Here is a 111,521-nt window from a genome sequence, read left to right as displayed (position 1 = left end):
CACTGCTGAAACGTGATGAGTGAAGCCGGCAGAAACACGAGGATTGTCTAGAACGGCCGCAATCAGCTCCGGCGACGTTATCATGGCCGTAATGCAGCCGTGACAGGCCCGGTAGAAACTGCAGGTTACTGTTTACTGTAGCTTTCCATTAAGTTAGATACATGACCTTTTTAATCTGTAATTATTTATTTGCTTGTGTCGTTTAAAGGCAATCGTAGACATTTTTCATGTCTCAACTAGGTGGAACAAACTGTAACTGCACGACTGTCAGTTGGGAAAAAATTAAAAGCAACATGGCCTTATGCATTTGGGATTTTGTGTTACTTTTTCCCGTTGTACCGAACTTGCACCGAACCGTAACTTCTGTGTACCGTTACACACTTAACAGTAACACATTGGAGTGAGTGTGTATCGAAACAGAGGATGCTGAGGGTGCTGTTTTCAGTGTGTGTTTTACCCGGTGGGGAACTGAGGAGCGTTCTCCTGCTGTCCTGGAGCATCAACATGCAGAACTGAGAAATGCTGCGTCACTTCCTGCATGTCCTCGTAGTTAAACAGGCTGTTGAAACAAGACTTATCTACACACACACACACACACACGCACACACACAATAGATGCTTTAAGTCCTTGTTTATATATTTTGTTTGTTTGTACTGTAACTCTGTTGTACATGTACTGTGGTAACTGTGAATGTGTGTGTGCATGTTAGTTTACTCACGATTGAGTCCAATGTCATGGTAGGTGAGGATTGTGGGTCGGTTGCCCTTAGCAACTCCCCTCATGGTAACGTGCAGCACACCATGGGCTGTCTCCACATCGTGCTCCTGAGCAACACATCAAACAACAAATTAACATCCTCCTGTCAGCGCCAACGACAAACACCACAACAGGAGGTGAACTCATTCAGCACATTTCATTCTGTACATCAACCAGGAGGGTTTCTCCAGTCCAGCCTCCATTTTAACACAATTAGCAGTAAAACATCATCCTGATATCACAGAGAGTCTGTGAAACACCTGAACACACAACAAAATCTGACACATCGCATTCATTTTGTCAGAAATCATCAGGAGAGTGGAAGCACATGAATGCATCACTTGATAATTTTGGGACACGGTTCAGCTGGATCTGTCCAGGAATCAGAATGTGGAATGATATGATTTCATGAAAAACAGTAGTCCTGTCACCAGTCAGAGAGAAACACACAGTGGGGTCTGAGACCTCCAGCTGAGATGATTCTACTCTGCATTTGTTTTGAACGTAATATTGTTTTGTTTTTTATCACAAATCATCAGTTTGAGTGAAAAGTTGAATCTTTGAAAAATGTCCATGAATGTCAGAATATCTCAGTATCTGGTTTTTCCTCCTTCATGCACTCCAGCTGCATGGACTCCACAAGTGAGTGTAGAACCTGCTGACTCATGTTACCCCAGCATGATGTGACAGGGTTCCACAAAGCTTCTTGTTTGGCTTTCTCAGTCTTCAAGCGCCCCCATAAATGTTGAATGGTGTTGAGGTCCGGTGACTGTGGAGGACAGTCCAGGACAGTCAGGACTCCTCGGTCTTCTCTGGTCTTTGAGGTGCGTTTGGGCTCCACAAACATCGAACCAGAGGGTGGAGCACGTCTCTGAAGGATGGAGTGGTGCTTCTCCTCGGTCAGGGTGGAGTCAGTCCTGTGCAGGAGTCTGAAAACATCTTCCAGCACCATGTTTCACTGTGGCTTTGAAACACTGTGGGGTCGTTCTGTCTCCTGTCCGCCTCCTTACATACACCCTCCTGTTACTGACACTGATCCATCACTGGGATTCATCAGTAAATACACTCTTTTTATTGTATTTCTGAGCCCAACTCAAGTGTTTGTCCTTGTTTCCTTCCTGAGAAGTGGTTCAGAAACGTCTCCTCGTCCTCTGAGACACTACAGGACAGCCTTCTGACAGGACGACTGCTGACTGATTATTCAATAAATTCTGTATCTGTGGTCAAGTGTTTTTTAGTGGACGAAGCTTGATATATTAATCTTCTGATGGTGTGGTCACTTTGGCTCTGCCTGATCGTGCTGTGGATACAACTGATCCAGTTTCAGGAAGCCCCTCTTCCCTAAGATTTGACAGCTTCACTCTTTGAATCCTCAAACTTTCTGATTATTTGCCACTAGTAGATATTTTCAATGTTTTCAATGGTCTCAGACTTTTGGACCCCACTGTGCATATTTATGTTGTTACAGGTAGAAACACGGATGGACAGATGAATGCCTTCAAATGGGCTGAGGTGTTGTCAGGTAATCTCATTAATGAAACACCTGACACATTATAATAATGCACCTGTCAGCTTCCTCACATGCATGTGCACATACACAGTTTTTCACCAATCTCCATACCTGGATGTTTGTCTAGATTTCTAATCTACTGTATGAGTTTTAATCTACTGGCTGTCAGAACCACAGGACATTTGAAAGTGATCTGTTAACTATTCCCAAACCAGGACTTCATATTTTATTCATGCTGCTCATCGAAGGAGCCTCCCAGATGAGCTGAGAACGCTGACACATCATCATCTCTGGGTCTCTGTAAAATGTTACCAGTGGTCTGCAGAAAGGCAAAAACTAAAAACTGGAACCCACAGACTTGAACAATGGATGGAGATAACTGTCGTGTAGGAGATAACTAAGTGTATATTGCACTTTGTTCATTGCACTTTGTTTTGTCCTTCTCTTCCTTAGAGAAGCACTATGTAGTTGTGGGTTAGAAATTTTAATCAGAAGAGAAAAAATCTTCACCGATATATTTTGATGACTGAATAAACTGAATAAACAAACGGTCCTCAAAGGACAACACAATTTCATAATGTTTTACTTGCTTCAAACAGTGTCTCGAGGACCTTGTTTCCCTCTTGGGACTGTTTATTTTTGTTTGTAAATATTACATTTCTGCATTTAAATGTATTTTCCAAAACTTTTCTTTCTTCTGTTTTTAAGCTGTGCAGATTTTCTCATTCGACCTTTTATGTCTTTCTCTGTACTTTAATGTAAAGTGTTATAGATAAAATGTTGTTGTCACTTCATCATACACTGCAACAGAACACATGCAGGTCAGCAGGTACAGCACTTTACTGTCTGTCAGCTAACAGCGAGATGAGCAGGCTAACTCTACCTAATTGGCTAAAAGGCTGACTCCTGGAAGCTAGTAGCTGGCAAAGTGTGACTCAGCAGAGCAGGCTAATGAATGGCTAACTGGCTAACTCACCACCCCAACTCCTAAAGAACAGGAGATCTGATGCAAATCCAGAGAGTCAGACATCCTGACAGAGGAGGAGGACGAGGGAGAGTTTCAGGAGGAAGAGAGAAGACAGAAGGATTCATCAACAGAGTAGGAAAGAGTTAATATAAAAGAGAAGGGACAGACAGAAGAAAGAGACGGAGGACCGCAGGGCTGTCGTCCTTCAGCCTGTGATTAGATCAAGGGGAATAATCTCTGTAGTAATTGGCTGAGAGCAGGAAGGTCTTAAGGTCTAAACAGCCAATCACTTGTTGCCCTTTGTCCGAGCTTTATCGTTCCTCCCCTCCTTCCCCTCCTCTGCTCTTAATCTTCCTCTCTTCTGTTCGTTCCATCAGACTTCACAGGCAATTACAAAAAAATCATGAAACATGAATGACTAATTACAGCTGCTGAGGCATTTGAGATTTGCATGCTGCGTTTTAATTAAATGTTTTCTCCCTCACAGTTCAGACTGCCTGATACGTGGTGGTGATAATTTACAGCACTGAAATTAGTGTCCATACATACAGTAGACACACAGGGGCAGACTGATGGACATCAGACAGACGTGTAACACTCATTTATTTCTTTTTCTTTTTTTACATTTGAAAGAGTTCATTTAGGGTTTTCCCGTGGTGATGACATTTTCCCACCGACTAATAGACGGTGGAAGTAACTAATTACAACTACTCGAATTACTGTAATTCAGTCATTTTTGTAATCTACTTAGTTGCTTTTAAAATCATAACTGAGTTCTGAGAATTTGAAAAATTGTATTTTAATACCAGTAGTTTTTCTTGTAATGTAGTAATATTTAAGTAATGTAACTGTGTTTGTACTTGAGTACAGATTTTCAGAACTCTTTTCACCACTGCTAATAAAACAGTGACAACTCTGGTACACCGGCTTTTTTCAAGAAAAGACATTAACTATCTGTAGAGCGCTGTGTTCATTTACTACTAATGCAAACCGAACATTTCCTACAGCTGCAGAGTTTACTTTTATTTTGAAGTAGTCTAGTCACAGGAAATGGATGATGTGTTCAGTTAGCACCGTTATAGTTAATCAGTAATGCGTCAACAGATCAAAACAGTGTTGATTTTCAGCATTTGTTGACAGCAGACCAGTTTTAAACATGTCTGGGAGCAGTTTTATTCAGTCTGTGGGCGTGATGGAACAAGAAGGAGCTGTTAGAGAAGAGCTGCAGGTGACAGGCTGCACACTTCTCAGTGAGCTAACCAACTCCTTTTCCTTTTGACAACAAATCCACCACCATCGTCTTGTTAGTCGACTGTCCTTGTTCTCGTCACGATACGAGTTAAATGTGATTCCTGTTTCTCTGTGCTGTGACTCTGCTGCTGCATGGAGTAACACCTGCGGCGGGTAACAACTCTGACGTCTGTCGTCCGGTGGGGGCGGAGGATGAGTACTATAATCAGTGAATGCCCGACCACAATGTAACACCGGTGACACTCAACACATAGCCATAGTTTTACATATGAAGGATTTTTTTGAGAAGCCTTCTGAGAAAAAAACCCAAACATTATGTGTGGAAATCTGAATGACCTGGTGTTTTTCAGTTGACTGAATTGCCAGGATGATTTAGAGGAGCAGACAGGGAGGCAGAGCTGCTCCTCTGCGCTCTGATTTAAAATAGCTCTGATCAGAGGCATTGATGCAAACTGACATGCTGTACTGGTGTCAGTCCCACGAGTCCTGCTGATCGATGTGTGTGTGTGGAGCTGATGGTCATCCAGCTTACTTCAGTTTTCCTCACGTCTCATGGATATGATTGTTTGAGCCATTTGTCTCTATGTTTCCTAACCTCTAAAAACATATTTCCCTCTCTCGCCTTTGTGACAAGCTGCTCTGAGGATTTACCAAAAAGCAAACATGCAATGTGATGATCAATCAATGATTATAACATTATAACAACTGATGTAATTCGTCTTGTGGTCAGACAGTGTGGGCAGTCTAATGCTGGAATAAGTACTCAGATCTTCTACTGAAGTAAAAGTAGCATTACCAGTGTAGAAAAAATATGTAAAAATACAGTATTAGCATCAAACTCTACTAATGTTTATATCATTGGATTATAAGTCAAGACATAGTATTAAAATATTACACTGGTAAAAGTGCAAGACACCCATCCAAAAAGTATGTGATATTAAATGTACTGAAGTATTAAAGTAATAAGCGTATAATATGGGTCGAATGATGATCAGATCTGATATTGAGAATTGTTCCGATTATTGGAAACTGTCTATTTTTTTGGGCCAATAAAGCAAATTAATTTAAAAGTGCTACTTTGGCTCTGATGCAGCATGTAATCTGTGAAACTCATCAAAATGGTGTGTACAACTCTGATTCTTACTCTGATTAAGTTATAGCGCTTCATAGGAGAAGAAAAGGTTTGTTGATTGTGAAGGTCTGATGTGTTGGTGCTGGACTCACCTGACAGTCAAAGTCCTGGAGATTTCTCCCATTCTGAAGAGACACAGAGAAATTATTTAATCATCATTGTTATGAAATTAGTTCATCCAGAATTTAGAGTATCCAGGATATAATTAAAATTTTATCAGAAGGGACTTTTGTTGAATATTCCTCTAGTCATGTGGTATCAGATATATTGAAAACAACTGAGGATCTGTGTCAAAATTACGTTTTTTAAATCTGCTCTTCAGGCTGCAGGAAGCTTGACCTGTTAATCAAGTATCACATCCAGCTTTGTCAGCAGCATGTGAGCGCAGGTCATGACCCCAGCTCACCCCACCCCCTCACCTGTCCTGTCAGGAGCGGTTTGATCTCAGTCAGCTGGACGTCGTGAAGCTCCTCCATCATAGGGACGCTTTACTGGCAATCAACCTGACAGGACACGCCTTCCAGACAGGCAGACGGATTAACAACGACACAAACAAGGAGACAGAAAGACACAGTGTTAGACAGAGTCACTTAGATAATGCTATTAAAATATCACAGGTCAGTATCTGTCTACCGGTCTGGGATTTTGGCTCTGCTAATGTAATGTTACAGGTTAAATGTTCACTAGTGTTAAAAGGCTTTATTACAGTTAATGAAGCAATTTTGTGAATTTATGAGCGTCTATGTAGATAAGAAATCAATTAAATACAGCTGACATTATTAGAGCCCAGCCCACGGATATATTGGTTGGCTGATACTGGCCTACCATGACATGCCCATATGTGCCCATATGAAAAGTTTCTTTTTAGAGACTATGAGGCAGAAAATATGCATGGGATTTCATTTCTAGTAAGCTTGTTTTTTCAGTGCACTGCTAATCATGAATCAAATCTCATTATCTGCCCCACAAGGTAAATGATTATAGTATTGTAAATTGTTATCAGCATCAGGTGGTGGCGCGTAATTAAGGAAGGAGTTTGGGATGCGGTCTATTGTTGTTTTCTCTTCTGTTGCAACTGATTCAAGCACAGTCGTGACGTGAATTGTGATGTGAATTGCGACATAAGTGACGTACAACGTGACATTTCAGATAAAAATCACAGAAGGGCTGCCTTGCCTGCGGGAAGTGGGAATGGGGTCAATAGGCGTTTTTTTTTTTGTTTAAAAAAACCTGCGTAGACCCGCTAATTTTGGTGGAAAAGCGGCATTAGATGCTGCTGTGCTTAACTTAACTTTTAATAAAAATCAGAAATTTAACTTCCTCAATATTGTGGCAATTTTTTTCCTTGTGGTATTGAATAATGATATTTTTCAAGGTATTGTATCCATGTCACTGCAGCAGCTTCAGTCCTCTGTTAGCGTCATACAGGATACGCTCAGGGACAGTACTGATCATGCATTCTGGCAGTCCTTAAGAGTCCAATACACATTCACCATAGTTACATACATAAGAACTAACCAAATGGACTGTTGAGAAAAGTGTAGCTGTATTGATTCTGTTCCATCAGACACACGTGACCCAGGTTTGCGTGGAACAACCCTGTGTAGACGAGATGTAGGAAATCCAAAAAATCAGATACAATCATGAATTTAACTGCACTGATGAATTTAAATGTCTGACATTTGTTTTTTATTTTATTTATTTTAGATATTTACCAACTGTGTGGTACCTGACGGCAGCCTGGCCACACTGACAACAGATTATCTGAGTCAAAAATAAGATTATATTGTTTTAAACTGTCTGTCTGTCTGTCTGTCTGTCTCTATGGGGCGCTACCTGTGAGGTCTGTCAAACTGTGTTATCCAACTGAGTGAATCTAATGGAAACAGCCAGTGATCTCTCATTGGCAGGAGGCCATCGGGTTATGTGTGTGTGTGTGTGTGTGTGTGTGTGTGTGTGTGTGTGTGTGTGTGTGTGTGTGTGCGTGCGTGGGCAGACAGGTTGGGTAACAGTGTTTCAGCAGAGTGGTTTGGATGGATGTTGAGCTTCCTGTGGGCTATCTGGCTCCGACCCAAACAGATAACTAACTCTCTGACTGACTGTGAAGCTGCACCAACCAGCAACCGACCGTGAGACGTACCGATGGAATAAAATCCAACATCAATTGTACATAACTGTATTTCATCATCAGTCATAAATCGTATTTTTGCTGGTGTTTACTATTACTGGATATTATTGAGGCAGCACAGCGTTCAGTTAAATGCAGTGAGTCCAGACAACCAGAAAACACAGGAGAGACCGATTACCAGCGCAGATATTCAACATTCTTTTATTGTCTTTATCTGTGTTTGTTTTTTGTTGGATTGCTGTGGTCCAGCACACAACACTATCTGACTGGTTACACACCACAAATAATAGCCTATCAACACCGAATACTCTACATCTGCTAGCAAAAACTAGCAACTAATGTTATCAAATAAATGAAGTGGAGAGGAAATAGAAAGTGGGAGAAAATGGAAATACTCAAGTTAAGTTGAGTTAAAATTGTACAATACTAAATTGTAGTTAGTAGTTAGACAATTAAATAGCTCTGCATCACCGATGTCAGACTCTTATCTCAGTGTGGAGGCCATCACTCATTCATTGATCTTGTTTTTTGTTTTGCTAACGAGCAACTACATAACAGACAGAGGATGATCAGAAACCAGGACCAGCCACAACATCCAGTTAATTATACAGCGGGTCTGAACGATGTGCAAAAAGAATAACATTGTGATTATTTTGACAGATGTTTCAATTGTGATCTGAATAACGTTAAAATCATTTCATGCTCATGTGGATACGATAGCACTCGGCCATTTTGTGATTTTTGTAATATTTTTAATTAATTGCGCTGCCCTAATATAGCAAGAATAAAACAAGAATGTGGTGTCAGACGTGTAAAATATAACCAGGATACTCCAAAAACCTGATGTCAACATGCTCAAAACAAACAGTTCATCTGCATGCAGATGATCATTAAACTGGACAATGACAATGATCGGGCATACTCGGTATCGGCCCTGTCCAATTATCGGTGCCGATATTCACCATTTTTCCGATTATCGTTTTTATGAGCTGTATTTCGTAGCCTGATCCTCCGAGCACACGTTAATCTACATTGTTGAATCACACCAAAATAAAAAGAAGAAGAGATGTTTGTCTTGTCGTGTCATTATAGGCTACATTATAGAAGATATAGGTCTGTTGTGTTTCATATGACTGAGCCTACAATTAAAAATATTCATTATTATCTCATAATATATCAGACTGTGATCGTCTGCCTGCTCATCCCTGAGTCCAAGCACATCCGTTTATTTACACAGATCTCGGCTGTTTCATTCTATAGAGGTTATTTGGGCATCTTGTTGAGAGTAACTAAAAGTAGTGTAATAAGTAATTTATTACTCTACACAGACGGTAATATTGTAGTGTATTATATTACTTTAAAATGAAGGTAACTAGTAATATGTGATATATTGCATTTTGAAAGTAACGCTGGTAGTATCAGCAGCTAATACAACCAGGGTTCCTGTCATGTTGACCTGAATGTGATCCACATCAGGACACATCTGAGATATTGATCTTCATGCAGAGATCAAACTCACTGAAACTGAACACTGAGATCTGAACTGACGTCACCTTCTCCTCTGGTAGTTTGTTTCAGATTCACTTCATTTAACCAAACAGATCGACCCTGATCGATACTTGAAGCTGTGATCTGAGGTTGGGTTGTTCATGTTGTACCGAGTGTAGCGATGCTGCTGTCTCTGCTGTCCGCCTACACACACACACACACACACGCACACACACACACACAGACACGCGCACACACACACACACACACACGCACACACACACACACACGCACGCACACACGCACAGTCTCTGCAGACGAGCTGACGGTTGATGAATATAATTAATGAGTCTAATTAGCCCGGATGCTAACATGAGCCCCAGACAGACAGCTGGGGTCTTAGCAACCGTTACTATGGGAGACGTTTCACCTCGGTAGTGGCACACACACACACACACACACACACACACACACACACACACACACACACACACACCTGTAACCAGACACACCACCGCCATATCACGGAGCCTCACGAGGAAGCGACCAGAGCCTCGGTTTCTCTCCGAGCTGACCTGGTTCCGTGCGGTACCGTTAACACGACCGTTAGCCTGAGAGCGCTCTCGCGTTAGCTGGCTAATGAGCTAACCAGCCGTTAACCAGGTTAGTGAGGCAGTTAGTTAGTAGCGGCCGTTAACGAGGCGGACGTAGCTACTCACCGACAGCCGTTAGCTCCGGAAGCTAATGCGGGGACCGCTTTGATCCGACCGGTCGGCTGGTTACTGCGGCAACGGCGGAGCGGAGCTGGTCGCGAGCCTCCTCTCTCTGTCAGCGGCACGCGGACGGTCAGGGGGGCGGGGCTACGTCAGCGTAAACAACAGGTCGCTGACTGAGCGGCGGGTCACGAGGTCAGACAGCACGAGGGACAGGTGTCAGCTGTGGGACCGCGTCATAGAGACGTGTTGTTATATATGTTGTTATATGTTTATTATATATTTATTATGTATTTATTATATATTTATTATATATTTATTATATATTTATTATACATGTTATTATACATGTTATTATATATTTATTATATATGTTATTATATATTTATTATATATTTATTATATATGTTGTTATATATTTATTATATATTTATTATATATTTATTATATATGTTATTATACATGTTATTATATATGTTATTATATCTTTATTATATATTTATTATACATGTTGTTATATATTTATTATATATGTTATTATATATGTTATTATATATTTATTATACATGTTGTTATATATTTATTATATATGTTATTATATATTTATTATATATTTATTACATATTTATTATATATTTATTATACATGTTATTATATATGTTATTATATATTTATTATATATTTATTATACATGTTGTTATATATTTATTATATATGTTATTATATATGTTATTATATATTTATTATACATTTTATTATATATTTATTATATGTTATTATATATGTTATTATATCTTTATTATATATGTTATTATATCTTTATTATATATGTTATTATATATTTATTATATTTATTATATATTTATTATATTTATTATACATGTTATTATACATGTTATTATACATGTTATTATATATTTATTATATATTTTATATAGTTATTTTAAATAATGATATATCTCTGATAGAGGGGGCGGGGCTACGTCAACGTAAACAACAGGTCGCTGACTGAGCGGCGGGTCACGAGGTCAGACAGCACGAGGGACAGGTGTCAGCTGCGGGACAGCGTCATAGAGACATGTTGTTATATATGTTGTTATATATGTTATTATATATTTATTATATATTTATTATACATGTTATTATATATTTATTATATATGTTGTTATATATTTATTATACATGTTATTATATATTTATTATATATGTTATTATATATTTATTATATATTTATTATATATGTTATTATATATGTTATTATACATGTTATTATATATGTTATTATATATGTTATTATATATTTATTATATATTTATTATACATGTTATTATATATTTATTATATATGTTGTTATATATTTATTATACATGTTATTATATATTTATTATATATGTTATTATATATTTATTATATATTTATTATATATGTTATTATATATGTTATTATATATTTATTATATATTTATTATACATGTTATTATATATGTTATTATATATGTTATTATATATTTATTATATATTTATTATACATGTTATTATATATTTATTATATATGTTATTATATATTTATTATATATTTATTATATATTTATTATACATGTTATTATACATGTTATTATATATTTATTATATATGTTATTATATATTTATTATATATTTATTATACATGTTGTTATATGTTATTATATATTTATTATACATGTTGTTATATATGTTATTATATATTTATTATACATGTTGTTATATATTTATTATACATGTTATATATTTATTATACATGTTATATATTTATTATACATGTTATTATATATTTATTATATATGTTATTATATATTTATTATACATGTTATTATACATGTTATCTTTGATGGAGGGGGCGGGGTTACGATTTCAGGGGGAAACTAGATCTAAAAGTTCTGTAAACACTCAGAGATTCTTCTGGATCAGTTCTTGGTGTAAAACTGGAACAGATTTAATGTAAAATGTACAAAAACATAATTTTCACAAGGTTCAGGGATGAAAAGTTTTAAAATTCACGTGGGGATTATGATGGTTTTTGTACTCGTTCATTTATTTATTTGTGTTTGCAGAAAGCAAAGTAGGTATATGTTAATATATATGTATGTATATGTGTGTATGTGTGTGTAAATATGTAGATATGTATGGTTTGATGTAAGCGGATGCTGGAGAATACATTCTTAAATCATTATAACATATATCATTAATTATGGGAATATTACACGTTTATAGAAGACAAAAGAAATCAGCTATAATACATAAGATAATGTTTGATTAATTAAATTATATTTTGCAGGACATATTTGGTTATAAATTATCTGTATTTGTATGTCGTATGTGTGTGTGTGTGTGTGTGTGGACGGATCCTGCAACACAGGGCCGGCCCTGGGCATAGGCAGTATAGGCAAATGCTAAGGGCGCTGTTGTCATCCACGGGGGGCGCCGCAAACGGGGGAGAAAAAATAATAATAATAATAATATTTTTTACCAGTGCTATTGCTTATATTATTTCGAAATATTATATAAGCCCACAGCAACATATCTTCATAGCAAAGCCTATTAAATAATGGAGAGGTCTTTCTTCTGGGTTCCTGGCTCATTGCACTGTACCTGCCCTCTGTGAGGGTGGGGGGGGGGGGGGGGGGGTCGAGAGGCGAGCTGCCTGAATCTGACCGGACCGTGACCCAAGAGAGACGTTTATTGATACTGTGGAAACACAATGTCCAAAAGACTGAAACCATCCGGCGCCCAGGGAAGGAAAAGAAGGAAAGAAGAGGAAGAAACACGTGAAAAGGAAAAAGGTACAGTAACGTCAATGTGATGAAGTGAATGAAACTAATGTGCATCGTAGTTACCGTTGTTGGAGCAGAGTGTTAGCTTGCTCGCTGACTTCGGACGATAGTAGCATTGTTTAATAATCAGTAAATAGCTGAGTCGACGGAAGTTAATGTTACTCCACCTTAAACTCATCAGGGACATTTGGAAAGTTAACATCAGGCCTGTTCAGGTGTTATTTTAACCTGTTCACTGTTTTTTCTCTGCTTGTATGTCAGTTAAAATGCTGTTAGTTTTCCATCCACTTTATAAGTAATAGGGCAGTTGTAAGACTTTGGTTTATTGTGTCACAGTTTATGTTTGTTAAAGTTTACATCAGTGTTAAAGTGCAGTTAAAGTGTATTACTGTTGATACTCCATACCTTAGCTTTCCCATATCATTCATAGGCTACATATATATATAGCTATATATAAGTTTCACTGCACTTTACTTTAGTCTATATTAGTCTTATGTATAGCACACACCAAGCATCTGTTTTTTATTAAAATGTAACATCCAGTGGTCACATATACTTCTCTTCTCTCTTCAGATGCACTTTTAAAATATTTCACCACCACCGCCAGTGACACAGCATCAGGTGCTCCTGTCCTCTACCTCAGCACAGAGAGTGACACAGCATCAGGACTAAAGGCTGCACCAATAGACCTGCTGACTGGCCATCTCTTCCAACTGACAAAGTAAGAAAGGAGTTAGTTCACAGAGGACCATTTCAAATAAAAAACAGTTACACATTTCCCAAAAACAAAGATGGGAGAAAGTGTCCACATGACTTTTTTACCAGAGTCTTAGTCAGTGGGGAAAAATCAAAAGAAGCTGGCTGATGTACTCAAGAAAGAATGATAGCTTGCACTGCTTCTGCTGCAAAAGGTTTCCTCCCAAAGAATACAGACTGTTTTTATTTTGTATGTAAATAGAATATTCTTTAATATGTTTGCGCAATACCTTATTTATATTGTATTTTTAATGTATCACTTGTTTCTTTCTTCAGTTTTTATTTGGTGTGATATTTTTGACTTAAAAGAAATAAAATCTTGAATACATACATGTAGTTTCTGTGTGAGTGTATGAAAATTGATTGTGAAATTGACTGCGATGCAAGGGGGCGCCAGCCAAAATCTTGCCTAGGGCACCAAATTGGTCAGGGCCGGCACTGCTGCAACAGGACAAACAAGCAGTGTGCTTGAATAATATCCAAACCAACTGCTCGGATAGAGCTCACTCAAACTTTATTCAATGCACGGGCAGCAGGCCCAAATAAGCGACTGCACTTTAGAAACAAGCCCAGAACACTGTAACCCACGACAACCGATATCTGTCAGCCACTTTACAAGAAAACAACAAGCGGACTCGCCGACGCTGGTCTTCACTGTGATCTCGTGTTTCAGTTTGTGTGACTGAAGTACAAAAAGTGAATTATTGTTTGGACTTATTGATCACTCCGCTGGCGCCTGTGTTTGGGTTGTTCTCTTTATTTAAAGCCACGTTACCACAGTCAGAGTCCAGGGGTGGAGCTGGGAGTTCTGGGATCCTGAATATCTGGGTCAGCCCCTCAGGCCCCCACCACCACCACCTTTCAAAAAAACAACCATCATATACAGATTCAGTAGTGCTGTCTTTAACCGATTTATTGACGTGGTTATACGAACATGATATGCATGAACATTTTGATACACTGGTGTTATTAAAAGTGCACTGAAGAAATGCAGAATTTTTTCTGCCTAAACAAACTAAATAAACAAACTGACCTTAAAGGACAACACAATTTATACTGTTTCACTTTGAACAGCCTGTTTATTCAGTTATTATGAGTTAATATTTCTCACTTTGTATTATTACCTCATTGATATTGTAAATGTTAAAATTCTGAGTTTGAATTTCTTCTCCAAAACTACACAGTGGCCCTTTAAAGCTGAAAACATCTTGCAGGCGTCGGGTCAAATCAAATCAGTTTTATTTATATATCCCAAAATCACAATCACATCGCCTCAGTGGGCTTTACAACGACACCCTCTGTCCTCAGAGCCTCAAAAGTGAGGAAAACCTGCCGTTTTGAGAAAAAAAAATACATTTTAACAGGAAAGAAAAGATGGAAGAAACCTCAGTAAGAGCCTCAGAGGAAGGATCCCTCTCCCAGGAAAGTAACAAGTCCGAGTAACTTATATAAAGTGTGTGAAGAGCGTCAAGAGAAGCAGGAGGATCGAGCTGTGATACTCTGTGTCTGTGTGGCGAGCTGCTGGACCGCATGAAGGTTTCTACACCTGGAGTGCAGATGATCAACAGTTCATCTTTCCTTTTTGTTCCCCTCTGCCTCCTCTGCTCAACAAGTTTGGTTGGGTTTGTAGTTTCCACATGAATGTAGGAGTGATGCAAAGTTAACTCGTGATGAAGCCAGATGGAGCCGTTTGAATTCTAGTTTTCTGGCAGGAAGAGAAAAGAAACAGTCCACAGTCCTGGCTGCGTTTCCATTTTAGAAACAAATCAGTGGCGTCTTCTGGCCGTGTGAACTCGATTACAGGACACGAAATGATACAAACTGCAATTTAATAATAAGTTAAAGGGGCACTGTGTCGGAGAAGAAACTCAAACAGAGTTATAATATTTACAATATTAATGAGGTAATAATAACAAACTGTGTCCATCAGTGAATAAACAAGCTGTTCTCAGAGGAAAATAAGGTCCCAGAGCACTGTTTGAAGCTAGAAAGGTGGCAGGGTCCGCCACATGTAAACAAAGTAAAACAGTATAAACTGTGTTGTCCTTTAAGGTCAGTTTGTTTATTCAGTCATGAAACCAAAGAGATGAGCTAAATAAGATCTTTGTGTTTAACAAGTAAATACTTTTGATCTGTTTACCAGTTATTAGGGTTCAACCTCTGGGGATTAAGATTGTTTGTGTCTAATCCATCTGATCTTTGTTGATATTTCACTCTGGACCACAGTCCGACTGATGGACTGACCATTGCTTCCAGCCCTACAGGCACAGCGCTTTCATGGCTAAAAGAGCTGGAAAATCCATATCGAGGCTTTGATTCAGTGGTCAGTACTGCAGGGGGAGGGGTTATTACTGTAACACACACACACACACACACACACACACACACACACTGTGGCATAAGGGAGTGTCCTGGTGGTCTGTGTACAAACAGCGAGACCATCTGGCTGACTGGACCTGCGTATATCACAACAACACAAACACTGCAGACAGTATAGAAACATACAACTGACCCTGAACACATCCATCAGAGGACGAGCTCATTCAAACAGCGTCCTGTCCGGCTCCACAGGGAGACGTTCACCACAGGAACATGTGTACAGGTGTCACACGGTGTCAGTGACACACATCACAAACTGTTAATAAATAACATTAATAAAAATATGTGACTGCATGTTGACCTGCGGGGCTCCTGGCCTGCTCAGGCATCTTTTGGGTTAAAGTGAATGAAAGTTTATCACTGAATGTTTTCTGACTTCCTGTCTGTGGCATTCAGCTCCAAGCCCGTTGGAAGAAGTAAGTCTTCAAACATGTCTCACAAATATATAGTGTCATTTAAAAAAAGGAAAAGGCTCAATGATATTCCTAAAACAGCTGATGACTGTAGTTTTATGGAACAACTGGTACATTTGTTGGGGACTATTCCACAGGTGGAAAAAAGCAAAGTGCGTATGAACACACTGTATGTGACGGGAAACCTACATGTGAAAGTTCACATTTCTTATGTGGGAATCTTCATGTGAATATGTCCTGTTCACATGTGACACATGTAAACTATTACTTCACATGTGAGGAAGCACATTTCTTCTGGAGATTGTAATCGACGTGAATAAGTGAAAATATGTCACAAATGAAATTGTGGAATTCACGTGAAGAAGTAAATTTCATGCGCCAAGTTGTGTTTCCACACGTGGACAGTCTCATCCACACAACGTTTGTTATTATCACGTGAAAATGTCAATTTCACAAGCGAATATTTTCATTCAAATGTGAAAAAAACAAATCAATTGTGAAAATCTTCAGTGTTCATGTGACATTTTTTCTTGCTAAAATTTCAGCTCACATGTGAAATTGTTTACATGTGAAGAAGCAAATTTCATTCAGTTCATGCGCCATGTTTTGTTTCCACATGTGGAAACTGTAATCCACAGATGAAAAAGCCGATCAACAATGTGACATTATTGTCAAATGTTAAAAATTTTAGTTCACACATGAGAAATCTAAAGTCCACAAGTGGAAAAAAGTCATTCAGCTCTGAAAACGCCCGGTTTTCCTTAAACATGTTAACATTTTACTCGCCTGTGAAATTTTTACACCTGAAAAGGCAAATTAACTGTGAACATCTCCAGTGTTCATGTGACATTTTTCTCAGATTGCATGTGAAAAGGCAAATTTCACGTCACATTTTCAGTGTAAATGTAACTAAGTAACTATTCATTATGAGTAAACGATGCTGCTAATGACAGTAAACGGTGAAACTGCTTCACTTCAGATCAGTTCTGTATATTCATGATCATCTGTGAACATGTGCAGGTCTCCGCTGCCTGCTGTCGATCCCAGCACCAGTCTGGTTTATGGAGTAATTAATATTCTTCATGTTTAATGAAACAGATACATGAAGCTCGAGTCTGACGACTAATCTTATACCTGCAAAGTGAGATTTTATTTTCTGATAAATCTATCAGCAAAACAAATCATGAGTATGATCGTGATGTGAAGTCACGTCTCTGTTAATGTGTAATGACGTCTTTTCAGGTCAGTTTGTGATCTCGGGGCTTCCAGAGACTTGGAGACGCAGAGGGCGGCCATTTTATGTTGTTTTTTCATGTTATGTTTAAAATGTAAATAACCAAAAAAAACAAACAAACACATCAAATGTCTCCATACGTCTGCTGTGATCAGTCTGCAGAAGCCCCGAGATCACAAACTGATCTGAAAAGATGTTTTTATGATCTCTTCTCTTCTGTACGGAGACATCGGATGTGTTTTTGGTTGTTTCCCCATTTTAAATCAAGTCCTCACCTGACTTTATATCATCAGGAGGAGATGATGGCTGAGCCTGACTTTATATCATCAGGAGGAGATGATGGCTGAGCCTGACTTTATATCATCAGGAGGAGATGATGGCTGAGCCTGACTTTATATCATCAGGAGGAGATGATGGCTGAGCCTGACTTTATATCATCAGGAGGAGATGATGGCTGAGCCTGACTTTATATCATCAGGAGGAGATGATGGCTGAGCCTGACTTTATATCATCAGGAGGAGATGATGACTGAGCCTGACTTTATATCATCATGAGGAGATGATGAGTGAGTTTCACTTTCTGGGTGAACTGTTCCTTTAAAATTACCTCTGATATTTTGTAGACGATAGGTTTGATTGTGTTTAGGGATGAAAGAAATACATTTAATTAAATGAATGCAGTTTAATACAATGCCAGAATTACATACCTGTCACAAGAATGTAATGTCAGGAGAGAAAACTTACAGAAAATATAAACAAAATAACAAACGTTTCAGTTTTCTTATAATTCTTTTTTTAATATTCACAAAATCTTACAGTTTTAGGTCGGCAGCTAGTCAAAGTGTTTTGAGGCGGCTGTGGTTCTGCTCGGGGAGTTTGGATTTCACCGGATGTTTGTGCTGCCGAGCGACGTCTTGCCAAAAATGTGGCACATCGACACCGGCTGGCATTTTAGCATTTTAATCAAAGTCAGAAAACGTTTCTTTTCTCTTCGTGCTTTAAACAAAGTAAGAAAGTAAAAAAAGAAATCTTTTGACCTCAAAGCTTTGAGGTGCAGTGAACTCGCTGCGTTCTGGCCGGTCCTTCTCAACCCGTGTTTTGTTCAGATGGATACATCAGATGAACTGCAGTTTTCAAATAATTTGGGTAAACTCAGACTGGACATTTTTCGAGTTGTCGAGGAGCGCCTGAACGCATCGTCTGGAGGTGAATTCACTTCAACTGAACTGGAAATCAAACGGCATCGAAACTGAAACAAATGTAGTCTTACAAATATTGAAGAGAAGCAACAGAAGCTCTGCGTTCTTCTAACAAACACTGTGAGGAAAACCCACCGACCAACCAATCACATCCGGTCTCTCTATCAAAATAAATCTACAGCTTTATACAGTTAGTTTCTTGTACAAGTGTATAAAACATTCGCTTTGACATATTTACATTTTAAAACTGTTTTTGTGTCACAATTGAGAAAAGATTTTGAAAACAGTTTCTAAGACTGTTAGCGAACTGGAACGGCCAAACGGCTAATACTGACAATCCTACTGCAGCAGCACTCTCCACCCGTCATGAACTTAACTTAACTTCATCTGAAAGAAACAGAACGTAAAACAACTCATACGAGCTGATTGATAAAGGCCAGTGAGAGGCAGCTGAAATGTCACATATACTGATGCTGTTCCCAAATGCCAAGAATGAACTTCCATGCTTATTAAAAATATTGTTTGTGAGAGGAATCATTGACATTTTTCTTTGTAAAGTCAGAGAGAAATTAAAACCATTGATATAAATCTAGAAAAGTAGAAGAATTCACAATAAAACCTTATAAAGAAAAGTCAACAAAGAGGAAAGGCAGAGAAAACTGAGGAAATATCTTCAAAGCATAGTGTCTCTTATTAATCCTTTATATATCCATCTGTGTGTGAATGATATTCTCTGTGCCCGTTTGGACGACCTCTCACGGCTGCGGAGGGCGATGACGTCTGCAAACTTATGGATTACAGCTTTTCAATATGTCCTATAACGACCCGGTCACCGCAGCATTTAAAAACAACTGCTGCAAAATCCATTCAGATTTTTCTCGTGCAGGAGCAAAGTCAATCTGCTCAAACGTTCACATCCAGGTCAGCTCTGATGAACAGACACAAAACTCTGAGCCTTCGACTTCTAAATTAACTGAGCGAACTTTCTGTCACATTAGCGACCGAGCTAACTGGCTTGTTAACTGACAATGGATGGTAGCAAGCTAGTTAGCTACTGTCAGTGAATGAAATGAACAATCCTCAGAACAAACTGCCACAGGGGAGTAAATGGCCCAAAGAGCTATGCTAACTAATGCTAGCTCGGCTGATATGTTAGTGGACACCAAGATTTTGGAGCCACACACGTTGCGAAGACGCACAAATGAAGTTTGCTGCAACGCTCGCTGCTGTGACCGCGCCTCACAAAATGTGTTTGCCCTCGTTTTTACTCATTTAAAAAGGGATTATTACAATCAGGACTAATTGTAGTAAAATTACAAAATCTCTGCCTTGAGAAATATCAAACTTATAAAAGCATCACTATGGAAATCTTTTAACAAAATTCTCAAATCTTCAAAAATCTATCCAAATCCTTCCAGTGTGTGTTTGTAAGTCGGTACATTTGGATGTTGTCACACAGCAGAAGAAGATGTCCGGTCACGTTCAGTCTAAACTCAGCTATAAACTGCTGCTCCGAGTCGGTTCGGTCACAAATGTGAACAATCCAAACAAACGTTATTGAGTCCTGACAACATGGATCTCATCAAAAACCAAATCCAAATCAAGCAGTCAGTCATCAAACACCGTGTGGAGTCCTGCTGGAGGCGGTTTGGGAAATGTTCTGGTACCTGTGTGAAATTTAACAAAGAAAATCACCTCCTCACTCAGTTTACACAAGAATGGCGTCGTCCTCTTCGTGTTGCAGGGCACCTCTTCTCCACCAGAGGGGGCGCTGTCCCGTGACTGAGTGTAAACAAACCACAGTTTTCTGTGTCGCTCTACGACTCCTTCTGTCTTCTCGTGCGCTCGCCCCGGCTGTCGGTCTGCTTTGGCTGGTGGTGACTCGCAGGGTCAAAGGTCAAGGGTCAGAGTTAAACGGGTGAACGGTGTCAGCGCCACACTGACAGGTGCCTCACAGTGCACAGGTCGCGCAGCAGCCGCCTGATTCGCTGTTTGAGCTGCGGGAGGCGGGACAAAGGGTCGGGAGGCTCAAGCTCGCCCGAGTGGTCCAACCAGGACTCTAATACTGGAGAGAGAGAGAGAGAGAGAGAGAGAGAGATAGGGAGAGAGAGAGAGAGAGAGGGAGAGAGAGAGAGAGAGAGAGAGAGAGAGAGAGAGAGAGAGAGAGATAGTTGTGATCTCATTTTATTTTCTGTCCATAATTCTGTTATACCAATAACTTAGGCCCTGTGGCCCATGTTAGGAAGTGCTAACATGCTAACTGATTTCTGGACTACACCACTATATTCACACTAAGCATGTATTTACAAATATCTATGAAGCTGAGGAGGTCAGACAGACAATAAATAGTTTTTGTCCTGTTTGAGTTTAAGTCAAACAGGATTGGCTCTTTATCTCATTCTGTTTGATGTTTTTGTTTCACACAGCGTCCAAACGTTTTTTGTAATCAAGGTTGTATGAGAAGTAACATGAGGTCAGTCAATTTTATAATTATAGATCACAACAACTTGTCACGTCTGGCTGAACCGCTTCATCGGGTCAGAATCTGCATCGATCCCTCTCTGACAGATCAAACTGTGAGGCCCGTTTTCAGCCCGTTCACTGCCGCCAAGAGGCCTGAACTCCCCACGCGAGTATTTTAAAAACAGCTTTTCTACTGTAAATAAATAGAAGCGGCTGTGTGTGTGTGTGTGTGTGTGTGTGTGTGTGTGTGTGTGTGTGTGTGTGTGTGTGTGTGTGTGTGTTACCGTCCAGCTCTCGCTCTATATGGTCCATCCTGGCACTGATCTGGTGGTGAAGAGACTCGACGTGCTCCAGCAGGTTCAGCTGACACTCGGCCACCGACGCTGGACGAGGCTCCTGCGTGTGTGTCTGCGTGTGTGTCTGCGTGTGTGTCTGCGTGTGTGCGTGGCTCTCTTTTTTCATGCAGGCGTCTCTGGGTGTGTCTGAGTGCGTCACGATGTTTGCATCTGTTGTGGCATCAGACGGTTTCTCTTTCACATCTTCGGGTTTGGTTTCCTGCAAAAAACAGAATGAGAGTAGCTGCTGTGTCACGTCAAAGACCTCGTGAATCCACCTCGAGTGTCGAGGCGACTGATGGTGAAGCTACAGAAAAGGTGCTGAAGAAGTGAAGAAACGGAGCGAAGGGAAAGAAAAACAATCACTAAATTCAGCATTATGTGTTTGTCTTTGTTCACACAGTGCGCTGCGAGTCTCTCCTCAGCCCTCACAGCACCAGCAGGTAAAAATAGTTCAACGTTTACGAGAATGAGCCTCACACTGGTTTTGGGTGGTCTCATAGCAACAGCAGGAGCGTGCTCAGTGCTGCGCAGCTACTCAAGGTCTCGTCTCTCCGAGCAAAGCTTGGGTTTCTTCAACAACACAGCTATTGACTTCACACATCCTCTCCATCCTTTACGTCACCTCAGGTCACCTGTTTGACAGAATGTGCCCAGTCACACTTTCCTCATTCAGATGAGGAGGTGAGATGATTCATGTGCGAACATGAAGTGAAGAGGAAGCACATCGCGGTGGTGCACGTGAAGGACAACTCACAACATGCTGTGCAGTTATTGGAATTAAAAACTTGCCTTCATTCACTGTGTTTTCAGTGTATTTAGACACAGCAGTGCTTCGAGCTCAAAGCCGACATCAACATACGGGTGTACAGCAGATATAATGTTTTCCATGACCACACCTCTGTGGCCGGCAGCCGGTGCAAAAGAATTAAATTTAATCTGAGTTAAGAGAAAAACTAAATGTTAGAGAGGTTTAAATGTATTCATTCTTAATTTTAAGCAAGTTTTAAAGTTTGGTGCCACAGATTTTAATCATACCAGGATTTAATCAGGTGTAAAAGTGAATCCTTGTTGGTGCCTGAGAGACTTTTATTCATAATCATCCTACGCTCTGTTTATGTGTCTTGACAATGACTGTCAGAAGACTAAACATTAGTCCTGGCATCAACATTTCTTCCAATACGTTTAAGAAGTGGAAAGATGAGGGATGGTGACGTTAGAAGTGTAACACATCGAATGTAATGTGATTAACTGGACATGCAGCTGATCTGCTGCCTGGTTTTACCTCCTGCTCAGTGTCCTGCTCCTCCTTCACTGCAGCCGTCTGCCTTTCCTTTTCTCTCTCCTCTGACTTCTCCCATGATGCTCCGGGCTTTTGGTAGCAGTGCTCGCTGCTGACGTAACAGAGGGAAGTGTCTCCTCTCGGGCTGGACGTCAGTCTCAACCCCTCTTCTCGTCTCCATGGCAACCTCCACAGCTGCAGGTCGGGGTGTGACGGAGAGCTGCGTGGACAGACGACAAACAGACTGAGCGTACGTCTGTCTGGACGTAAACAGAGACGCTGAGTCACAGATGCGACAGTACTCACTGCAACAGGCTGATCTGGAGCTGCAGCCCGCTGAGGACCTGATTGAGGCCGTGTGTGTGCGCCAGCAGATGGCTGGTGTGTGAGATCTTGGAGGCGTTGACCTCCGAGTAGTTCTCCTTCACGCATGACAGACCAAACATGTGACCGGATATCAGCAAATCAGGTTCTGACAGGAAACGCTGAGCTCGCCTCCAACCTGAGCACGAGTGTTACAAATGACAACAGGATGAGAGAAGACACAACTACGTCTTAGTCTGTCGTTGTGCGACAGGTTGTCACACATCACAAGATCACACACACACACAGACACACACACACTGACGTACCAAACACACAGTGAGAGCTGGTACCTGCGGTGTGTCTGCAGTAGTAGCAGATGTAGTTGTGTGGGACGTTGTCTTCGTATAAACCCATACAGGTGCCGTGCTGCCAACACAAACACGACTCACACTACAGACAGACACACACAGACAGGAAGGAGTTAAATATCTTCAGATTTCTTCATTATGAAGAATTACAGCAGCCGACAATCCCTTTGCAGATACACACACAACACTACAGCAACATCACGCAGAAAGTGGTATTTTGTGTGATTTGGCGCCTCCCACAGCTTCTGAGCGCAACACCACTGTGTAGTGTGTGTGTGTGTGTGTGTGTGTGTCTCACCTGGATCATGAAGTCGTTCTCCTCGTCCACCTCGCACACACACCTCACCACCTCACACTCCTCTGTCTCCATAGCAACAGACCAAGAGGGCGTGTCCTCTCCGCTCTCCGCTGTGAGCGTCGACCAGTCGCTGCCGTCGTCCACTGAGAGCGAGAAGTGCCAAGGTTAGAGACGAGCCGCAGACTGCAAAGATCTCTTCACATTCAAGGTTTAAATCTAAACTTATTTTGTTTTGTCACATACACAAGACTGTGTTTCCTCAGTTTTTTGTGGTTACGTATGTGTAAATGTGTGTGTGAGTTCCCACTTTGTGTGAGTGTGTCGTGTTGCTCAGGGGACAGCTTCAGAGTGACCGGAGCTCTGTCCGAGTTCTCATCGTCACTGCTGCCGAATCCTGAGAGAAGAAAGAAACAGTCCAGTCAGGACTCACACGAACGCAAAGTCATTATTCTTAAACTACCAGTAACACACAGATCCATCAGCTGCAGCTTTCTAACTCTGAGGCATGGGAGGGTTCAGTCAAAGTGGCAGGTGTCCTAAAAACAACAGGAAGTTAGTTTTTGTAGTTTGACCAAACTAACACGGTGAAAAGCTGCAGCAGCGCTGGCTGTCACACGCTGCTCATGGAGGTTTTTAAAGGCAACAACAAGGATTAACTTTTAAACCTGATTAAATCCTCTTTGAATCTTAAATTCTGTTGCACCAAAACGTTAAACTGTGATCCAGTATTAACTTTAAACTTACACTTGAGGAGGTTTAACTTTTAACATGGCTGCCTTTTTTTTTAAATGAACTGAGCAAAATAATCAAGTTAGTGGAATAAAATGAAGTGACAGACTCAAACCAGATGAGTTTTATGATGCAGCTGATCCAGATACCAGTTCAGTTAGTTCTGGATCCGATCAGAAGACTGGACCGACTGTCGCACAGGGCAGAGACAGAGCTGCAGCTGGTTCACTAACAGGACATTTACACTTGTGCCAGCTGGGATTTATATCTATGTTGTAACAGGACTTCCTGCTTCGACGTGTGTCTGTAACTAAAGAGCTCCTGTGTTGAGTAGAAGACATTTGAAAGCAGCTCCGTGGCTGCGACAGCGTCAGAGGAGCGGCTGTTAACACTTCAGCTGGATTATCCAAGAATCTGCTAACGAGGCTCCACTAACTCGGTTAATTTCCTTTAAATTCTTCACAATAAAAGCTCAGTGTCAATTAGGCTCTCAAAGCTTTTATTGTGAAGCAGAAAAATCCGGAAACAGTCAAGTTAATTTGTTTTTGCTAATTAGCAAACAATATTTTATTAAGAAATACAGAGCAGCTGAATGTTTTTTCCAGTTTTCTCCTCCGTGATACTAACCAGGTCCTGACAGCGCGTAAAATGGTTTAACTGATATACGTATTTTATTTTGGGTAACATCTCCACATGGATTAAACTCTGTTTAACTGTAGTTTACATAAATAAACTTTGCTTTGATGAGCAGAGTTGAATTTTAATGACTCTCACCTGACTGACTTTTCTTCTTCTTCTTCTTCTTTTTCTTCTTCTTGAGTTTGACTCTCAGGAAGTTCTTCCTCTCCTTTCTGTCCTGTCCTCCGGCTTTTTCTCCCGCTCCGTCCTTCTTCAGCTCTTCTTACAGACAGGCAGGTCAGACGGGTAAGAGAGGAGTAGTGGAGCTGACTGTTACTAGATAAACTTATGTCGCACCTCAGACGAACCACACTTAACCTCGGAGTAATTGTTGTGGTCGCGCAGTATCAGTTAATACTCTTAAACAAACAGTGAGGGTGTAAGTCTGTGTACGTATAGACGTCATACCTGTCTCCATGGCGCTGTGCTCTCTGTCGTCACGGTGACAGGTATTGCTCTGCTCCTCGCTCTTCATGTCCGACGCAAAGTCGCTCCCCTTAGAAGACGACCGCTTCCTCCTACAACAACCCCACTCAGTGTTAGACACAACTTTCCTCCAGCCAACTGTGAAGCTCCCGTTGTGGGATTTGAACCATCAACCCACCTCGGCGCCTCCTGCTCGCTGCCTCGCTCGTCCAGCTGCTGGTCGGAGTGGTAGTACTTGATGTGGTAGTGCAGCAGACTGGCCTTCCTGAACGACTTGGTGCAGCCGGCTGCCGGACACTTGAAGGGGTTGTGGTCCAACTCAATGGAGAGAATGGGAGGAGGCTGGTTCTTTATGACCCGGTACACTGAGAGAGCAGAGAGCGGAGGCACAGTGTGTTTCTGAGGGGTCGACGTTTAAACAGCATCAAACATAATGTCTGTATCAACAAGCTGCCGTCAGAAGACTGGTCGTCATCATTTTGTTCACATCAGATGGTTACAGCTTTAAATAAACGTTTCGGCCATTTTAGACAGCTGCATGTGACATTTAGGGTCCTGTTTAAACCACCTACAGCGCATGGACAGGAGTCCAGGGTGCGAGTGCATTCAGGGTGTGTCCATCTCCCTTCTGCAAGTCAAACGGTGTAACTCTGGGCGCAAAGTGTATTGTATTTAGTCTCTTAATTAGTCAAAGGTGTGTTTTTGGTGTAACCCTTAATCAAACCAATCAGAGCGTCATTGCTCATTCCCTTTAAAAGCCATTTGTGCACCAGCAACATTATGTAGAAATTCAGATTTTGTGTGATCTGGCACTCCCCAGTTGCCCATTTACCTGGGTCTGGTTCTGGTGCCATTTACCTGGGTATTTCAAGTCTACATCTTGTGTTATACATATGCGTAGTGACTGCCCTCTACAGGTTGAAACCTGGCTACTGCAGTTGATTTCTGCTGTCAGCGGACAAGTTGTCAGTTAATGTTTCTGTTCTCATCGACGTCCCTATAAAACTCATCATATCATGTTCTCATTACAGGTTTATGACCTGACTTTCATACCGAGAGTGGAGGTGATGGCAGTGGAGTTACAGGAGAGAAAGCTGTCAAGTCAGTGACTGTAGTTTAAAACGGCTTTTCAACATTGAGAGTCCTTTATTCTCCTCGGCATATTTTATTTTATTCCTATTTATTTATTTCCCGTCTATCTTTGTGTCTACATCTTACTGTATGTTTTAGCATGTGTGCAAGACGAGCTGTTCCTGCCCCTGGTGGGATTAATAAAGTCGTCTGAATGTGAATCTTTTTAAGGAGACCTCAGGACAATGTCCAGCATGTTACATGGCAACAGAACTGGGTGTCTTTGACTGGGAAGTTGCGGCATCTCCAGCTGGGTTTTGTGGAGACAAACCCTCGCTTAAATGCTAGTTAATAGCATGTTAGTGTGTGTGTGTGTGTGTGTGTGTGTGTGTATGATGTGAATGTGTGGTGGTGAGGGGCTGGAGGGGACGGCTGCAGCTGCGGGAAGCAGGCCGAAGGAGTGAATGGCCGTTACTTTCTACCCCCTGCCAGTCCTGCGCATGTTGACAGGTTTTTTGAATTTCCAGGGTAGAGACACTTTAGCCAAACCTCTGGGGTTTAGTTACTCTTTAAGGTTCAACTCTGTTTCCTCTGAAAAGGGCTTTTTATTTGTTAAAGAACTTCTTTTGATAGAAATTCTTGTTCTGGAGCGACTAAAGCTGTGTGAAGCACCCGTGTGCTGTGGATGTGTACTGGAGCTGCTGTAAAGCTGAACGAACACTGACGGACAGATGCATGCGTTTACTTCAGCCCTCAGTTTAAACGACAGCTGTGGGTCTGTGTAGTTTGTGAGGCGTGTCGGTGCTCTTACGTGGTTCTCTGCTGAATTTGTGTGTGGTGGGCAGGTGGGCCTGACGCTCCAACAGGATGTCTGAGAAAGAGAAAGGACAGAAGACTGAGACTAAACAACTGACTGAGCAGTTACATGAGCACCATCAGCGACTGAAATATAAACATCAATTAAAGCAATTTGAATATTGTATCGACCCAAACATAAGCTGAGCGTGTTGCTTTTCACATAAATGACACTCAACAAGTTGATCCATCTTACGTTGACAGATCAGCCACAAATGTCTTTATCAGGTTGAATATGAACAATAAAACTCCTCAGGTTGACGATGACTCCGTCTGAGATGGATAAGTGGTGTGAGAAATACTTGCAGGATCATGTTTGTCATGATTTTGTTAATTAAGTCAATGTTAAAATATGAACAAGTCATTCTAATGAATTATTTGTGTTGTACTTGACTGTAGAAACCTTCAGGCAACAATCTGAAAGTTACTGTGTTTTTATAACAGACCTGTTGTTTAATCTGGAGGCGGATATTTCATCCAGCAAGCGTTTTCATTTTGGGCTCAACATGTTCGTGACTTTCATTCAGATGAGCTCATAAATGAAACCTCCATTTTAATGGCAGCCCACAGTTCAGCACAGCTTCGCCATTCAGGCCATGAGAGTTATGAAGCAGCAAATTCTCAGCTGTTTACCTCTGTCGACGTGGGCGGGGTTAGGAGCAGCTGGCTGGGAGCAGTCAGCTGTGATTGGCTCATTCTGAGCTCCACTTCCTCTACCTGGGAGAGGAGAAATTCATTAACATCTGCAACATGACTGTAGACAGTAAAGCTTTACAGCTGTGCATCTGTAAACCAGTAAGTTATATACACAAAGTAGGTTTAAAGGAACAGTTCGCCCCAAAAAAGTGAAAATCCAGTCGTCATCTCCTTGTTTTTCTGTTTTAAATCAAGTCTCCAGCTGCTTCAGGTGTTCAGCAGAACGCTGCAACTCTGTTTTACTGTGAAGCTCCAGAAATGTTCTGTGGACTACGACACTTCACCTGACTTTATATCATCAGGAGGAGATGATGGCTGGATTTTCACTTTTGGGTGAACTGTTCCTTTAAGGGCAATGACCTCACCTACTATGCATTTCAACACTGCTGAAGGACCAGTGGGAGCTCGGGGTCAGAGTTCATGTAACTTACTGTCGTCTGGTTTCTTCTTTGCTGGTGGATGGGAGGATGAAGGTTCTGCCTTCCTCTTCCTCTCCTCCTCCTCCTCACCTCCTTCCTTCTCCTCTGATGTCACCTTCTCCTCCATTTTATCCTCCTCTTCCTCCTTCTTCTCTTCATCCTCCTCCTCCTCCTGCCTCTCTCCACCGTCTTCCTCCTCGCTCTCCCCTTCCTCCCATCCCTCGCTTCCGACCGCACTCCTCTCAGATCTGGACCTCTGTGTCACCACACAACCAACAAACAAACAGACAAACAAACAAACACACACACACACAAAACAATTAAGATCAAAAGAGTTGTGATTGGTTAAGCCAGTTAGATGAGGACCAATGGGAGTTTAGTATTACTTACTTCCTGGAAAGGTTTGACCTTGGTGGGCTTCACAGTCAGAACCACACCATCATAGAAACGCACTGTGTAGGAGTCTGACACACACACACACACACACACACACACACATTAACTAATCAATGTTTCACAATCATGTAAAATAACGTGACATCAGGTGTGAAAGGTGAAACTGAGCCTCACCGTCCCTGTTGACTCTGAGGATTTTAGCCGGGTAGAACCGACAGTCGGTCCAACAGGCCAGAACCTTCGTACCGGACACAAACACCTGAGATAAAGAGAAAGAAACATGATGAAGAGGAGCAAAGACCAACACTACAACACACACACACACACACACACACACACACACACACACACACACACACACAATGAAAACGTTTCTATTCTTCCAGAGTAATTATCAGGACAAAGATTAAAAACTGTCCCTGTTCAAATTCATCCAGGACGTCCAACAAAGACAACACACACGCGGTCTGTGTGTCGTACCTGCTGTGAACACGCTGGATTCAGGCCCTGCCTCCTCAGGTTGACTCGCTCCAGCGGCCGCAGGTACGGCGAGCTCCAGTGAAACCACTCGTCATGCCGACGGCTCCACTGACGGTAGTGGATCAGCACCCGCTCCTTGTCATAGTCGATTTTCTCGATCGTGGCTGCGTACCTGACGGGATCACAACACAGTGAGACTTAAAGGTGATCAACAAATGTTAAATAATAAATAATACATGTTAAAATAAATTAACAACAGAAACAAACTATTGAATATCATCATTCTGCATGCCTGTGTGAGTCTGTGTGTGTGTGTGTGTGTGAGTCTGTGTGTGTGTGTGTGTGTGTGTGTGTGGTCCAGACCAGTTCTTGTGGCGGTCTCGGGCTTCCAGCTGAGCTCCGACCTCAAAGATGATTCCCGACCTGTCCGGAGGAGTCTTCATCTGACAGAAACGAGACAAAGTTACTCCAGCACATTCACTATTAGTAATACATGATTAAGAATTTATATTTTCTGTCTTATTGCAGTAAAATCTCCAGGAAACACACACTGTAGAGTTTATGCAACAGTTGATTGACAATAATTTGCACCTTTCAAACGATCACACTGTTTGTTGGAACCTAACGAAGAGTTTCATTGTTCAAAATCAAATAATTGACTCGATTATTTCCATTTTCTGCCACTTTGTACTTCCACTCCACTTCATTTTGGAGGCAATTATTGTACTTTTACTCTGCTACATTTTCAAATGACCTTAGTTACTAATTACTTTGCACATTACACGCTGCATCAGAGCCAAAGTTGGATTAAAAAACTGATTCTGAAAATCAGAAAAATGCTGAATCTTGGATCTGACAGTCGCTCAGACTCGTAGTGTAAAGCATATACATACATAAATAAAATAATTACATGTTTAATTAACTTCTACTCGTAGTTTTGAAACTTAAGTACATTTAATATCAAACACTTTGACTTTTTACATATTTGCATGAGTAACTCTCACTTTTACCAAAGTAACATTTTAACTCGATATCTTTACTTTCGGTTAATTTCTTTACCCCGTTTCTAACTCTGCTTAAAAGTGAGCAACAGCAGCCATCCTTGTGTATTTAAGTAAGATCTTTATCATCAACATTAATCCCCAACATTAGTCGTGTTTCCATGAAGCATTTTGAAGAATATTGCATGAAAACATTTTATGGAAATGGCAAAATTCAAAGAAACGTCCTATAATTTCCATAAAAGTTTGTACGCTCGCTTGAGGTGTTTTTTGTCTTTTGGGAATCAGAGTTAAAGCGCAAAATCTTTGATGGAAAAAGATTTGCCGAATAAACTCTGCCGGAGCAAACATTCAACTCACATGACTGATCAGCTGTCTGTAAGCAGCGTGGACCGATGGGGAGAACAAACAACGCCTGATGACATGCAAGAACAATAACAACTTGCCCAATGTCTCCTGGTTTGTTGACCTCTAGCCTCCACATCCACACGTGACGTAGCCACGTAGCCTCCACCGCGTCATCCTCTGACCAAATTACGCTTTACGTAAACACTCAAAACTGTTTATGGAAACGCACCAGATTCACGTTTTGATTTTTTGCGAACTTTCAAAAGTTCATTTAAAATTGGCTTGACATTTTATGGAAACACGGCTGCAGTCATCAAAAGTAGCTTAACTTTACATTCTTTGCTGTGTTGTTTTTAGTTGCCGTAAACGTGCAGAACAGATCAGAACACGCTGGTCCTGATCCGAAGTACCAGACGCAACAATGCCTTCATCTGTCCACCTACAAATCAACTCCACACAGCCACGGCCATTTCTTATACACATTTATTTACTTATTTCTTTTTAGCATTTCTGTAGAGGAGTCTCTCAGCAGAAGATTTTCACATGAGTGTTCTTGTACAGTCAATACAAACATACACATATGACAATAAGTATAGAGACACTAACAACGCATCGCCTCGTTGTTTTAGTTCTCATGATGCAAAGAAGAAAGAAAGAAGAAAGAAAGAAGAAAAGTGTCTAAACTTCGTCACACTTGCAGACTTTCCGCCTCAGTCACTCCCACAAATTTCCAGGAACACGAACATTTATTCTACATTAATTCAGACATAATTGCAGTGTTAACATGTCAATTTCAAGTTGATTTTGCGCATTTTTCTGCTAATTTGAGAATGAAAAGTGATTCAACTTCATTCTGATGTTGACACTTTAATGCTAATTATTTGTTTGATTTTATTCTCATTGTGGCCGTAAAGGTTATTATTATAATTATTTAATGATGTCTGTTTAATATTGGCAGTTATAAACCTCCAACACATCACTGTTACGTCACAATCATCTGGCACTAATGTACACGCGACTCGGAACAGCTGTTATGTCTCGCGAGAGCGCGCATGGTCTGACATTTTGGTCGCCTTGTTGGAGATTTTAAAGGAAATGAAAATGAATGAAAACAGAGCAGATATCTCAGGTTTGCGACATTAAAACGAGTTGTTTCATTGAGTTTGGAGGCTCCGTCTGCTGCGTGATGACCTCATACATACAGGACGTCACATAACGGCTGCAGTCAAACTTTTTAATTCAGTTTTTCACACATTTTACCGGAAATGAATTACGAGACATTCGCTGCGGGGGTTCAAACGCCACTGATGAAACGTGCGACGCGTGATCGATGAAATAAACTGTTTTTGGGACGTTTCTGCTTGTGATCTGTCAGCGTCCTCTGGGGAAGCAGCTGATTGGTCGACACGCGGCGGAAGTCGCCTGTTCAGAATCTTCATTGGCTGTTTCTGCTGCCAGTCGACACAAAGTCCCGCCCCTCGGCAACCACTGAGGTATTTGACAGTGGCTAACATGCTAACGCTATCTGTGCTGCTGCTAGCTTCAAACAGCTCCAAGCAGCGGCTGAAGACGAAACGCAACATGATTAAAAATCACACGGTCGTAAACTTCCCCTGCAGCGGGACGGAGGCAGCCGCCTGCCGGGACTTGTTCATTGAACCCGCGCAGTTAAACGGACTTGTAGGTTTTCTCCATTGACAGTGAATAGACGAGCTAACGCGGCTAACTGTTAGCCGCCGCCGAGGTGAAGCCGCCCGCGGGTCAAACCTTCATGTCACCGAGTGAAGTGTGTCGGAGGCGGACACGTTTATCAAACCGTCCGCGGCCCTCAGGTGTGAATCTGAGCGTGAAATGTCTGAATTAAATCACAAAAGCTTGTTTACCTCTCGCGCTACTTCAGACCTGCACTCTTCATACTGTGATGATCGCAGAGCGCATGCGCGGGCGGATGCGTTCAGCTGGCTTGTGTTTATCTGGCCGCTGATTGGAGGATCGTCTCTGCGGCGTCATCGTGTTTAATGACGTCAAAATAAAACGTTCATGTGTTTCTGTGGAGCAACAGTGTCGAGGAAACTGTCCGCCAGGGTTTATGATTAATTAAAAAAAACATTATTAAAAGCATTAAATCAAAGGTAACTTCTGCAGAACCACCAGCTGAGCACCACATGGGGTTTTTCAGCCGATACAATAACCGATAATTACCTGACTCTCGTGGCCGATACCGATAAAATAACCGATGATAGAAACCAACATTTTTATGCTTTTTCACGCACAGCTGAGTGTCAGAAAGGCTCAGATGTAGTGAACACAGCTGTGATGAGACTGTTTGTGTTGTGTTCTTCTTGTGACGACATGTGTGACTCGCGTCTAGTTTGTTATGAGCATCAGTGTGTTTGTTGTTCTTCTCCTTTGTGTTTATTGGCTGCTCACAAAACAACTTTAAAGGTGCAAACCACCACCTGCTGTGTGGAGATGCTGCTTGTTAAGTCAACAAAAGCAATTTGGCTTTGTGTTATCAGCTCGATTCATTGGCTACAATTTCTTTATCTGCCGAGAACCAATAATCAAATTTTTCCGTTATCAGGCCAATAATTTATCTGTGTGATATATATCGTGTATCCCTAATAAACACCAGTATTTAATAAGGTTCCCTTTGTTGTAAATTATTTGTAAATGGTTAATTAAAGGTGCACTGTGTAGTTCTGGTGAAGACAAAGATCTTCATTGGCTGATTTTTTTCTGCCTAAACAAACTAAATAATCAAACTCTTTGTTTTCATGACTGAATAAACTGAATAAACAAACTGACCTTAAAGGACAACACAGTTTACACTGTTTTACTTTGTTTATATGTGGCGGACCCTGCCACCTCTCTAGCTTCAGACAGTGTTCTGGGACCTTCTGTGAGGGGAAGAGCCAGACTGTCCACTAGTTAATCGATGATGACGTCGTTCTCCCGGTAGTTTCTGATCCGTTTCATATGAAAGACTGTTCAGTTCATTTTCACAAATCAAACATTATCTATAATTATTGATTGATTTGAGCGTATATGAGTAAAGCCCAGAATTATCTCCCCTCCACCTTCATTAACTGTACTACAAGGAGTTTTTAACTGGTTATGAAACAGTGTCAGTTCACTACTGATGCCTCTGTATGAGCTTCAGAGGCGAACGAGACCATCGGTGAGAAGATTGGCTATTTCTGTAAAGTCAGTTTCTGACTAATCTCTCAAATGAATTGAAAAGCAGATTAAAAGCAGATGAAGATGCACAAAATACAAACAATAAGGTTCATAATTTACATTTGAGTGCAGTTACAACATTCAGTGGTTTCACAGTTCATCGTTAAAGTTCATCAAACACGCACATTTATAATAATTCAAATGTTTAATAATCTCTAATTATATGTATACATATTTGTAAATATGTGTACATATAAAAATAAATGTTCCATTCAAAAAGGTTAATTATGATTTTGAGAAAGGAAGAAAATCAGAATCACCAGGCCAGAGTTTTAAAAAACGGCAGTAAATCACCTGCCTCGTCCTGACTGTGAGGAGTAAAGAAAAGAAAAGAGCGATTTCTAAATCAGTCTGTGTACGAGAACTCTGAGAGGTTTCTCTGAAGCGGGTCGGTGTCGAGCTCAGCTGAGCAGGTGAGGGGACAGTCGAGGGTCTCGTTTCAGCTTCTGATCAAGAACACGATACTTCTGAGGAGCTGCGTCCTTGTGCCTGGAACAAACACACACAACCCAGGGGTGGAAGTAACTGATTACATCTACTCAAATTACTCATTAAGCCATTTCAAATCTGTAATTTTACTCGTACTTGCGCATGCATTACACCACGTCATCTATGTAGCTACTTTTAACATCACAATTGAGTTCTGAGTACAATTTCAATTAATATCCAAACCTTTCATCTGCATGTTTGTATCTAAAAAGGCTCCGATCACAAACGAGCCAATGAAAACCCCGACATACGGAGGAAAACACAAAACTGTGCGACAGGTTTGAAGAGGAGACCCGAACAGAGGAGTTCATTCGGACTGAGCAGAACCCCCTCTGATTGATAATGCGTTAAACATCAAGGGTTAAAAAGTAACTAATACTCTGAGAAGTGTTTGAGAAAAATAAATAAATAGTAATTGGGTAATATTTCAGTAATGTAACTGTTGGAGCCACATGTTGTTAGAGTTTAGTTATTATTTGTGTTAATGATGAGGTTAGAGTTTGATCGCATTTTCTTTGCCAGTTATTGCTTTAGTTTAATCATTTTGTCTCGTTTGTATTTTGTTTTTGTTTGTTTGGCAGCGTGGGCAACACTGTGGGTATACAGGTGGAGGGATAGGTGCAGGACCATGATGCACCGGGTGGGCCTTTGGTTTTTTAGGCATGCAGGACTCCTTTGTTCTTCGTTTGAAAAATAAACCATGAAAACCAGACGAACATTTGACTTCATGGTGCAGCTGTGGCTCTTTGATTTTTATTTTGAAGTTTGATTTTTATTTTTGACAAATGGCCACTACAGTAACTGTGTTTGTACTCGAGTACTATTTTCAGTACTCGTTCCACCACCGGCATAAACACACTTAAATAATCATAAACACACACAATTTGGACAAAGAATTTGCTGTTGGGCCAAAATACTTTCTGTTCATTTCATCTGGCAACAGCCTGTCAAACAACAGCTCTGCACCGTTATACAACTAATACTGACTAATACTACTGTGTGTGTGTGTGTGTGTGTGTGTGTGTGTGTGTGTGTGTGTGTGTGTGTGAGTACATTCTGAGACGTTTCTTGGCGACGTGGATCCGGAGTGTTTTCTCAGAGCAGTAGGTCTGGTACTCTTCCTCCTGCTGCTTCGTCATGTTGAGCTGGTTCTTCTGGTACCACTGCTGTTTCTCCTGCAGCTCCTGAGTCTCCTGAACAGGTGTGTGTGAACATATCAGCATTAGCATTAGCATTAGCATTAGCATTAGCCACACTCTGGCCTGTCTATGTGTAATAACACAGAACATGTCTGTGTCCTGGTCTGAGCTGGTTCTCATGCAGACACTTGGCTGACAAATATGTATACAAACTGGTATATTAAAGCTTCAGAGTGGATAAAACCAGCTGAGTGGAGTAGATAAGACCATGTGACTTGAATATCTCATTTTCACTGCAGTAACGTGAGGCTTCACATATTCTGAACCTGTTTTGTGAGACTTTGTTTTGAGGTGTTTCAGGAGCAACTATCCTCCGTCCCAGGACCGTAACTGTCACTCTGATGTTCTGTTTGGTACTGTAGGTGAGTGAAGCTGGAAATGGTCGTGTTCCCTCTGAGTCGATTCAAGGCAGTTGGTGAATAGAGTTGTGTACTTCATAGTCCTAAAACCCAGAAATCAGTTAGCATGTTAGCACATCCGGTTCCCTCGTCTCAAAGTCTGTGAGTACCACGGTGTGCGTCATGTGTTTGTTCCTGGCTGAATGTCTCCACTTAGCTCTTGTGATTTCTGGTTTGAACTTTGCTCTTGGTTTGTACTTTGTTTGGCCTTTTGCTACTTTGTTTCTTGGTGTTTGCTCTTCTTGGTCTTTGGTTATTTCAGCTTTAGTATTAATGTTCACCTTCTTGTTTCTCAGATCCTGCCTGTCTCCCGTCTGTTTCTGCGTTTGGGTCCTTACTTTTTCCCAAAATTGTGACGAAAGAATCATAAACTTTTTTTTCTGTTTGTCACAGAGGCTATCTTCTGCCATATTTGTGTTTTTGTGTTTGTGCTTTACAATTAAAAAAACTTCATGGATCATAAATTCATAATAGATTCATAATCGACCTTGTCTGCAGTTCTTGGTGTCCTGTCAGCAGTTTTACAGACGTCTCTTTTATAATGTGAGGAAAATGTTTGATGGGCTGCAGGTTGGTTTGTTTTTTTACTGCAGCACTGTGAGTGGCCACCCGGCCAGATCAGAGGTAAGGCTGAGTGGGACCCTCTGGGACCGGGTTCTCTCCTGTTCTTATTTGAAGGATTGGTCTTCCTGCTCCATACAGATGTTACAGTCAGGTGGTGGTTTCTGTTGCTTATGTTGTGTTGTGTAGTTGCAAAGTTACAAACCATCCTCCTGAGAAAAAGTTTACAATGTTCACATGTCCAAACACACTGAACACCAGGTGCTGCACAGAACCACAGGGGACAAATAGAGTCTGCACACTAGAAAATGCTCCCATGAACATGTATGTGATGTTTGGTTGGCATGCTCTGCCAGTATCAGGTATCTGAAGAAGGGCCTGTACCCAAAACATCACGCGGAGATAATAAATGTTCATGGGAGCATTATCCAGCATGCAGACTCTGTTGTTCTCTCTGTGATCCATCTGCCTGTCAAATCATCAGCTGCAGTGCTGCTGGGAACCCCTGAAAGTGCCTGGAGCTCGACTACAAAGCAGGTGGAAGCAGAACCTGTGACGACGGTTACATGTTACACTTCGTTAAGTCCCTGCAGTAGAAAAAGTTACGACAGAAATCATGAGTGAACTTCACCTTTTCGTAGCGTTCCTGGATGAGGTTGGCGTGCTCTACCAGTCTCTGTTTAAACTCGGCCAAACAGTCCTGGTGGAGCTGCTTGGCGTCTTCGGCGCTCAGAGTCTCTGCGTTTCCCAGCCGGATCAGGAGCGGAGCCAGGATGTCCTTCTCCTTCTCCCGCAGCCACCTCTGCTCCTCAGCAGCCAGGCGCTCCTGCAACGGCACGGACACGAAGTATAAGTATATTTACTTAAGTACTGTGCTTACGTCCAAATTTTAAGTACTTGTACTTTAGTAGTAATTTTTCTATTTTCTGGTACTTTATACTTCCACTCCACTACATTAATTTAACGCAATTAATGCAACATAGTTTTTGTTGGTGGGCTGCACAACAACAAAACCAAGTCACATGTGTTGTTTTGTGAATGTGTGTGTGTGTGTGTGTGTGTGTGTGTGTGTGTGTGTGTGTGTGTGTGTGTGTTGGTCCTACCATTTCCTGTCTCTGACTGCGGGCCTTGGCAGCGCCTGTTGTCGTCCATGGTGAGAAGTGAAGCTGAACGTCTCTCTCCTCCTGCTCTCTGCAGGACACAATGTGTCTCACCTGCTCACACAAGTGTCGGAAGAAGTATTCACATCCAGAACTCAAGTAAAATAAGAAAAAGCACAATGAACTACCTTAGAAATCTTGAAATCACTTTGAGTCTTACTGCAAACTCAAATATAAGAGAAGATTAGGATTATTTTTACTACATCAAGTCGCTCAGGCCTGTAATTTATTTTCCAGAAGATGCCTGACGACTGCATCTGAACAAGAAGTGAGACGTTCTGATTCTACGACTACAATCAGCCATTATTCCACATTATTCATATATACTTTTTACTATATTTTATAGACTTTTATTTAAATTGTACTGTATTTATTATTATCATTCTTATATTTATAAACTTTTTAAATCAAATTCTATGTGCAATATTTTTATTTTATATCTATCATTATTTATTCTTTATCTTCTATTATTTAAACTATTCATTTTATTGCACTTTGTGTGCATAAGTGTCAGTCTTGGCAAAAACAGTGAGGACACTCGGGAGGCTGGCAGGATCGGGAACAAAAAGAGAGTTTTATTTCATGAAAGCTGAAAATCCAAAAACCATATAATCCAAAAACAATTAAGAAGTGTAAATTCAGAAAATACAGAGCAGCAACACAAGAGTTAAAACAAAGTGCAAACCACGAAACACAGGAACGGGGGAATAACACAGGACGAACTGACGAAGACAACAGGGAGCACACAGTGACACATGAGGGCAAAACTTTACTGAGGACATGGTTACCTCTTTCTGAGACTCTTCGTTTTGACGAACCACCGTCTCCTCGTCCTTCATCAGGTTCACCAGCAGCCCGTACAGAATCAGGGTCTTCAGAGGCTTTTCAGACGGATCCACCTGAACACCGACACACAAACAGACGCACACAGACACAAATGTAGTTACTGTGGGAGTGTGTGATTCTCGAGGCGGCTGTGAAATCGACTGGGTGTTACTGTCTGCACCTGGAAGCTGGACACCATGTCAGGCGTGAAGTCCTCCGCCTTCTTCTTTTCCGTCGACTCTCGCGGTTTGATGAAGTTCCTCTTTGAGGGGATGAATCTGTGGTCCTCTAGGTGATAGGTCACCTCGATCCGCCTTTGAGCCAGTAGGAACACTCGCTCGGCCACGTCCTCGTTGGCTGGTTTGGACGTGTTCCTGTGGAAACGCTCCACCACTTTCTGTTTGCACGTGCACACACACACACACACACACATACACACACGCACACACACACACAAATGCACATAAGCATCCTGTTTCAAAAAATACAAAATGAAGGAAATCCCTCAGGTTGAACATCTGCGTCTCCCTGGTGATCCACGTTGTTAGTGGGACTAAACAGGAACAGAACCTCCTCATCCGCTCCACTGACTCCAGTCCACTGACGAGGCTGACATCAGACTTCACCACCTAAAGCCTCACACCATGATGACCTTGATTATATTATGAATGTGCCGGCTCGTTATAACCCAAAGTCACGTCTGGAGTCTGGTCTCTTGGCGGTTAAACAGATCTCAAACCCACTCCACAGAGCAGAGTGTGAGCGTCACGGTCCACTCTCATGAATCTTATGAAGTTGTTTGTCTCCTGATAAATTATCTCGTTATCTTGGGAAAACAAATTGTGTTATCTCATGACTACATAATTAACTCGTGATCTCGGGAAGACAAAGTTTTGTGATAATGACGTGCATAAATAAGTCGTGAACTCAAAAAAACATATAAAATTTAATTTGTTATCGTGGGAACACAGAGGAAATGATATTTTTGACCCATGGCTGTTTGGCACTACCAGGAACAGCTGCAGCGAGCGTCCATGTTTTGTTTCCAGCTTTCAGCATCAGTCCCACACACACGGTCCTGCTGCCACAGATTCTCTCTAGGATTAGTCCGTTGATTAAAACTACAGTGAGCAGCTGTTGCAGGAAATAACTGAACCCTTTTGGATAAGAAACTATATATTTGTGAGGTGTTTTTTTTTTTTTTACAGATTTATGTCTCCAGTAGAAACCAACTGGAGCTGAGAGCTGTGGACAGGAGGTCAGAAAGTGTTGAGAAATGGACAAACACATCGGCGTCCTTTCCTGGTTTCTTGTATTATTTGTTGATGACACAAAAAATATGTACGATTTTTTGAAAAGCACTTTCAGCATGGCTGCAACCTTAAGTGACTCTCAACTGTCCTGAGCAAAAGTCCAACATCAATGTTCATTTGACAGTAAGACAGCTACAGCATGAACCTTTTCGTTTCTGGTTTGCATATTTTCACCTGCAGAGGTCGGTTATCTGGACCACTGTCCACATCTGGCTCTGAAAACTGGACGTGCCGATCAAAGACGACGTGCCGACAGTAGAGGAAGTCGTCCCGACCCTCAAAGATCTCAGTCATTTCACCCTGTGACTCCACCCTCCGCACCAGATTGTCGACACGAGCACTGCTGAACTCCGTCTCACGCTTGGTGTCTGTGTATCTGTGAGCTGAGCAACACAAAGACACCATCACTCAGGAGACTGACTCAACACTGAGCCCACTGGACCCTCCTCACTGTGCTGCTCACATCAAAGCATCTCTGCATTCTGTTTCATGTAGTAATAGTTCATATCATCACAACAACACTGGGGGGCGCCAAAGTCAGACATTTACAAACATAGTAGCTCATTGTGTCTAATTCATTATTTGCCCCTTTTTCCAAGACATTAGCGATCTGTGGTGTTTTCTCCCCACAGCACATTATTCTACACGTGATGGACGTGTATGAAATGTCACTTCCAGTTTACCTCAGGAGAAGGCTAAATGTTTTTTAAAAAAAAGTTTAGTTCAGCTTCCAATCAAACATATCCGTGCTCTTATTGGCTGGTTGAACTGTTTGTTTGTCCCAGTAAAGTTATTCTTCTCTCTCCGGCAGTTTAACGGAGAGGAGTGTGTCTTTGTCCGTCTCGCGATGTGCCGTGTTTCTATCAAACAGCCCCTGCAGCACTGAGAGCCGAGCGTCCAAAGTGTCCAAACAGCTTCAAACTCGGCGCCGCACCCTTCAGTAACACACCTGCCAACTGTGAATTCGCTCAGACGAACGTCAGCTGTCACTGACTTTATTTCCACACGTGCTTAATTTCCACAATCCACATGTGCTGGTTGTGAAGATGCACCGGCTGAGCTGAGTGGAGAAGGCAGAGTGTGTGTGTGTGTGTGTGTGTGTGTGTGTGTGTGTGTGTGTGTGTGGCAGCACAGTCGATGGTGTTCACTGCAGCGGTTTTAAACACAACGAGGCTCTATGAAAAACTAAAACCCGTCAACACTCCGGCCCGCTCCGCTGTGCTCCGGGGATGGGAATGTGATGGTGAGACAGCACCGAGGAACTATTGATTTCAGATTTAAGCTGCCTTAAAGGAATAGTTCACTCCAGAACGAAATTCAGTCATTATCGACTCATCCTCATGTTTAGGCTAGAAAAATGTACTAAATGACGTCGTTTCGACACTTGGATTGCAGCGGACGAGCAGTATGGAAGAATATTACAAAGTTTTTGTGTAGTTTTATGGACTTTTTTCCTCTCGGACGCCATTTACGCTCGTTATATGGATTATTGCTGCCGGAGGGTACCCCCTCGGGTCTCCAGCTGCACTTTGAGGAATAAGAAACTACATCAGCATGAGGGTGAGTCGATAATGACTGAATTTCGTTCTGGAGTGAACTATTCCTTAAACAGTTAGAAATTCACTACAAGCGAATGTACGAATGACACCGCTGGTTTGAATATTTAGGATGAGGTGGATCTATAATATACGTTTGATATGAAGTGAAGTCGATGGTGAGATGTGTTATTATGCACAGAAGAACATCTCACATCCAACTTCTACAATCTGCTCAATCCACCACGTCACCGTCTGCGTCGCCAGTTCCCCTTCTTTTAAAATATGTACGCACGGGTGAGCGTTTGCTTACAGGAGCTCACATTCTCCCGTCAAGTTTGTTTTTTTACAGATTGCAACTTTTCCATGGGAGCTGGTGTACGCCTCTTTAAAATTGAATCTGGTCAACTGGCAGATCTCAAACCCACCACAGAGCAGTGTGTGCGTTTCCTGCTGCATGAACACCTCATGACACTGTGACCAAATTTCCCTCGGCCCTCCCGCACAGGTAGTGTGGGTGATCAGCTCTGTTTTTGTCGTGCTATGTGTCAGTTAAATTGTGTCTTTGCTGATGTGAGGTTTTAACTGGACAGCGGCAGGAAGCAGGTTTACATAAGAGGTGGAAACGTCGTCCTCTGCTGAAGCATTCGGTGGTGAAGCTGTCGACCTTGTTGACCTCCCTCCGCTCCAAGTGGTCGTTTCTGTGTTGATACCACTCCTTCACTGTGACGACCTCAGTGCCTTCAACACACACACACACACACACACACACACACACACACACACACACCAAAACCTACATTTATACGGGTTTAGTGCTCTTTGGTACAAACCAAGACATTTTAAGGTTTTTGGATCCGTAGCTACGACAGTAAAAACACCCTAAAAGCTGCTCGCCGCACCTCATAATGACAGAAAACGTCAAAGCGTCTCTTATACACTCACAGTCCAGGTCTTTGTATGTAGTAAGCCGTGTGACCAGGCCATCCGGCTTCAGGTACGGTGCAAACTTCTCCAGCTGTGCTTTTCTGTAGCGGATCACCTTCTGTCCTGCCGGCCAGCTGTTCTCCAGGTCTGCGGCGGACAGGAGAGGAGAGCAACAGGTGGCACGTTTGGGTTTGATAAGGACCGGCACTAATCTTTGTCTTCATATTTCCACTCTGCTGTACTGTATGTGTTTTATTTGAATGACACTGATGCATTAAAGGTGCAATATGTAAGAATTTTAATTCAAAACATTCAAAAATGAACTACAATCATTAACAGAACGTGAAGAAAGACATTATGTCAAAGATGTCTACGTACTGTGTTGTGGAGATATTTACAGTAATTACTAGCTCACTAGCCCCGAGCCTGAAAACCTCTTTCTGCCAGTCAAAACGTCCTGTGCTGTGGTGTCAACACCAAATCTCCGGCTAGCTGCACAGCTAACTGAGCTAACAAGCTAACAGTAGCTACAGTCATAAACAGAATACAGTTAGCTGATATGCTGGTGGCTAATTCTTACATATTGCACCTTTAAGGTATAAATGATTGTGTCTTGATGCTTTAATGTTAATGTGAATCTGTTCCTGACATCTTCTTCCTCAAAGATGGAATGACAAAAATTCACTGCACCTTTCTTTGAGATAGTGATGTAACTGACCCAGGATCTCGGCATCTCGAAAACTCGGGGCTGCGCCTCGTCCTTCACAGCAAACAAACACACAATGTGGAGTTTACAATTATCTTTATGCACAGTGACAACAGGGTCAATGCAAATCTTTTATTTTGCTGTAACTCCGGCTCCTCTTTCACAGGGTGGAAAAGTGCAAAGGAGAAATGGAGGTAAATACGGCAGCTGGAGACATTTAGACAAGGACAAACAACAAATGCCGTGTGCAGATCCAAACCAATAATCTGTCAGCTCATCTATCAGTACTCTGTCACTTCCTGTATGTGGCTCTCAGCTCCAAGCCTGCTGGATCCAACTAAAGATGTAAAAGTCCTCACAAATACATAGTTACTGTAGTTTTTTAAAGAATGTTACTCGAACAGGAAGAAACAGTGCGTTCGTCGGGGACTATATTTGTAAAAACGTAAACACATATACTTACTGCACACACAGAAGAACACACACACACACACACTCACACACCTCCTCATCATGACTGATTCTGCTCAGCAGCTTGCTCTCCTTCTTCTTCACCACCTCCAGAATCAGCTGCTTTTTGCCTGTTGCACCGCACAAGACCGGCTCCCACATCTTTAAATCCTCCAGGTCATACACCATATCCTACACACACACACACACACACACACACACACACACACACACACACGCAGCATATACGAAGCACATTTAGTCTCGTCTGTGAACTTATTCTTATTGTCTCACATTATGTCGTTAACTCACAGCGCAGCCGTCCCTGCAGTCCTGCATGTTAACATAGTAGTTGAGATTGTTCCACACGCTCTCAATGCCCAGGAAGCTGCCATCGTCAGTCCTGTAGCTGTTCCCGGTCAGAGGGTCGATGAAGAAGTTCTCCTGGATGCTCCGACTCCCTGACAGCACCAGCACCCAACAGTGCACCCGCAGTCCTCGCAGCGGGTCAGCAGGTGGCAGCTCACTCTCCTGTTCATGACGAGAAACGAGAGGTCAAAGGTCACAGGGGGTTTGATTTTTAGCTTTAGATTTATTTCAAAGATTCTTTGTGTCTAAATTGTGTTGTTATGATTTGTCAGAGGTGGCTGCGATCACCCTCAAACCGGTTGACAAGGTTTTTATTACAGGAACAATATTTTGATTTGCCATCTTTAACCTAAAACTTCACTTACTGTGTGTTTACTTGAAGGACGTATATGAACTTTAAAGGGATAGTTGTTTTTTTGTGTGGTTGTATGAAGTACTTATCTGACAGCAAGACGTATTTTAGCCACCTAAAAAAATACATATATCCGTTTAGTGTGCTATATTTCACAGCTGATCTGCAGTGTAATAAAGTGTGCGGCAGGCACAGCGGGTCGATGTGATCCGATCATAAGAGGTCACTCGAGATGCATGCTGAGGTGTGAACTGATGGACTGTTCACTTGTGATCAGATCACTCAGGATGGATCTTTATACGAAGTCTGAACAGGCTCGTTCTGTTCTGTTCCTACAGTTCAACTCCGGCTTTAAATTTTACCTGCTGTAATTTTTGTTTCTGAAGCAATGTGGTTTCAGCGTCCTGTTTCTTCTTCTCTTGTTGTGTCACAAAGTAACTCTTCAGCTCCCTCAGAGGTTTCACTGTGTATTTATTCTCCTGCGGCTGCAGCTCTGAGATCACAGTCTGCAAATAAAAAAAAAAACAAAGCACAACCAAGCAGACACATTCATATCTGTGAGCCAGAGATCCATCTGGCTGCCGGCTGTGGGAGGAAACCCACCGGTACAAGCCGTTTACTGTTGTTTCCACAAACAGTAGGTATGCAGTAATATTGACTGCTCCAGGAGAAGCACCTACCTCGACCTCAGTGTCCAGCAGGGGGCACTCCTGCAGGCTCTGGTCCAGCAGGCACATCTCTTTGACAGCGTAGCCGCTGACACAGTAGGCGTCGTAGTGAGCGCCGAGCAGCAGGCTGCACAGGAGGGTGGCAAGTTCAAAACATGTGGCTCTCTGAGCCTGCAGCACCGAGGTGGAGGAGAACAGGTACCGGGGCTAGAACAGCAACACACACCAACACTGTCACTACCACTCACACACACTGAGAGGAAGGTGCATGTGTGTATGTACAGTTTGTTCAAAGCTACGTGGTGCTCTACATGTCTCCACTACACAATCTGTTTTTCTGCCCCGGCTGTAAAGCTGAAGCATGTTCCTGATGTGATCTGTCCCGAGTGCTGTCATTTTAAAGGAGCACTCCACTCAATTTACATAAAGCGGTCGGGCTCTGTAGCAGATCATTCAGAAAAAAACGTTTCTCAGACATAATTATGAGTTGAACGTTGCTGTGGACAGTTTTACTCTAACATGATATGAATGTGGCATAAGCTGATCAAATTATTATCTCTGCACGAGCGCTGGCTTTCTGACCACGTCCACAGGCGGCTCCAACAGGTCCAGAGACAAGAAGTCAGCCACAAAGGAGGCACAGCCGTCCCAGGTGAAAAGTTCAGGGTAGGCTGTCGGTGTGGGCCGAACAGTCATTGACACAAACTTCTGAATGTGAGAAATACATACACAGGTATTAGACAGAGATACACTACACAGTAGAAGTATTTCTCGTCTCGAGAGATAATAAAAGAAAAAAGAAGACAGGATGCAAAAAACACGTCTTGTAGGTTGAATCAGGTAGTTGGTGTTACCTTAACACCACATTCGTTGACAGGGCAGAGCAGCAGTGGTTTGCGGTCAGGATACAAGTGTGAGTACTGACGCTGGAAGTTCTCTACGATGGCTAACAGTCGAACCTCGTCGGGGGAGTTGACCCTGTAAGACTCAGGAAACAGATCGTCTGCCTCCAACTTCAGGCTGGTGAAGGACAGCAGGTGAAGATTAACGATTAACCACAAAAAAATGTTTTAGATGAACTGATCATGAATATAACATAATGATTAGTTGCATCAAGGTTTTAAAGTTGTTGTTTTTTTATTGTTTCAATAAAAAAAAGTTTCAATGTGTATTTACAGGATGTCAAGACAACACAGTGTTGTTTTTTACAACCAAACCTGAAATATATCAATGTATCTCAGTTGAAAATCTAAAAACTCTGCAGTACGTCCACAGCCCCATTCACACTGCCTCGCTGTCTTATATGTTATATAGATATAGAGATATTCCACCTTGCTGTCTGTGTGAAGGTACAGAGGTGGACAGTTTCATTCTGACTCTTTAACTTTGACTCACAATGTATTTGTCACCTTCCACTATTGTGTTGTTGAAGTTACTGTCTCTGGCAACTTACATAGAAAGAAATCAGTGTGACAGTGAGCGCTCCTGGCCGAGACTTCAGTGAACTTTCCCCCAGAAAACAGCCTCCCTCCTCGTGAGTGAGAGCCAGAAAGGGCCGGCTATTTACTGATGGTGATTATGTGATGTCATTTAGATTAAAAAACTTAACTTTGTCACTTTCCTCGATGCACGGTGGATCAGGGTCTCAATCACAAGACTTTATAACAGCATCCATATGATTATAAACAGTGCATGTTCAGATTAACAGGTGGAAACCAGGGTAAACATGTCGCGCCCCTTTTGGTTCGGCAACGCCGGCATGCTTAAATATGACACACTGGAGCGGCTTCGTGCCGGAGCTGCTTGGTTCAGTGTGAACGAACAAAGGCGGTGTGAAGGAGCCTGTGGTGTGGCAATAATGCTGAATCCTGTGTGAAAAGGGCTACTGCGATCCATAGTGAGAGTGTCGAAGGTCAAAGACAAACCAATAAAGCTGATAACAGCGGGAGAACGTATAAAAGGGAGTCAAACAGCATGAGTTCATACTTCGAGGATAGAAATACAAAGCAATATATTCAGGACTGCAATCAACCACCATTTTCATTATCGATTAATCTGACGATTATTTAACGGCTTATGAAACTGTTTCCAATTGATCTTACCTCTAAATGATTAATTGTTTCAGCCCTAAACGTGTTAACAGATACACTGAACACACCATTTAGTAATGATTTGTAATTTGTGGGCACAAATACTCACTTTTGACTCAGACGCTCTGGAGGAGCTGAAAGGTTACAGAGGGTCTCCTCCAGCTGCGTTTGCTCTCGGTCATCCTCCTCTTCTTCCTGTGTCTCTCCACGTCTGACTTGCTCTTCACCGTCTGACTCCTGTACGGTCTCCATCCTTTATACAAGTATTAGACATGTTGAATAAAGCTTATACATACACACAAAACACGCAGTCAGAAGCACAGGTGTTATCATCTTTGCACATCTGGACAGAGTGAACCTGACGAGCAGCTCCTGATGGATCCTGACTGTCCTGTCACTGACAGACAGTCAGCGTCTGTTTGCTGAACCTCTTCCAGGTCGTCTCTCTCTTATTTAAAGGTTCACTATGCAACATTTTCAGGAAGTCTATTAGGAATGGAGCGGTACGAGAATGTAATGTCACGATTACCCTGGATTATCCATGATGTTATCCCGATAATAATCAAAAAATGCCTTAAACCCTTAAAATGGCACTGAAACATACTGGAACCACTGAACCTGCCTGACACAGCAGGTGGAAGAGGAAGAGCAGCCACTGTTGTTGTTGTTGTTGTTGTTGTTGTTGTTGTTGTTGTTACACCCTGTAGACCAGAGAGACAAACTGTATTAAAATCATCCATTTTCTACCTCTGAGCCGTCCTCACCCTCAGAGATGAAACTCTACAGGTTTGAAACTTAAAAAACAAAACAAATGTGTGAACTTATTCAACTTGTCGTACGTTTTTAATTGGTTAATCTTCACGACGATTAGTCGATTAGTCGTGGGTGACTTTTGAACGGGTGCTCTGTGTGTATTGTCTGTGTGTGTCGGTCCTGAACGCAGGTGTGTTGCTGCTTCATTTCCTGCACTTCTTCACTTGCACCCAGTCGCTAGCAAACTCTTTCAATGGGTATTAAAACAAATAAAATGAAGATAAAAACACAATATCGGGGCTGTTAAAAGGAATGAAACTGGTCCGTAACATACAACTTCTGTTAAACAAGTCAGGCTGGAAAAAACATTTAAAAAACATCCGACCTCATCAGTTAAATTACCGGTAGATTGTCGTTAATGATGCTAACGTTAGCTAGCGCTACATTAGCAAACGCTGAGGTATCTTCGTTAAAACAGGACAAACACGAGTGACGGTGAAACTCTGACAAAACTATTATATATATAATATTATATTATATATACTATATATTATATATATGTTATATAACTACATTATAACCAGTGTAACTCACCCGGTCCGGCTTCAGCTCGGAGCGACTAACTGACGCTGGTGTCTGTTGCGCTGACTCCGTGTCCATGGTAACAGCAGGACGTGATGACATCACTGATGCTGCCTTCACGGGCTGTCAGAGATAGTGACACTCAACAAAAAATACAAAATACAAAGTACCGTTGGCACAATGTGCTTGTACTCCACTCATAGTTAAAGTCAGGCATTCTTACTTAGGTAAAAGTATGTAAATATTATTAGCAAATACTACTTTTATATCAGAATCAGAATCAGATAGTCAGAAATACTTTATTATCCTCAGGGGAAACTGCTTGTGTTACAGCTGCTCCCATTCAAAGTTCAGAATATGCAGAAATAATAATAATAATAATAATAATAATAATAGTAATAGTAGTATAGTAATAGTAGTAAAACAAAACAAAAATACAAGAAATATACATATATACATAGCAATAATGCCACACTCAGAGCGAGGAATTAATCAGTTGTATTTATATAATTTAATTTATATTTTGACAGTTAATATCGTCAATATTATTATTATTATTATTATCGTTGTTATCATTATTATTATTATTATTATTATTATTATACTGAAGCAGTAAGACGGAATATGACTATAATCACCCCAGGCCTTATATATGTGTTTATGTGCATGCATGCATGTATGTGTGTGTATGTACCAAAGTGTGTGTGTGTATAGGTCTGTCTATGTATGTATATATGCGTGTGTATGTATATATTTATATATGTATTTTTTTCTCCCTCTCTCGCTGAAAAAAGAAAGACAATACTACTTTTAGTATAAAAAGTAAAATGTTCCCTGTCAGTGTTTTAACATCTGATGTTTGTGGATTGATATTACTGCTTCATGTCTTTAATGTTGAGCTCATTTTAACTCCTTTATACACTGTTGGCTCGTTTAATCTACAGCAGAGCATCATGTGTTTGTACTGTGGCCGTCCTGTGAGAACCACGCATCTGTAAAAAGGCAGAAAAACAGCCTGTTTTCAGCTGTGACGATGCATTTTGCAGCTAATCCAAGAGGGTTTTTAAAGAGTTCATTTAGTTTAAGAAGGAGATTTCTCTGAACACATGAAGGAACACTTCATCCTTCAGTTCATCACAAACATTCACCAGCAACACATCTGGAGATACGTGGTTTTCAGGTGCGTAATATGCAAAGTAACTAGTAAACACAGCTGATAGTATTTGCTTCTGAGATGTAGTGGAGTACAAGTATAAAGTAGCATGAAATACAAAGTATTTACAATACAATTACTATTTTGTACTCAAGTAAAGTACTAAAGAGGGCTGCAGATCACAGAGGCCGTTATGGAGGCGAATATGTTCATCAATGAACCCAGTTTAATAACTGAAGAAATGATTGAGCTCAACTCATTATGAAATGTTAACTCATCATCACGTTCATAAAAACATCAACTGGATATTATTTTCATTTCATAATAGACTTTAAAAAAACTCAGAGTTGTTCTGACATTTTCTCAAACCACACTTCTTTATTTAATTTCACACTTTTTATAAGGACACACTTTATTTCACTCTGTCATTTCTCACATTTCATTGACAGTGGTGTTGTCACCGCCCCCGTCATCCATCAGCCAATCACATGCGCCCGCCTCACTTCAACTAGCAAACTGAAGGAGTGCTAATTTAGCCAGTTAGCTCCTGTTAGCTGGAGCAACAACATCAGAGTCATTCTGAATCAACCAACTAGAGGCTGCTGCTGTAAATACACACAGATTGGCTCAACAGACTGAAAGGTGAGGTGCTGAATATCACTCTGAAATGAACAAAGACTTTTCATTTTAAAGATTCTTCAAACATTAAAGCTCATCTTTTTAATGTTTTCTTCACTGCACTTTCCTCCAGTCAGTTCTTATCTCATCTAACCTGCAGTCATTTATCTCATCACACAGTATATTATCTCATCACACAGTATATTATCTCATCACACAGTATATTATCTCATCACACAGTATATTATCTCGTCACACAGTATATTATCTCATCACACAGTATATTATCTCATCACACAGTATATTATCTCATCTATGTCAGAAAAGAGTGAATAAAGTCTGTTATAAGTTCCCACAGCCCAATGAGATCACTTCAAATGTCTTGTTATAATCGACCAACAGTCTGAAACACAAAGATATTAAGTTTATGATCATATATGAGAAGAAAACATCAAATCCTCACATTGAAGAAGCTTGAACCAGAGAATATTTGGTACGTTTAGTTGACAAATAACTGAAAGGATTAACTGATGATCAAAATAGTTCATGTGACTGATCAGTTCATCCACATGTTGCAGGTCTATTCTGACACATTACATGAGGACTTTGAGGAAAGACTCACACAAACTCAACATTAAAGGAGCATTCTGTAGTTTTGGTGAAGAAATGTTAATGAGCAGAGAAAGATCTTCATTGGCTGATTTTTTTTTCTGCCTAAACAAACTAAATAAACAAACTCTTTGTTTTCATGACTGAATAAACTGAATAAACAAACTGACCTTAAAGGACAACACAGTTTATACTGTTTTACTTTGTTTACATGTGGCGGACCCTGCCACCTCTCTAGCTTCAGACAGTGTTCTGGGACCTTATTCTCCTCTGAGAACAGCTTGTTTATTCACTGATGGAAAAGATAAATGTTTCTGAGTTTGTATTATTACCTCATTAATATTGTAAATATTAAAATTCTGAGTTTGAATTTCTTCTCCAAAACTACGTAGTGCCCCTTTAAAGCTCGCCCTTCTTCTTCTTCTTTGTCTCCTCCTCCTTGTGGAAGACCTTTCCATCCGACTGCTTCCTCCAGCTCAGTTTGACGTCTCCATCCACCCCCTGGTCCTTCAGCCTCTGTTTGAACTGATAAAACCTCCTCAGCATCATCACTCACATAGAGATATTACATTCTGCACTGTTCTTTATATTTTCCTCTATTTCAGGAGCGCTCTGCATCACATTTATATATTCACATGTTTTGTTCCCTAAGATGGCGTCGCCCTGTTGGCCTGCTGTCCTTTCTGACTTTCTCCTCCTCTTTCTTCTGTTGTAAAGGCTCTGGCTTTTCTAAAACTGATAGTAAAGTTTGTGCTGAGCGTCGACTCTTAACGAGTCACAGTTGTGCCTCAGTCAGGCCTGCAGAGTGGCACGACTACGCTCTTTAATCCTGCACATATGTACGTGCACAGCTTCCTACACAATGCTCAGGTCATGTCATGTTTATCTGTTTCCTACCTCTTCACACTGTTTCTTGTTCTGCTGAGTTTTCCCTCGGGGGATCAACAAAGTCTGATTTTATTTGAATTTGTTCTGTTTGTGTATAAAATTAGAAAGGTCCAACATGATTTACCTCCTTCAACATTTGTTCCAACACAGCAGGGTCGTTGAGATCCAGAGAGGAGTCCTTTCTCTCCAGACGCACTTTGATCACTTGCCTTGTAGTCGTAGGGACTGTGAAAAAAATATGTTCATATAAATATTGACTCATCAGTTTGAACAATGACAGGGAACATGTGGCTCTGTCCTCCATCTGTAGCAGGGCCGGCTCTCGCCATTTTGGTGCCCGAGGCAAGATTAGGAGTTGGATTTACGACTGCAGCTGAAGTAAAATATCTCATTATGTATGTAGTGTAGACAATGCCCACAGTAACATACAATTAACAGAACTCACCGGCGTCAGGCTGCGTGATGCTGGAGGTTGGTGGCGTGCTGGATGTGATGCTGGATGTGGTGCTGGATGTGGTGCTGGATGTGATGCTGAAGGTTGGTGGCGTGCTGGATGTTGGTGGCGTGCTGGATGTGATGCTGGATGTGGTGCTGGATGTGGTGCTGGATGTGGTGCTGGATGTGGTGCTGGATGTGGTGCTGGATGTGGTGCTGCTGCTGCTTGTTGTCTGAACTGCAGCTGTATTCAAACACACAGTCGTTCATACTGTTACACCACTGCATTAAGTCCATTGTGTCATTCTACAACTACAAAACATCTGTTCATATAAATATTGACTCATCAGTCTGAACAGTGACAGGGAACATGTGGCTCTGTCCTCCATCTGTGGCATCTGTTTGCTAACTTTACAGATAATTTCATGTCAATGATAAACATCAGGAGTGTTTACATTTTATTTTCTGTCCATAACTTTATGTTTTGTGTTGTTTTTGTTACATTATCATTGAGGACATTTGATGCTAAATTAAACCAAAATACAAATATAAATACAAGTTGAATAAAGAGTTAACACTCACGTGGGCTGTAGCAAACGAACGGTATCTTCCGGCCACAGAGATCGTTCCACCATTTTCCATCTCTGCCCAAGTGTGCCACCACACAAGCCCAATTCCCACCATGAGGTTCACCTTGATCCCAGTACCTAAATGAGGAGTTACTTCCATCTGACCACTTCCAGGAGTCTCTGAAAAGGCCGATCCAGGCTGTTTGTCCTGAAGGTATCACGTCCTTTACCTTCTGGTTCTCTGCTGTGTTCCTCACACTGGCCAGGTCTGTGTGGTGATCTCTGCAGTAGCTCTGGGCCTCAGTCCAGTTCATGAGAGTCCCAATGAGGACAAACGTCACATTCAGCCCTGAAAACCGAGCACAGTGCTGTGCAGAGGTACTATAACATACAGTTTACCATCCATGCCGTGTCTGTGGCAGTATTCACAGCATTATAAATCCACTGAATTAATGACTTTGTAAAATAAAAATGGAAGACATGATCATCTTAATAAATGTTACTGAGTATTTCTTCAGTCTCTCCCCATTAATAATCACATCCTTAAAATCTACATCTAATAGATTGACACATTATTTTTTCTACATGTGAATATTTCCTCAGATTTCTGAAACACAAACATACGGGCCCCTCTGAAGGGTCACCAGATACATCTGAGGGCTCGTCAGATGGTTGATGGGAGAGGAAAGAAAAGAAAAAAGTTCTGATGCACAAATCTGTCTTCAGTTTTTCTTTTCTTTAACTTTCCTCCAATATTTGCTTTCACATAAAACATTGGATCATCTGACTTCTTTGGACTTCACCATGTGAGAAGTTTAGTGGGGAAATGTTTCTTTGGTGGAACTAACAACACATGAACATGTGAAACATGACAAGAAGCTCCAGTAGACAGAGCTTTGTGTCAGAGGTCACCAGCAGAAAGAAACAACAAGGTTGGGAACTAGTTCAATATATAACAATGTGTTGTCTTTTATAAGCTTCTCATATGTTTTTTAATGTTTATATTCATCTGAACAGTAACAAGTAACTACAGCTGTTGAGTAAATGAAGTCAATTCAAAAATACATCATTTTCCCTCTGAGATCCAGTGGAGTTATAAAGTTACACAGTAAATAAAGTAGCGTAGTAATAGAGTACATGTACTCAGTTGCTTTCATGTGGGGTGTGGAGCCAGATCTGCCTTTTATTATCTGAAACAGCTAAATTGCGGCCACGTCTCCGTCTGAGTGACTCAGAGACTGCAGCATGTTTTTAAATCCAGCAGGATGGACTATTACAATGCTCTTCTATCTGCTCCACCCAAACAAGTCATTCATCACTGACAAGCTTCTTTTTCTCTTTCTCACCTGCATCGCTGTCAAATCATCAATATTAATTGCTGCCTTATTGGCTTGTAAGTCGTCTGTAAAGCTCTTTGAATTGTACTAACTTTGATGGAAGGTGCTGTAAATAAAGTTTGACTGACTGATCCTGTATCGGCCCAAATAATGAGGGAGAGCTCAAGAACCTGAACTGGTGTGTTTTAAACTTCACTGAATGTTCTCACCTCTGACATCCATGCAGACCGGCTGAAGGCGACTTTTACAATCAGAGTCGTACCATCGTCCACCAAACATCAGTGTGCAGTGCTCTCTACTGTTAATGTTGTCTGGTTCTCCAGTCCTCCACTGTCTGAACTCAGTCTCCCCGTCTTTGTAGAAACTGGTGTCTGACAGTGACCACCTCCAGCTGTTCACGTCATCATACAGCCCGATCCAGAAAAACTGAAAGCAATATTTTAATATATCTTTCTTTAGCCTCACATTTATTACACGGCAACACAATATACACTCAAAAGTTAATCTGAGGCTTCAGCAGTCTGAGTGACACAGATCCAGTTCATATCCTCCAAAGTGACAGGCTTTCTAATACAACATTCCCTCCTTTTGTTTCCATCCACTGCAGCTCAACAGGGACACTCAGTCTGGTGAAACACAACGAGGGAGTTTTATATTAAAAACACTTCACAGCCCGATTCTAAAAGAGTTGGGACGCTGTGTAGAATAAAGACACAATGCAAACATTTGCAAAGAACTGACTTCAGTCCTGCTGCTCCTGAGCTCATGTAGTAAAATCATTTATACAATCATGTGTTTGACGACCTCGCCCCATCCTTGCTTGTGAACGACTGAGCCTTTGGAGGACGCCCCTTTCATACCCGATTATGATACGATCACCTGTTACCGATGAACCTGTTCACCTGTGGAAGCTTCCAACACAACAACTTTCAGGCTTTTGTTGCCCCGTCACAATTTGTTTGAAACGCGTCGCTTCAGAATAGACATATATTTACACAAATCAGTGAAGCTGAACATGAAATAAATAAATTGTCTTTGTACTGTTTTAAATTGAGTTTATGTCAAAAAGGATCAGCAAATTATCACATTCCCCGATTCTGTTTAATTTGTATTTTACACAACGTCCCAACTTCTTTGGAATGAGCGTTGTATACATATATAGACATATGTAGACATATAGTCTATGAGTACATTTCATATTGTAAACAAATAAATATGAGGCATTTTCTAGAGGTAGAGGTAGGAGTAGTTTAGATTCAAGCTGCACCTTAATCAGACACCAGATTAAAGTGCTGCTTACAATGTCCTTCTGAGAAGTAGTGGAGTAGAAGTACAGAGTGGCAGTAAATGGAAATACTCAAGTACAAGTACAGTACCTCAAAATGTTACTTCAAAATGTATCTACTGACTTTACACCAATGTGGAAGTGCAAAACTTTCAACCTGCGTGTCATTTACATGTTTGTCAAAAATGGCTTTGAGATTAAAGAAAGACATCAGTGAACTCACAGTTTTGAACACATGGTTTTTATCTGCCGTGTCGTTCAGGATCCTCACGTCCTCCATGTTGTCTATAGTTGCCAGGTCAGTGTATTTCTCTCTGCAGTACCTCTGAGCTTCAGTCATGTTCTTCAGGTCAGAAACAAAATGGTACTGACGGTGAACATGTGATGAGACAGCGCTCAGCCCTGTAGGAACAACAGAACAACAACGTGAGATTGTTGAAACATCACATTTCTGTGTGTTCAGGTGCACTCTCTGAACTTATTCATATCCACACACCATCCCGCACTCTCCGACCCTCTTCTACCATCCAGCGCTTTGCCCCATCTGCCAACCCAACCACCACGGGGTCAAGAGCTTTCAGCCCATCTGCCTCCAGCCTTTGAACTCTCTCCCACCAGACATTCACACTTCTGACACTATATATATGTATTATTGTACTACTGTATTATTGCACTATGTAATTGCATTTCATATTTATTTATTTAACTTCCACACCAATGTTACCTGATTATATTGTCTGATGTACTGTTGTTATGTTATGTGTGTTTTGTAAGGTGTCCTTGAGTGCTATGAAAGGCACCTTTAAATAAAATGCATTATTATTATTATTATTATTATTATTACATTTAAAGTACATTTAATTGTTTTTTAGATCAACATTTTACATTAAAATCACGATAAACCTAAAAACAGAACACAACAATACATCATTATATATTAAACCAGGCGTTCCCAACTCTTTGGGCTCGTGACGTCTTTTAAAAAAAACTTCTGTGCTTCAGTTGTTAAAGAGTCTTTTACCTTCTAAACTTCTCCCATCGTTTCATTTATACAACAAATTATCAAATACTTCACAACAAATCCACTCCTCTCCCACTAAAAAATATAAACACTATACATGAAATATATATATGTATATGTATAATCACTACTTGCCTGATGCAGCCAAGATGAGCAGCAGAACTACGTCCATCTTCACTGGCTCTCTGTTCATTCTGATGTGAGCATTCAGACTCGCATCTGTTGAAATAGCTTAAACAGCTCACAGCGCCTCAGAATCATTTGACGTCATGTGAACAACTATTTGCATTTCATGAAAAGAACACGTCTATTCTGCAGGTATTTTTCCAGGAAATGATTTGTTTAAAGGGAGACATGGGAAAAAACAGGAGTGTTGGCAGATCCGTCAAAAAAAACAACCCCTCAGTTGTTGTTGTCACGAAACATGTTTGTCACGCACCTTGAAGTCCGGCCTGAGGACTTTGGGGGCTGTAGCCTCGTCAGTGCTACCGGGGGTCATCTCGACAGGAATTATGCGCACAGCTCTTGATTCAAGCTCCAGTTTATTAGCTTGCACACTCAACACAAAGTACAACCACGAAAAGGGTCCATCTACTGATGTCAATGATATTGACTCTGACTTTGACATCTTTTATCTGTCATTTTCAGATGCCTCCAAATACTGCAACCCCCATGAGCCTCAGCTGCGGTTGCCATAGTGAAGAATCCAGTTGTGAACACTCGCCTATAAAGCATTGAGACTGTGACCGTGTTAGCATGGTGACAGTAGCATTTAGCTCAAAGCACTGCTGCTTATTTACAGCCTCTCGTACGCACTCACAATCATTTGAAAGACAACGACTCTTCATTCTGTAGCAGCATAACAATGGTACCTATGATAATCATGGGAATTAAAGGAAGACTGCAAAATATTTCTGGAGACAAAACTTTAGTTTTTTTTTAAAGGACGAAGCAAAAAAAAACTTTCAAGTAAACGGACGCAGTAATTCCATATTGAAGCTCGTCCTCTTCTGGACGGGTCTTCTTCTTCTCTGTCTCCTCCTCCTTGTGGAAGACCTTCCATCTGACTGCTTCCTCCAGCTCAGTCTGATGCCTTCACTGACCCCCTGGTCCTTCAGCCTCTGTTTGAGCTGAGATACAAAACATTCACTGTCCTTAATATCTCCAAAAGGCGCTTGTTGAGTTACGCCCTGCGTTCTGTGTTAAAATAAGCCTCAATTTACATTTGAATACAGCGTGAATGAAAAGTTACCACTGTAGCAAATGAACGCTCTCTTCAGGTGACAGTTCCAGTCCTCCCATTCTCCAGCGTTGGTAAAGTTCGCCGCCACACAAATCTCCTTCCCACGTCTGTTATTAGGTTCCCTTGGTGTCTGTCTCCAGAACCGAAATGAGGAGTTACGTCCATCCGACCACTTCCAGGAGTCTCTGAAAAGGCCGATCCAGAAGTGTTTTTATCTGGGTACCAACTCCTTTATGGAGGACAGGCACCGCCACAATCAAAAACAAATAAATGAGTAAAGAAATCTACTGGTTTATGTCTGTGTTTTCTTTTTACATTTCTTTATGTGTTTCTGATTTGTTACATGCATGAGGTGGCTGTGATTCAGAGCCATTCACAGCACAGCAGGGCAGGACCAGGCGGGACAGTCTCAGGCTCACCGGGTTGATTTACAGACGCCCCGACCAGGATTCTGATCTGAATCATATTTTGGAGGCCGCTAACTACTTCTAACTGCAACTTTAGCTACCATTAGCTAGTTAGCCGTGTATTCAGCTGTGTTGATCCCTGAGGGGAGAAGAAACAGCAGCTCTCAATCCTTCATTTCTTCTATCAGGCTACTAAACGCAGCCAGTCGTCTCTGAAATGACATTATTTCAGACTGATCATTGATATGAGCCTCAACAAAATGTGTTTATGTATCGTTGTCTGTTATTGACCTGTCAGTCCAAAGCTCCTGTACCAGAGGTGTAAACAAGCTGTTGCCGGCCTGGCTCCGCTCTGTTGGACCTGACAGTCAGCCCGGTGTGGCAGGGATTTGCATATCCAACTCTTCCTCCTCTCAGTGCTATGGAAAAACAGATCCTAAAAAAAGCTCCACTAGTTCAGTGGAAAACTTGTTTAATTTCCAATGAAATGAAATAGAGAGAGGGGAGGGTGTGAGCTGGGCCAGAGTGCAGCAGCAGGAAAAGAGGGCAGGTAGCAGCGACTTCAATGTGCAGTGGAGCCTCAGTTGTGGGTAAATAAAGCTGCAGCTTCTCAAGACCGAGCTGAAGTCTCCCACGAGCAGCTTCATTACTGCTGGTGAAAGCAAAGGAGTCGAGCACAAACAACTTTGGCCCGGGAGGAAAACACACATCTCCTCTGTTTCCTGACTTCGGTGTGGACACAGAGCAGGAAGAAACAAACGCACAAAGATTTAGTGAGAAGCTACAAAACCACTGAGAAAAACAAAACCAACTAAAAAGGCCTTTCTCTAAGGTTTCCTGCTCAGACATGAGTTGAGTCTCGCAACACAGGCTTGTTTGAGGGGGAGATGGGGGGTGGTCACGGGTCGGCGCAGCCCGCTTGGAGGTGGGCCGGCACACTGCGGCCCTACCAGGCGTGGTTAAACTGGTAATGCAAATCGGCGCTGCATGGATCGACTCAGCAACGCCCAAAGTGACAGTGGAAAAACCCCACAGCGCCCGGAGCTCCGAGTCAGAGCACAGTCACCTGAGAGGAGCTGAACGGCTAACTGAGCTACTGCTAACTACTGTTAGCTGAGCAACAGTTAACGCTGTCAGTCAGGAAACTGTCAGTCTCAGAGTCACTTTCTCTGTGAAATATGAGTCAGTGGATAAAGTTGTATGTTATACAGTCATCAGTGAGGCCTCGCCCCCCCGACACACTCAGCTCTGTGCCGGCTACGGTTTTTTCCAGCCTCATTTGCTTCTCATTTGTGAACAGTTATGTCATCAAATTCAGTGCCTGACATCAGTATTATTCAAGCTACCGTAGCCGTCATGAGACCCGCGTGAGTGCCGAGCTGGTTTTTAAACAACAGACACGAACTATACTGAGGCTTCATCTTCTAGAGACCCCCAGTGAGCGTGACAGCCGTCAGCACGTCACCGTCACACAGAAAACACAGAATAAATACGTTAGTGGAAATAAACAGAGGCTAAAGCACAAAGGGGAAAGAATAAAGACATTAACACAGAAATACATTTAAAAATGAACAAATTAATAATAACATGGAAAAGTTGATAAATGTGTGAATTAACTGTAAAGGTAAATACACACAGGAGCAAATTAAATAACAGAAACATTAATTTACGCCTACATTTATCTATTTATGTTTGATTTTTGCAGTGTCGGTCCCTCGATACGTCCTTTACCTTCTGGTTGTCTGCCGTGTTCCTCACACTGGCCAGGTCTGTGTGGTGCTGTCTGCAGTAGCTCTGGGCCTCAGTCCAGTTCATGTTTTCTTTGGTGAGGACAAACGTCACCTTCAGCCCTGAAAACAGACGTGCAGAGGTACAAACCCTGACCTACAGTCAGCCACCCATGCTGTGTCTGTGGCAGCATCCACGGCGCTATAAATCCCCAGAGATGTAAGGAAGTACGCCAATAAAATATCAAAATCTAAGTTACAATGTGAAATCACTATGGAGCTGTCTGTCACCACATTCGTCCACAAATGCACATCAGAGATATTTCGCCTCCTGTTCTTGACCCGCTTCGGACCGAGACAGTCACAGGGGATAAACCCGTTAATCGTCGAGGTGTGTGTGTCATCAGAGTCTATAATTCGCTTCATGGCCCTGATTATCATATCGAAGTGAAGGCAGATGTAGCACCGGTATCACACCACTTACTGCGCCACTGGACCAGTTCTAGGTTCTACGGAGTGGGGAGCAAAAATAATTACACCAGAGACCGTTGCTTTAAATACAAAAGGCCGGCAATTTACTGAATGCAAAACACACAAATAAAATACAGCACACAAAACAAAACAAAATACTCTGCAGGTTCTTAATATTGAGGTAAATATAATAAATGAAAAGGTATTTCGCTCTTTCTTTTTGTTCTTTAATTCACCTAAGTCACTTTAGTCAAGCTAATCTAAGTTAAGTTAGACCAGTCTCTCTTCTCCAAGGTTACACCTATTTTGGAATTCCTATTTTTCTTCCTGAATTAACTCTTTTCCGTCTCTTTTACAGGTAAGAGAATACCTTCAATTACACAATCACATCAAAGTGGACCACAGTCATTTCAAATCACATTCAAAAATATGAACTCAATATGCAAATAAAAGTATGACACCTTCAATTCAAGTTCAAGTCAAAATATGAGCTCAAGTGTTCGGTTCGATGAAAAGTTTCAGTTCGATTCAGTCCAAAAATAATAATTCAATCAGTTCTCAGTTCAGTTCAAAACTAACTCTTATACTCCTACCACTCTGGCAGCGAGTCACCATGCAGAAGATTTCCTCACTGATGCGATGGAGAAGGTGAGATGACGGTCTGGGTCTAGCTCGCCATCTTGAATCCCGTCTGTGCATGTGCACGCCAGCACAGTGCAGAACAATCCTCGCTCCGACCGAGCATCAAACCAAGCAAAAAACCTGACCTGTGTAACAGGACATGAACACAATAAATCTCTTTTTAAATCCTCAAATTACACAAACAAATATTTCACGGTCTCTGAGTTGTAACGTTACTGCTACGGTGCTTTTTCATCTCAAAATGGTGGCGGAGCGTAGTCTCTTTTAACTCACGGCTCCGTCTCCCACACAACTACTGCACATATCTTTCATTTACACAGCGTATACACTTTTAAAACATTCACAGTTCATATACGGGGCTCCATTTGTGCCAAACATATGTCGCCATGCGCACTGTCTGTGTCTACTGAGCATGTGAGAAGACATTTGTCTATGTCTATATATATATATATATATATATATATATATATATATATATATATATATATATATATATATATATATATATATATATATATATATATATACATATATATATATATATATAAACGTTGAACTGTGCTTGTGTCATTTGACTTTGTCATTACATCGTGTCGTCATGATGTGTCATTTGACAAAGTGTTGTTATGATGAGTGTTGTGATGTGTTGTTTGACAGTGTCTTTACGTCGTTACTACGTGTCGTTACTACGTGTCGTTACTACGTGACTACGTGTCGTCTTGATGCCTCGTCTGACGACGTCGTTATGCCTGGCTGCTACTCAGTAAACTTTGAAGTTCAGTGGACACTCCTTAATGCAACAAGCCACAAACCGTGTTTATTGCCAGAATTGGGACTTTTCTTGGAGGGCATTGTTGCAATGGACACTGGTGACAGTTGGCCCTGTGTTTCCAGTGTAATTTTGTGTGAAACTTCTATATTTTGACTTTTATTCAGATTGTTCTTGTTAGTAGGCTGTGATGCATGAAAAATAAATTAGTGTTAGGGGACAGTACTGAAGTGGTACAGCTCTGCTGGAGGTTCCCTCCGCCGACCACGAAGGCTGAGCCGGGGAAGAGGCGCCCGGTGCCACCGCGGCAGCAGCCAGGCATAACGACGTTGTCAGACGACGCATCAAGACGACACGTAGTAACGACACGTAGTAACGACACGTAGTAACGACACGTAGTAACAACACGTAGTAACAACACGTAGTAACGACACGTAGTAACGACACGTAGTAACGACACGTAGTAACGACACGTAGTAACGACACGTAGTAACAACACGTAGTAACGACACGTAGTAACGACACGTAGTAACGACACGTAGTAACAACACGTAGTAACAACACGTAGTAACGACACGTAGTAACGACGTTGTCAAATGACGCATGAAGACAACACGTAGTAACGACACGTAGTAACAACACGTAGTAATGACACGTAGTAACGACATATAGTAACGACGTTGTCAAATGACGCATGAAGACAACACGTAGTAACGACACGTAGTAACGACACGTAGTAACAACACGTAGTAACGACACGTAGTAATGACACGTAGTAACGACACGTAGTAACGACGTTGTCAAATGACGCATGAAGACAACACGTAGTAACGACACGTAGTAACAACACGTAGTAACGACACATAGTAACGACGTTGTCAAATGACGCATGAAGACAACACGTAGTAACGACACGTAGTAACAACACGTAGTAATGACACGTAGTAACGACACGTAGTAAGGACACGTAGTAACGACACGTAGTAACGACACGTAGTAACAACACGTAGTAACGACACGTAGTAACGACACGTAGTAACGACGTTGTCAAATGACGCATGAAGACAACACGTAGTAACAACACGTAGTAACGACACGTAGTAACGACACGTAGTAACGACACGTAGTAACGACACGTAGTAACGACACGTAGTAACGACACGTAGTAACGACACGTAGTAACGACACATAGTAACGACACATAGTAACGGCGTTGTCAAATGACGCATGAAGACAACACGTAGTAACGACACGTAGTAACAACACGTAGTAATGACACGTAGTAACGACACGTAGTAAGGACACGTAGTAACGACACGTAGTAACGACACGTAGTAACAACACGTAGTAACGACACGTAGTAACGACACGTAGTAACGACACGTAGTAACGACACGTAGTAACGACACGTAGTAACGACGTTGTCAAATGACGCATGAAGACAACACGTAGTAACGACACGTAGTAACGACACGTAGTAATGACACGTAGTAACGACACGTAGTAACAACACGTAGTAACGACACGTAGTAACGACACGTAGTAACGACACGTAGTAATGACACGTAGTAACGACATATAGTAACGACGCACAGTAACGACGTTGTCAAATGACGCATGAAGACAACACGTAGTAACGACACGTAGTAACGACGCATAGTAACGACGCATAGCAACGACGTCAAGACGACACGCCATAACACACATCATAATGACTGTCAAACAACACATCACAACACACATCATAGCAACACTTTGTCAAATGACACATCATGACGACACGATGTAATGACAAAGTCAAATGACACAAGCACAGTTCAACGTTTATATATATATATATTATAGACAGACAAATGTCTTCTCACATGCTCAGCAGACACAGACAGCGCGCATGGCGACATATTTTTGGCACAAATGGAGCCCCGTATTCATAAACCCAAAATATTAACTGGTTAACAGTTTATGGCGGAGCATCTCCCTGTAAACAGCTACGTTTTTAGCGTTAGCTCCCCGCCAGAGAAAAAAAAGTACAACACGGTAAATATGCAAGAAAATAAACACAAAACTCACCAAAACCGGCGTGGCTTAGTTTTCATAAAGTCCCCGTCAGTTCCCGACCAGGTAAGTTATGTTTTTCAACTGCAAAATCAACTTTTTCACTCTTTTCTCTGCTTATTAACCACCGCTCGTTCCCTCCATTTCTCCTCCGCCCGCTCCCTCAGGTGTCTGCTGCCGCGTCACTGAGGTGTGCGTCCAGCGTCACTGAGGTGTGCGTCCAGCGTCACTGAGGTGTGCGTCCAGCGTCACTGAGGTGTGCGTCCAGCGTCACTGAGGTGTGCGTCCAGCGTCACTCGTCCCTTAAAGGGGCAGCGACATGAATTTTCTGTCAACATCCTTTTAATCCGCAACATTAAATTATTGTTGTATTAACATTTTTAATTAACTCTGATGAATTAATTTACATTAAATGAATCATTTTTAACTTTTAGACTTATTTATGCAGCTTTTAAACTATTTTTTCTTATTTATGTCATATTTCAACATGGGTTACACAGACTTAACACCGAACTGCTTTAAATCACATTCATGTAACCGAAGATGAAGAGGCAGAGAGGTCAAACACCAAACTGGTACATTTGCAACTTCACTACTTCACATCCTCACCTCTGACATCCATGCAGACCGCCTTAAAAGCTTTGTGACACCTTAAAAGCTTTGTGAAATGTTGAGTAAACGATGTGTGATGACCATGACAAGGTTCTCAGTGATGGTAACTGTTCAGCTGCTCCACCCCAGCTCCACTGATGTGGACAGCAGTGTGAGTCTTTGCCTCCTTCTTTCTAAAATCAACAGTGACCTCGATGGTTTCCTGACGTTGAGCAGTAGATCGTTCTCTGTGCACCGCTCTGCAGGATTGTTGATTTCCTCCCGACACGAACTCTCATCGTTGTTTCTACTGCGGCCGACGATGTAAAGTTCAGAAGTCAAGTCATTTCATGGGTTGGAGTTAATTTGCTAGGAATGTATTTGCAGTGTGTGCACAGGAAACCATCTACATGTTTGTGTTTGCACAGTTATTTACATGTTAGAATATTTGCATTTGCAGACTTGCAGGCAGTAACGGTGACCTGTTGAATCTGCCTCTCTGGTTCTGCCGGCTCCTCATCGGATGGTTCTGTGTCATGTGGGTGTGAGAGAGGAAGTGAACATGAAAGCACTGCTCCAGAAGCGGTCCGTCTCCATCCTGCTGTCTCTCGTTCGTACAGACTAGTCCGGTCACCACAGACGAACCCTCATGTCACGGTGGTGTCGTCCACATACGTCACAACAGAGTCCTCCTGATGTCTGGGAGTGCAGTCATGGGTGTACAGTGTGTTGTGGTTCTGACAGTGGCCCGTCTCCTGGAGGCGGAGTAGACTTCACAGCCGAGTCTTTGCTGAGGAGGTCAAAGCGAGCAGAACCTGAGTTCAGCTCATCCGGCAGCGTGGCCTCACACATGATCTGCCACATATCTTTAGTGCTGTTGGTGTTGAGGTCCCTCTCCAGCCTCTGCTGATGTCTCCTCTTTGCCTCCTCGCTGCCAGCTCCCAGTCTCGCTCTGGCAGTGATGTGTGCTTCCTTGTCACCTGACCGAAAGGTAGCTTTATCGTCTCTGGACAGAGCCCTCACCTCTCCGTCCGTCCAGGACTTCTGGTTGGGGGAACGATCTTACTGTGTTTGTGATCGCCACATCATCAACACATTTGCTGATATATGATGTCACTGAGTGATGTTGTTACCCTGAGTGGCAGCTTCTCTGAACATTTCCCAGTCTGTACACTTAAAACAGTCCTGTACGGCTGCTGCGGCTTCATCTGTCCACACTTTAACAGTTTTTGATGATGGTTTGACCCTTTTGATCAGCTGGAAGAAAGTAGGCAGATGAAGCAGGGAAATATGATGACACTGTCCGTCCTCCTCAGCTGCGTTTGAGCAGCAATCATTACTTATGTAGACACAGAGCCCTCGTCCTCTCCTCTTACTGGAGTCCTGTGGCCTGTCGGCTCTGAACAAGGTCCGGCCGTCCAGTACAATAGCCTGATCCGGGATGTGAGGGGTTAATCACGTCTCTGACAAGATGTGCTCACAGCAGTCTCTGAGTGAGCCTGAGTCGCACCTCATCCACTTTATTCTCCTGTGAGCGGACATCAGCCAGAAGAAGGCTTGGTAGAGGAACAGCTCTGATTTTTGCATCCAAAAATGTAGCCGCAAAAAATTAAAGAATTCCCACAGATTGATGGCAGAAGCATCGACTGTTTGACTGTAACCTTTCAAAAGAGCCCCAAACCGTGTCTGTACTCCAGGTCTGTGTTCAACAACAGCTTTGAATGAGCTTTGCATTGGACTGCGGGAGGTGTTTCAGGATGGTTTTACACATATTTCCAGGAATAAGATGCCTGTACTTTTACTTCAGAAGCATTTTGGAGGCAGGACTTTCTCTGGTACCTCCCACAGAGCTGCCACCGGACGCTTGTCACCTTTCACCATGCCCAAACAAATCTGACCCCAAATAACAGTAAGTCACAAATCCCGTGTTTCTACAGAAATATCAACACTGATGTTCTCGTCGCCATGGCTGGTTGCACAAAATATTATTTAGGTCGTCATGACAACGCAACGAGATCAACACGTGTCTGTGTGTGAGTCTTTATTCACAAGGCACAGCAACGTTAACTTTAACACTAACTAATAAATGATTTAGGCTACTGCTACTGCTACTACTACTACAAGTACTACTACTACTACTACTGCTACTACTACTATAAGTACTACTACTACTACTGCTACTGCTACTACTACTACAAGTACTACTACTACTACTGCTACTGCTACTACAAGTACTGCTACTGCTACACTACTACTACAAGTACTACTACTACTACTGCTTCTGCTACTCTACTACTGCTACTGTACTACTACTACTACTACAAGTACTACTACTACTACTGCTACACTACTACTACTACAAGTACTACTACTACTACTGCTACTACAAGTACTGCTTCTGCTACACTACTACTGCTACTGTACTACTACTACTACTACAAGTACTACTACTACTACTACTGCTACTGCTACACTACTACTACTACTACTACTACTGCTACTACAAGTACTGCTTCTGCTACACTACTACTACTACTGCTACTGCTACACTACTACTACTACAAGTACTACTACTACTACTGCTACTACAAGTACTGCTACTGCTACACTACTACTACTACTACAAGTACTACTACTACTACTGCTTCTGCTACACTACTACTACTACAAGTACTACTACTACTACTGCTACTGCTACTACAAGTACTGCTACTGCTACACTACTACTACAAGTACTACTACTACTACTGCTTCTGCTACTCTACTACTGCTACTGTACTACTACTACTACTACTGCTACTGCTACACTACTACTACTACAAGTACTACTACTACTACTGCTACTACAAGTACTGCTTCTGCTACACTACTACTGCTACTGCTACTGTACTACTACTACTACTACAAGTACTACTACTACTACTACTACAAGTACTACTACTACTACTACTACTGCTACTACAAGTACTGCTTCTGCTACACTACTACTACTACTGCTACACTACTACTACTACAAGTACTACTACTACTACTGCTACTACAAGTACTGCTACTGCTACACTACTACTACTACTACAAGTACTACTACTACTACTGCTTCTGCTACACTACTACTGCTACTGTACTACTACTACTACTACAAGTACTACTACTGCTACTGCTACACTACTACTACTACAAGAAGTACTACTACTACTACTACTACTGCTACTACAAGTACTGCTTCTGCTACACTACTACTGCATACTACTACTACTACTACTACAAGTACTACTACTACTACTGCTACTACAAGTACTGCTTCTGCTACACTACTACTACTACTGCTACTGCTACTCTACTACTACTACTACAAGTACTACTACTACTACTAATGAAAAGTCATTAGTAGTATTATACTACTATTATACTACTACTACGCATTATACTACTCCCATACAGGTCTTATTATAGATCCAGCGCTCAATGAGGCGTCTGTGTCTATGTTCTCTTCCCTCTTTCTGGAGGACGCACCGCTACTGTGCTTCGCGACCTCACATATCCCAAGATCCTTTGCGCGCCGCCGCTCAGTCCCGAAACAGAAGCGGGAAAGAAAGAGAAAATGGCGACATCAAGTGGCGCAGACACGACATTCAAGTGTGAGTCTTGGGTTTATACTCGGTTTTTACTCATTTGAACATCCGACGCCAGATGTGTTAAACTTCAAGGGACTATAAAACCTCCAAATTTTAACTTTCAGTTAAAATACGTGACGCTGGTAATGCGATGGTAAATATAGTTGTTATTCACCGATGGGTTAATGTTTGTTTTGTAATGTTGATCATTCAGTTTAGATTTGACACATTGAACACACACAAATAAATGTAGACGTTTGATAGATTTGGACCAGAACAGACTTTACTGCATGAACACCTGGTGACGCAACCAGGAAACGCTCCGAAGGCTGGACCGACCCATTCAGCCTCCAGCGCAGCGCGAGGTTCCGGGAGGCGGCTGACCGTCCTGCTGCTGCCGACACTGCGGGACACTGAGGAAGAGACGCCGCTGGGTGTCTCCGGAGTGAGTGTCTGTCCGGTATCCAGGTTAAAAGTAAGTTGTGGGACAGGTGGAGCAGCCTCCGCACCTGTGGCAGCACTGGCGGCCGATGATGATGGAGGTGACCGTGAGGGGGACGAGGCGAGGCCGAGGCGAGAGAGAGATGACGGCGCTGGCGGCGACAGCGGAGGGAGAGCGGAAGCTGCGGTAAGAGGCTGTGGATGGACTGCGCCTGTCTGCCTGGAGCAAACATGATGAAGTTATGTCGGGGACATTATTTAGGGAGCTTGCTGACTTGTTATCACAGCGTGTGTAGTTGTGCAGCTGCGTTATAACATCAGTGTGTGTGTATAGATCCAGGTCACAGCGGCTGCGTTAGCGAGCAGCGCTGGCTTCAGACACTTAGTGACCATTTGCTCCTCTCTTGTGTTTCCCTGCTGAGCTAAATGCGGCTCTGTGGTCTCTTTGAAACAACATCATGACTTTGCTGGTTGATGACTTGTTCTCCAGTTGTTTATGAGGCTGTGTGGGTGATGTCTTGTTGTTCATTGTTCAGGAGGTCAAAGGGCCACACAGCCTTTTGAGTAAGTACACAATGTGTACAACCCTGTCAGCTTTGACTCTTCATGTACATCATGTCTCTCGCTCTCACACACAGGAGGCCCTCAGGCGTTTTTTAAGGAGATGTGCTGCAGTAAAAGTACGACACTGAAGTGTGAAATGTCAAAAACAATCAGAAAATACTCAAAATTGTTCTTTACGCAACTGTTTTTCATTCCACCTCTGATTTTCCTATAACGACACCTGAACACAGAAATGTGACGTTTCAACAATCTCAGGTTGAAACTCACTTTATTCTGGTGGTTTGTCCACAGAAGTAATGTGGATTTCTGCCTGTCGTTGGTCAGATTTCTATACGTGTTAAACGTGGTGTGAGAGAAGATGGTACAGCGGCCTGGTCACCTGACACCTGTTAGACCTGCTGCCTGACACGTACCTCAGTGTATGAAAATCATATCTGATCATCTCGTCTGTTCTGGTCTACAGTTCCTCTTTTCTGTGTGTGTGAGTGTGTGTGTGTGTGTGTGTGTGTGTGTGTGTGTGAGTGTGTGTGAGTGTGTGTGTGTGTGTGTGTGAGTGAGTGTGTGTGAGTGTGTGTGTGTGTGTGTGTGTGTGTGTGTGAGTGTGTGTGTGTGTGTGTGTGTGTGTGAGTGTGTGTGTGTGTGTGAGTGTGTGTGAGTGTGTGTGTGTGTGTGTGTGTGAGTGTGTGTGTGTGTGTGAGTGTGTGTGTGTGTGAGTGTGTGTGTGTGTTGTTTGTGGGGCCCCTCCCTCTGCTGTTTTATACTGTTTTACTTTGTTTATATGTGGCGGACCCTGCCACCTCTCTAGCTTCAAACAGTGTTCTGGGACCTTATTCTCCTCTGAGACCAGCTTGTTTATTCACTGATGGAAAAGATAAATATTTCTGAGTTTGTATTATTACCTCATTAATATTGTAAATATTAAAATGATGAGTTTGAATTTCTTCTCCAAATCTACACAGTGCCCCTTTAAAATAAGAGACCTCTCAGAGATCAGCCATAGTTGTTTTTAATGTGATTTTTGGCCTTGTTTCATAGGACAGGGGAGGAGAGGTGACAGGAAGCCTGATGAGAGAGGGGGGGATGACACGCAGCAAAGGGCAGCAGGTCGGACTGGAACCCTGGGCTGCTGCAGCGAGGACAAGGCCTCTGTAAGTGGGACGCGAGCTCTACCGACTGAGCTACCAGGACACCCACCAGGTGGGAGGTCTTTTCAATCATTAGCTGCAAAATGCATCGTCACGCAGCTGAAAACAGGCTGTTTTTCTGCCTTTTCACAGATACGTGGTTCTCACAGGACAGCCACAGTACAAACATATGATGCTCTTATAGAATGTGACGTTTCAACAATCTCATGTTGTCGTCCTGTTGTTCCTGCAGGGCTGAGTGCTGTCTCATCACATGTTCACCGTCAGCACCATGTTGCAGAACGTGACTGAAGCTCAGAGGTGCTGCAGAGAAAAACACACACACCTGGCAACTACAGACAACATGGAGGACGTGAAGATCCTGAACGACACGGCAGATAAAAGCTCAATGGTGGACTCTGAATACAGCCACGTGAGTTCACCTTTCTCTCTCATCTCAAACACATTTCTGACGATTACGTAAACGTCAGGCCTGCAGGTTGAAACTAGGGGTCGACCGATAGTGGATTTTTAAAGGCCGATATAATAACGATAGTTTGGAGCAGGAAAAAGCCGATTGCCGATTAATCGGCCGATATCACTCCCCCCCCCCCAATCTATTAAAATCTACATGGATGATTTAAGTTGCACTTTAATATGGGGGGAAATTAAGTGATCCTTCACATTTTTGTGAGTGATGGCACTGTGTGCCATAAAAAATAATAATCACAAAATAACACTGGTTAAACAAAGCGTATAGTGAAGGGATTTGAACTGTGATTTTCAGCTTTCATTTGAGCGTGTTCTTAACAAGCTGTTAATTGTTGTCTTAACGAGCACTGCGGTCATGTAGGCTAAAACATGCCGGTGGAAATGTCGCTGTTTATGCTGAAATATGATGCACGTTTGTGCTTGTTGAACAAGTGGTACTTATTGCCTCCGCAAAGGAGGTTATGTTTGTTGACTTTCAACCCGTGAAGGTTTTATTGCCCTTCCAATAACACGTGTGGTCGTCTCGAGTTATCTTCTTCACTTCTCTCCTCTCTCTGCCGCTGCATACGCCCGTCTCTCTCTCTCCCCTGCTCTCTCTGTGTGAAGAGCAGCCCCGCCCCTCAGGGATCAGAGCGACAGGGAGACAGAGAGCAGCGCAGGGAAGAAGCAGTTTATGGCGCTGTGGAAAAAAACTGCAGCCATCGGCCACTATCGGAGCCAAGTTCCGCCGATTCCCATAGTTTGTAAAACGTCCTATCGGCGCGGATTAATTGGCCAAACCGATTAATCGGTCGACCTCTAGTTGAAACTCACTTTATTCTGGTGGTTTGTCCACAGAAGTAATGTGGATTTCTGCCTGTCGTTGGTCAGATTTCTATACGTGTTAAACATGGTGTGAGAGAAGATGGTACAGCGGCCTGGTCACCTGACACCTGTTAGACCTGCTGCCTGACACGTACCTCAGTGTATGAAAATCATATCTGATCATCTCGTCTATTCTGGTCTACAGTTCCTCTTTTCTGTGTGTGTGTGTGTGTGTGTGTGTGTGTGTGTGTGTGTGTGTGTGTTGTGTGTGGGGCCCCTCCCTCTGCTGTCCTCTGAGTCTGATCTCTATAAGATCTCTCATATTTTAAAGATAGTCTCTATCATAGACAATCAGCCATTCATTAGAGTTTGTTCTGTTTCACAATGGTCCATTTTTATGGCTTCACTAGATTCCTACACTCTCTGAGGGTGTTTGATAAACTCTGTTATTTATGGTAACTTTACATTTCTCTAACCAAATGTTTCCGGCTGTTTCTGTCCCGAGCAACTTCAACATTCCTGACAGGCATTAAGAAGTTCTCTTAACCTTTTAAAGTCTGACACGTGACACGATTACCAGGAAATTTAAACTTTTGACATCAATCATAAATAATATGTAACTTTGATTTGCATTTATGAATTTCTGTATGTATTATATATGATACATCCAGCTTTTATGACAAGTTATCTTGGTCAGGCTTCCTTTTAACATAGTTTTTCACATTTATTCATGTAGGTGTTTGCTTATTTATCATTTGTCACTTGAACTGTGTAATTGTACGTCTGTATACTTCAAGAGCTTAATACTTAGTACTTCTTACTCTCCTGAGTTTATTTTAAAGTGTTGGTAACTCTGTATGTACCAGTCTTGTCTGTTTCCTTGTCATCAGCATCTTTGTAGCCAAATGAAGTATGCAAACCATGTCGTGCACATAGGGTAAGGTGTAACCATAGTAGTGTACATTAGATGTTGACAGCTACTTAGAATAGCACAAATTATGTGTGCAAATGAGTTGTGGACAGTAACGTATTGTGTTGAAGCAGTGTCAGCTTTAATGAGCTACATCAACAGCCACAAGTCTGACGTCTCACATCAGAACGAACAGAGAGCCGACGAAGATGGACGCAGTCCTGCTGCTCATCATGGCTGCATCAGGTCAGTAGTTTATTTGTTTTATGGATGTTTATATTCTTTTATTACAGCACAAAACCTTGTGGGGGCAACACTGTCATCAGAAGTCTAAATTAAAAATGATGTCCCACATTTATATAATCCTTCTCCTTTGACTGACGCACAGACTAATGCAAACTGAATCCTCTGAATTTGATTTCTTTTACCCTGAAATATTTTGTGGTCACGCTGCAGCTCTTACAGTCTTTAGCTTTCTATTTTTTCCAGTCCAGCTTTGGTGTGTGCCGTTTACAAACCATCACTGAGTTCCTCAATATTTCTCGATGCTGAACTGACTTTTAAAAAAAAAACAATAAACTGGGATCTGTCTGAATAAAGCAGGAACCAATCACAGCTCTCATTTATTCTTAAAAATGCAATTAGGGATGATTCAATCAAAATGTAGTCAGACTCTGTACCTGCACTCATTAATATATATATATACAGTATATATATTTATACACACACACAGTTTATACACCGACGAGCCAAAACTTTGGGACGGGATCTTTAGTAATAGGAAGTATTATCAGATCAATGGACTTAAAGTATCAGAATCCATTAAAGGAGCATTCTGTAGTTTTAGTGATTAAATGTTAATGAGCAGAGAAAGATCTTCATTGGCTGATTTTTTTCTGCCTAAACAAACTAAATAATCAAACTTTGTTTTCATGACTGAATAAACAAAGTCGCATTATTGCGACAGGCAACATTGCTCATTAAAACAGCCCATATCTTTAAATCTGCTGCCTTGTGCTGTTACTTGCTTGCTACCACTAGATGGCCACTAGACTCAGCTTCAATCCTGACGTCAGTTGTGGGTGTGTTTCTATGCAAAATACCTGAGAAAAAAAAGTTTGAAACCCGACACCAGCTGTCGGAGCGGCAGCGGCTAAACGGCAGAGTGGGAGAGGAGAGAGCCGCGGAGCCGTGGCAGAAGTGTGCTGACAGATCGAGAGACAGACAGCGACTTTTGTAATAAAAAACAAAATGCCCAAAAGACTTTACAGTGCGGATGAGGTGCTTGCACAGATCTTTGCTGATCGCGATTCAGAAGGGGACGATTTGCCCTCTGATGACGATGCTGCAGCTGCACACACTGTCACACAAGCAACACACGCTGATCACGGCGAGAGTTTTCTTTTCTTTTTACAAGTTAGATTAGGAAATTTACTCCTATCAGATTCCTGTTCATTTACTCTGAGGATGAGAGGATGAAAAAAATCTATGAAAAAATGAAATGAAATGAAAACAAATCTACTGTGTAAATATGTTCAGAATTCAGTTTTACTGAATTTTACCTGGTGACATACAAATTATATTAGTAAATTTACTCCAATCAAACTCCTGTTCCTTTATTTTGAGGATGAGATTAACATATAAATATTTTTTTTCTGTGTAAATATGTTCAAAAATCAGTTTTACTGAAAGTTACTTTCAGTCACCTGGTGACGTCACAATATGCAAATTAGATGATTAAATTTACTCCCATCACAAACTTTAGGTCATTATGAATATTTTTCTCATTTACACTATGAATTTATCTCTCACCACTTCCAAGCTACAGCCTTTTGAAATCTTAAAATCCAAACGGAATATTTTCCTAAATAAACTCTGGCGCCTAGAGGGTTGGGACAACACAGTTTATACTGTTTTACTTTGTTTATATGTGGCAGACCCTGCCACCTCTCTAGCTTCAAACAGTGTTCTGGGACCTTATTCTCCTCTGAGACCAGCTTGTTTATTCACTGATGGAAAAGATAAATATTTCTGAGTTTGTATTATTACCTCATTAATATTGTAAATATTAATATTCTCAGTTTGAATTTCTTCTCCAAAACTACGTAGTGCCCCTTTAATGATCAGCCTCTGTGCATGAGACGCATGCTCTACCACTTGAGTTACTGGGACGTCCCAGAGAAACACTGGTGTAATATATAACTATGTATTTTATTGTATTTCAGGTTGTCATGTGTCTTTAGACTAAAATCTTCACCTGAATAACAATTAAATGTACTGCAGTAAAAGTCTGATATTACAGTGAAATGTAATGGAGTAGAAATATAAAGTTACATAAACAGAAATACTGCAAATTGTCCTTAAAGTGTCAGCAGACACCCCCAACCCTGTCACTAGTTTAAGTACAGTACTTAAGTAAATGACTTTGTTACATTCCACAGCTGATTTTACTGACAGAGACAACGACACACCTGAATACACTGAAATGCAACGTGACAAAGTCCAGATGATTCATAGAAGTCATGTTTCACCCAAATGTCACCAGTATGCATGTCTGTCTCTACAGGGCTGAGTGCTGTCTCATCACATGTCCCTCGTCAGTACCATGTTGTTTCTGACCTGAAGAACATGACTGAAGCTCAGAGGTACTGCAGAGAGAAATATACTGACCTGGCAACTATAGACAACATGGAGGACGCGAGGATCCTGAACGACACCGCAACTAAAAGCAAAGTGTCCAATGTGAGTTCACTGATGTCTTTCTTTAGTCTCAAAGCCATTTTTGACAAACATGTAAATGACACGCAGGTTGAAAGTTTTGCACTTCCACATTGGTGTTCCACATTTTGAAGTAACATTTTGAGGTACTGTACTTGTACTTGAGTATTTCCATTTAATGCCACTCTGTACTTCTACTCCACTACTTCTCAGAAGGACATTGTAAGCAGCACTTTAATCTGGTGTCTGATTAAGGTGCAGCTTGAATCTAAACTACTCCTACCTCTACCTCTAGAAAATGCCTCATATTTATTTGTTTACAATATGAAATGTACTCATAGACTATATGTCTACATTTGTCTATATATGTATACAACGCTCTTTCCAAAGAAGTTGGGACGTTGTGTAAAATACAAATTAAACAGAATCGGGGAATGTGATAATTTGCTGATCCTTTTTGACATAAACTCAATTTAAAACAGTACAAAGACAATTTATTTATTTCATGTTCAGCTTCACTGATTTGTGTAAATATATGTCTATTCTGAAGCGACGCGTTTCAAACAAATTGTGACGGGGCAACAAAAGCCTGAAAGTTGTTGTGTTGGAAGCTTCCACAGGTGAACAGGTTCATCGGTAACAGGTGATCGTATCATAATCGGGTATGAAAGGGGCGTCCTCCAAAGGCTCAGTCGTTCACAAGCAAGGATGGGGCGAGGTCGTCAAACACATGATTGTATAAATGATTTTACTACATGAGCTCAGGAGCAGCAGGACTGAAGTCAGTTCTTTGCAAATGTTTGCATTGTGTCTTTATTCTACACAGCGTCCCAACTCTTTTAGAATCGGGCTGTGAAGTGTTTTTAATATAAAACTCCCTCGTTGTGTTTCACCAGACTGAGTGTCCCTGTTGAGCTGCAGTGGATGGAAACAAAAGGAGGGAATGTTGTATTAGAAAGCCTGTCACTTTGGAGGATATGAACTGGATCTGTGTCACTCAGACTGCTGAAGCCTCAGATTAACTTCTGAGTGTATATTGTGTTGCCGTGTAATAAATGTGAGGCTAAAGAAAGATACATTAAAATATTGCTTTCAGGGTGTCTGGATCGGGCTGTATGATGACGTGAACAGCTGGAGGTGGTCACTGTCAGACACCAGTTTCTACAAAGACGGGGAGACTGAGTTCAGACAGTGGCAGACTGGAGAACCAGACAACTATAAAAGTAGAGAGCACTGCACACGGATGTTTGGTGGACAATGGAACGACGTTAATTGTAAAAGTCGCCTTCAGTCGGTCTGCATGGATGTCAGAGGTGAGAACATTCAGTGAAGTTTAAAACACACCAGTTCAGGTTCTTGAGCTCTCCCTCATTATTTGGGCCGATACAGGATCAGTCAGTCAAACTTTATTTACAGCACCTTCCATCAAAGTTAGTACAATTCAAAGAGCTTTACAGACGACTTACAAGCCAATAAGGCAGCAATTAATATTGATGATTTGACAGCGATGCAGGTGAGAATGAGAAAAAGAAGCTTGTCAGTGATGAATGACTTGTTTGGGTGGAGCAGATAGAAGAGCATTGTAATAGTCCATCCTGCTGGATTTAAAAACATGCTGCAGTCTCTGAGTCACTCAGACGGAGACGTGGCCGCAATTTAGCTGTTTCAGATAATAAAAGGCAGATCTGGCTCCACACCCCACATGAAAGCAACTGAGTACATGTACTCTATTACTACGCTACTTTATTTACTGTGTAACTTTATAACTCCACTGGATCTCAGAGGGAAAATGATGTATTTTTGAATTGACTTCATTTACTCAACAGCTGTAGTTACTTGTTACTGTTCAGATTAATATAAACATTAAAAAACATATGAGAAGCTTATAAAATACAACACATTGTTATATATTGAACTAGTTCCCAACCTTGTTGTTTCTTTGTGCTGGTGACCTCTGACACAAAGCTCTGTCTACTGGAGCTTCTTGTCATGTTTCACATGTTCATGTGTTGTTAGTTCCACCAAAGAAACATTTCCCCACTAAACTTCTCACATGGTGAAGTCCAAAGAAGTCAGATGATCCAATGTTTTATGTGAAAGCAAATATTGGAGGAAAGTTAAAGAAAAGAAAAACTGAAGACAGATTTGTGCAGCAGAACTTTTTTCTTTTCTTTCCTCTCCCATCAACCATCTGACGAGCCCTCAGATGTATCTGGTGACCCTTCAGAGGGGCCCGTATGTTTGTGTTTCAGAAATCTGAGGAAATATTCACATGTAGAAAAAATAATGTGTCAATCTATTAGATGTAGATTTTAAGGATGTGATTATTAATGGGGAGAGACTGAAGAAATACTCAGTAACATTTATTAAGATGATCATGTCTTCCATTTTTATTTTACAAAGTCATTAATTCAGTGGATTTATAATGCTGTGAATACTGCCACAGACACGGCATGGATGGTAAACTGTATGTTATAGTACCTCTGCACAGCACTGTGCTCTGTTTTCAGGGCTGAATGTGACGTTTGTCCTCATCGAGACTCCCATGACCTGGACTGAGGCCCAGAGCTACTGCAGAGATCACCACACAGACCTGGCCAGTGTGAGGAACACAGCAGAGAACCAGGAGGTAAAGGACGTGATACCTTCAGGAGAAGCAGCCTGGATCGGCCTTTTCAGAGACTCCTGGAAGTGGTCAGATGGAAGTAACTCCTCATTTAGGTACTGGGATCAAGGTTATGGTCAACCTGATAACTATGGTGGTAACATGGAGGATTGTGTGGTGGCAGCCTTGGGCAGAGATGGAAAATGGTTTGACATTCCCTGTGGCCTGAAGAGACCGTTCGTTTGCTACAGCCCACGTGAGTGTTAACTCTTTATTCAACTTGTATTAATATTTGTATTTTGGTTTACTTTAGCATCAAATGTCCTCAATGATAATGTAACAAAAACAACACAAAATATAAAGTTATGGACAGAAAATAAAATGTAAACACTCCTGATGTTTATCATTGACATGAAATTATCTGTAAAGTTAGCAAACAGATGCCACAGATGGAGGACAGAGCCACATGTTCCCTGTCATTGTTCAAACTGATGAGTCAATATTTATATGAACATATTTTTTCACAGTCCCTACGACTACAAGGCAAGTGATCAAAGTGCGTCTGGAGAGAAAGGACTCCTCTCTGGATCTCAACGACCCTGCTGTGTTGGAACAAATGTTGAAGGAGGTAAATCATGTTGGACCTTTCTAATTTTATACACAAACAGAACAAATTCAAATAAAATCAGACTTTGTTGATCCCCCGGGGGAAAACTCAGCAGAACAAGAAACAGTGTGAAGAGGTAGGAAACAGATAAACATGACATGACCTGAGCATTGTGTAGGAAGCTGTGCACGTACATATGTGCAGGATTAAAGAGCGTAGTCGTGCCACTCTGCAGGCCTGACTGAGGCACAACTGTGACTCGTTAAGAGTCGACGCTCAGCACAAACTTTACTATCAGTTTTAAAAAGCCAGAGCCTTTACAACAGAAGAAAGAGGAGGAGAAAGTCAGAAAGGACAGCAGGCCAACAGGGCGACGCCATCTTAGGGAACAAAACATGTGAATATATAAATGTGATGCGGAGCGCTCCTGAAATAGAGGAAAATATAAAGAACAGTGCAGAATGTAATATCTCTATGTGAGTGATGATGCTGAGGAGGTTTTATCAGTTCAAACAGAGGCTGAAGGACCAGGGGGTGGATGGAGACGTCAAACTGAGCTGGAGGAAGCAGTCGGATGGAAAGGTCTTCCACAAGGAGGAGGAGACAAAGAAGAAGAAGAAGAAGGACGAGCTGTAAAGGGGCACTACGTAGTTTTGGAGGAGAAATTCAAACTGAGAATTTTAATATTTACAATATTAATGAGGTAATAATACAAACTCAGAAACATTTATCTTTTCCATCAGTGAATAAACAAGCTGTTCTCAGAGGAGAATAAGGTCCCAGAACACTGTCTGAAGCTAGAGAGGTGGCAGGGTCCGCCACATATAAACAAAGTAAACCAGTATAAACTGTGTTGTCCTTTAAGGTCAGTTTGTTTATTTAGTTTGTTTAGGCAGAAAAAAAAATCAGCCAATGAAGATCTTTCTCTGCTCATTAACATTTCTTCACCAAAACTACAGAATGCTCCTTTAATGTTGAGTTTGTGTGAGTCTTTCCTCAAAGTCCTCATGTAATGTGTCAGAATAGACCTGCAACATGTGGATGAACTGATCAGTCACATGAACTATTTTGATCATCAGTTAATCCTTTCAGTTATTTGTCAACTAAACGTACCAAATATTCTCTGGTTCAAGCTTCTTCAATGTGAGGATTTGATGTTTTCTTCTCATATATGATCATAAACTTAATATCTTTGTGTTTCAGACTGTTGGTCGATTATAACAAGACATTTGAAGTGATCTCATTGGGCTGTGGGAACTTATAACAGACTTTATTCACTCTTTCCTGACATAGATGAGATAAAATACTGTGTGATGAGATAATATACTGTGTGATGAGATAATATACTGTGTGATGAGATAATATACTGTGTGATGAGATAATATACTGTGTGATGAGATAATATACTGTGTGATGAGATAATTTACTGTGTGATGAGATAATTTACTGTGTGATGAGATAATATACTGTGTGATGAGATAAAATACTGTGTGATGAGATAAATGACTGCAGGTTAGATGAGATAAGAACTGACTGGAGGAAACTGCAGTGAAGAAAACATTAAAAAGATGAGCTTTAATGTTTGAAGAGTCTTTAAAATGAAAAGTCTTTGTTCATTTCAGAGTGATATTCAGCACCTCACCGTTCAGTCTGTTGAGCCAATCTGTGTGTATTTACAGCAGCAGCCTCTAGTTGGTTGATTCAGAATGACTCTGATGTTGTTGCTCCAGCTAACAGGAGCTAACTGGCTAAATTAGCACTCCTTCAGTTTGCTAGTTGAAGTGAGGCGGGCGCATGTGATTGGCTGATGGATGACGGGGGCGGTGACAACACCACTGTCAATGAAATGTGAGAAATGACAGAGTGAAATAAAGTGTGTCCTTATAAAAAGTGTGAAATTAAATAAAGAACTGTGGTTTGAGAAAATGTCAGAACAACTCTGAGTTTTTTTAAAGTCTATTATGAAATGAAAATAATATCCAGTTGATGTTTTTATGAACGTGATGATGAGTGAACATTTCATAATGAGTTGAGCTCAATCATTTCTTCAGTTATTAAATTGGGTTCATTGATGAATCTTCTGGATTTACAGGATGCAGAGGTGGAATGTAACTTGGTAGTAAGAGGAGTAGTAGTGAGTCAGAGTGTCTGACTCTAACTTGTTTTGTCACAGTACTTTTACTGGAGTTAAGGATCTGGATCCTGAGCCCTCTGAGGGGCTCATGGTCACAATGATCCTTTGGGGGCTCCGTACTTTACAAAGGTGTCCAAAGGTCAGTGGATTCAATTTTAAACACAAAAGTGTACGTTGCCCTCAAAACAAAGGAAAATGTTTGTTTTTATCTGTAATTCTTCTGTTTCTCTCAACACGTTTGCACTGGGCATTATAACCTCAAACTTTTACTGTATTTACTTTTATTGGCATAATATTTACCACCAGTTAACCACAGTTATTCTTCAAGTTCCTTGTTGTCATATGCACAACTAATACAGTGATCCAATAAAAGGAGGTGTGGCCTGTGTAGTGATACAATTCGGCACCTGGGTCACATAACAGGGACCCTATTGAAAAAATTGCTGAATTTTCATAATAAATCTTCATATAAAACAGAAGAAGCAGGTAAATAACAAAACAAACAGATGTGTCTTATTTGTCCCACTCAGTAATATAATCCGGCATCGGTCTGGAGGACCTGGGTGACGTCATATAGAAACTATTGGAAGAAACTGCTGAATTTTCACAATAAACATTCCTATAAAATAAAGGAGCATTAAAGTTTCATAAAGAGGTGTGTCCCTGTTAGAGCCATATTCTGTTTCACTATTATGATGTTATTGTCCGATTAATTACTTTGATGGGTGTAAGAGTATTTACTTGATTGTTCTGATATTATTTATGTATGTGTATGTTGAAGTGTCCCCCTGCTGTCCTTTAATATGTACTGCACCTGTGGTCGCCAGGTGGGAGTGACACATGGCTGCAGACAGGTGTTGACATCATGGTGACATCATGGCTCGGTGATGTCTTATGACCACACACACACCCACGCAAGCTTTTTGTTACTGTGTAAGGAGAAAGTTTATGTTTATGATACTGAACGCGGTGCATTACAAAAATAAATGGACGTGATGCAACGTAACAGAGATCTCCGTGATTGTTGGAAACAAAGAGTGGTGGCTCAGAAACCACATCCCCCGACAAAGACAAGCGTCTGAGTTCCTCTGAAATGTGCTGAGAAGAGCAACAGTCCCATTTGTCCTCTTTAGTAAAATGGTAATGGTTTCAGTACCTGGGTCACATGACACGGAAGCTATTGGAAAAAACTGCTGAATTTACATAATAAATGTTCATATAGAATAAAAGAAGCATTAAAATATAATAGAAACAGATGAGTCTCATTTGTCACATGTAGTGATACAATCCGGCATCGGTCTGGAGTCACTGGGTCACATGACACGGAAGCTATTGGGAAAAAAAAGACGTTACCTTATTAAAATATTTCTGCACAATACAGAACTCATTAGCAATCAGAATAAGTGTGCTACATGAAATCAGTCTTTTTAAATCATAATATTCACTAACATCATGAAGTCAGCGCGGAGAAACTGTGTTGCGGCCTTCGAAGGGCGCGTTTGAAGGCCAGTTACGTCACAACGCCGCGCGAGGGGTGATTCCCTCTTTCTGGAGGACGCAGCGCTACTGTCCTTCGCGACCTCACATATCCCAAGATCCTTTGCGCGCCGCCGCTCAGTCCCGAAACAGAAGCGGGAAAGAAAGAGAAAATGGCGACATCAAGTGGCGCAGACACGACATTCAAGTGTGAGTCTTGGGTTTATACTCGGTTTTTACTCTTTTGAACATCCGACGCCAGATGTGTTGAACTTCAAGGGACTATAAAACCTCCAAATTTTAACTTTCAGTTAAAATACGTGACGCTGGTAATGCGATGGTAAATATAGTTGTTATTCACCGATGGGTTAATGTTTATTTTGTAATGTTGATCATTCAGTTTAGATTTGACACATTGAACACACACAAATAAATGTAGACGTTTGATAGATTTGGACCAGAACAGACTTTACTGCATGAACACCTGGTGACGCAGCCAGGAAACGCTCCGAAGGCTGGACCGACCCATTCAGCCTCCAGCGCAGCGCGAGGTTCCGGGAGGCGGCTGACCGTCCTGCTGCTGCCGACACTGCGGGACACTGAGGAAGAGACGCCGCTGGGTGTCTCCGGAGTGAGTGTCTGTCCGGTATCCAGGTTAAAAGTAAGTTGTGGGACAGGTGGAGCAGCCTCCGCACCTGTGGCAGCACTGGCGGCCGATGATGATGGAGGTGACCGTGAGGGGGACGAGGCGAGGCCGAGGCGAGAGAGAGATGACGGCGCTGGCGGCGACAGCGGAGGGAGAGCGGAAGCTGCGGTAAGAGGCTGTGAATGGACTGCGCCTGTCTGCCTGGAGCAAACATGATGAAGTTATGTCGGGGACATTATTTAGGGAGCTTGCTGACTTGTTATCACAGCGTGTGTAGTTGTGCAGCTGCGTTATAACATCAGTGTGTGTGTATAGATCCAGGTCACAGCGGCTGCGTTAGCGAGCAGCGCTGGCTTCAGACACTTAGTGACCATTTGCTCCTCTCTTGTGTTTCCCTGCTGAGCTAAATGCGGCTCTGTGGTCTCTTTGAAACAAGATCATGACTTTGCTAGTTGTGCTTGTTCTCCAGTTGTTTATGAGGCTGTGTGGGTGATGTCTTGTTCATTGTTCAGGAGGTCAAAGGGCCACACAGCCTTTTGAGTAAGTACACAATGTGTACAACCCTGTCAGCTTTGACTCTTCATGTGCATCATGTCTCTTGCTCTCACACACAGGAGGCCCTCAGGCGTTTTTTAAGGAGATGTGCTGCAGTAAAAGTACGACACTGAAGTGTGAAATGTCAAAAACAATCAGAAAATACTCAAAACTGTTCTTTACGCAACTGTTTTTCATTCCACCTCTGATTTTCCTATAACGACACCTGAACACACAGAAATGTGACGTTTCAACAATCTCAGGTTGAAACTCTCTTTATTCTGGTGGTTTGTCCACAGAAGTAATGTGGATTTCTGCCTGTCGTTGGTCAGATTTCTATACGTGTTAAACATGGTGTGAGAGAAGATGGTACAGCGGCCTGGTCACCTGACACCTGTTAGACCTGCTGCCTGACACGTACCTCAGTGTATGAAAATCATATCTGATCATCTCGTCTATTCTGGTCTACAGTTCCTCTTTTCTGTGTGTGTGTGTGTGTGTGTGTGTGTGTTGTTTGTGGGGCCCCTCCCTCTGCTGTTTTATACTGTTTTACTTTGTTTATATGTGGCGGACCCTGCCACCTCTCTAGCTTCAAACAGTGTTCTGGGACCTTATTCTCCTCTGAGACCAGCTTGTTTATTCACTGATGGAAAAGATAAATGTTTCTGAGTTTGTATTATTACCTCATTAATATTGTAAATATTAATATTCTGAGTTTGAATTTCTTCTCCAAATCTACATAGTGCCCCTTTAAAATAAGAGACCTCTCAGAGATCAGCCACAGTTGTTTTTAATGTGATTTTTGGCCTTGTTTCACAGGACAGGGGAGGAGAGGTGACAGGAAGCCTGATGAGAGAGGGGGGGGATGACACGCAGCAAAGGGCAGCAGGTCGGACTGGAACCCTGGGCTGCTGCAGCGAGGACAAGGCCTCTGTAAGTGGGACGCGAGCTCTACCGACTGAGCTACCAGGACACCCACCAGGTGGGAGGTCTTTTCAATCATAATGTTGTGATGGTCAGATAAAATAGAAAAACACTGACAGGAAACATTTGATGGCACACTGAGTACTTTTTACACTGAAAGATCCTGCTGATAATATTTATATACTTTTACTCACGTTAGTTTTGGAATTCAGGACTTTTACTTGTAATGGAGTATTCTCACCATGTGGTGTTAGTACTTTTACTAAAGCAAAGGACCTGAGCAGCTCTTTCTCCAGTGTCCAACTACAGTTTAAGAATACACTGTGTGCTGATGTTGTATGCTGCTTGTCACTTCTACCTCTGTTCTGCATTCAGAACTTGTTTTGACCCAGTCTTGAATGAACAATAGTATGTTCAACACTGTTTACTGTAAATGTGTTGTTCTCGTCTGTTTTCCTTGTCATCAACACCTTGGTAGCCAAATGAAGTATGCAAATCTATTTCGGAGGAATAATGTGTCACAGGTGGACAGTAACGTATTGAAGCAGTGTCAGCTTTAATGAGCTACATCAACAGCCACAAGTCTGACGTCTCACATCAGAACGAACAGAGAGCCGACGAAGATGGACGCAGTCCTGCTGCTCATCATGGCTGCATCAGGTCAGTAGTTTATTTGTTTTATAGATGTTTATATTCTTTTATTACAGCACAAAACCTTGTGGGGACAAAACTGTCATCAGAAGTCTAAATTAAAAATGTCTAATAAATTAAATTAATAAAATAAATTAAAATGTCTAATGAATTAAAAATGATGTCCCACATTTATATAATCCTTCTCCTTTGGTTGACGCACAGACTAATGCAAACTGAATCCTCTGAATTTGATTTCTTTTACCCTGAAATATTTTGTGGTCAGGCTGCAGCTCTTACAGTCTTTAGCTTTCTATTTTTTCCAGTCCAGCTTTGGTGTGTGCCGTTTACAAACCATCACTGAGTTCCTCAATATTTCTCGACGCTGAACTGACTTTTAAAACAAAAAACAATAAACTGGGATCTGTCTGAATAAAGCAGGAACCAATCACAGCTCTCATTTATTCTTAAAAATGCAATTAGGGATGATTCAATCAAAATGTAGTCAGACTCTGTACCTGCACTCATTAATATATATATATAAAGTATATATATTTATACACACACACAGTTTATACACCGACGAGCCAAAACTTTGGGACGGGATCTTTAGTAATAGGAAGTATTATCAGATCAATGGACTTAAAGTATCAGAATCCATTAAAGGAGCATTCTGTAGTTTTAGTGATTAAATGTTAATGAGCAGAGAAAGATCTTCATTGGCTGATTTTTTTCTGCCTAAACAAACTAAATAATCAAACTTTGTTTTCATGACTGAATAAACAAAGTCGCATTATTGCGACAGGCAACATTGCTCATTAAAACAGCCCATATCTTTAAATCTGCTGCCTTGTGCTGTTACTTGCTTGCTACCACTAGATGGCCACTAGACTCAGCTTCAATCCTGACGTCAGTTGTGGGTGTGTTTCTATGCAAAATACCTGAGAAAAAAAAGTTTGAAACCCGACACCGGCTGTCGGAGCGGCAGCGGCTAAACGGCAGAGTGGGAGAGGAGAGAGCCGCGGAGCGGTGGCAGAAGTGTGCTGGACAGATCGAGAGACAGACAGCGACTTTTGTAATAAAAAACAAAATGCCCAAAAGACTTTACAGTGCGGATGAGGTGCTTGCACAGATCTTTGCTGATCGCGATTCAGAAGGGGACGATTTGCCCTCTGATGACGATGCTGCAGCTGCGCACACTGTCACACAAGCAACACACGCTGATCACTGCCAGAGTTTTCTTTTCTTTTTACAAGTTAGATTAGGAAATTTACTCCTATCAGATTCCTGTTCATTTACTCTGAGGATGAGAGGATGAAAAAAATCTATGAAAAAATGAAATGAAATGAAAACAAATCTACTGTGTAAATATGTTCAGAATTCTGTTTTACTGAATTTTACCTGGTGACATACGAATTATATTAGTAAATTTACTCCAATCAAACTCCTGTTCCTTTATTTTGAGGATGAGATGACAATATAAATATTTTTTTTCTGTGTAAATATGTTCAAAAATCAGTTTTACTGAAAGTTACTTTCAGTCACCTGGTGACGTCACAATATGCAAATTAGATGATTAAATTTACTCCCATCACAAACTTTAGGTCATTATGAATATTTTTCTCATTTACACTATGGATTTATCTCTCACCACTTCCAAGCTACAGCCTTTTGAAATCTTAAAATCCAAACGGAATATTTTCCTAAATAAACTCTGGCGCCTGGAGGGTTGGGACAACACAGTTTATACTGTTTTACTTTGTTTATATGTGGCGGACCCTGCCACCTCTCTAGCTTCAAACAGTGTTCTGGGACCTTATTCTCCTCTGAGACCAGCTTGTTTATTCACTGATGGAAAAGATAAATATTTCTGAGTTTGTATTATTACCTCATTAATATTGTAAATATTAAAATTCTGAGTTTGAGTTTCTTCTCCAAAACTACGTAGTGCCCCTTTAATGATCAGCCTCTGTGCATGAGACGCATGCTCTACCACTTGAGTTACTGGGACGTCCCAGAGAACCACTGGTGTAATATATAACTATGTATTTTATTGTATTTCAGGTTGTCATGTGTCTTTAGACTAAAATCTTCACCTGAATAACAATTAAATGTACTGCAGTAAAAGTCTGATATTACAGTGAAATGTAATGGAGTAGAAATATAAAGTTACATAAACAGAAATACTGCAAATTGTCCTTAAAGTGTCAACAGACACCCCCAACCCTGTCACTAGTTTAAGTACAGTACTTAAGTAAATGACTTTGTTACATTCCACAGCTGATTTTACTGACAGAGACAACGACACACCTGAATACACTGAAATGCAACGTGACAAAGTCCAGATGATTCATAGAAGTCATGTTTCACCCAAATGTCACCAGTATGCATGTCTGTCTCTACAGGGCTGAGTGCTGTCTCATCACATGTCCCTCGTCAGTACCATGTTGTTTCTGACCTGAAGAACATGACTGAAGCTCAGAGGTACTGCAGAGAGAAATATACTGACCTGGCAACTATAGACAACATGGAGGAAATGAGGATCCTGAACGACACCGCAGATAAAAGCAAAGTGTCCAATGTGAGTTCACTGATGTCTTTCTTTAATCTCAAAGCCATTTTTGACAAACATGTAAATGACACGCAGGTTGAAAGTTTTGCACTTCCACATTGGTGTAAAGTCAGTAGATACATTTTGAAGTAACATTTTGAGGTACTGTACTTGTACTTGAGTATTTCCATTTACTGCCACTCTGTACTTCTACTCCACTACTTCTCAGAAGGACATTGTAAGCAGCACTTTAATCTGGTGTCTGATTAAGGTGCAGCTTGAATCTAAACTACTCCTACCTCTACCTCTAGAAAATGCCTCATATTTATTTGTTTACAATATGAAATGTACTCATAGACTATATGTCTACATATGTCTATATATGTATACAACGCTCTTTCCAAAGAAGTTGGGACGTTGTGTAAAATACAAATTAAACAGAATCAGGGAATGTGATAATTTGCTGATCCTTTTTGACATAAACTCAATTTAAAACAGTACAAAGACAATTTATTTATTTCATGTTCAGCTTCACTGATTTGTGTAAATATATGTCTATTCTGAAGCGACGCGTTTCAAACAAATTGTGACGGGGCAACAAAAGCCTGAAAGTTGTCGTGTTGGAAGCTTCCACAGGTGAACAGGTTCATCAGTAACAGGTGATCGTATCATAATCGGGTATGAAAGGGGCGTCCTCCAAAGGCTCAGTCGTTCACAAGCAAGGATGGGGCGAGGTCGTCAAACACATGATTGTATAAATGATTTTACTACATGAGCTCAGGAGCAGCAGGACTGAAGTCAGTTCTTTGCAAATGTTTGCATTGTGTCTTTATTCTACACAGCGTCCCAACTCTTTTAGAATCGGGCTGTGAAGTGTTTTTAATATAAAACTCCCTCGTTGTGTTTCACCAGACTGAGTGTCCCTGTTGAGCTGCAGTGGATGGAAACAAAAGGAGGGAATGTTGTATTAGAAAGCCTGTCACTTTGGAGGATATGAACTGGATCTGTGTCACTCAGACTGCTGAAGCCTCAGATTAACTTTTGAGTGTATATTGTGTTGCCGTGTAATAAATGTGAGGCTAAAGAAAGATATATTAAAATATTGCTTTCAGGGTGTCTGGATCGGGCTGTATGAAGACGTGAACAGCTGGAGGTGGTCACTGTCACACACCAGTTTCTACAAAGACGGGGAGACTGAGTTCAGACAGTGGTGGACTGGAGAACCAAACAACTATAAAAATAGAGAGCACTGCGCACAGATGTTTGGTGATGGACGATGGGGCGACAATGTTTGTAAAAGAAGCTTTTGGCCGGTCTGCATGGATGTCAGAGGTGAGAACATTCAGTGAAGTTTAAAACACACCAGTTCAGGTTCTTGAGCTCTCCCTCATTATTTGGGCCGATACAGGATCAGTCAGTCAAACTTTATTTACAGCACCTTCCATCAAAGTTAGTACAATTCAAAGAGCTTTACAGACGACTTACACGCCAATAAGGCAGCAATTAATATTGATGATTTGACAGCGATGCAGGTGAGAATGAGAAAAAGAAGCTTGTCAGTGATGAATGACTTGTTTGGGTGGAGCAGATAGAAGAGCATTGTAATAGTCCATCCTGCTGGATTTAAAAACATGCTGCAGTCTCTGAGTCACTCAGACGGAGACGTGGCCGCAATTTAGCTGTTTCAGATAATAAAAGGCAGATCTGGCTCCACACCCCACATGAAAGCAACTGAGTACATGTACTCTATTACTACGCTACTTTATTTACTGTGTAACTTTATAACTCCACTGGATCTCAGAGGGAAAATGATGTATTCTTGATTTGACTTCATTTACTCAACAGCTGTAGTTACTTGTTACTGTTCAGATGAATATAAACATTAAAAAACATATGAGAAGCTTATAAAATACAACACATTGTTATATATTGAACTAGTTCCCAACCTTCTTGTTTCTTTCTGCTGGTGACCTCTGACACAAAGCTCTGTCTACTGGAGCTTCTTGTCATGTTTCACATGTTCATGTGTTGTTAGTTCCACCAAAGAAACATTTCCCCACTAAACTTCTCACATGGTGACGTCCAAAGAAGTCAGATGATCCAATGTTTTATGTGAAAGCAAATATTGGAGGAAAGTTAAAGAAAAGAAAAACTGAAGACAGATTTGTGCATCAGAACTTTTTTCTTTTCTTTCCTCTCCCATCAACCATCTGACGAGCCCTCAGATGTATCTGGTGACCCTTCAGAGGGGCCCGTATGTTTGTGTTTCAGAAATCTGAGGAAATATTCACATGTAGAAAAAATAATGTGTCAATCTATTAGATGTAGATTTTAAGGATGTGATTATTAATGGGGAGAGACTGAAGAAATACTCAGTAACATTTATTAAGATGATCATGTCTTCCATTTTTATTTTACAAAGTCATTAATTCAGTGGATTTATAATGCTGTGAATACTGCCACAGACACGGCATGGATGGTAAACTGTATGTTATAGTACCTCTGCACAGCACTGTGCTCTGTTTTCAGGGCTGAAGGTGACGTTTGTCCTCATCGAGACTCCCATGACCTGGACTGAGGCCCAGAGCTACTGCAGAGATCACCACACAGACCTGGCCAGTGTGAGGAACACAGCAGAGAACCAGGAGGTAAAGGACTTGGTACCTTCAGGTGGAATAGTCTGGATCGGCCTTTTCAGAGACTCCTGGAAGTGGTCGGATGGAAGTAACTCCTCATTTAGGTACTGGGATCAAGGTGAACCTGATGGTGGGAGCGAGGTTTGTGTGGTGGCAAACTTGGGCAGAGATGGAAAATGGTGGGACGTTCCCTGTGGCCAGAAGAGACCGTTCGTTTGCTACAGCCCACGTGAGTGTTAACTCTTTATTCAACTTGTATTTATATTTGGATTTTGGTTTAATTTAGCATCAAATGTCCTCAATGATAATGTAACAAAAACAACACAAAACATGAAGTTATGGACAGAAAATAAAATGTAAACACTCCTGATGTTTATCATTGACATGAAATTATCTGTAAAGTTAGCAAACAGATGCTACAGATGGAGGACAGAGCCACATGTTCCCTGTCACTGTTCAAACTGATGAGTCAATATTTATATGAACATATTTTTTTCACAGTCCCTACGACTACAAGGCAAGTGATCAAAGTGCGTCTGGAGAGAAAGGACTCCTCTCTGGATCTCAACGACCCTGCTGTGTTGGAACAAATGTTGAAGGAGGTAAATCATGTTGGACCTTTCTAATTTTATACACAAACAGAACAAATTCAAATAAAATCAGACTTTGTTGATCCCCCGAGGGAAAACTCAGCAGAACAAGAAACAGTGTGAAGAGGTAGGAAACAGATAAACATGACATGACCTGAGCATTGTGTAGGAAGCTGTGCACGTACATATGTGCAGGATTAAAGAGCGTAGTCGTGCCACTCTGCAGGCCTGACTGAGGCACAACTGTGACTCGTTAAGAGTCGACGCTCAGCACAAACTTTACTATCAGTTTTAGAAAAGCCAGAGCCTTTACAACAGAAGAAAGAGGAGGAGAAAGTCAGAAAGGACAGCAGGCCAACAGGGCGACGCCATCTTAGGGAACAAAACATGTGAATATATAAATGTGATGCAGAACGCTCCTGAAATAGAGGAAAATATAAAGAACAGTGCAGAATGTAATATCTCTATGTGAGTGATGATGCTGAGGAGGTTTTATCAGTTCAAACAGAGGCTGAAGGACCAGGGGGTGGATGGAGACGTCAAACTGAGCTGGAGGAAGCAGTCGGATGGAAAGGTCTTCCACAAGGAGGAGGAGACAAAGAAGAAGAAGAAGGACGAGCTTTAAAGGGGCACTACGTAGTTTTGGAGGAGAAATTCAAACTCAGAATTTTAATATTTACAATATTAATGAGGTAATAATACAGACTCAGAAACATTTATCTTTTCCATCAGTGAATAAACAAGCTGTTCTCAGAGGAGAATAAGGTCCCAGAACACTGTTTGAAGCTAGAGAGGTGGCAGGGTCCGCCACATGTAAACAAAGTAAACCAGTATAAACTGTGTTGTCCTTTAAGGTCAGTTTGTTTATTCAGTTTATTCAGTCATGAAAACAAAGAGTTTGTTTATTTAGTTTGTTTAGGCAGAAAAAAAAATCAGCCAATGAAGATCTTTCTCTGCTCATTAACATTTCTTCACCAAAACTACAGAATGCTCCTTTAATGTTGAGTTTGTGTGAGTCTTTCCTCAAAGTCCTCATGTAATGTGTCAGAATAGACCTGCAACATGTGGATGAACTGATCAGTCACATGAACTATTTTGATCATCAGTTAATCCTTTCAGTTATTTGTCAACTAAACGTACCAAATATTCTCTGGTTCAAGCTTCTTCAATGTGAGGATTTGATGTTTTCTTCTCATATATGATCATAAACTTAATATCTTTGTGTTTCAGACTGTTGGTCGATTATAACAAGACATTTGAAGTGATCTCATTGGGCTGTGGGAACTTATAACAGACTTTATTCACTCTTTCCTGACATAGATGAGATAATATACTGTGTGATGAGATAATATACTGTGTGATGAGATAATATACTGTGTGATGAGATAATATACTGTGTGATGAGATAATATACTGTGTGATGAGATAATATACTGTGTGATGAGATAATATACTGTGTGATGAGATAAATGACTGCAGGTTAGATGAGATAAGAACTGACTGGAGGAAACTGCAGTGAAGAAAACATTAAAAAGATGAGCTTTAATGTTTGAAGAGTCTTTAAAATGAAAAGTCTTTGTTCATTTCAGAGTGATATTCAGCACCTCACCTTTCAGTCTGTTGAGCCAGTCTGTGTGTATTTACAGCAGCAGCCTCTAGTTGGTTGATTCAGAATGACTCTGATGTTGTTGCTCCAGCTAACAGGAGCTAACTGGCTAAATTAGCACTCCTTCAGTTTGCTAGTGGAAGTGAGGCGGGCGCATGTGATTGGCTGATGGATGACGGGGGCGGTGACAACACCACTGTCAATGAAATGTGAGAAATGTGTAAAAAGTGTGAAATTAAATAAAGAAGTTTTTTTAAAGTCTGTTATGAAATGAAAATAATATCCAGTTGATGTTTTTATGAACGTGATGATGAGTGAACATTTCATAATGAGTTGAGCTCAATCATTTCTTCAGTTATTAAACTGGGTTCATTGATGAACATATTCGCCTCCATAACGGCCTCTGTGATCTGCAGCCCTCTTCTAGATTCACAGGATGCAGAGGTGGAATGTAACTTAGTACATTTACTCAAGTACTTTACTTGAACACAAATTAGAGGTACTGGTATTTAATTTGAGTCTTTGTATTTCATGCTACTTTATACTTGTACTCCACTACATCTCTGAAGCAAATACTATCAGCTGTGTTTACTAGTTACTTTGCATATTACACACCTGAAAACCACGTATCTCCAGATGTGTTGCTGGTGAATGTTTGTGATGAACTGAAGGATGAAGTGTTCCTTCATGTGTTCAGAGAAATCTCCTCCTTCTTAAACTAAATGAACTCTTTAAAAACCCTCTTGGATTAGCTGCAAAATGCATCGTCACACAGCTGAGAACAGGCTGTTTTTCTGCCTTTTTACAGATACGTGCTTCTCACAGGCAGGGCACGAGTTATAATCAGAGCTTTTCTCTAAGATAACTGACCCTAACCAAGATAAACAGGCTGATAGCTAATGGCTACAAGCCTGTCAATTCACACCTGGCATTAAATGCATCTCAGGTGACCTCTTGTGGTCAGATCTCACTTCCCCGCTCTGTGTGCAAAGTACACCAACGTCACTGGAACAAACACATACGTTTGGTCCACAAAGAAAGAAATATCTTCATGTATAACGTTTGCCGAATGAACAAGTCAGACAAAATAGTTAAGAATGTGTTGTAGACAGCGTTTCACAAAGTTTATAAAGATTCTCCAAACTCAACAAGTCTTAAAATTGAGCATTTATTCAAGGGAGTCTGGTGACCTTGTCAACTTCCTTTTTTTCTCCAAAGAAGTAGCCTGTATTGGTTACTGTTTACTGGATTTGTAAAAGAAAAAAATCACATGTTTTCCCTCAATATGTTTTATTCCTAAATAAATTTGGTGTAAATGGTGAAATCAGTGTGTTTAAACAGCTGCTGGGAGGTAAAACGCACTTTAAACACAAAACACAGGCAGGCTTTTACAGCGATGCTGCTACAAACCGACAAGAAAGGAAACAACTTAATGTTTTGTATTTAATGCTGAATTTATCAGTGAAGTGCGACGTCTGCACAGAGCCCAGAGATACTAAAGACAACACCCCCCAGACACACCTGTCCACCCAGCTTCACTTGTGTAAAGTAGCTCACGACAACAGTTATTTCATTTAAAAATTAAATGGTACACAGCCCAGAGAGAGAGAGGTGGTCACTGTCAGTCAGTCAGAGAGAACATGGTGCAGTGACTCTCAAACGTTTCTTTGAACCTGTTTATATCAATGTAAAAAAAATACATAAATACTCATTACATTGAAAAATTCATTATTTGTGATTAAAATAATCGTTGTTGGTAATGTATTAGTGACCCCCACAGATGATTTTACTGCAGTGAGCATGAGATACAAAGTCAGAATTAAGAGATAAAAGTAATAATTATAAGATAAAAGTCGTAATCATGAGATAAAAAGTCATAATCATGAGATAAAAAGGCCTATTTAATTGTTAGCAACTACCATTTTTAACACATGTAAGAGTTTATAATTAAACTGAGGGACATTTAATGTTGTATTTTATGTCACGGAGCCACACGTGTAGGTATCTTCAGCCTGTGGTAACCACACACCTTACCTGAGGCATTTAACCGAAAAACTATTTTAAAAAAAATAAATTAACTGAGACAGGTGAACCGGAAGTGTAAAAAAGTCATTTCCGGGTTGAGCTCTCTTGTTTTCGTATATTTTCCTTGTGCTGGAGTCGTTAAAGGCCGAGCTAACGCTGTCGGCGCCGCAGATGATGCACAGCTGATGTGAGTTAATGTATTTACAGTAATCTGACTCTTACAGTCGCTTGTTCGGTGGTTTTGAACGTCGCTGAACACGGTTTGCTCTTGAACGCAGCTCGGATCAGCCTGCGCGTCAGTGCATCGTACGGCGCATGCGCTCATCGTTCACTTCCTGACAGCAGCACAACAAACAGCACAGACTCACCTGGTTCTGCTGGAGGTTCTCTGGGCCACGTCTCCCCGTGTTTCCCGCATCGCTCTCCCGCCGGCTCTCTCTCCGGCTCTTCTCGTGCCTCCCCCCCGGCTGTCGGGTCTCCCCCCCCCCGTGTCTCTCCATGCGCGCTCCCGTGTGCGTGGCGCTGTTTGTTTGGCTGCTGAGCGATGCGGCGGCTCATCAGTTCACCGAGGAGGAGATGGCTGCTGTCAGGTAACACACACACACACACACACGCACACGCACACGCACACGCGCACACACACAGGCGAGACACACACACACACACACAGGTGAGACACACACACACACACACACACACCCAGACACACACACACACGCCCAGACACACATACACACACACACACACCCAGACACACACACACACACGCCCAGACACACATACACACACACACACACCCAGACACACACACACACACAGGTGAGACACACACACACTCAGACACACACACACACACACACAGACACACACACACACACACGCCCAGACACACACACACACACACACACACACACAGGTGAGACACACACACACTCAGACACACACACACACACACACAGACACACACACACACACACACACACACGCCCAGACACACACACACACACACACACACACACACACACACACACACACACACACACACACACACACACACAGGTGAGACACTGTACTCAGTAAGATCCAGTGGTGGAAGAAGTATTGATACAGTCTGAAAGTCAAAGTACTGAATGAGGTTTCTGTCCTACTGAAACAGACACTGAGTGAAATGTTCCTGTCAGCAGAGATTCAGCTGGAATCTCCACTCTGTCTAAAATAACCAACGTGAGGGGCAACGACATAAAAATAAATAATAAGTGAGAGAGAGAGAGGAGGAGGAGGAGACATGTGGAAGCCCATTAAAGGAAAAAAAAGATAAAAACTAAGCTTGATGAAAATTATAATTATGAGATAAAAAGTCAATAATGGGACAAAAAGTCAGAATCAGGAGCTAAAAGGTCATATTCATGAGATTAAACGTCTCCTTGTACCACATCTGAAACAATCAGACAATTGATCAGGAATTACTTCAATAAGCTACTCATTTAAATAATTGCCATTTTTTGTCGTCATTCACATTATTTATTTTTTGTCTTTTACCTGAAAACAGATCATTTAGTTTGTTTTCTCGTGTAAAATCTTGACTGTAACCGTTGACCGAATAAATAAGAACGCAGATTTGTTCTGTTGTCGTCGATCTCACTGTGGAATAAAGTTTTTTTTTGAATGAACACATTAGTCTACAAAACTGTAACCAAACAGTTTCCCTCTCTGTAAACTTCATTTTTCAGACAGCGCATCAAATCCATGTTCTACCACGCCTACAACAGTTACCTCGACAACGCTTTCCCCTACGACGAGCTCCGCCCCCTCACCTGTGACGGACAAGACACCTGGGGCAGGTGAGGTGACGTCATCGTGTTTTGGCACAGCACATTTAAATACTCGAGAGGTATAAAGAGGAGCCTCGCATTAAAAACTGGGCTGCAGCAGAAAGAAGCAGATGTTTTTGAAACAAACAACCAGAAGGTCTCCAGATACTTCAGAACGCTGCAACTCTGTTTTACTGTGAAGCTCCAGAAATGTTGTGGACTACGAGACTTCACCTGACTTTACATCATCAGGAGGAGATGATGGCTGGATTGTTTTGTTTAATAGTCTTACACTATAAAACACTACACTTTCTTTAGCTGTGAATTCTGTTTCTGTGTAACTTTAAGATCAAGTTATATTTTGTGCTTGATATTCAACATTTTGTCCCAAACAAACCCTCCCGCTCCATCTTGTCTCTACAGTTTCTCGCTCACTCTGATCGATGCTCTCGACACTCTGCTGGTGAGATCTGATTTCTTTTGTGTGTTTCTTTTTACATTTAATAACACGCCACATTATGAATCAGTATAATCTCACAGGACCTTTAACACTGTCAGAACACCTGCGATCACACCTGGATACTAGCAGAGAAAAACGTCAGCTTCCTGTCTTGAGTGTGATGAAGCGCCTGGCTGCGTTCAGGTCGCATGAAGAGCGACAGAAGTCGTGTTGTTGTTATAATGTGAAATTTGTAAATGTTTCACTGAAGGTTTTGGGAAACCACACAGAGTTTCAGCGCGTTGCGTCGCTCCTGCAAGACACCGTGGACTTTGACATCGACGTCAACGCCTCCGTGTTCGAAACCAACATCAGAGGTACGGAGGAGGTGGATTAACCAATCAGGAGGTAGCTTTCTGTGTCTCAGTGAAATTTAGGAGTCAAACTGTCGTGTGTGTGTGTGTGTGTGCAGTGGTGGGTGGTCTCCTGTCGGCTCACCTGTTGGCAGGTAGGGCAGGGATGGAGCTGGAGCCCGGGTGGCCCTGTTCAGGACCGCTGCTGAGGATGGCCGAGGACGCCGCCAGGAAGCTGCTTCCTGGTATGAAAACGCACACACCAGTCAGATCGGACGAATCAGAATCAGGCTTATTGCCGAGTTGGTTTCCACACACAAGAGATTTGTCTTGTGTTTAACAGTCCCAGGAAACAAAGTCAGAGAAAAATAAAAAGCAAGTCCTGCAAAAGTGAAGAACTTAAAAGGTGCTAGCTTCCGTCTAGTGAGCTCAGTTAGCCGTGCAGCTAGTGGTCCAGACTGGAAGGAGTGTTACATTGTTAGCACAGGAGCCTTGGACTGGGACGGGCTGGGGCTAGCTGGTTAGCATGCTAACTTCAGTAACACAATACAGAGACATCATAATGTCAAAACTCTTAATTCTTCACATTTTCTTGATAATTTAAGCTCATTTTTAAATGTTTTCAACTTACATTCTTAACTTATCTACGATATATTTGTCTAAAAACTGAAGTGGATAGAATTCACAGAATATTGACTTAAGATAGGACAGAAAAATGAAATTGAAAATACTCAGAAGGAAACCACAGCAGAATCTGTTGCATAGAGTTAATTGTGTAATAAACTCGAGCTGATCCCGGGACCAGACTGAACCGGAGCTCTCAGAGTCTCCATCTATTATCTCAAAACACTCCTGCTGAGATGTTTTTCTGTCTCCTTACATACATTTAACATGATTTTCTTCACGCAAGTTTTTCACTATTTGTCACAGTTGTTGTGTGTTGCAGCACCAGACTTCTGGCCCTGTGCTGTGTGCTGTAGTTTTCCAGCTTTGACGTGTTGTGTAAATGATCGTAGCGTTCCAGACTGCCACCGGCATGCCGTACGGTACGGTGAACCTCCTGAATGGCGTCAGTCCCACTGAAACACCCGTCACTTGTACGGCCGGCGTGGGAACCTTCATCCTGGAGTTCGCCACGCTGAGCCGACTAACAGGAGACGAAACGTTTGAGAACGTAGCCCGCCGAGCCCTTAGGGCCCTGTGGAAGACCAGATCTGACATCGGACTGGTAACGTAGCTCCATCGTGCAGAAAACTGCCTCTTAGCTTCATTTTTGTATATTTTAACTACGTGGCAAAACATATAAATGTCATTACAAAACAGGACTGATGATTTTCAGCTTATGACGGAGAAGGCAGAAGGAATAGAAGAAGTTAAAAGATATAGATTTGAGATTTTTAGAAGAAAGAAGTGACAAATAGAAAGAAAAACCCCAAAAGGAAATGAGAGAAGATCTGATCCAAAAACTCTTTCTTTGGACACCTGTCCCTCTCTCTCTCTCTCTCTCACCTGTCTGTCTGTCCGTCCGTGCAGGTGGGAAACCACATTGACATCCTGTCTAAGAAGTGGGTGGCTCAGGATGCCGGAATCGGAGCGGGAGTCGACTCGTACTTTGAGTACCTGGTGAAAGGAGCCATCATGCTGCAGGACGAGGAGCTGCTCCACATGTTCCTGGGTAACACTCAGACAGAGACAGAAGGAAAAACCAAACCGTGTCCCAGCTGAGAGCTTCTTCGTCCTTCTCATTTACGTGGTGCCTTTTTCTTCTCAGAGTACGATCGAGCCATTCAGAACTACACCCGATTTGACGACTGGTACCTGTGGGTCCAGATGCATAAAGGGACCGTCTCCATGCCTGTTTTCCAGTCTCTGGAGGCCTTCTGGCCCGGCCTGCAGGTACACACACTACACAGAAAACACACACAAACACTTAACGCTTATTTTCTTAACTCAAAGATATAATATGTGAGATTTCTGCATTAAAATGTCTAAAAACAACTCGACCTTTGTTCTACATGTTGTTGAGTTGAGTTCTCAGAAAAATGAGGTTTTCAGGATACTTTAAATTGTATTAATTCCCTGTGTGTGTGTGTGTGTGTGTGTGTGTGTGTGTGTGTGTGTGTGTGTGTGTGTGTGTGTGTGTGTGTGTGTGTCAGTCTCTCGTGGGGAACCTGGACAGCGCGGTGAGAACTTTCCAGAATTATTACTCGGTGTGGAGACAGTTTGGAGGTCTGCCGGAGTTTTACAGCATCCCTCAGGGTTACACTGTGGACAAGAGAGAGGGATACCCACTGAGACCAGGTCGGCCCACCAGCTGTTTGGTTTGTTAAATCAAAGCCTTCACTGTGACGGATCTTTTATTGTGAAAACCTCTGAGTAGTGACAGAGCAGCGAATGAATGACTTCAGTAAGTTTCTACACTGTGACCCGACTAACAGTTCATGTTTCTGTGTTGATTTGTTCCAGAGTTAATAGAGAGTGCCATGTACCTGTTCAGGGCGACAGGTGACCACACCTACCTCCAGCTGGGCCTCGATGCTCTGGAGTCCATCGAGAGGATCGCCAAGACGCCCTGCGGATACGCTACCGTAAGATCTGTCCGTCCGATCGTAAAGCCTTTCTCAGAGACCAGACTTTAGCCTGACGCTTGTTCGGCAGTCCCTCCAGGAAGTTGTGATTCTAGCGATTCTGCAATAATAAACATAAATTCGACCAATACCTGTGGATTCTGCACAACCTTGCAGTTATGTCCTGTCACGCAGCCTTTCCGCAAATTTGACCAATCTGTAGTTTCCAGAGAATTTCACAAACAATAGCTGCCTCCCGCCCAAAACCTTATTCATGTACGCCAGCAAACAACGAAGATTCAGACACGAGACGAACGTCCAACATTCACCAACTAAAACTGCTGCTCAAGACTGTGAAGGCTACTCTGATATTCTGCACGGACGTTTGGGTAAACCGTTTCACACCACGGACACTCGAGTGATGATTAATTATATGTTACATAGTTTAGGAATAAAAAGTCTCAGCCGACACTGACGCAGACTGACGCTAAAATATCTGCTTAGGCTGCAACAAACGATTGTTAATTATTAATCTTAATCATTTATTTGAGGACGAGTGACTGTTTAAAAATAGTGATAAATATCAGTTATAAAAAGATCTTTAAAGTAGAGAAGCTGCAACCAGCAAATGTTTGCTTGATAAATGCTTTAAACATTCAGTGAATTATTGAAAATCCCTTTCCTGTTCAACTAATCAATGAATTGATGATTCCTTAAGCACGATAACTTCGTGTATATAAAATATCTGGGTTGAAATATTTTACACTTAAAGATCTTTTAAATGAAATTTGGCTCTAATCTTTAACGTGTTGCGTTCAAATCTTCCTGCAGGTTAAAGACCTGCGAGACCACCAGCTGGACAACAGGATGGAGTCCTTCTTTCTCGCTGAAACCATCAAGTACCTGTACCTGCTGTTTGACCCCGCCCACTTCCTGCACGGCGGGGGGGCGGAGGGGGACGGCTCCTGGGAGGAGGGAGGCGAGGGGGGGCGGTGCATTTTAGGGGCGGGGGGGTTCATCTTCAACACGGAGGCTCACCCTCTCGACCCGGCGGCGCTGTACTGCTGCAGCCGCCACGCCCGGGACCGACAGGAGCTCCGAGACATCCTGCTCAGCCTGTCGCAGCCCGCAGGGAAGAAGCCGAAGCCGCCCGCCGAGCAGACAGGAGGACCTCCCGCCAGCCAATCAGAGAGCATCGCGCTAAAAGCAGGAGAGAGGAAGACGCCCCCCCCTGCTGTCCTGCCCCGTTCAGCCCTTCAGCGCTCGACTCTCCATCCTGGGACAAGTTTTCACCGATAACACCTGACGCTCACAGTCCGGACCGCCTGTTCACACGTAGCACAAATAACTCTGTTCTTTGCTGTCATGTAAAAAACTGTTTCTTTTTCAACATGTCAGCGTGCAAATAACCTCGATAAACAGCCACAAGTGGAGTTACGTGGTTCCCATTTCCAAACCAGTTTAACTGGGAGGGGAAAAAATCATTCCATGAAGGAACTCAGGACCAGAAAACCACCGACTGACCAACTCTGTTGACTCTGTTGACTCTGTTGCTGTAATTTAAACTGAAGGTGAAATATATTTTATTTATTAGAAGTGCTGTGCTGGTTGTGTGATGTGTCGTACTCTTTATTTGTTCACTGCCAGCGTGTGGCTGTTGTCTTCATACTGAAGGATGAAGAAGAAAATAAATTCTTATTAAGTTTAAATTAGAAGAATCTAAAATCTGAACCGGAGCAGGCGGTCCACACTGGAGGTTTTACTGTCAGCCACTCTCACAGAGCAGGTACACCGACATTTTAAATGTCTAACAGTTAAAGGAACAGTTCACCAAAACATTTAAATCAGTCAGTATCTCCTCCCCCTCATGCTGATGGAAAATCAGTAGTCCACCAATCATTTCTGGAGCTTCACAGCAAAACAGCTGAAGTAGCTGGAGACGTCTCGTCCGGTGTAATCCAAGCCCAGAGATCCCCAAATTGATTTGAAAAGACTAATTAATGATTATTTACATGCTCAAGCTTGTGCACTGACTTAGCAGCAGCTTATCGGCTACAGTGAAGATCTCAGCTTCAAAAAGGTGTAAATGTCCATGTGAACAACGCACCAGCGTCCAAAAACTAAACTTCAAACAAACAACTTTTCAGCTTCTCCTCTCCTGGTGTTTCCCTGCAGCTCCTGTCCACAGCAAAAACCAACCTTTACAATCTCAGTTTGATCCAGAAACTCTGATCTCAGGTCTGTAAACTCAGTCAAACAGCTGGTTGTATTAATCAGTCGTCAGGCTCTGAAGCGTCTCTGGTCCCGGTGCTGAGAGGAGACACACATCAACAGGGGAACGGACTTTGACACGACACCAGAGCGTCTCCATCCAGTGAACGTCCGTCTGTTCACTCTTGTTTCACCTCGGTTTCTATCTCTCTCCCTCTTCACCTCCTTCACCTCCTCCATCAGCAGCTTCTTCTTCTGCAGTGGAGAGTTTCCACAGTTGTTCCACTGCAGATAGAGACCGGGGAACATGATGCCTCTTCCTGTTTCGGTTACAGGGAACGAATACTTGGATGACGTCATTTTTCTACAGACGTCACACTGTGACATCACTATTTACTTCAGAGTGAGAAGTTGAAGCTAAAAGTTGTCTACTGCCAGTTTAAATATGTTTCACTGCAGCTGTGTGTGGTTTGTTGTACGTAACTGACATCAGGCAGCTTCTCACATGAAGTGACGAGGACGTCGGTGCGACAGTCGCTGGTTTTAACCTTGAGGTGAATCATAGTGGACAAGATGTCTCGACAGGACACGATGTCCAGACAAAAAGACATGATGGTGACGCTGACCTCTTCGCCTACAACATGGCGGAGTGACGGTGAAACAGAGGAGAGCTCACGGTCGACTCTTCCTCTTGAACACAACACAGCCAGTATCTATTATTATTAACTGATCCACACACACACACACACACACACACACACACACACACACACACACACACACACACACACACACACACACACACACACACAGGGGTTTTAATATGAACTGTGGCTCTAGTGGTGTAATTGTTCAGTGCTGCCAGCAGGGGGCAGTATATTGGCTCTAACCAAAGTGTTTCACCCATCATCAGTTGAATCTGTGGCTCAGGACCCTGCAGGACCTCCAGAGACTGTGTTCAGGGCGCTTATCAGATGAATTACAAGATATAGAAATGTTTTATATATATTGTTTCCAAAGGTGCAGCCTTTGATCAGAGGAAGTAAAGATTATGGCAGCTGATGTAATGAGAGTTACGTCTCTGAACACTATCGGCAGTTCAAAGTTACAGTCACATACAGTATTTTAAAGGGAATGACACACCACACCTGATTTCATGTAGTCCATCAGCGCCCACACACACCTGTCCTGAGTCTGTGTACATCTGTAAGAAGACAACAAACACACAACACACACATGACTACTCACACAACCTCCACGTTCATATGAATTCCTGCATTAATCTCCAGTGTGTCTGAACCACTCGGCTTAATTACAGACTGATTAACGAGCGCGCAGTGTTGGAGGAGATGAGTCAGATCAGGGTTCTTATAAATGTTTACAACCACAGAAAACAGCAGAGACGCTCGGCTCCTGGAGTCTCCTCACTGAGCCGCAGCAGCAGCCGCCAACTCTCATACGCTGATATTCTGATACTCTGATACTCTGATACCCTGATACTCTGATACTCTGATACTCTGATACTCTCATACCCTGATACTTGACTTTTACTTTTACTAAACTAATACCTCAACACGATATCTTTTACTCCAGTATGACTTCTGGCTGGAAAGACAGACTTCAGGTGCTCCTACATGGAGCGGGAACTAAAGAAATACTTGAACTGGATTAAAAAGCCTTTATATTCAAAACACGGCTACCTACAGAACAATAAAACACGGACCGGGTTCGACCTGAAACGTCTCCATCAGGGCACAAAATGGTGGACAAAGATCAGGCAAACATTTTCTAATCTTGTCACGAGGTGTCATCCAATCTTGACTGAGTGAAAGCAGGTGGTGATGTCATTGAATCCCATGTTGAGGACGACGCACCTCCTCAGGTGTTTAAACACATCCTGCTCTGAGACAGAACAACCAAACAATTACATCCATCCACAAAGATCCAATCCCTTATTTAAATGATGGGGTACAAAATATATATCTATAGGTCCGAGTGTTTAAACCTTCTCTATCTAACGGTGCTGGATGTTTTTAGGATCACGAGGAGTACGAGGTCAGTTATATCTGTCATTTTAAAGGTCTCAGGTCTCAGTCTCCTCATTTAAACCAGGATGTACGACTGCATCAGGTTTAAAAACCCAAAAAGTTTCTCTTTGGAGACGTACGCATGTAAACCCTCTGTTCTCAGTGAGGACTCGTTGCTGTTCTTTGCCTCTTTAAAGTGTTTACCGGGTCACGGAGACTTCTGGGTGTGTTTTTTATTAAACGTGAACAGATTTAATATTCAGGGAAAGGATCCGAGTCCATCCTCTCAGAAACTGACCGACCGTGTTGTTGTTGAACGGAGTTTGTTCTGTTTCTGAAGCGTGAAGCAGAACTCTCCGGTTCTGTTGGTCATTTAGCTTCAGCAGAAATCCCCTCCTCCATCATTCAGGGTGGGACTCCCTCTCTCCTCATCCTGTCCTGGTTCCTCCTCTCCTTGTTTCCTCCCTCCCTTCTCATCTACCTCATCTTTTTCTTCTCCTCTTATTCTCTCCATCTTCCCCCCTCCTGCCGTCTCGATGGGTGTGGTTCCTCCTTTTATTTGACCTTTTCATTGCTCCTCCATCTCTCCTCCTCCCTCCGTATCTCCTTCCTCTCCCTCTGTCCCTCGATTCTCTTACGTCTTTTAAAAATCTTTATTGTCATCACCATCTCTCCTTTTTCACCCCGACAGCTCCTCCTTTCCTCTTTACTTTCCTCGGCTCTACTTGTATTTCAGTCTCAGTTGTTTTTACTCCCAAACCTCTTTTTTCCTTCCTCCTCCTTCAGCGTCTCCTTTTCTTTTCTCACACTATCATTTTTCTTCCTTTCTTTACCTCCAAACATTTTTACACTACAAAACTTCACCATCCCTTTTTTCCACACTTCTAAAAGGTCCTTCCTTCCTTCCTTCCTTCCTTCCTCTCCTCTCCTCCTCCCCTCTCCTCCTCTCCTCTCCTCTCCTCTCCTCTCCTCCTCCCCTCCTCCTCTCCTCTCCTCCTCTCCTCTCCTCTCCTCTCCTCTCCTCTCCTCTCTCCTCCTCTCCCCTCCTCTCCTCCTCTCCTCTCCTCTCCTCTCCTCTCCTCTCCTCTCCTCCTCTCCTCTCCTCCTCCCCTCCTCTCCTCTCAGGGTGTGTTTCTGGATCTGTCTGCTGATGACTGAATCATGAGTAACTGCTGTGAGTTTATACTTGAGTTCGTTCCAAGCCCGTCTTATAAACAGATTAGATACCTCGTGCTCCTGTCTTCACTCTGCTGTCACTCCACTTGATTCAGCTCCATCTCTGTTATCACTGTATTTAACCTGTTTGATTTTGTTTTAGCGTCAAACTAATTTAACTAACACAGCTCAAAAGAAAATGAGGCGAACGCTTAATCATCACAGTAAAACACCGAGTCAGTCAAACTTCAGGGATATCAGTCAGCAGAAGTGATGGTGAATCAGTTTCACCTGCTCTGCTGAGTGACAACAGGTGCAATGGAGAGCCAATAGCTAGACGGGGCCGTAGAAGGGCATCGACCCAGCAGCAGGTCCGGTTATCTGCTCCTTTGTGTGAGGAGGAACCCGAGGAGCACTGCCAGAGCCCGACAAAATGACCTCCAGCAGGTTACTGGTGAGCATGTTTTGGACCAAACCCCTCCCCTGGGACCTGTGCTCACAGCCCAGCACCGTGCAACTCGATTGGTATTTACGAGGGAACTCCAGAGTTGGCAGGTCCGCCGCTGGCGCCCCGTTCTCCTCACAGATGAGAGCAGGTTCACACTGAGCACGTGTGACAGGCGTGAGAGAGTCTGGAGATGCCGTGGTGAACTTTAATGTGCCTGTAACATCATCCAGCAGGACCGGTTTGGCAGTGATGGTCTGAGGAGGCTCATCCTCTGAGGAGCGATTGCCGGACCTTACGCTGGTGCAGTGGGCCCTGAGTTCCTCCTGGTGCAGGACAATGCCCGACCCCATGTAGCCGGACTGTGTAGGCACTTCCTTGATGACGGGATGTTATGTATCGGTGCCACCACAGACTGTCCAGGAGCTCACTGATGCCCTGATCCAGGTTCTGGGAGGAGATCCACCAGCACACCATCCGCGGACTCATCAGGAGCATGCCCAGACGCTGTCGGGAGTGACTGCTGAGTCACATTATGAGTTGGATCAGCCTGTGATTTACATTTTTTACGTTGGTTTTCGGTGTGATTTTGGATCCAGCCCTCAGTGGGTCGATGGTTCTGGTTTCCATTGAACGTTGTTACGTCATTTTGTTCTCAACGAATTAAACAATGTACATCACTTGAATAATTTGTTCATCAAGATCTGATGTGTGATTAAAGTTTTCCCTTTTGGGTGGTTGTCTTGCTTTTGTCTCTTCAAGCAGGCGAAACTGATTCATAATCACTTGTGCTTCCTAAACGCACAGACTGATATCCCTGATGATTAACTGACTCGGTGCTTCCTTTTTTGAGCAGCGTTTATAAAAACTCACTGCAAAAAAATGTACATTTAAAGACATTTTACAAAGTTCACACCTGCAAGCTTCGGATAATTTCACAGTATTCTACTTTGAGTCATTTTGCACTCGTTCATTGTTGTTATAAGTGTTATTCGAACAAACCTTCAGTCCTGTCTGTCGACTCACCAGCTCCTCTGACTGACGATAACAGTAAGAAGAACACATGGTGATGCAATCTGCCTCAGCTGCTCCGCTTCCTGTCGGACTGAAGTCAGTCAGAGGGGATTTCCTGCAGCTCAGTCTGAGTTTTCATCTCCTCTCAGAATTTAAAGTCCAGTGAAACAGACTTTTCAATCGTAAATTCAGACCATTTAAGCTGCATCCCTGACACCTACTCTGCTCTGCTCAACACCTCGGAGCCACATCACAGCTGCAGGTGCTTGAAGCTGGACGTTTCCCCTTCCTCCAGGCTTTATGCTAAGCTAGGCTGAGAATGATATAAACATCTCACCCTCGAAAAGAAAGATTTCTGTAAGTGTTGAACTGTTCCTTTAATAGAGTTGAAGTAAAGTAGGAGGAACGTGAGGCTTCTGATGCTTATTTGTCTTATACGCTTATTAAACTCTCCAAATGTGTCCAACAATCTAAATCTTGTGACGTCTTTACAGTTACATCATTTATTTCAACACTTTCCCAGACAGGAGGAGCTTCCGTTCTTTCAGCCTGCGTCTCTTTTAATTAACGGTGGTGTCCAGAGTCCCAGAGTCACTTTGCTGTTTCTCCTCCCAGCTGGTCCTTGGAGTATTGTCTCCACTCCGAGGAGATTTACCAACAAGTCTCAAGTCTCAGTCACAGATCTCAACATGGAAACCTGTGGGCCGTCACCCTTTCGTTTCGGTTTTGTCTGCGAGTCGTTCTCTCGTGTGTGACTGTTGGTTTGTTCTTTGTGTCTTTATGAATATGTTACGGGGCTTTCAGACCAAACGTGAGGTGAATCATTTGCGCGTCTAGATTACATACAAAGTTACATTTGTGTGAGAAGCCTGTCGACGTTGACATTCACACTGACGTCATGACGTTAACGTCGCTGATGACCGGACATTCATGTGGATAATAACCACTGATCGCGGCCGTTTGCAGACACCCAAAGCTGTACGATAACACATCTACTCGTGCCGAGACAGAAATTTAAAAAAAAGGAGCTGGCGTGGAGGAAAATTGAGTGAGGAAGTCTGGCTCCCTGGTAAGTCTTGAAATATGTCTCAGCACAGCATAGCTCCGATCGATCCGAACTACATCCAGGGAACGAGCATTTTAAAAGTTGTTTTGCTTGTTGTCTGGCCGACAGACCTGACGGAGCAGGAATTCAGGCTTTTCACAAGGCCTGAAAGAAAACTTTAACCAGTAAGAACACTGCCAGAGATCAGAGCAGTGATGGGACAGCAGTCAGACCAGTGAACCCAGTCAGACCCCAGTGAAACCAGAACCCCAGGTCTCTGAGCACCGGGCGACTTTCTGCCGACCGAGCGTTCGGTCGGTTGCGAAGGTTCGACATCATCTCTAAGGAGTGGTCAACTTCCTGTAGCCATGACATCATCACGGAGCACGTGCAGCGGAGCCAGGTCCAGGAACAGATGATGATGGTGATAATGGGACACTTGTTAAACACACACACACACACACACACACACACACACACACACACACACACACACAGGCCATGCTACACTATATGCTGCACTGCTCAGATGTTGCATAATGTTAGCATGTGTGTGTCAGATTTGGCTCTAGATCCCCGAACTAATCATACTCTGAAAGGCTAAGAGGGTCCACACCCTGCACACACACACACACACACACACACACACACACACACACACACACACACACACACACAATCATCTGTTAGCCATTAGCAGCCAGTCAGTGACAACAGAATCACATGGGCTGGGCTCAGTGCACTCACACACAATCACATACTATTCATATGATGTATGGATCTGTGTGTGTGTGTGTGTGTGTGTGTGTGTGTGTGGGTGTACGTGTGTACGTGTGTGTGCGTGTGTGTGTGCGTCAGGCCCATCACAGTGCAGCTGTATGAGGTATGGAGGATTTAACGCTCGGCCCAGTTTAAAATCAGTCCCAGTATTTGGCTGAAGGGGAATTCCAGTCGGATCTCCTCCCTCTCCTCGGCACTGTTATTTCATCGCTGCTCTTTTTACTTCTTCATTCTGGTCTTGTGTCTCTTTTCCTGTGCAAACTGCTCTGCTGTCCGGATATTTCTTCCCTCTGACCCTCACTTGCTGATTTTACCTTCTCCCGATGCTCAGAGGAGCGTTCCCTCCTCGTTAACGATCATTTTCCTCAACGCTTCAATTCAGCTTCTCAGAGGATCAATGACTTTGATCGAGTATATATATATATCAATTTTCCACCTGATGGACCTCAGCAAGTTAAGGCAGGAAATACAATCCCTCTAAACTGGTGTCCTCCCAGTTGGCTCAGTCCAGAACACCTCCAAAGGGAAGCGTCTTGATTAGAGGCTGAGCCACCAACCGGCAGCAAACTGTCCCAGTGAGCATCAGAGCGAACTGTCAGAGCAAATACAGCAAAGAAACAACGTACAACAGGATATTACAATGATCGCCACAGACATGTCATTAGTTTACAGTCACAAAGGACAGAATACTAAAACAACTAAATAAAAAAGTGTCTGTTTTCACACACACCTCGTTCGGTCCGAAACTAAATTACGGGCGTGAAAACTCCCCCGGACCACAGACAAACCTCGGTCCCACCAAAAGAGTTGCTCTCAGTCCAGATCAAACTGAACCCTGCTTTTGGAAGGTGCAGACGATTACAGTAAGTTATGTCAGAACCAAGCCTCCAGGAAGAGCTTTGAAACCAGTTTTTGTAGTGGCCAAACGTCACGTGACACACTGCGGCCCGGAAGGACTTTTTCCCATAAGCTTACATTGTGAAAGAAGAGTCGGTGACACAGCCCCGAGAAACGACTCGTTTCACTGCCATAATTCAACCAGCTGGTCCAATAGAATTTGGAAAGTCTAGACGAGCCGCACGATTAAATTATTGTATCCACAGTGACGTTAGTCGGCTCGGTCGGTGGAAGCCTCTGATGTTCTGAACGCTCTGTGGGCCACACGGCACCGAGGAAGAGGTTTTTACAAAGCCGGGAAGTCGAGCAGCTTTCATAGGAATGAACGCCTCCAACAAGGTCCAAGGTCCCTGGTCAGAACTGGAAAAAATTAAAAATACACCAAAACAAAATGAGCATGGAGCACATGGGGAGAAGAGGGTAAGCTGAATGTTTCACTGACATTTGGTCCAACGACTTTAAAAGAGTCAACTGGAAAAAACTCAACAAAGAAAGAGAGAGGATACGAGGCAGGAGAGCACCTGAAGATAAAGGAACAGCTGTATGAAAAGGTGCACGACGCCGTGAGAAAAAAGCGATACGTTGACCGATGAGAAGGACAAACTTCCCTTTTTACGATGACCTGGATAACCCAACAAGCTCACCCAGTGCAGTGGACGAGTCTTGATGCGTCTATGATGCCACAGAAAACACCTTGGACAGCAGTGAGCAGCCGATCGTTCGCTCAGTACTCAGTGTAGCCACCTTTTCCCCCGTACTTCAAAGTTCTCCTGTCAAACTGGGAGACCGAGTGCAGCTCATCCCACCAACAACAGGTCTGCTGGAAAGGTCTGCTCACATGATTGCACCGTGTAACAAAAAACTAACCAGATGAAACATTTACAGTGAAGCCAAAGCATGAAGCTCGGTCCGGACCTTCAGGTGTGAGAGCACCTTTAATCGCTGGGAGGTGGCTGAGCCCTGTCGCCCGTGGTGACTCCCCCCATGATCCAAGATCCTGGTCCAGGCGATCTCCAGTCAAAGATACTGTGGCTAACGCAAAGAGCAGCAGTGGTCGGTTACTCTGGTGATGTGCTGCTGCCGCTGTTTTTGGAGCGACCATCGAATTCACCTTTAAAATAAAATGCCTTTTCTCACGACATAGACATCTTCAGAGCTTCACTTGAGTCTCGTACTATATGTCGGTGTTTCAGAGCGAACACTGTCAGACTGAACAGTTGGATTAAAGACATTTATAGAGGAATAACTGGCCTGAATGTTCACAGCATGAGCAGCTTGAGTCGGTGTCACTGAGGAGACTCCTCACATCAGAGCGAACATGAGTAAACTTGTCTTTGGCCCGTCTCCACCTTCCAGCTGGAGCAGACTGCCGGACGAAGGAACAAGCTGACACTGGACGCTGCGACTCCACCCTGAAACTCTCTCACATATCTGGAAAAAAGATCTGACAGGATGCAAACTGTGCTGTCTGTCTGGTCTGGTCATTTGTTCTGCGAGTCTTATCTCGTTGTTTCTGCTTTAAAGCTTTGTTTCTGTTGTAAGAGACCTCGTTCTCAGCGTAGTTTCGTCCCAAATGTGTTAAAGGAGACGAGGACGGATGATTCAAAGCTTCCCGATCTCTTCAACTTGTATCTGAGACAAGACATGAACTCACTTTTCTTTTTAGGAATCAGTTTATTTAAAATGTCATTGTTAATTGTGCCAGTTTCTATAGGCTCAGTAACAAAATGCTGATAAAAGTCTGATTCGATCGTCTCCTGTTGTGAATACGAGTTCGATGGTCGATCAAGTCTTCTTCATGACAGCATCATGTTCATTTTGTAAATAATGGTCGTTTTTTGTATGTTTGGTTTGGGGCGTGGCTACCTTGTGAAGTCCATTACACGGCGTATCCTCAGGTTCTGCGTCAGTCACTTCACCAAGATGGTGATAACAGTAACGCCAAACTCTTCAAAATGGTCGTCCACCAACCAACAGGTGACATCGCGTCAGGTTTACAGTCGAGCTCGCTGAGCTGACTGAAGCTGACTTGCATCATGGACGCCTCACAGCCAAATTAAATATATATTGTGTCAAATCATCGATGCAAAAATAATTTCGACCCTCACACGACGACTGGAGCTGTCTGATGTGTGTGTGACGGCGAGGTCAGCACACACATGTGCAGTGTTTCCCTGCAGATTGTCAACATGAGGCCGGTGTTACGGAGCAAACGGTGACCCACAGGATTCAGTTTCATACGTTCACCCCCTCTGCTTCCTTTAAAACACACACACACACACACACACACACACACACACACAGGCTGAAGAATGTGTTGTACAGTGAAATGTGAGCCTGTGGGTACAGCTGGGTGTGTTATGATGTGATGTACTTGGCTGGAGGAATGAAAACACAGCTTTAGCGAGTGTTCACACCGCAAGGCGCAGGCTCTAATTGCATCTGCACGCACACACACGCACACACACACACGCACACACACACATAAAAATGAAAAATGTAACTTTTATATATTTATATCCAGCGTACGGCTCCTGCACATGTTCAGCTATATCATGTCTACATATAGATGAGTGCATCCCGGCTCATCACATCTACTGTTACAGGATACATTTCAGTTCCCTTAAAGGGGCAACATGTAAGATATGACCACCCAGCTCCAAAAATATAGGGGGGTGGGCATCATAACCGCTAACTGCTGCTCACTATTAATGTGTTGCCAGAACGACCACACGGGCTTTGGCTGAAAACAAACGCTGTGAAAGTGCCGGCGCCAAACAGAAAACAGCGAGTAGCGACAAGCCTAAAAGCTGCCGTGTCCCA

The 111,521-nt window shown here is 42.2% G+C and overlaps 7 protein-coding genes and 1 long non-coding RNA gene across 14 annotated transcripts in view; 3 read left to right on the top strand and 5 right to left on the bottom strand.

The window, feature by feature from the left end:
• Positions 1-10,080, bottom strand: part of LOC140999999 (protein NDRG3-like) — a 19,648-nt gene extending 9,568 nt beyond the window's left edge. The window contains exons 1-5 of the mRNA XM_073470610.1: positions 9,953-10,080; positions 6,037-6,134; positions 5,710-5,742; positions 720-825; positions 458-578 (exon numbers count right to left, since the gene is read on the bottom strand). Coding sequence (XP_073326711.1) covers positions 458-578; positions 720-825; positions 5,710-5,742; positions 6,037-6,096 — 320 coding nt within the window. The 5' untranslated portion in view covers positions 6,097-6,134; positions 9,953-10,080. The remainder of the gene's footprint in view (positions 1-457; positions 579-719; positions 826-5,709; positions 5,743-6,036; positions 6,135-9,952) is intronic.
• Positions 10,081-18,306: 8,226 nt separating this feature from the next.
• On the bottom strand, positions 18,307-32,818 carry LOC140999945 (PHD finger protein 20-like). Of its 7 annotated transcripts, none has more exons than XM_073470536.1 (18): positions 32,770-32,818; positions 29,901-29,980; positions 29,538-29,709; positions 29,232-29,316; positions 29,052-29,125; positions 28,674-28,917; positions 28,180-28,263; positions 27,503-27,562; positions 25,799-25,985; positions 25,603-25,712; positions 25,291-25,413; positions 24,095-24,181; positions 23,788-23,930; positions 23,448-23,571; positions 23,122-23,317; positions 22,819-23,035; positions 21,483-21,753; positions 18,307-20,800 (listed from the first exon to the last, which is right to left on the bottom strand). In XM_073470536.1, exons 2-18 carry the CDS (start codon positions 29,978-29,980, stop codon positions 20,664-20,666), a joined length of 2,394 nt encoding a protein of 797 aa, XP_073326637.1. In that variant the 5' UTR covers positions 32,770-32,818; the 3' UTR covers positions 18,307-20,663. The 7 variants fall into 7 exon arrangements, with proteins under 7 accessions (XP_073326637.1, XP_073326636.1, XP_073326634.1 ...); XM_073470535.1 differs by having other exon boundaries at positions 25,291-25,416; positions 32,770-32,791; XM_073470533.1 differs by lacking the exon at positions 32,770-32,818 and adding an exon at positions 32,654-32,681 and having other exon boundaries at positions 25,291-25,416.
• A 1,528-nt stretch (positions 32,819-34,346) lies between these two features.
• Positions 34,347-47,420, bottom strand: ccdc135 (coiled-coil domain containing 135). Its single transcript, XM_073469601.1, has 17 exons — positions 47,278-47,420; positions 45,933-46,098; positions 45,661-45,786; positions 45,091-45,285; positions 44,773-44,916; positions 44,002-44,220; positions 43,744-43,881; positions 43,224-43,293; positions 42,552-42,680; positions 42,219-42,347; positions 40,246-40,454; positions 38,940-39,155; positions 38,722-38,832; positions 37,877-37,987; positions 37,405-37,599; positions 35,669-35,808; positions 34,347-34,615 (listed from the first exon to the last, which is right to left on the bottom strand). Exons 1-17 carry the CDS (start codon positions 47,418-47,420, stop codon positions 34,528-34,530), a joined length of 2,529 nt encoding a protein of 842 aa, XP_073325702.1. The 3' UTR covers positions 34,347-34,527.
• A 2,583-nt stretch (positions 47,421-50,003) lies between these two features.
• On the bottom strand, positions 50,004-54,784 carry LOC140999276 (uncharacterized). The gene is made up of 5 exons (XM_073469600.1): positions 54,322-54,784; positions 52,789-53,124; positions 52,217-52,450; positions 51,896-51,996; positions 50,004-51,408 (listed from the first exon to the last, which is right to left on the bottom strand). The coding sequence occupies exons 1-5, from the start codon at positions 54,389-54,391 to the stop codon at positions 51,283-51,285; spliced, it is 867 nt and encodes a 288-aa protein (XP_073325701.1). The 5' UTR covers positions 54,392-54,784; the 3' UTR covers positions 50,004-51,282.
• A 5,563-nt stretch (positions 54,785-60,347) lies between these two features.
• On the bottom strand, positions 60,348-63,926 carry LOC140999196 (uncharacterized). Its single transcript, XR_012179483.1, has 2 exons — positions 63,748-63,926; positions 60,348-61,033 (listed from the first exon to the last, which is right to left on the bottom strand). It is a non-coding gene; the product is annotated as an uncharacterized lncRNA (long non-coding RNA).
• Positions 63,927-76,258: 12,332 nt separating this feature from the next.
• On the top strand, positions 76,259-80,104 carry LOC140999958 (C-type lectin 1-like). The gene is made up of 4 exons (XM_073470557.1): positions 76,259-76,303; positions 77,501-77,851; positions 78,123-78,223; positions 78,710-80,104. The coding sequence occupies exons 1-4, from the start codon at positions 76,291-76,293 to the stop codon at positions 78,836-78,838; spliced, it is 594 nt and encodes a 197-aa protein (XP_073326658.1). The 5' UTR covers positions 76,259-76,290; the 3' UTR covers positions 78,839-80,104.
• A 2,003-nt stretch (positions 80,105-82,107) lies between these two features.
• LOC140999275 (C-type mannose receptor 2-like) lies at positions 82,108-92,059 on the top strand. Its single transcript, XM_073469599.1, has 7 exons — positions 82,108-82,626; positions 84,518-84,576; positions 86,952-87,127; positions 88,210-88,429; positions 89,627-89,962; positions 90,235-90,335; positions 90,823-92,059. The coding sequence occupies exons 1-7, from the start codon at positions 82,529-82,531 to the stop codon at positions 90,946-90,948; spliced, it is 1,116 nt and encodes a 371-aa protein (XP_073325700.1). The 5' UTR covers positions 82,108-82,528; the 3' UTR covers positions 90,949-92,059.
• A 2,002-nt stretch (positions 92,060-94,061) lies between these two features.
• edem2 (ER degradation enhancer, mannosidase alpha-like 2) lies at positions 94,062-100,720 on the top strand. Its single transcript, XM_073471066.1, is given in 13 exon segments — positions 94,062-94,141; positions 94,233-94,544; positions 95,685-95,795; positions 96,189-96,228; positions 96,476-96,581; positions 96,677-96,802; positions 97,574-97,785; positions 98,091-98,232; positions 98,329-98,453; positions 98,714-98,858; positions 99,024-99,145; positions 99,956-100,342; positions 100,344-100,720. Coding segments are annotated over 12 exon segments (1,695 nt in total). The 5' UTR covers positions 94,062-94,141; positions 94,233-94,452; the 3' UTR covers positions 100,431-100,720.
• Positions 100,721-111,521: the final 10,801 nt, after the last annotated feature.

The sequence above is a fragment of the Pagrus major genome, chromosome 7 (genome assembly GCF_040436345.1).
Source record: "Pagrus major chromosome 7, Pma_NU_1.0".
In the NCBI taxonomy this organism is placed as follows: domain Eukaryota; kingdom Metazoa; phylum Chordata; class Actinopteri; order Spariformes; family Sparidae; genus Pagrus; species Pagrus major.
The sequence above is the reverse complement of the archived record's forward strand: the minus strand, read 5'-3'. Positions and strand labels throughout refer to the sequence as shown.

Coding starts and splice junctions, on each gene's coding strand:
- LOC140999276 (XM_073469600.1), bottom strand. CDS start 54,391: ATGTTTGGTGGACGATGGTACGACTCTGATTGTAAAAGTCGCCTTCAG. Junction 52,451..52,788: donor GTTCGTTTGCTACAGCCCAC/GTGAGTGTTAAC, acceptor GTTTGAATACAG/CTGCAGTTCAGACAACAAGC. Junction 51,409..51,895: donor TGGAACAAATGTTGAAGGAG/GTAAATCATGTT, acceptor AGGTTTTATCAG/TTCAAACAGAGGCTGAAGGA.
- LOC140999945 (XM_073470533.1), bottom strand. Junction 25,713..25,798: donor AGCGAGCAGGAGGCGCCGAG/GTGGGTTGATGG, acceptor GGGTTGTTGTAG/GAGGAAGCGGTCGTCTTCTA. Junction 23,318..23,447: donor CAGCTCTCACTGTGTGTTTG/GTACGTCAGTGT, acceptor ACTCGTGCTCAG/GTTGGAGGCGAGCTCAGCGT.
- ccdc135 (XM_073469601.1), bottom strand. CDS start 47,420: ATGGAGACCGTACAGGAGTCAGACGGTGAAGAGCAAGTCAGACGTGGA. Junction 39,156..40,245: donor CAGATAACCGACCTCTGCAG/GTGAAAATATGC, acceptor ACGTGCAAACAG/AAAGTGGTGGAGCGTTTCCA. Junction 37,988..38,721: donor ACGAAGAGTCTCAGAAAGAG/GTAACCATGTCC, acceptor TTGTGTGAGCAG/GTGAGACACATTGTGTCCTG.
- LOC140999275 (XM_073469599.1), top strand. CDS start 82,529: ATGATGATGGAGGTGACCGTGAGGGGGACGAGGCGAGGCCGAGGCGAG. Junction 88,430..89,626: donor GGTCTGCATGGATGTCAGAG/GTGAGAACATTC, acceptor CTCTGTTTTCAG/GGCTGAAGGTGACGTTTGTC. Junction 90,336..90,822: donor TGGAACAAATGTTGAAGGAG/GTAAATCATGTT, acceptor AGGTTTTATCAG/TTCAAACAGAGGCTGAAGGA.
- LOC140999958 (XM_073470557.1), top strand. Junction 77,852..78,122: donor GTTCGTTTGCTACAGCCCAC/GTGAGTGTTAAC, acceptor ATTTTTTCACAG/TCCCTACGACTACAAGGCAA. Junction 78,224..78,709: donor TGGAACAAATGTTGAAGGAG/GTAAATCATGTT, acceptor AGGTTTTATCAG/TTCAAACAGAGGCTGAAGGA.